This window comes from Sinohyriopsis cumingii, chromosome 19 (assembly GCF_028554795.1).
Source record: "Sinohyriopsis cumingii isolate HCF-2022 chromosome 19, ASM2855479v2, whole genome shotgun sequence".
Classification (NCBI taxonomy): Eukaryota; Metazoa; Mollusca; class Bivalvia; order Unionida; family Unionidae; genus Sinohyriopsis; species Sinohyriopsis cumingii.
Window position 1 is genome coordinate 38,604,956 of NC_142979.1, and position 144,179 is coordinate 38,749,134.

General features: G+C 36.4%; 2 protein-coding genes across 9 annotated transcripts; both read right to left on the reverse strand.

Moving 5' to 3' along the window:
• Positions 1–5,834: 5,834 nt before the first annotated feature.
• On the reverse strand, positions 5,835–55,958 carry LOC149775526 (beta-1,3-galactosyltransferase 1-like). 7 transcript variants are annotated; one of them, XM_089943861.1, is made up of 3 exons: positions 55,780–55,958; positions 16,271–16,357; positions 5,835–8,708 (listed from the first exon to the last, which is right to left on the reverse strand). In XM_089943861.1, exon 3 carries the CDS (start codon positions 8,246–8,248, stop codon positions 7,097–7,099), a length of 1,152 nt encoding a protein of 383 aa, XP_089799987.1. In that variant the 5' UTR covers positions 8,249–8,708; positions 16,271–16,357; positions 55,780–55,958; the 3' UTR covers positions 5,835–7,096. The 7 variants fall into 7 exon arrangements, with proteins under 7 accessions (XP_089799987.1, XP_089799988.1, XP_089799986.1 ...); XM_089943862.1 differs by lacking the exon at positions 55,780–55,958 and adding an exon at positions 26,119–26,862; XM_089943860.1 differs by lacking the exon at positions 55,780–55,958 and adding an exon at positions 17,112–17,748.
• Positions 55,959–94,096: 38,138 nt separating this feature from the next.
• On the reverse strand, positions 94,097–129,931 carry LOC149775527 (beta-1,3-galactosyltransferase 1-like). 2 transcript variants are annotated; one of them, XM_089943575.1, is made up of 2 exons: positions 129,550–129,931; positions 94,097–96,540 (listed from the first exon to the last, which is right to left on the reverse strand). In XM_089943575.1, the coding sequence occupies exon 2, from the start codon at positions 96,245–96,247 to the stop codon at positions 95,108–95,110; it is 1,140 nt and encodes a 379-aa protein (XP_089799701.1). In that variant the 5' UTR covers positions 96,248–96,540; positions 129,550–129,931; the 3' UTR covers positions 94,097–95,107. The 2 variants fall into 2 exon arrangements, with proteins under 2 accessions (XP_089799701.1, XP_089799700.1); XM_089943574.1 differs by lacking the exon at positions 129,550–129,931 and adding an exon at positions 122,606–122,756.
• Positions 129,932–144,179: the final 14,248 nt, after the last annotated feature.

Sequence of the window (144,179 nt, forward strand, 5' to 3'; positions counted from 1 at the left end):
TATATGCTCATTTTTTTCCCCGTTAACTTTACATTGTCAGAATCGTTCAATATTCCCCGATACTGAACGCTCGCGACAATACACATATAGCATTCACGTGAATGAAGGAACTACTTTCTATTGTAAACAAACAATGACGCAGACACCATCACTTTTGATCTGTAAACAAATTATATACACTCGCGTAAGAGGCTCTTTACGTTGTGGTTATTTAAATTTGTTTCTGAATGAACTAAAACATGTTTCGTGGACTGCAAAAAAACCCCAGCTGTTTTGGCACATTCCGCGTTGATACAATGTTACGGATTTAGGCTAGCTACATTATATAAAAGACGGACGATTATGTCCTTACAAATAACAAGGCATATACTGTCTTCTTTATCTGGTGATAAGAATGGCAAAATAAAATATACTTACAGTTTTACATCCTGAATTTCCTCAAAATGATTTTTCTTAATTCTGCAAATCCGAATTACATGAGCCATGTCATAGGTTATCAATCTGGATTACACATTTCGAAAGTGTGCTGGAATTTCGATGATAAGTGCAATTGCATCCTCCTTACTGCACTCAAAATGAAATACACATTAAATTCCAAACCGTCTTTTTGAAACTTGCAATTGAAAGACTTCATATTTTCCCCACATTATGATTTCAAACATTCAATGACAGAAACAGAAACACATTTGCAGACGTAAACACGCTTCTCCTGCGCCACTTCAATCCGATGTATTTCATGTATAATTGGCACAGATGAATCCAGTCCAAAATCACAAACTTTCGTCGAATCGAAACAAAATACCAAAATATATTCACTCCAGATCAAATGGAAAAGTCGTTGCAATGCGCATTCATTCACAATATGACTGCAAATTTCAATTTTAACTAGACACGCCATTTTCTTTCGAAAGTTATGTCGAACGCGCGACTAAGTTCAAATTTATCTGGGCGGAGCTATGTGCGCATTAATAATGATGTCATTTTGTAATGTCAAATCTGCGCTTGTGTATTTAGTTTGGAATACGGCATTAATTCATTTACGTTTTTTCTTGTAGTGTATTTTGTTTATATAATTAAACCTTAGGTAGAAGAAAAAAATGAACATAGAATAAAAAGTTTACTGCATTTGTATGGGAAAATATGAACTCGTTTTGTCGGAAGGATATACTGCACTCACAAGTTCGTACAGTATCCATCCGAAAACTCGTTCATATTTTCCCATACAAATGCAGTAACCTATAATTATTATATACTCATTTTTCCCCCCGTTAACTTTACATTGTCAGAATCGTTCAGTATTATCCGATACTGAACTCGCGCGACAATACACATATAGAATTCACGTGCATAAAGGAACTACTTTCTACTGTAAACAATCAATGGACGCAGACGCAAGCACATTTGATTTGTACACAAATCATGTACAGTCACGTAGAAAGCGTTTTACGTTTTGGTTGTTTAAATTTGTTTCTGAATGAACTAAAACAGATGTTTCGTAGACTGCCACATACCAGCTGCTTTGGCACATTCCGCGTTGATACAATGTTACGGATTTAGGCTAGCTACATTATATAACAGACGTCGTTGTTGTTGTTGTTGTAGGGTTTAACGCCACTTTTCAGCACACGATAGGCTATACATGGCGGCCAGTATTAATGGTGGAGGAAGAACACAGGAAAACCCCGGAAAGAACCACCGACCCACGAGAAGCTACTGGCAAGCTTTCTCACATACCCACATTGGCTGAATCCTAGACTCGAACCCACGCAGACAGAGGTGAGATGGCAGTGATCCGTAACGGACAGCGCTTTAGACCACTCGGACACCATATAATAGACGTAAGATAAAGTCCTTTGAGGAAATTCAGGATGTGAAACTGTAAGTATATTTCATTTTGCCATTCTTATCACCAGCTAAAGAAGAGAGTATATGACTTGTCACTTGTATGTTATTTTTCCATAATCACGAAATTTCCTAGAATCGAGAAAAAATACCAAAATCTATTCATTCCAGATCAAATGGAAAAGTTGTTGCAATTCACATTCATTCAGAATATGACTCCAAATTTCAATTGTAACTAGACATGCCATTTTCTTTCGAAAGTTATGTCGAGCGCGCGACTAAGTTCAAATTTATCTGGACGGAGTTATGTGCGCAGTAATAATGTTGATTTGTGTAATGATGAATATGCGCTTGTGCATTTAGTTTGGAATGCGGCATACATTCATTTACGTTGTTTCTTGTAGTGCATTGTGTTTATATAATTAAACCTTAGGTATAATAAAAAATGAGCATATAATAAAAAGGTTGCTGCATTTGTATGGAAAAATATGAACTCGTTTTGTAGGAGAGATGTACTTCACTCCCAAGGTCGTGCAGTATTCCATCCCAAAACTCGTTCATATTTTCCCATACAAATGCAGTAACCTATAATTATTATATGCTCATTTGTTTCTCCGTTAAATTTAGATTGTCAGAATCGTTCAGTATTGTACGATATTGCACACCTTCATATTCCATTCACGTGCATAAAGGAACTAATTTCTATTGTAAACAAACAATGGACGCAGACGCCAGCACTTTTGATTTGTAAACAAATCATGCACACTCGCGTAGTAAGCGTTTTACGTTGTGGTTGTTTAAATTTGTTTCTGAATGAAGTAAAGCAATTGTTTCGTTGACTGCCACAAACCAGTTGCTTTTGCACATTCCGCGTTAACTTTTTGATACAATATTTCGGATTTAGGCTAGCAATATGATAGACGCACGAAAGGGTCCTTACAAATAACATACAAGTGTCAAAACATAAAATGTCTTCTTTAGCTGAGGATAAGAATGGCAACAAATACACTCACAGTTTTAGATCCTGCATTTCCTCAAAATGTGCTTTCTTAGTTCTGCAAATCCGAATTACATTAACCATGTCATAGGTTCTCAATCTTGATTACACATTTCGAAATTGTACTGTAATTTTGAATATAAGTGCAATTACATCCTCCTTACTGCACTCAAAATGAAATAAGCATTAAATTCCATAGCGTCTTTTTGATAATTGCAATTGAAAGACTTCATATTTTCCCCCACATTATGATTTCAAACATTCAATGACACAAACAAAAACACTTCTGCAGATGTCAACACGCTTCTCCCTCGCTTTTTCAATCCGATGTATTTCATGTGGAATTGTGACATAAATCCTGTCCATAATCACGAAATTTCGCAGAATCGACAAAAATACCAAAATGTATTCATTCCAGATCAAATGAAAAATTTGTTGCAATGCGCATTCATTCACAATATGATCCAAATTTCAATTTTAACTAGACGCGCCATTTTCTTTCGAAAGTTATGTCGAGCACGCGACAAAGTTCAGATTTATATTTGTGTAGATATGTGCGCATTAATAAGGTTGTTATTGTGTAATAATGAATCTGCGCTTGTGTTTTTAGTTTGGAATACGACACATTCAGTTATTTTGTTTCTTGTTGTGTATTTTGTTAACATAATTAAGCATTAGATAGAATTTTTAAAAAATAGCATATAATGAAAAGGTTGCTGCATTTGTATGGGAAACTATGAACTCGTTTGTCAGATGAATATACAGCACTCCCAAGGTCATGCAGTATTTACATCCGAAAAAAAACTCGTTCATATTTTCCCATACAAATGCAGTAACCTATACATATTGAATTCAGTTTGAATTCAGTCTGATGAGGCAATAAAGCGAAACCGGTCACACATTTTACGTATTGGTATGATTCACAGTCAGTTCGAAACCTAGATGTTTCTCTAGATAGTACTCTCACATTGCACAAACATGTCATGAATATATGCAAGGCTGTATATCTTGAGCTTAGACACATCAGCTCCATTCGCAGATATCTTTCAGTTGATGCCACTAAAACACTTGTGTGTTCATTAGTACTTTCCAGACTGGACTATTGTAACTCAATTCTGTCTGGTTCATCTCAATAACTACTCCAGAAACTTCAAAAAGTTCAAAACACAGCTGCTCGGATCATCCTTAGAGTACCACGATCAGAGCACACTTCCCCGTTGCTCTGTACCCTACACTGCTATCCATTCGATCCAGAATCAAACACAGATTTTGTTCTTTGTACTACGTTTCACTGACGGGGCCCCAAGTGGCCGAGTGGTCTCCGTTACGGATCACTGTCATCTCACTGTCTGCGCCGGTTCGAGTCTCGAATTCAGCCAATGTGGGTATGTAAGAAAGCTTGCCAGTAGCTTCTCGTTGGTCGGTGGTGTTTTCTGGGGTTTTCCCGGGTTCTTCCTCCACCATTAATACTGGCCGCCATGTATAGCCTATCTTGTATTGAAAAATGGCGTTAAACCCAACAACAACAACGACGTTTCACTGACGGACTCCAGTCCAACATACCTATCCGACCTCACCCATGTGTATATGCTAGTAAGATACTTACGCTCCTCTTCTGACAATCGTGTACTCATTATTCCCACTATGAAAACGAAGTCAACCGCTCCGGTGACCTAGTGGTTGGAGCGTCCGCCTCGGATGCGGGAGGTCGAGGGTTCGATCCCCGGTCGACTCCTAGCAAAGACTTATAAAATGGCACTAACAGCTGCCTCGCTTGGCGCTCAGCATTAAGAGATTAGTGTTAGTGTCAGGATAATGTGACTGGGTGGGACATCATGATACATGTCTGCGGCATGATGTCCCAGTGCTAGACATCACTATAAACTGTCATATCGTAGCGATATGACTGAAAAATTGTTAAAGCTACGTTAAAATTCCAAATCACACACACACAAACACATGAAAACGAAGTCATATGGACAACATTCTTTTGCATACCAGAGCCCAGCAACGTGGAATGAATTGCCCACTGAACTTAGACACAAGGACAAAGTGAAACTCACCTATTTCTACTGCAAGAACAAACTTAAAGACCTAATAATGTTTCCTACCTTAAATATTTTCAGCATGTTTTTTATGTTTTCTAATTTCATGGTGTTTGTTTTTTGTAATCATATCATTATATATGTTTTTTTTATGTTATAAGGGTTGTCTAATGTTGTAAAACGCTTAGCTTCTAAAGATTAGGCGCTATAAAAAGTCCTCATTATATATATATATATATATATATATATATATATATATATATATATATATATATATATATATATATATATATATATATATATATATATATATATATATATTCAATAGAAATATGGAGACAAAAATCATAATCCCAAATTAATTAACTTATATGTTGTATAATCACTATTTAGAAACTTCCCTTGCCCTGCCTGTATATTAATTGTTAATCGAGTTGAAGGTAGCACGTGTCCATTACACTACTAGTGATTGTAAACATGTGTTGACACGTATGAATCTGATTACAGTCGCACTTCCCATCCTTATACCGTAAATATTATATCAGCGGTCAATATTTTCCAGCAACCTCATTTTACAAACGTCGTTGTCCTTGTAAGGCCACTGTGTTGTTTCAGCGTAAGACTGCTAACCAGAGTTAAATATCTTATCTTTTTTAATAAATTTATTATCAGCAGTAAATATTTGACGTCCACTTTCCATGACCCAAACTAGTACCTGTTAAAGTCTATAAGATTAAACACTTTTGTCTGTATCATTTTTTTCTTTTTTGTGACACTTAAGATGCCGATCATTCAACAGTCAGGATTGAATTGTTTTCGTTCAGATATAGTAGAACAAGTAATTTTCAATTTAATCTCAGTAAAAATGAACCTGTATGACCACGTTGACATACGCTTTAATTAACTCCAAGAGTAAACAGTTGAAAAAGAAAAAAAATCAAAACATGAGATATTTTTTACTTATTTATTTTAAATTAAATATCAATAAATTGTTTGCTATTTATTGTTCAATAACAAAAAGTATTACGAAGCCATACAAGATATAAAAAATGGGGCCGATTTTGTTATGGGACGACCCTGTATTGGGCCGAACATGTTACAGGGAGATTTCTTAATGAAATTTGTATGGGCCGAATCTGTAATGGCGGACTTTTTGTTATGAGCCACCTCCGTGAAGGTAAGAGTATATTACAGGTCCAGATCTCCAGCTAACCTAATCTTAAAATAAAACAAATGCAAAACAAATCATTTTAATCTGATATTAAGAGTGGAAAATGCTTAGACGTACATATGGTAAACTGCTGAGGTCATATCTCGAAGATAACAATGTAAATCAGATCACGGTGTCTTAAGCATACGTTCTTCTACAATATTCTCTTTGGACACCTATCGTATATATATATATATATATATATATATATATATATATATATATATATATATATATATATATATATATATATATATATATAAATCAGCCAGACTTAGATGAGATCAGTAGTTTTAATACTACGAATACTGTGATGATGTAATAAGCAAGTCAACACAGGGAAGTCAACGTTAGCAAGTAAACACTGGGAAGTCAACGTTAGCAAGTCAACATTGGAAAAATCCAACACATGTAGTATTTCAAATGTAGACCTTTTATCACCTCCTCACTTGATTATTCTCTTTGTAGCTCAGTGGTCAAGACGCTGGCCTCTTGACCAGAGGGGTGCAAGTTCGACAAACGATGCATCAGCCTATAACGACCTGGTATGGTGAGTATATGGGAAATACATTCAAGTATGCAGATATGCCACCTGATATAGCCTTCAAAGTGTCATGTTCTATTCAACACCAAACACATCTCTCTCTCTCTCTCTCTCTCTCTCTCTCTCTCTCTCTCTCTCTCTCTCTCTCTTTAAAGGCACTATACTCGTTACCAGAGGGATGCATCTTCGATATACATCGTCATATCAGCCCATACCGACCAGGATGGTGAGTACATGGGCAAGACACTTTATTCTAATTCCATCGCCTCGAAATATAACTTTCAAATCATGCTTTCCCGTGAAACATCAAACACCCTACCCACCCTACCACTCCATCTCTCTATCTCATATGAAATGTGCCACATTCTAGTTTTGCATATAATACTGTAACCAATTTATGTTGGCCCAAAATGTCATCCTTGTCCGCAATATCCCTGAAGTAAATATGGACCGCTCCCTTATTTCACTTTCTGTGGGATTTGCTGTTTCAAATGATATGACTGAATCATATTCCATACGGTCCTCATTTCATGCGTTTTAGTTTCTGCTACAGACAGAATATTGCAAGTTGATGAACTACTAAAGCACTTCATTGCATCTTGATAACTAAAGGTATAATTAGATGCTAAACTATAATAATCGATTCTGCCCGCTTTCATGGGAAGTAATCCATATATATAAACATCATCCACCCAGAAGAATTGTGTCACATGCGCTATTCCAAACATGGCTGGTATTAGATCTGTGGCTAGAATTACCGTGAACCCACTACAATACGGAGGATAAATATTTTTATCTAATAATCCAATGTTCTTCAATTCAGAATCCTTTACATACCACTTGTGTTTCACATCTCGCACTATTGGGGCTTTCCCATCCATGAATATGTTGCAGAGAATATATCGAATCTTATTTTCGTACTTTGGATATACTATTTGTAGCAGGTTATACGTATCTAGAATAATGTCATCATCCACCTCTATAACCATTTTTGCCTGCATGCAATTCTCTGTAATCCATCTCAATCCCATGACTCCTTTGTTTGTCAAATTTCTGTATGTATCTAGAAAATCTCCTTGCACAATATCTAAATTTTCGTCAAATTCCCTGGATAGGTTTTGTTGAATCTCATCTTTTTGAACTTTTCCCATTAAAAACAGGGCTCGTATAACTCCCAAATGTTGGAAATATGTATAATTACTCCAAGTATCTCTAATAATTTTTCTTCTTTCAAAATTTAGTGGATCGGTTTTCACTACAATAAGGACAGATATATTGGCAGCCAGATTGCACAAATCAGGGTTATTGAGGATGTATTTATTCCAAAGCATTACGGGATATATGGGTCCCGAGAAATTTGAATTGTCGTCTGTAATCTCTTTATTGGCTTTTCCTTTAGGAGATACTGTTTCCAAAGATGACGATTCCAGACCTTGATAAATGTTTGATGTGCTTTCGTTGCATGTAATTGGCAACTGAAACCTTGTTGTAACACGTACGAACTGTATGTATTGGATTGCCATGATAATGCAAACGAAACAAGCACATGTGAAAACAAAAAATCTCAGACTGTACATCCTTCTTCTCATAACAACACTACAAAGTGACATAGTTATTTGCTTCCGGTTTTACCAACAAGTTTTTTTGAACGTTTCCCTACTTCTCGTTTTCAGCTATGATATTGCCTTCAAAACCATATTTTCCAACCAGGAGCGTAATTCTTTTCTCTTAAATGTTATTTTCGTCAAGTCATAAACACTATAGTTTCTGTCAAAAGCCAGAGCATTCCACCTTTTTTTCGGGAAAGAATAAACTGTCCGCACCTGTTTCACAAATTTGTCCGCTGGGGCAGCATACACAATCGCAAATTATCACAATTTATCGATTCAGTGATATTTTTTATATAGATGTTATGAAACGTCTGCCATTTGCGTTTGCTTTATTACCTATTCACCTTTCTTTTCAACCAAATCTCAAATCCACTTCCAGATTAAAGATATTTTCTTCTTTCGGACTGCATCTTCTGTCAATATAATCGTTGCGCTGCATCAGTATAAATTTCACCAGCAACTGTAACAAGAGAAAAACATTGGAAATATAGCGGTATCTCAAAATTATAACTTAAATTAGTAAAATATTCCACTTAAAAAGTTTAAAGCCACAATTGTTTTGTTGTTGTTGTTGTTGTGGGGGTTTAACGCCATTTTTCAGCACACGATAGGCTATACATGGCGGCCAGTATTAATGGTGGAGGAAGAACCAGGCAAAACCCTGGAAAGAACCACCGACCCACGAGAAGCTACTGGCAAGCTTTCTCACATACCCACATTAGCCGAATCCGACAATTGTTTTGTAAAAAAGATGTAACTGTACCTTTCGTATTGATTTTGTGAAACACCAAAGCATTTATAGCATTGATGCGCATATTTTACAATCAGTTGATGAAAACGAGGTATTTTGTTCCATCTTAATGAAGTTGTGCCGGGAAGCTGGTTGGAGGCGAGTTTTGTTCAAACGGGCCATGTACGAACCAATGCCAGTTTTTTTAATGGAAATAAAACAGGAATTGTGATTTTTTTTATTCGTTAGTTTAGCGCCACGTTTCAGCACATGATATGCTTTACATAGCGACCAGTGTATCTGGAAGAGAAAGACCTTGAGAAGAACCACCGATTCACGGGAAGCCACTGACAAGCTGTCTCACATACAAAGTTGGACGAGTTAAGACTTGAACATACGGGGACAGAAGCGAGAGGTCTGTAATCCGCAAAAAAAAAAAAAAAACGAGAGACCTAAACATGTCGAGAACGAGGGGTCCCAAACAGTAATTGTTTTTTTTTTTCGGCTGATAACCAATACCCCCTTGAGTTCGGCTCAAAACAGGATTATATTAAGATTAAGTAGTGCCGTCATGATCTTCCTATTCATACAGATACTTGACAAACTTTTTATGTTCATTTAAGGCACATGTGAACTTTCTTCTTCTTGAAATGGTGCTGCTAATTAAGGAATCACAAGGCTCTGCACATGAAAGTCATCAAGTTTGACATTTTTAAAAGAAAGGTAGCGCTTGCATGTGCGTGTTGTCTATTTACAAGGTTAAACATAGGAACAAATTCAAATTAGTTTTAAAATATACGGCTATTTACGGAGGCTTTCGTAGCTTCGGACACGAAGAGTCTGCTGTTGACACGATCTTGTTAAATGCTCATGTCCAGGATGTTTGTCGTGCCAGTCGTGATAAACCTTTGGTCGTAGTGGCTGTTGACATATCTGTTTGCGGGGGTATTTCGTACCTTGATGCAATCAGTCACGTTACAAACAGAAGCACGGGCAATCTCAACAACTTGATTGTTACGAAAACAAAAATGTAAGTTTTTTTCCCCCGCCGAGTTGATAAGGTCAATTGCGTTTATTGTTGCAGCTTGAAACAGCAGAATTTCTGAACATGTCCATAGTTGGTATTTTTGTAGACGTGTTTTCACTATACCAGAAGAAGAGGGGTATACCTTCAAAGTTAGCCCACACATAACATCCTATCTAACAATGTGCCCGGCGTCGGATTGAACCCACGCGCCTTAAACGCGGCGATGAGCAAGTGGCCTAAACTTAATCTGTCTGTCTTTCTAAAACTGTAAGTGTGCAGCTGTTCGTCCGCAATGATTGGTGTCGCGTTCTCTCACTCAGTTAAAATAAAACATTAATTCAGGAGGCGGCGCAAGTCTGTCACGTTGTGTGAGAAAATTTGTTAACAGTTCCTGCTCATGTTTATAAACGTCTTCTGATAGAATTCGTAATTCAAAGTACTTTGGGTAATGTCAATACGTGTGTTATATAATATTACGACTTTAGACCGATTCTAAAACAAAGCAAATTCCTGTCCGTGAATTAGCCATTCCGTTAAATTCAAATTCACAGTAATTTCCTTTGAAGATCTTTCCGCGGGTCAAGAAACTCTGTTGTTTGCATTTAGCAGTGATGTCACCGGTCAGCTTAAGCTTGGAGGCCAGAAACCCGACATTGTAACTTATCAGTGATACCACTGCAGAATGTTTTCAGAGACCACCAATACCCAATCAGAACTAAGATAGAATTTTTGGTGTTCGTTTCTGACGCGGCCAGACATTATTCTCTTTAATTAATTGTGAAAGCATCAGTGCATGTCTGGACACTAAACGGACCAGGTCATAAGGAAATTGGAGACTAGACTGCGCTCCGAAGTTTTGCGGTCGTTAAAAAGGGTAGGAAGTTAGTTCTAGGAGCTTCAGACGAGATGGGAACACACGCTTCCGAGGTAAAATATCTTTGCCCGAATCTGTCTCACTTTCCTAATTAGGTATCGAAAGATTGATACCTTATGTGCATTTAATTTTAGACGATATGTAATCTTCCATGTATAGCTGAATTCTTATTATATCGTAAGGTAGTGTATAGCGAATTAGTAATATTCGAAATTAATGTATGTAGTTATTAGGATAAATCGAAGTGGATGGTGTAATCTACTATGATGTTGCTTCGTGGTGCAGGACTTAATTTAATGGCGAGTAGTTAGACCCTGTACTTGTTTGTATTTGAATATATATTTGTGGCTTATGGAGGGTTGGGCATTGTTGAACTTGTGCATGTATAATTAGACATTTATATTTGTATGTGTCTTTTTTAACTTGTAAGGCAGAAAATGCGTAAGAATATTGTTAATGTTGATAGTAACTAAGCAGAGAATTAGGCATTTGCCTGTATGTATCAGAAATAGTGATATTATTGTTGTTGTTTAGTATTTAGTATAGAGCAAGCATGTATGGAATATTTAGATGTGAGTGTATGAGTGAACCTAATGATTTAATTGCCATTATGATGATGAAAGGTACTTGAGAGAGTGTTAATTCTCCTGTGTTCGAACAAGGAGGCACCATTGTACGTCTCTTCTAATCCACAGGTATCTTTCCGGATGGGCACTGACGCCAACCGAATATCAGAAAGGAGCCAAGGTGGAGAAGAAGGAGGGCCGAAAGAACGGAAGCGATGTACCGGAAGTATCGACAAGGAGGCCGAGAGAACGGAAATGAAGGTACCAGAAGTACTGAGAAGGACAGCAAGGAAACGACTACAATGCGAAAGTTGCAGATGAGTAACACAGAAGCGACACGGGATGCAAACACTCTCGCCTTTAATTTCGCGGGATGAAATAATTGGCAATTCGGATAGATCGTGGATTGATTGCAAACAATTGCTCTGAAAATTGTCCTGTAATTGTGGAATACTGTGATATTGTTCATTAAACTGTTATACCTTTCACCTTATTAATTTTATATTTTAACACTTAGACCGTCAGCTTTGCTGACTGTGGGCTCGGAGCTATTTAGTCCTTAAAGTGTCTGTCCTTCTTCGGGGTTAGTAATAATTCCGTATGAGACATGTGACAAAGTAAAAGTGGAGGAGATGGGATAAAGTAGCCATGAACGCTACCCATTAAGTCCCGAGGTTCTGCGAAGAGTCGATGCCGACAATGCCAGCTTCACTCTCAATGCACTCTGTTAATTGTGTCAACTAGTCACCATGTATTACCCAAGGAAGTGCTTTACGGTTTGAGTCATACGTAGCAGTTCAAATGTGTAGATAACCTTTACCGCCGCCCTGCAAACTCATACCTAGCCAATTGATATTCATTTTAGTTAAATGCTGCGCTTAGTGGATGCTTCAAAGACGCCTTTCTTATAAGAAAGCATATTATCTGTGCCAACCCCACCGAACACTGCTGCCGTGCCGACCGGATATCAGAGTTGGAATAGCTAAGGCGAGGAGGCAGGATGGCCGTCATGTTTATCCTGTTTTTCAAGGTCGATTGCATGCTTTGTCTGAGAGGATGACGGCGATGTCTCTGTACATGTTATCCGCGTCCTTTGTAATAAGGTCCTTGTACATGTCCACAACAGTCTGGGTGACCAAATCGATGTGTTCCACGTTGAAGTGGTAGATTGGGTAAAAGGCGGCAATGCCTTCTATCTGAAGGCCTCGGTCCATAATCTGGTTACGTCCCATGTTCACATTATTTGGCGTGTATCGAGGACAATGTTTTTGCTGACGTTGTCAGAAAGGCTTGAAACGGTTGGCTCCTTTTGACGTTTGAATAGCGGGTTCATCTAAGTGACACTGAGCCTGTCTATCATCGGTGTGGCTTGCTCTTGGTCGCTTAGCCGTGTCATAAACTGAAACGCAATGAATTCGTGCAGAGGCATATGATGATACTATACTAAACAATAATTTCTCGGACAGCTGACCGTTAACTGCTAACATCTGAACGTTTGTAGTCATGGACTGGAAAGCCAGGCTGCAAATGCCATAAACCAAACCCCCGCCTTCCCGCCAAGAAGTTGAGCAGGTTGGCCGACGCCATTATCGAAAGCGTTGTAACCAACATCCACAGCGTGAGATTTGAGAGAGTGGATTTGCTCTCGGCGAAGCCATCGGTATGGAAGACAGCAACATGATGGTTTTGTTTGTTTTTGTTTTTTGAGGGTGGAGGTCCGGTTAACGCGATGATGTGCTTGGCTCTGAAGCCGACGATGGTAGTCAATGGTATAGCACAGTAACACTTCCCATGTGCTTGAGCCTAAGGCTAAAGTTGGGGTTGTTGCTGCCTACTACATTGACTCAGCCGACTCACGCGCTTTGGTGGCATTCGCCGTGGTGAACTCTGCAGTGTCAGCGTGGTCCTTTTTCTCTTACGTAGGTTACATTTGTAACTATACTGTGCAAAGTTTATACTGGTCGTGGCAACATCGTTATAAGGTATAAACGGACTATTCACAGCCTTTTTACTTATAAGCAACATATTGTATAGACAATTCTTGTCTATGTCATTAGATATATAGATAATTCTTGTCCATGACTTTAGATATATTGACAATTCTTGTCTATGACTTTAGATATATAGACAATTCTTGTCTATGACTTTAGATAATATATAGACCATTCTTGTCTATGACTTTAGAAATATAGACAATTCATGTTCATGATTTTAGATATATAGACAATTCTTGTCTATGACTTTAGATCTATAGATAATTATTGTATATGATTTTAGATATATAGACAATTCTTGTCAATGACTTTAGATATATAGATAATTCTTGTATATGATTTTAGATTATAGATTAAGATCAGCATTAATGTTTAAATATGTTGAGTTCAAGGTCTAGCTTTATTTAGAAATTTAAAATGTTCTAGAGGCAAATTGTTTAAAAGTGAAATCCTGGCTTTATCGTTGTTTCTTAGCTTTCTCTATTAATATCGTTTTCTTCAAAAATTACTAATTCAGATCTTAACAGCCAAAGTTGAATCAGTGCTATTGTTGTGTTCCATGTTATTTCAGATAATTTGTTTATTTAAAATTAACTGTATCTTCAAAGCTCTCACTATTTTGGACTAAACCACTATTCTGGAATATTGTGAATTCATTCAAGGACATTTTAGATTATATCATTGGGACTGTTGGCACATTAGTACATTCGATGCATATCCGCGCATAGAGAATTGGACTTTATTCGAAACAGCACTGGAATTCATTCAGAGTTCTGTACATTGTGACTTGTGAGAGAAGATTGTAAGGATATTTGTGATTTAATTCGCAAAACTGTTAAGTTCTTTTTAAATTTTCACTCTAAATTCTAGGGAAATAAATTATTTGTTGAATTTTACACAAATTATTGTATTTTGCTAAGTAATTGCTAAGGAGGTGGGAATTAACAACATGTTTGCACTTAAATAAATATGAAATAAGCATAGCCAAAGATGAACGCAGCTGACTGACTTCTCTTCACGACACTTATTGACGCTGAGAGTGACACAATGGAGTTGTGACGCTATGTGACACATAAGCGTTTTTAGCATAAGTAAAAGAACAGTTATTACCTTGCGAGTAGTCTGATAATTCAGTCACGAAACCTGTTTTCGACCTGAGTTGTTTGGATTTGATCTCACCTATTCACAAAACCCAAGTCTTTGCAGACCGAGTTGATGACCGCAACAAGTGAGTAGACATACTGTTTCTATACACAGACCGGTCTGACCGCAACACGTCAGTGGACATACTGTTTCTATACACAGACCGGTCTGACCGCAACACGTCAGTGGACATACTGACTGTATTTAAATACTTGCCGATATTTCTAGAGAATCTTGAATTGCGATCAGCTGAAGGCTGTTCGCGATCTGTAGAACCTATTTGGGATCCAATAAGATTTTTAATAACTTAATAAATCCAACCACCGACCCACGAGAAGCTACTGGCAAGCTTTCTCACATACCCACATTGGCTGAATCCGAGACTCGAACCCACGCAGACAGAGGTGAGATGGCAGTGATCCGTAACGGACAGCGCTTTAGACCACTCGGCCACTCGGGGCCACTAGTGATGTCTAGTACTGGGGCATCATGATGTCCCATCCAGTCACATTATCCTGACACCAGGCCGACCAGTTCTAACACTAACCTCTTAATGCTGAGCACCAAGCGAGGCAGCTGTTAGTACCATATCTTGTGCTGAAAAAATGGCGTTATATCCTACAAAAACAACTGTTCCAATGTTAAAATTAAACTACTGGGTGACGAACATTTTCTTAAAGCATACGCTATTAAGAATCTGTATGTTAACATACACTTTATTAAATGAGCCCGCTTTTCAAAGCTCAAGCTAAGATTGTTAACATGAAAAGTCGTTGTGGCTTGTTTGTTGTTTTTTTCTTTTTGTTTTTGTTGCTTTTTTTTATATTTGTTTTTACTGCAAACTATCTGATTCCTTGCAATTATATGATTTCAGAACAAACATCCGGCTGACAGAAATAATCTAGGCATCATGGAAAATATTTATCGTGATGTACGCGTTATCAAGTACTATTTGTTTAATAAAGATCTGAATTCACATATTTTGCAATATTTCTTTTGTGTTTAATGTGTTTTGCTTCTAATATCATGAAGTATTTCAAACAATCCAATTGAAAAATATGTCATACTATGTATACACAGAATGGATTCCTTGGATCTTTACTCTGAAAAATGTAATCAGATTGCAAAGTATATCTCCTAATATGGAGATACAAACGCCAAAGGTTCGGATTATTGTACGGTGAAAAGTATGAGCTGTATTTTCAGGGTAAGAATGGTCAGTATAAAACAAGATTATATCCAATAAGTCCATGAGAAAGAAAAATCGTCACGTGTTATCAGTTATTTTGGGAGATATAAAGTCTGAACACAATACGACTGCAGGTGCAAAATTCAATTCCCCTGCAGGTCAGCTGTTAAGTCGAATAGACAATGTATCACACAGGCAGAAATCCAAACATTCTATGAAGTACAGATTTTCATTCATTTCAAGTCTTTGTGTGGATACCGTACGCATTTTATCTAAATGTCAATATTAAAGCATGGAACACGCGTTCCTAGTTCGATAAGTAGTTAAACCAGCAAGTACTTCTCCTAGGTTTGTGTGTGTGTGTGTGTGTGTGTGTGTTTGACATTATTGGTCGCAAAGACCAACGCTGCTTGGTTTTATTTATGCTGGGGTTTTCAGCCTTTTGTTCTCGCAGACAATCGGATAGCTAGCAGTCATTAATAAATAAACTGCAACTGACCTTTGCATGCGGATGGCAAGTAAAATTCCTCTTCTTTTGATCCGTGACATTAATCCTTCGGAACACTCACAGTTTTAGTATTAATCCCTGTCAGAAAATAACACATGTGTCTTCATCGGTTATTGACCTGAGATTTAAACTGCTGACACATGCGTGGAAGGCAGCATCAACCCAATGAGCAACATCTAACTTCAGTTCTGTCCCAAGCATTAGTCTGTTTAAACTTATAGAATCCTCGTTGTCTCGACGGTTTCCACGCGTTACTCTTGCCTTGGGGTGATGAAAACGTCCAAGCATGTTTCAGCAATTTAGATTTCTGACGCTCCAGAATAAATTACGCTTCGCACAGTTCGTCTGTACCGCCAGTAATGTCAGAAAAGGAAAGGCAGAGAACTATTTGTTGATCTAGGTAAGAAGTTAGGCAATCAAATGTTTCCTGTTGGAAGTTATCAATCTGCCAATTCTACTATTTGTTTTTTTTTTTATAAAAAGAAACTAGAAATTACATGCATAGCTGACTAAATTTCTAAACATCACATTCATAGTGGGCAAATACATTCATTTAGTGTTTGAGGGCTGAATTGCGATTGCAAGAAATGTACCAAATAAAATAAGATTCTACAGTAAAAACAACGTAAATAGCCTATAACAGAGATAGTTTACCGTGTATATCATTCAGACCTTTTCACGACTGCAAACAAGACCTCCATTTACAACAATACGTTCTAATTCATGTCTTTATCTTCCGGAAACGGAAATCTCAATAGCATTATTTTCGGTAAATCGAAATTTCAAATTATACATCTGATATTTATGATAAATTATTGAAAAATATACACACCTAGCACATGAAGGATTCAATCTAAGTTCTACCTGTAAACCGCAAATAGTGAAACTACCAAGTCGATCACAGCAACACTATCTGGACACACGAATATACTCATCTGTACGCGTAGGTCACGTTTGACACGGTTTCACCGAAATACCGTATATAGCCCAATATTTACCCTCCCGAAGCTCAGTCTACGAGGAATGTACGTGCTCTACAATGTTGGATGAACCATGGTGGAGTTATTATCTAACCGTAACTATCAAGACCCGAACAATTCGAATGATGGCAGCAACCACCACCACCCCATACTTGATATTCGAATACCACTCATAGTTCCCCTAAAATCATTTAGTAAAACCATTAAAAACTGCCATCTTTCTACAGCGACCGACTCTGCTGCTTGTTCAGATCATGTACAAATAAATACACTTCTAGATTGTTTTTGTTAGCGGTTGTAATACTCTGCTTCCAATCTATTTGTATGAAATGTGTGCTGCCCCAGTGCGTTTTCTTTTGCCAAGAGTACTAGTTTTTTCACTCGCCAGAATGTTTTCCTTATTACGCTCTTTTCAAATGTGTATCATCTATTATTTCATAAAAACTAGTGCAAACAATCCATAAATAAGCCCCCAGCAACTACCTAATGACTGGTATGAACCGGTAGGTTACGCGCATGTATTTCAAGAGATTTTGTAAGAAGAGGGACAAACCGGACGTCCCATCTTGTCACAACAATTGATGGATTGCCGACTCGGCCCATATATCAATCAAGCATTAGGACGTGACACTAAAAATTGCCGGCTCACATTTCCTGGCACTTTAAATGGGAGTGTTCGCCAGAATACATAATCTACGGTTATACACACGTTGCTGTTTTAACGAGTAGGCGGGGCTATCTTCCCATCGGCGATTCAGTAACTGGCGATACTTTATACTATGGGGTGCACAGCCCACGACCCGCGCCGGCCCGCGAACGTGTTCTGTCCGGCCCTCAGGGCAAATTAAAACAACACAGAAATCTGGCCGGTGAACAGTAATTATATTAAAGAAACTAGTATTTGCGACCCTCGAGTGGTCTTAGAAAATGTAATCTGGCCCTTGGCCGAGAAAGGTTGTGCACCCCTGCTTTATACAGAGAATACTTCTAAAACGAGTCTTTCAACATCAGGAAAGATAAAACTTGCTCTTTGCATCCCTCACACCGAAACAATTTCTTCCGCGTGCCTTTGACAAAAATACACACACACACACACACACACACACACACACACACACACATATATATATATATATATATATATATATATATATATATATATATATATATATATATATATATATATCACACTATGAAGGGGATTTCTGAGTGGAAAATGGACTGATTTGTTTAAGACACGTGATTTATTGACCTATTTCAAAATATGTTGGTTGCTGGTGTATAGAGTACTTTACGTTTATTTTGCAAGCATGATACATATTGTAGCAAAACCTATAATCAAATAAACAAATCATTATTTAAAAATAAATATTAAAAACAGCAGAATACATGGTAAATTGTTATCAGTGACAGAAACTACGGACATATGGTACGTTTACATCAATCCCATATGTTACTAGAACATCGTACATTATTATCAGTGACAGATGCTTCTGGTCAATGGTGCATGCTAAATTTTTTATAAACGATAGATGCTATTAGTACATGGTGCATTTTTATCAATGACATACTACTAGTCGATGGCACATGGAAAATCGTTATAAAAAAGATACTACTAGCTGATGGCATTTGGTAAATTATTATCAATGACATACTACTAGTCGATGCACATGGTAAACCTTTATCAATGACAGATACAACTAGTCAATGGCACATGGTAAACCGTTATCAATGACAGATACTACAATTCCATGCATATGTTAAACCGTTAGAAATTGACAGACGCTGCTGGTCGTTGGCAGATGGTAAATTGATATGAAAGACAGATTCCACTAGTATATGGTACATGATAAATAAATAAATTTAAAGTTGACACAGAGTTTAAAAAATGAAGTGGATGATGTAAACTGTGATCTTTATGAACAATATCGTAGCGGTTTAGAGATAATTGTTACTCTGGAAGACATTTATAAACCTAACAAGTTAATGAAAGCCAGAATGGGAATACATGGCATTGCAACTGAGTCTTTCAAGTTTAGTTTTCATGCACTTACTCATGTAGTGTCATTACTCTCTAATACAATTCTTTAAAAAAGTTAATTATCCAGAGTGCATTTATTTCTGTATTACAGAAAGTATAGGGTAATGAGGATCTAATTAATTACATTTAATTTGGTTGGTTTAGTTTTGTGGTATTAACGTCATTTTTTGTAGCACACGAAGGGCCATATATAGTGGAGGTAAAAAAATCCCGGAAGAACCGGCGATCCACGTCATAAATATCCAAATTGGTTTAACTGAGATTCCAACGAATAGAAATGCCAGTGATCTGAAAAGGCAAATGCCTTAGATCACTCAGTAATTACCCTTACGCCTTAGATCACTCAGTAATTACCCTTACGCCTTAGATCACTTAGTAATTACCCTTACGCCTTAGATCACTAAGTAATTATCCTTTTTGATTGTTGTTGTTGTTGTAGGGTTTAACGCCATTTTTCGGCACACGATAGGCTATACATGGCGGCCAGTATTAATGGTGGAGGAAGAACCCGGGAAAAACCCCAGAAAGAACCACCGACCCTTTTTGATTAAGTTCGGAAAAATACAGATATGACTATACATGATAGAATAACAAATTTGAACATCATGAAGAATTTTTCTTTTAAAATACCAGCAAGATAGAGAAAGTTATACAGAATAATGCGTTTAGTCTATATTCTTGTATTCAGAAAAGAGAATCGCATACTTTTCAAAAGAATTCGATTGTGTACGACACCAATTCAAACAAATTTGAACAAATATGGACACCATGTTATTTCTATTCTTTTTGTGTGTGGGGGGGATTATTCTATATGTTGATATGAAGATAAAGTTATATTTGCAATCTGAGAAAGGTGTGACAGAATACGCCCAGCTTTCCCTTGATATTCGCCAGGATATAGTTTAATCCGACTGCTTTTGCTGTTTGTGAAGATTATTTTCCCTCCAGAATGTATTCCTGTGAAGGTAAGCATATGAGTCCAAGTTACTCGGCATAAGTGATATGACATATGCTTCTATTGGTGCTGTTGTTGACAAAACGACATCTTACATTGGAGCTACTGCTGACACAACCATATCTTATATTGGTGATGATGCTGACTTTGCCATATCTTATATTGGTGCTACAGCCAACACTACCATGTCTTGCACGGGTGCTATTGCTGACACAACCATATGTTATATTGGCGCGACTGCTGACACCCATATCTTTTATTGGTGCTATTGCTGACACAACCATGTATTAGAGTGGCGCTACTGCTGACACAACCATGTCTTATATTGATACTATTGCTGACAAAACCATATCTTATATTGGTGCTATTGCTGACACAACCATACATTATATTGGTGCTACTGCTGACTTACCCATATCTTTTATTGGTATTGCTGACAGAACCATATATTATATAGGTGCTATTGCTGACACAGACATATCTTACATTGGTGCTATTGCTGACACAACCATATATTATATTGGTGCTATTGCTGACACACCCATATCTTTTATTGGCGCTATTGCTGACACAACCATATATTATATTGGTGCTATTGCTGATACAGCCATATCTTACATTGGTGCTATTGCTGACACAACCATATATTATATTGGTGCTATTACTGACGCAACCATGTATTACAGTGGCGCTACTGCTGACACAACCATGTCGTATATTGATACTATTGCTGACAAAACCATATCTTATATTGGTGCTATTGCTGACACAACCATACATTATATTGGTGCTACTGCTGACATACCCATATCTTTTATTGGTATTGCTGACAGAACCATATATTATATAGGTGCTATTGCTGACACAGACATATCTTACATTGGTGCTATTGCTGACACAACCATATATTATATTGGTGCTATTGCTGACACACCCATATCTTTTATTGGCGCTATTGCTGACACAACCATATATTATATTGGTGCTATTGCTGATACAGCCATATCTTACATTGGTGCTATTGCTGACACAACCATATATTATATTGGTGCTATTACTGACACAGCCATATCTTACATAGGTGCTATTACTGACACAACCATATATTATATTGGTGCTATTGCTGACACAGCCATATCTTATACTGGTGCTATTGCTGACACAACCATATATTATACTGATGCTATTGCTTACACAACCATATATTATATTGGTGCTTTTGCTGACACAGCCATATCTTACAGTGGTGTTATTGCTGACACAATCATATATTATACTGGCGCTACTGCTGACACAGCCATATCTTATATTGATACTATTGCTGACACAACCATATATTATATTGGTGCTATTACTGACACAGCCATATCTTACATAGGTGCTATTGCTGACACAACCATATATTATATTGGTGTTATTGCTGACACAGCCATATCTTACATTGGTGCTATTACTGACACAACCATATATTATATTGGTGCTACTGCTGACACACCCATATCTTTTATTGGTGCTATTGCTGACACAACCATATATTATATTGGTGCTATTGCTGACACAGCCATATCTTACATTGGTGCTATTGCTGACACAACCATATATTATATTGGCGCTACTGCTGTCACAACCATATCTTACTTTGGTGCTATTTCTGACATAACCATATCTTACAGCGCCCGCCTTGAAGCGGGAAGTCGTGGGTTTAAACCCCGGCCGAGTCATACCAAAGACTTACAAAAATGGTACCAACAGCTAGCTCGCTTGGCACTCAGCATTAAGATGTTAGTGTGAGGACTTGTCGGCCTGGTGTCAAGATAATGTGACTGGGTGGAATATCATACTACATGTCTGCGGCATGATGCCCCAGTGCTAGACATCACTATAAACTGCCACACTGCAGACATCGTAGCGATATGACTGAAATATTGTTAAAGGTACGTTAAAAATCATAATCACACACACACACACACACACACACACACACATCATATCTTACATTGGTGCTATTGCTGACATTACCGTATCTTATATTGGTGCTATGTTTAATAAAAACATATCTTACATTGGTGCTATTGCTAACACAACCATCTTATATTAGTACTATTGATGACATAACCATATCTTAAATTTGTGTTACTGCAGACACAACCATATCTTACACTGTGTTATTGCTGACACAACGAGATATTATACTGGTGATGTAGCTGACATTACCATATCTTACATTGGTGATATTGATGAAAATACCATATCTTACATTGGTGCTATTGATGACAATACCATATCGTACATTGGTGATATTGCTGACATCACCATATCTTACAATGGTGCAATTACTGCCATTACCATATCTGGTGTTGTCGGTTTAAAGTATTTTATCAAAATTCTCCATACTGAGAAACTCAGGCCTCTGCTCGACGCTCGGATTCAATGATATTGTTTTCTCTTAGCGTGTGCGAATATGAGTCTTCGTCTCAAAGAGAGATATCCAAGATGTCTGCTCGGAAAGTCACGGGCAGCGGCGTTGTACTTATGTATTATAGCCCATACGATAGTGCCAGCATAGTGGATGAATTGGAAGAGCTCAATAACAGTCCGTTTATAATCCTTAATCCCAGACAGAAAGGTGCAGTCGTCGAATAAAAGAAATGTGTTGGTTTCCTCGAACGTTCCAGCAAGTTCATAACGCTTGTCGTCCAGATCTTATACATCAGGGTTGACCAGAGATACTAACTCGTACCATTTTATTGAATGCTTTGTATTTTCGTATAGCCCGGCAAATGATGAATATAAAATCAAAATGCTTATTCAAGCAGTTAGCAGACAAACTCTGTCATGGTCGTAATTCAAACTGTAACTTTAAGTTATCAAAGATCGCCTTGCACCCTCGTTCCGTGTCGTACTTGTGCTGGCTAGTAGATAAAATATACAAATTTGGCATTTCTTATGTTGAGCTTTGCGTCCAAGATGATGCCACAGTATATGGTAAACACACCAGCCTAATAGACCGTCTTTTCATTCATATGGTTACACTTTCGCTCTAGTTTTTATTGCTTCTTCGTGGACTATCGTGTGTGGTTTTCCGTTGACCTCATATCGATGACAGGGGTAATAAGAGTTTGGTAAAATGCACTAATATCAGTCGCCGGAAAATTCGTGTCCATGATCGACTCTTCCGCCATTATTTGTATGGCTGATTCACACTATGGGTATCTCACCTGCTCCTGGGAACAATTACCATTACCATGTTGAGTGGACTCTGACCCTAAACACCAACATCAATCTCCAGATGTCAGGCATGGGGTGGCAAGGATCAGAGGACATTCGGATTAAGCGGGATCATATTAGGTGGGTTAGTATGTGCTGTTGCTTCACTTGATGATCAGCACTCTAAGATCCACACCTGATCAATCAACAATACATAATCGATTTTAATTGACTATATAGCTATGTAGTGTGCTGGAGACGGGTGAGAGACTGCCGGAGGGGTGTGGTCGTGAGATGACCCAACAAGTTTTACATTTTTCACCCCTTGTTTTTTACGGGTATATAACAAGAGACACAACTGTTCAATCACTCACAGATCGCTTGTGATAGAGTGCACTGCGCCTTAACAATCCCACCAGATAGTGTCAGATTTTCTGAAACTTGAAACATTTACACGAAAGTAAATATGCAGTGCAATTTATGCATGTATACACGTGCTGAACATCATTTTATTTTGCATTTTAAAGTACGTTCTTATCGAACTCAGATGTGTGACCGGAGCGGTCATAAATGAAGTAAATGTATGTATGTATGTATGTATGTATGTATGTATGTATGTGTGTGTGTGTGTGTGTGTGTGGATGTGTGCGTGCGTGCTTGCATGTGTGTGTGCTTGCGCGCTCGCACAGATCTTACATGTACACCTTGAGTACAAATATTTATCGTTGCTATCTGTGAATTTCTAAGTTACGTATTCTTCACTTCGTTATAGAGTTGTCCCTATTCGGCACCTTACAAAATCCCTGTATTCAATCAGTACCTCTGTACATTATTGGCTTGTACTATTACTGGTTTGACTAGACCTACAGACTTGTGTTATTGTTGTTTTGGCACAAGATAGATCATACATGGCTACCAGTATAATTGATAGAGTAAGAACCCAGGAAAATCCCGAAAAGAACCACCGACCTAAGGGAAACTACTAGTAAGCTTTCTCACGCATTCACACTGGCCGAGCCCGATATTCGAACCCATTCAGATAGAGGTGAGGTGGCAGTGATCCTTGACGGAAAGCATTTTAGATCATTCGGGGTCCCCTACAGTAACTTAAGGGATGTGGTTAGCTGTTTCTACTGGCTAGATTATGCTGGTTTCCTTTAGATTCATTGTAATTTTGTTATACATATTATACTGGATGATGTCATTCTCAAAGTTGCAATAAACGACTTAAGGGAACTTGAACTGATGTTGATAAAAACTAAATTTGACAACTTAACCAATTTCAGGTGCGTCTATCAAGTTGTATATACTGCAACACAATATTTTGTGACCTAATACATTGTCTGATGTTGTACATTTCTTCATATCATGTTTACCTATTGGCGATGATAGCAATCCTTTTGTTTCGCATTTTAAAGAACGTTCTTACCGAACCCGGATGTGTGATCAGAGAATAAAGCATGTATCACACCTAGACAGGAAAACCCCGGAAAGAGCCCCCGACCCACGATAAGCCATTGTCAAGCTTTCTCACATACCCAGATCGGCCTAACCCGAGACTCTAACCCACGCAGATGAACTGATGTTATCCAATTTCAGGTGTGATACCTATCAAGTTGTCTATACTGCAACACAATCTTCTATGATCTAATACATTTTATGATGTTTTACAACTGCACTTTTGTTCATATCATGTTCGTCAAATGGCGATGATAGCCATCTGGGGAAATCATTTATACCAAATATATTGTATTTTTCTAGTCCATCAAATTTAGTTAAAATGTTAGCATGCTTATATTTTCTCCGCCACTCTAACTGTCATAATTTATTTATACGCAATTATTTCATAAACATTTATGGGAATGCCCTGTTAAAGTTTCTCTTATTATAACTGTAATGTTATAGGGCATATATCACACAAACATATAACCAAATCAAACTATGATGGTACAAGATCACGCCGTGTATTCATTTAAAATTCAGCCGCACAGTAAGAAGGCATCGGTCATCCGTACCATCTCTGCATTAATGCAAGCTTGTTTCCGACAAATCACTATAGGGACTTCCTTCTATCTGTCCAAGTTCAGTGTTCAGTATTCAATCCTGTCAAAAATCAACATCGTGCTTTCAGTTATTTCATGTATGAATCTGATGTATAAACTATCAGGCAAACTTGAAGTTACATCTTCCATTTAACATCTGCTAATTAAGGTTCACAGATCTTGTTCTATCTTACTTATTTTTATTTTTTATTTTTTTTTGTCTAACACTATCATAGCCCTGATAGTCTTCATAAACCTTCCCTAACACACCGTTATATACAAAAATAACACCAGCTACCAGCCTTATAAACCCTATAACCCAAGCAGTGAAGTGCAAGGAGAGGAAAATGGTAGAAATATATACACACGGTACACAGAAACGCACTTATATCCTATCATACATAGAGTGTACGGATAAAAAGGTAGGAATATAAATTCACCGTATAACAGAAACACAATTATACCCTATCATACATAGTGTTCGGATAAAAAGGGTAGGAATACACACACACACACACACACACACACACACACACATATATATACTTACATACTGTCACATATGGAATGAAAGGTGAGAGAGGGTAGGAGTTTTCACACGTATACAAACTTACCTCTCCAGCAGCATTAATCAAGTGAAGAAAGAAAAACGAGTATGATTGTTAAGACAGCACAACCTTATACAGCCAATAAACAGATTGCAGAGAAGAATAAACACAATCAAGGACAGGCATTGGCTAACGTTTACATACCAAAATGTTTGTTCAAGCATATCCGGTTTTAACTGATGTATATGCCGGGTTTAGAATTTGTCATGCTGCTTTTGTTTCTTGTTTTTGCCCTGGATATAATTCTCATACTAAACGGCCACACATTGTGTGCTTAATAAACGTTGGCCGCAAATGTGCTATAATGCCAGTGATTATTAGGCATGCTTCGTTCTTCACTTTGTTACATATTTGCGGCCGTTGTTTCTTCAACCCGTTACACTAACTGGCCTGTTTGTCCAATGTCAGTTCATTTCTTTACAATGTCTGTTGTTTTTCGTCATAGAGTGAGTGAAATGTTTCCAATGAATGGAGCCAAGAGTTTAAGTTTGACACGCTGAACTCGGCATTTGTCATGAATCTAAGCATTTTTGTAGTAATGGGTTGTAGTGTTTCCTGGTTCCGTATGAAGGCAAAAGAAAATGCCTTTAAGTACATCGAAGTTATGCCACTTACACAATATATTTCCTCCACACGAATGCGGAGTGATCCATCCCAATCACTTCCCTGTCACCATTTATTGATAAAACTAACGACCGCTGAAGCTCATGTGCAAGACCAAAGGTCAAGTGAATAGGGGGAAAATTAACTAGATAACAAATTAGAACCAACACATAATTATCATAATTCTAGCCCATCAAGCAGTCATTAAAAACCCGACATGGACACATCATCGGAAAAAAAACGATATTGATGAAAGAATAACGCAAACCCGAGGGAGAGAGGACTGGTAATGCTAGGCCTGTCACGGCGGGGAACTAGTTCTTAAACAGGATACCACCACCCCAACCCACCTAATATTTGCTTTGTCGAAGAGACAGACCGAAAGTCAAACGAGCAGGGGGAAGGGAAGAAATACAATTTAGAAAACAAAAACAGATTACACAATACAAATGTCAAGGTCAAATATAAGGACCACACAATAAAAATGTCAAGGTCAAACATAATGACCACACAATACAAATGTCACGGTCAAACATAATGACCACACATTTAAGTAACACATGGCTAACGAACAGGAAAAATATAATTAGGAAAGAAAAATAACAACTAAAGATAAATTAACCAAATTAACAATCAGGCATGGGAACACAGACGACAATATAGCAGGAAAAGGGGCAAACAAGGTGGAAAAAAGAACTGAAATTTCAAAGAAAAAAAGAAGAGGCAGAAGACTATATATCACCAGGGCAGTGTTTAACAAAGACACTGGAAAGGAAAAGGTAGAATACAGATAGCATGGAAGCAGATGAGAGAAGACGGCCGAAAGAACACCGGGAAAGGAAAAGAGCCAACAATCCTTGTCAAGACTAAACAGAAAAGAAATTGCCATCCCTCCAACCCAAATAAAATAAACCCAATGTTCAAATCCAAAAGCCAAGAAAAAGAACCCTCCCCATCTAGTACCCAACAAAAACACATTTATCTATATCTCACACACAGCATAGTACACATAACATGACACCCAGAAAAGAATATACACATATAAAGCTTACACACAGCATAGCACACACATGCAAAATATAGTATTACAGAGCAAGCAACCCGCACCCACCCAAAAACTTCTCACACTCAACTCAATCCAAAGAATCAAATAAGGGTTTCATTCTCTTCGGGCAAAAAATGTGGCCCTGAAAATATAAACCGGATTGTCATGCTGCTGGTGACATGAACGAACGGCGACGCGAAATCCAAATTAAGATAACAAAATTCATACGTTCACCACGAGCTTACCTCAGTTTTACTTTTCGAAAACAACAAGTACGCTCAATACACAAAAATAAACAAACTACATAATGGGAAAATTCAAAACTCAGGAATATTAGATCCAGAAAGGCAACTACTACAACTTTAAGCGTTAGAATAAGGCATTCCCACGCACGCCCACGCAGATACAGAACTGGTAACCGACTTGACGTAACACCAAGATCGGCCTTGGGCCGATTGATACCGCGTTCAAAGTTCCCCGCTCGCTAGTAATTGTTTAAAATATAGCTATAGGGAGAAAATAATCTTAAAGCGATGGAAGAATATTGTAAGTTAAATATTGTATAAAACTTGATGAAAAGTTTATTTCCAAATGCCGTGTTCACATGGGACCCCGCCAAATTGATCCAAATCGGGCCCCTCGTTTGCTAAGGCCGCTACTGCATAACACGACAGTATAGCAGCTTTAAGAGGGGTGTGTGATGTGATGTAATTTGGATTTTTAACGTAGCTTTAACAATTTTTCAGTCATATCGCCACGATGTCTGCAATATGGCAGTTTATAGTGATGCCTAGCACTCGGGTATCATGCCATGTCCCACCCAGTCACATTATCCATACAACAGGCCGACCAATAATAACACTAAACTCTTAAAGCTGAACGCCAAGCGAGGTAGCTGTTAGTTCCATTTTTATGTCTTCGGCATGACTCGGCCGGGGATCGAACCCACGACTTCCCGCATCCGAGGCGGACGCTCTAACCACTAGGCCACCGGAGCGGTCCTGTAAGGAGGAAGGAGGTGAATGGGTGGATGAATGGAGGAGGATAAGTCGCACCCTTATGCCCCCTATATCACTAGCAGTGAAATATAAGGAGAAAAAGCAGGGTAGGAATATACACACAGATACACAATGCATACATTAATAGTAATATACATGGAGTGCATGGGATACAGCTTTAGAAGGATGTCAAAACATTTCCATTGTCAAATTATTTATGGGGTCGTATGGGGCGTTGATTTTTTAATACTGTACTGTTGTCCGTCTTTCATTGCCCTAGGTTATTTACCTCACTAAATGGTAACCCACTGGCACTTGATACACAGTGAATGAATGTATATACCGTTAAAATTTGAATGCTTATCATACGTGTAGATGCTGTGTTTGGTAATAATTTAAGGTTTATAGTTTGCCCCCTTCTACGATTGAATACAGTGGTTGACCTGCTTATCCAACGTCAGTTTCTTAACAAATGTTTATTGTCCGCTGAGATTTAATACGCAGAGTGAAATATTATCCACGAAGAGAGGAAGATCACGCACTGTCAAACAGTTAGAATTTGCCGGGAAGCTCGGGGTTTTCTTTGTACTGTTAGGTTGTGACATTTTCTGTTTCAGTTTGAAAACGGCCAAATTAAGGTCCACATTGAGGCTGTATATCCAACAAGAAGTATGTTTACCTCTAAGAAAAGGGGTTTCCTGTGGCTTAAATCGTGGAGTTTCTCTAGTCTTGTGGAAATAAAATCTTTGTGACTTGATGCGCTACGAACGAGCAAACATGACCTGTATTGGATGACATGTATGGCAAATTCTCTGAAGCTTTTCGTCTAACAAACAGCATGTTAAAAGGATAGCTATATATGTTTCGAATACATACATACATACATACATACATACATATATATATATATATATATATATATATATATATATATATATATATATATATATATATATATATATATATATATATATATACAATAAGTATTACAATATTTTATTCACATTTAAAAAGACCATTAGGTGTTTTCTATTTCTTGGTGCAATAAAACCTACTTGCAACTGAAAAACTATTCAAGTTTTCTTTCTTTCATCGGTCATACACGTGATGCCATCGGCGTAATCGGCCAGCTCTTTTTTGCAACTGTCGAATCCAAGACGTGTACAGTCACCTGCATTTTTAAATCGTAAATTTGCTGGTATTTCCAACTGGCCACAAAACGTATTGGTCAGGATGCAGAATATATATAGTGCAAATAATATCGTCTGTATACAGGAGTATAAACGTTGTATTCATGACTAATCACAGCACGTGTAACACAATGAGCTTTTCGTCTAAAGATAAGTTTTGCTGATTATGAATTGGCATGTACTTGGCCGCCAAGACTCGGCTGGTAAACGAAATGCAAGAAATTCAGTAAATAACAAACACACACAAAAGAAAAGTCGCCCCAAAGAATCATATCCTCTTGTGAAATCGGTTATTTCAAAAGCACTTGGTAATTCAGTAACTTTGAAAGGTATTATTGACTTCTTTCCAATCAATTTGGTGCTATACCGATTATTGACGTCGTGGCTAGAATGCCACGTAAGAGCTGCCTTGTACAAGGGAAGCCTTCAAGATCAGATGTTACAAATTTTCCAGTGGTCGCCTGACAATTTTATAATCTGACAAAAGTATGGGTTTGTGAAGATCCACCGATTTGATCTGAAAGTCCAAGTCTTGACTGGACTTGTATGCCTTTTTTAAATACGTCAACGTTTAACATTTGGCTATAACGGTTGTTGGGAATGAGTCTTTCCAATTTAAATTTGAAAAGAAGTCGTCCCTTCTGTCTCGGTATTGGTAACCGTAATCGACGAACATTGTAACGACTCTATGGTCTTAAATTAAGTAAAAGAGAGGAGCGAAAACCAACAAGTTTTGTAAAAGTCAATAAGTAATTTATTTCCCTGAAATACAGATTGAAAAATGACCAATAACTATTACTATTGTGATTGAAAGGTAAAGTTCTATTAAAGGTACAAAAGTGTCGAGTATTCTAAATGAACGCCACATGCATTCTGAATGAAGTCCTATTGTGTTATTGTGTCAATAATCCGGTATAGTCCGATGTGTTAACAGTATAGCTGTATCAAAATGATATAATTCAACATGTCTTTAAATGAATTTATAGTAACTCTAAAAAAAACTATCTAGTTTTAAAGTAAAAGCACTCTATAAGTCCAATAAATAATTGAAATAAATAAATTAAATACTTTCAACTGAATTCAACTAAATGACTCGACTAAGACTGGTGTTTAACAAAATAACTAATTCTCAAGTAAACATCTCTTCTATATAAAAAAACAAAGAGGCACATGATACGGGTCGAATTTTCCTTTCCAGATCATTCTAACTTTGTCAACAAGGTGAGGGCCTTAATAGTTAGCCATTCCGAAATTAGGCCAATTGGTTTTCCTCGGGGAAAGTCCATGACCTGAACTCAAATCCCACCAAATTCTCAACAAGTTTTATTTTACACCTTCCAAGGTCGAAAGACCGCATCAATATGTTTGCTCCAATTAAAAGTACAACTCACTATCTTTATATATATATATATATATATATATATATATATATATATATATATATATATATATATATATATATATATATATATATATATATATATATATAATGTTTAAAAATGACGCGTACAATCTGATATCATAATAATTAGCACACATGGTATAGATATACATAACAACATTGGCCATGAATGTCAGAGTAAATGGAAAAGATGAAATGTAATACAATTTTCAACAGATAATACCAAACTCATCAGTGGGTGGTTCCTAATTTTGTCCACGTTTTCCTTTCACATAATGATGAAAAGTAAAGCCTACGGTTAACCGATGACATTATCTATAGCCGGTGTCACCATACCAGCGTTTTCCCTTGATCACTAAGCAATGAAAGGGTCAACCGAGAATGTATGCATTAGGAAGAAGAGATAGAAATGGAAAGGAAATATAGCCACCACCACCCCAATCAAAAAACGTAATGTGGGGTTCGAAAATTATAGATTAAATTAAAAATGAAAATCAACCATACCGAGTCATGCCTATTGAAGATGAGTGCTACAAAATTGACGTTGTTATTGTTACAGGATTTAACACCATTTTTCAGCACAGGAGAGGCTATACATGGCGGCCAGTATTAATGGTGGAGGAAGAACCCGGGAAAACCCCCTGAAAGAACCACCGACCCACGAGAAGCTACAGGCAAGCTTTCTCACATATCCACATTGGCCGAGCCCGAGACTCGAACCCACGCAGACAGAGGTGAGATGGCAGTGATCCGTGACGGAGAGCGCTTTGCTAATTATGACATGGAGATATCTATCTATCTGTGTTTCTGTCTGTGTGTCTGTTTTTCTTTCTGTTTGTCTGTCGGTCTGTTGGTCTGTCTGTCTTTATGACTGTCTGTCTGCCTGCCTGTCGGTCGGTCGGTCTGCCGGTTGGCCTATCTACCTACCTACCTACCTACCCACCCACCCACCCACCCACCTACCTACCTATTTATCCATCCATCCATCCATCCATCTACCCAACCATATGTCGATGGATCCTATAACTTTTACATGTCTGTAGATTGTAATGATCATTTGTAAATTATATGCTGCACGTGTTTGCCCATGATTGTAAAGTCTATTTTAAGACTAAATTTCATGCTCAAATACACATATTGTTTATTTGGATGTTGCTTCTAAATCCAGCATTGATAATGAACCTGTTTACAGTTTGAGTAATTTTCCATTGGTGTTATTAAGTATTGCTATATAAGTCAGGTGGGGTTGTATTTCGACATGAGTCAAATGGGGAGGTATTGCGACATAGGTCGAGTAGGAATATATTGCAAAACAGAGGACTGGTAGAGTCGTTCTGCTTTATATAAGGAGAATGAAGTAAGGAAGAATTAATTCCTATTCCCGTTTCTGTTCCTATCTTATTTTTAGTCTGTATAAGTATTAAATGATGTGTATGCATTTCAAAGACGTTCTGGTGCCATTGTTAAGTATCACGAATGTTATCACCTTAGGACCTTCGAGGCCATGGTTACATCAGCACATTCAAGAACTGGAATTTTATCAGAACACTATTCTTTTGTACACTGAAAGGACTATCTTAGATTTCTTTACAAAACTCCATGTTCCTCTTACATTTTCATTTGATAGCTTAGAAAAATAAATTCACTCGTACCTTTTACTACACTTGTTGGTTCTGCTTCTTTATGCTACTTAATTTATAACCACAGACTAGTAACAAGAAAATGGAGGCTGAATAGGGATAAGAATTAATTTCAAAATAGTTAAGACAAAAATTAAAACTGCTTTTGAAATTTAAATTCACTTTGTTTTTTCTAATTGTCTAAGCCAGGGTATGTTCATTTCACAATTTTGCGAAATCTGATGAGATAATAAACAATCTTTCACCATGTTATCCAAAACGGAGGACTTTGTTTCATATCCAGAAAGAATTATCGTCTTTCAAAAAGGGCGAGTTGCTTGAGCTTGACAGACATTTCCTATGTCAGAATATATATTGAAGGATTATGTAGTTGGTACCTAAGTACGTAAGGCATATCGACAGAGGCCTAGAAAATGTGGATTATAAACTGGACTAACTCGTCTTGAATTTGCAGGGGAAAAGGACAACTGTTCGATAGATTGTGTTGAAGAAAATTTGTCGGGACCACGATAAACCAAGACAACTCATATTAGTTAATGAGTTCAAGAATTGCATACATTGTTACTTCAAGACCAATCTTGATGAGGAACAACTTTGGAAATCTCTGCTCGTAAAGATGATGACTTCTCTTTGACTTACAAGTTTCATTTGTTAGTAGGTCTTCCTTTCAATAGTTCGTCTGACAAGATCGATCATAAATCCTTATCTCTTCCTATGCACACGTACTGTAAGACGAAAGCGCACGGTATTTCTGACTACTGCAGGTTGAAAAATAAACAACAGCATAAAGAAAGATCTATTACAAATGTTCTTCTTTCAAAGAGGTCCAGGTAATCTTGTATTGAAAGCAATCAAACAAAACCCAGTCTGAGTTTATTATGGAGAATTATGAACCATTCATGTTGAAAGGTTCTATATTTTATACTGGTGAGTCTGTCAAGCCTGTCCCTATACAATATTATGCGACACACGAGCTTTACAGAGTCTTTTATTATCAAAGTACGTTGCCTGTATCTGAGAAATCTCTTTATTGAAAGTGTTCTTATTTAGGGAGAAGAGCGCGGTTTTGTTAATGTTCCTCTCCATTGCATCAGTTTGGCATCATACATAGTCTCTGTCAGAGTGGTGCATTCTTTACCCAGTGAGGGTAGTCATTTATATCACGGCAATTAATTAGCATGAGAAACGGTTGTTCTTTATTCACTTGTAACTAACAAGACTTGTTTGGATGAAGCTGTTAAACCCAAGTTTGTTTAGTTACGGTCATATTGTTTTGATACAGGAAACAACAGGGACGAGGATGCTAATTAGTTGTTACTTGTTATTTGGGAACTAGTTAAAAAATCTTTAGGTTTTAGTTCTTTTGAAATAATTTTTGGATATACTGTCCGTTGATTATTGAAGATTATTAAAGAGAAACTTCTATCAACTGAAGATTCAGAGATTAGTTTCTTGTTTATGTCTCTGAATCAAAACAATTTTGAGTTGTCGAAGGTCAGTGAAGTAGCGAAAACTAAGCTCCACTCAACACAGTCATAATATTTCATCCTGTCTAACTTTAATTATATTAGTGGTTCATTTATATTTGACTAATATGTTGTGTTGTGTATATCTATATTGTCTGCTTAATTTGTATCCATGATTGTAGGTTATAGATTAAGCAAATGGTCATTTTAAAACATATATTTTTTGTTTGTTGTGGAATGTAATTTAAGATAATATTTGTAAACATTCTGAAATAGCCTTTTCACCCTAGAATGTTTTACAAGCTAACATATGACCCACGTCCTGGTCATCGTCCTGTGTCTTGATTCTGATATAAGATTTTGACAGCAGAATTATTCGTTCCTACCTTTTGTTCAGTCTCTAGCATCGTCGTCAGTTGCATTCATATACAATTTGAGAGGAATCATTTTTAAAAAATATTATTTATGGAGTTTACACATTGCAATATCTCGCCAGTTTCTCTTTGGTGTATGGAAAAAGACTTGTAAGGGAAACATAAGGTAACCAGACTAATCATAATGGTTACCATTTATTGTAGTGAAATATTCGTAAGTTTTATTCTAATATGCTGTCACCAGTCCTCTATCCCAAATGAAAGGGTCTAGCTAATTGCTTCATTTTAAGTAATATATTTGTTCTGTGTAAGTTCTAACTATCCATTATAGTCCTTAGACGTAATTTTCAGATTGTTCAAGAAAGAGTTTTGCTGTTCTTTTTAGAATATTAAAAAACGTCATATGAACCGTTTGAGATTTACTCCAGGTCCAAGGATCCACACTGGCAAGTGTATCTTCGCAAGATACTGCATTCACTATAAATTATTTACCTTCCAAATGAATTTAACGGAAAGAAGCCGGTTCTTTGCTTTTTATTTCATTTTATCCTACTACAGTTACCATTTGCCATGTAATACCCACTACTAGAACAACAAATTTGGCTAGTATATACCCATATTAACCCTTGAATCATCACGTGTTTCCTCAATTTTCGAAGGAACAAAATATCACAATCATTCTGTCGCAATAGACCTGGATTATCGGAAAATCAAACAATTAATGAATGTCAAAGCTTCCCCCTGTAAAATATTAGGCCTATGCAGGTATATCGATCGAGTTTCGAAAAAAGATTAGTTATTGGAATAATTTGATATGCATGTGTCTACTCTACGATCACGTTAATGGTGTTTCCTTACGCGTGATTGTGTGCATATTTTGTTCCTGAGCTGACAGCTAACTATTGAGGATTAATAAGTTATATTTGCATGTATGGTATTGCCTCTGTATTCTCATGCACAAAAGCCTCCTTATTGTACAGTTTGTTCTGCCTCAGATTTGTAAATATGATGCCTCAATTTCAGTTGGTAGAGTGGAACCCTCTAGACTACTAAGGTAGTTGTGACTTAAACCTCATATATACAAAATGCGATACCGTGAACGTAGCCTGTGGGACTAAAGAGTATATACCTTACATATATGTTTTATTTAGAAACGATATTTTGAAACCGTTTGGGCTAGAAATGGGATATATATGTTTTAGGAGCACTATTGTCATTTGACGCACTATCGCCTTGGAAAAAGTAAATTAAAGATTTCATTCGTATTTCTTTGCTTTGCTTTTATTGTTTGTTTGTTTATTTTAAATCAAAAGTTATGTTTCCCTTAGCAAATTTGTTGTTTCTTAGCAGAGGGAAAGCAAGCATAAAGTGTAAAAATTGCTTTCTTATTTTCCTTTTATACCAATTGTACTTCAGACCAAGGCACGAAATGTATCTGAACGCATGTATTGTGTGATGCGTACCAAGAAATAACGAAACAGCTAGTGTGTCATGTATGCTCCGTGGAAGACTTCCTCCATATTAACCAAAACTTACGAAACTTAATACAGAATATTTGTAACATTTTACAAAAATCATGTCGATATTCTTGCTCATTGTCTTTCTTCTAGCGTAATGTTGGAAAAGATAACATAGCATCCATAAAATGTCTTATTATTAAATAAATTTGTTCATAAGGTTTTGAAATTGTAATTTAATTTAAAATATATCATTTACTCAGCTTTTACCTCATTGTCATTATTACCAGCGCGTTTACAACTTGGTATATTCTGCACCCTAATTCCAAACAGCGATGTGGAAGATAACTGGTCTATTTTATTGAGCAGTCATTGTTATTTTCATTGTAGACTATTCTGTGTCCAATAATTTGAATTTATTTTGTAATTTAGAAAATAATTCTTAATACTACAATCATGAAAAAATCATAAAATGTCATTTTAATAAAAATAATAAATAGGACTCTGTTTCTGATATTAAACAACTGCTGTACAAGTTAAACAATAATATAAAACTTTCATAAATAAAGAAACCCACAAAATGCATAACACATTAGCGCAATTGAACACTGTTTATTTTGACTCAAATTACATGTCTTAATTTTTTTCTAGATTTCCATTCAATGTATGTAGCTTGGCCCATTTTTCCATTTCATAAAGTAATGTACATATAAAACCTGACTTTATTGATAACCTAGCTATATTGGTGTCACCTGCCAAGATTTTTCTTCATCATTGTGCAGTGGAAAATAATACACTAATGTAGGCAAAATGAGAAAGGGAAACAATGGGAAGGAAAGCTATGAGCCTCACATGGTTAGGGGTTAAATATCAATATTTCTATGATTTATTAATGGAAAAATGACACTTAATCATACTGAATCAGGTCTTTAAAATAAATAAATTTTACAATTTTGAATCCTAAAGAACAGTTTCCGGTAGGAATCCAAAGGATTCTGCTGGATTTAAACACTCATTGCCTGGACGGCACAAACTGCCATAACAAGCTGACCCCAACTGGATGTTTTCCAATAAAGTCCTGCTAGTTGTTAAATTGTGGGAAGGTTACGTAATGCAGGAGATGATATAATTGTTCAAGAGCTTGTGGTTTTAATGGTTCGATATACATGTGGAATTTGATTCTCCTAATCAACCTTTTGTGAGCGAAAAAGATACTTTTATCTGGCCCGTGCTGAGGGTTCCGCCATAGCTCAAGAATCACTCGATATCCTTGACTTTTCTAACTCTAGCGTCGTTGGTAAGTTCTGTCGCATAACTCTTCCCTGGTCGTCTCTGTCAAAGGACTTTCAGTATTTGTTGATGAACGTAGCTTGGGCATTCATGAAATAAACATTACAGAAATTTGTGCATGATCTGTGGATTTTGTCATCCCAGCCATAAACAGGAGAAGAACCATATTTCTTTTGTACACGGTTTCTAGCATGCTATTTCCACTTGTATTGAGATTTGCACAAATAATGTAATCAACGCAAGACTCCGGCTTAATGTCTACGGCAGACATTCTGACAGGATTAAAGCGGTATGATGGCTTGTTTGTTGTCCGCCATGAACATCTTTTGGTATTATAATCCATATCCATTGGCAAGGGTACAAGCTTCCTTCAAGGGATTCATCCTTCCATGACCTATACATATTTGTGACAATTTTTCCTGAACAGTATTGCAAAATGTTCAGATCGGATCGACACTATTTCAACATTTCTTCTTAAAAATCAAATGGGTCTGAAGTGTAAGTTTGACAACACGGAGAGAAAACTGTTTAAGCTTCTTTTTAACATTCGCGTACCAGTGGAGGCTTAATCATGAACTTGCAGGAAATGACGAAACGGGAGCTGTTGATTTGCTTCGGCTTTGATGAAGGGCAGAAAATAGTGTTTATCCATTTCTGTCATTCGAAACGTTTAAGGCATTCGTTTCAATGGCTTAGCCAAATAATTCCTGGAATATTTATATTGTACTTTTCCCCACTTAAAATGTAAAAGATTTCACTTCGTCCATGGTGACTTGTAGAAATTATATTCTTTGTTCTGAATAACATTTCGAAAGACCATGCCCATTAAATGCCGAAATATTTTGAACAATGACTGTAGCATATTGATAACAATGGCCATAACGTTACACATCCTTCTCGCTCAAGTGTTGCCGTTGGGGTCTAAAAGCCACTCTGAGAAGTCAGAAAGAGAATAAGAGCCGCGAAACACCTTTTCACGTCCATCCTGAAGCTCTCCTACACTTAAAGTCTCTTGATAATTCAGAGACATGAAAGATAAAATCCATAGGATGCTAACGTTTTGTGTTTTGGGTGTCATTCAATAATTCCTTGTTGGTTGTCATATCTTTGAATATAATATTGTTGATCCACTTTGACGACTTGACCACATAAATGATATCGCTTTTTTTCCTGGAGAAACGTGTGACATTTTGTTATTAGTGCAAACATGTTACACACAAGTAGGATAGGCTGTGAATACTTCGCAAGGACTTTGACGTGGTTGGAATGTTCCAGGCGATGTCGTTTGTGACACGCTGGACTGAGTAATTTGCGCTTGTTACGTCACCAGCAAAATAATACTGTACATAATAATATACATATCCGTGTAAGCATTGTTTTTTCAGACAACTGAGGAAAATTGTTTCTTAGACGGATATATATATATATATATATATATATATATATATATATATATATATATATATATATATATCCATGAAATAACATCTAATATGTGACAAATAACCTTGTATTTTATGGTATGAAATGTTATTGACAAGTAAACTAACCAATTTATTACTACGACTATATTCATCTTATTTCACAATAGACATTGTTTCAGTTGCCTTTTTGAAACTATTTCACTACTTATATCCACTAGGGTTTCTTTGCAGGCAAGAGAAATACACGATAATCAGACTACTCAAAAGTATCACAATTTATTGTAGTGAAATATCATTAATTTTTTATTCTAATGTGTTGTCAGCAATCCCGTATCCAAAGTACATAGTCGGGGTAAATACTTCACTTTAAATATGTTTTGGCCTACATGACATCTTCTTTTAACTAATTCTTTTAATTGCTTATTCTCTTTATTGTAGTGACATAAATATAACTTTGAGCAAAACGAGTCTGTAACCCTGTTAAGGTTGAAAAACTATTACTTGAGGGATCTTCCAATCATTTTCCCGCGTTCGATCTTAGTCGGATATGTCGGCTGCCATGTTTAGCCTATGATGTGACGAGAAAATCACTTTAAAATATACTGTGCGTATTCACAAGAGAAAGCACAATGTCCTCCGAATCACCTGATTTCGATATCATTTTTTTTTAAGGAACGCTGTTCTTTCGGAATCAATAAGATTTATATATAACAGATTTACCGGTGACAAATTGTACATCGACTGCGTTCTTTGTATTTTCTAACAATATACTATTTGAGAAAATCCACATGGGCTACCCACCATTACTCATTATTAAGGTATAATCCATTGTATTCGATAAACGTAATTTTGCAGCTTGCTCATTAGAGTTTTCTTATTTGATATTTAAGAATTTTAACGAAAGTCGTATGAACTGGAGTTAATATTTAGTTTCATAAATGTTATGTCATGATATGTATGTATGTGTGTATGTATGTTGGCAGGTATGTAGGGATGTATTTGTATTGTATATTTAACTTTTGTTCATGATTGTAGATTGTAAGGGTCATTTGTAAGTAGAATATTACATAACAAACTGGTCCATAAGACTAATACTTTACGATGATATTTCTAAGCATGTTCAATTGGATTTGAGTTCATATCATTCGTTTCTCTTTGGAAAAACCGTAGTAGTAATATCGAGCACAACAGCCTCAAAAGTCACTGATAGCTTCAAGAGGAATTTTACGTGAGAGAGGCCGATAACCTCAAAAGGGTTGATAGCCTCAAAAGGGTTGATGGAGTCAAAAGGGCTTGATGAGTGAAAGAGGATGGGTAAGGATTTTAAGGTTGAGGTTTTAAAAAAATAGAAACAAAGAAACACACACGCATACACAAAGAAACAAAACAAAGACAAAATTAATTTTGGCAATGGTGAAAGAGTATCTTTCCCATATAAATGAGTGGACCTGAAAAGGGCCGTTGGTGTTTGTTAATTCAAAGGAGTTAACATAAACAGGATCTCATTTGACTTCTCTTCCTTAAACCTCTTTTGACAGCAGGCTTATACATCAAGGCCGTCTTAAGACAGGATCATCCCTCCACATATATTCTTTTCTTCTATAGGGCTCTATCGATGATTCCGTTAATCGCCCAAGAATTCCTCACATACATGAGGTAGTCCGGTTTGAACAATATCCCAGAAACAATCGTGGAGGATTCAAGGATTGTCTACATCTTCTCGCATAAACAGGTGAAGCCATCAGACAAAGCACTTGTAATTATAGTCTAAGGTCGGATCGAAACGTATTGACTTGTTTCAGCAATCCAAAGTGGCGTTACAAAGTTCAGGCACTTCGAGAAGTCTCTCTTCCAATCAGAAGTGAGCGCCGTATGACGTCAAATGCTGTAAACAGGTGCACTAGTGTTCGTGCGCAGTGAATCGATGCGACATAAACTAAATATGGCTGAAACTAGGAAGATGATTATTGGGGTGCACCTGATGTGGAGACGGGGAGTGATGGCATCACGGCATCGAAAGCCACGGTCATACTTCCAGAACAGAATGATTTTAATTTCGTGGATTTTCTTTCGTCATCGCAAGAATTGGTGCCGGCACCAATGCCTTCACCACCTTCTTCCCCGTTACCTTGGTTAGAAGATTTTAGGCATACGAAGAATGCAGAACTGGAGAAATTTTACAACACCAGAAGGAAGCAGAACAAGCCTTGGTGATTCAACAGCAGCAAGAAGAGGGGAAAAGAAACGAGAAGAGACGAGACAGTGCGAAGATGTCAGAATAATGACGGTGAAAACAAAAAATTGTGCAACGAGACATTTTGATGGGGTTAATGAATCCGAAACAAATGTATTATACATCATTAACTTTGCCCAAGAGAAAGAGACCTACCACGAGTCAACTCAGCTAACACTACCTCAACGCTGACTACCCTTTAGAAACCATCAGCCATAATGACCACTACCAAAACCTCCGCTGGAGCAGGAGTATACGTATGCCTTGGTCGTGGGAAGGGCGTGAGACAGTTGAAGCTTATCATGTCCAGTTTACTAGTTTATAAAAATAACAAACACCCAACTGTTCTTTTCAGAGCCACCCACCTCTCTACTCTCTAGAAAGATATACAACTCAAGGATTGCAAATCAAGCAAAACTTAAATCCGTTTACCATTATGAAATTGTGTACATGTGTGAGTGTATGTGTGTCTTTATCCATAGTCTATAAAAGAAATCAAAGACAAAAATACAGGTTTTCTTTTCGTATTGCTCTTTTAGAAGTCACAATGATATTTCACATCATAAATCATCATTTTCTTCTTCTTTAAAAGATTATGTCTGTTTTTTTTAATTTCTTCACTGGCACGGGTTATTCCTCGTCTTTACTCTCTTCTCGTCTTCTTTTCTTGCTTTTCTGGACTGGCATGAATTCTTCATTTTTGGTGGACCTCTCCTTCTCTTCTTTCTCTCGTTTCTTTTTTGTATTTGTTGGTTCTCTTATTTTATGGCACTCTGCTAACTCGTTTCTTTCCTACTGACAATGATAACATATATATTGGCCACTTTCTCTATTTTCTCCCGTCTTTCCTTTACGACTATTTGGGCATTCTGGAGCCCAATATCCTTTCTCCAGGCAGACATAACAAGTATTGTGACTTTTATCGAGAGAGAAGTAGTCCGTCCCTTCCTCAAAAGTAAACTTTCGAATGATTGTCTTTACAATTTATGAAAGTATCAGCGGTCTGTTGTACTAAAACCCAGGTCCAGAAGGGTAAGCTGTAGTGACTCTTCCATCATGACTGTTTGAGAATCGAATGAAATGTCTTACTTTATGACATTATCCCTATATACAGGGAACCCTCTGCATGTGAAATCTGATCAAATGAAATTTTGCTGTCAAGATGAATCGATCACACGATTTCAATGACATAGGAGACAAAAGTAAAAGTCACGACATGACATATCGCTTCACACACCGCCTACAAGAACGACACCGCAGAATGAAAAAAGCCTGGAGAAAAAAAATTGCCAATCTTACCGAACCAATCAAGGACAAGAAGCAGAACTCCTGTGAAAGCAGGCAAGCATATCCAAAGAGACTGCGCGTGGAATTCCTGAAATGCTCCAGCATCAAGACCTCTTTGCTCCACGCTTCCTGCTCAAAGCATAGGTGGCGCTCACCAGATAATATGTACTTTTGAGAGAGTGACGTATGTAAGGTGAAGTAGTTTGCATTTAAAACATGCACAGTGGAGAGAATGTTTGCATACCTCTATGCTACATTAATGTAATGTGGATGATATTTCTTTTGGATATTGTACTTTTGGAAATTTTACATGATTTAAGCACACTGCTAACTAAAATGACTGCTCCCTTGTGTTAAAAAATCAGTCTGAATTAGTCTAAAGTACACTATACATAGCAGCTATTAAAATAGGGAAAATGAATTTTGCCAGACTAGACAATACCAGCTTCTGAAAGTGCAATGAATGAATTACCAAATATATAAAATGTAAAAAAAGTTATCGGCTCTTTTTTATACAATTGACCTCTGAAGTTCAGGAAGTGAAAATGACCAAGTAGAGCTAGCACTTTTTTGAAAGGTGCACATTTGAAGTAAGGCCAAGCTGTATACTCTATAACCCATAGTACACCCATCAATCATACACCAAAATAAAGGGAATTAAAGGTTCTTTGCATTATACCTAAGATATACAAGGTCTTTTTTAAATAGCCAGTATAACCAGTGAGGAAAGCCGGGGACATTCTTTTTCTTTAAATTCCTAACCCTATGCAAAATGCGAAACTGTATAGCGCCACCATACCTCTTCAAGTGGTTCGCGGACCTCTGATGTCTCCAGAAACCTATTTCCATGACGGATGTCATTATCAGCATCACCGGATTTCTAGATACCATTATTACTGGGAGAAATGCGACCTCGGATTTAACAGTCATGAGCAACTAACTCATTGTGGAGAGAGAGGTCCGTGTTCTTTAGTCTCTAAACCCATTCCCAAATGAAAATCACAATTTCAATGCTCTTCTTGCCAGCGAACCTTTGTCAGTCCTACTTGCTACAACAGAAAAGTGCTTGCCAATTATTGCGACTGTACCCTTTCTGTGGACAACTCGTGCGCACCAACGACCTCAGAGTTCACGTCTGTCAAGAGAAGAAACGATGTCGTTTTTGGCGCGAAAATGGTCGACTTTAACATGAATGCTACATCCAAAAATACAAACCTGAACAGGGGAATGAAAAGAAGAAAGAGAAGCGAGTGGATTTCATCTTTATTTCGAATATGTGCAAAAGACTGGCGTTCACATCCCTAATTTCTACGTCGCTCATCGGTATTGCGAGAAATACATCCATGAACCCATCATTTTAATTGTCCCCACTATAGCAAGATCCTAAAAGGCTGTGAATTATTTTTTCCGAGGACCAAAACCCCTTACCGAGTTTGCCAAATGGATCTTAGACCCTAACAACGACATTTGGAGTAAAGCGGATATTAAACAATACATAGAGTGCCATCGCTATGCCTCGGTGATGGCGCACGATTTCTCTGGATAGGATGGACAATTTCTGCTGACATACTATTCAGAACAAAACACCGAATAATCTCAAATCACCACGAACGGAGCTAAAGCCATCCAAATGTAAGCAGGACAACTACAGTTTTAAATTCCCATGAGTTATTTGGAAATGTCTTTAAGTCGAATGCCTAAAACGTTTGGAATGACAGAAATGGCCCAAGGGTATTTCCGCACTTTTTCAATACCGAAGTCAATCGACGCGCGGTTCTACCTCATTTGCGTGACGCTGAGTGTTACGACCTTGACAATATACGCACCGAAGAACGATAAATTTTATACACTTGGTACTACTCTCACGCTTCTAATCCCTTCGACTTTCAGGAAGAAATGTTTAAGTATTGTTGATCCGTTGTGGACGATTTAAACTGTTGCTGTGGAAACGTTCAACAATTGTTTATGGAGCACGCAGGAATCGTTTTCTTAAAGGAAGCCTCTACAATCGCCAAAACGTGCTCCATAGTGTACCGAAATCGATTCACGTCTGAGAACACATTGACCATTACACTCTGTCAAATTCCCACTCCTTCAAACGTTGATACACGGCCAAAGTTCTGCATTGGCTACAATACTTGGCCGTAAGAAAGAAAAATGGCTGCAATATATCTGAAACAGAGGAGGTGAAAAGACAAATGGAAATATTTCGGTGAACGGCCGTGATTTAGAAAATTTTACGAATTTCATTGACACTTATTTCACGGATGACCTACTTGTTACCGTCAACGAAACGCAATAAACTAATTCTCAGACGACAACTACGAACACCAACTGTACGACAAAACCTACGGCGGCGCCTGAGGTTAGATCAACAAGCATAACGAGTGACAGAAATGTGATAGAAGTAATACAAATGTGGGAGCACGACTGCGATCAACGTTTCAAACCCGATCTCGAGTTTAGGCACATATAATCCATGGAATCTCTGAAACTCTAAACCGCCGCGATAGTTTAAATTGGAGGAAGAACGAATACCACATACTTGCTGTACGACGAGGACGAATTCCAGGGAGAAGAACTCAGATACCTCGACGTCTGTTCGCTGAATCACTGGATGTGCAAATATTGTCTCCTTCCAACAGGACACCCTCAAATGTTGACGGATCATATCGACGTGAAACACATTCGTCAGTACGGAGTCTTGATCAGATCCAAAGTCTTATCTCCCAACAACTTGTTTTGTCCCGTTTTACCCCACCATTGCCAAGGAAAACTTATGTTTCGTTTGTGCAGTGCCTGTGCTGAAATCTATAATCAGGACAATTCATGTCACTACACCGAGGACGAACGCGCTTTCACACGAACGTGAGTCAGCGAGGAATTATTTTATGCTCTGGATCTGGATACCACCTGTAAAAAGTCTACGAAATTTATCACTTTGCCCAACACATAAATTTACCAAAAGGAAGACGATTCCTTGAAAGGCATTTTTACTGCTTACATCAACATTCTTTCGAAACTGAAACAAGAAGCCATCGGCTATTTCTCCGGGTGTCAGACTCCCGAAGACCAAGAAAAATTCAAAGAAGAGTACCGTTCCATCGAAGTCATCACTCTAGACCACAGGGTAAAGAGTGAAGGAAGACGCGCGTTTGACAACGACATGCTGAATTGCTTGTTGGAAGAAATTACAACGAGCGTGTTTAACCAAAACAAAGCACTTTCAAGAGCCCTACCGCTTCAAATCACTGGTGGACTACAACAGAAAACGAATGAAAGACGTGGATGTTGTACGGAAAGATTTGATCTTTGTCAATTATGCAGTCAAACCAGAGTTTGTAATCCCGACGAATATGAAAATTTCATCATCGCTGCCTACGCGATCGCCAATGCTCGCCTAAAATTGTACTAAGTCTTAGACCTTTTAGGAGATCATAGCCTGTACTTTGACACTGAGAGTTTCATCTATATTCATCACCGTGATAAACCTTACCTCGAAATTGATGGAAATCGTTTAGGGGCATGGACGGACAAGCATCCCAAAGACAAAATTTCGAGTTTTGTTAGCTGCGGTACCAAAAGTACAGTTACCAATAACCGGAACCACAAGATTGATGCTGAACTATTGATTGAGTGAATTGATGAACTTTCACCAACATGAAGACGCAAAAAATAACCAAATCGTCAGTCGCCCTTTAGAAAAAATGTATCAAATCATGTACCTGAAATTACAACACTTACGGTCACGCCGATATCGCTCGGTATAAAAAGGGGGAGACCGATGTATCAGTAAGACTACAAACGTCAAGCTAGAAAGATGAATTCGTTCACAAGGGGTTAAACTTCCTTGATAAACTCGAGGGCGATGCTATACCTGGCAGTCGCATGAATGCATTACCCTGCGACGTCATCGATTCATGGCATGGCTACATCTCTACCACTACTACTACTACTACTACTACCACCATAAAAGGTGAATACATCTTTAGACAGTTTACATTAAAAGATTTCATTGACATTCCTGAAACAATACCCTCATCGATACTGGTCAGAAACTAGTCTGCATCTCGGTGTCTTCAACTTTGCCACGAGAGTATGCGTAACTAAGGACATCGTTCATCTGCCTGACGTAGGTATGAACGCTTACCACTCTGCCACAACCTTTATCAGCAGTGTTGCAACAGATTCCATGGAAGGAAGTGAACGAATGGAAGTGTTTCCACTGAATTTTGGAAGACATGTAGTGTTATTGCTGTGACAACCTTTCTGAGACTTCTTTTACGGGCAGGTTCTCTTTGGACTATTTAAGAATAGTTCCTGTAAAAACATCATGACTACTTCATCTTTAAATGTGCACGAGAGATTCATTCTATTAAAAGTGTTCCACTTTCACATCGATATTTCTCTACCTCTGTGTCAAGAAAAAATTTGCAAATCGACATTGGATGCTTACGAAGATGTACATGTAGCGTGTTGGTTACACGAACATTAGAAAAATGTACGCGACTGGAAAGTGTTGGATTGGGCGCAATAAGTGGCTAAGTATGCTAAAGATGTGTGCAACTGACTTGTGTGGTCAAAGTGATTTGCAGAGTTCTAAACACCTTCTCTATGGCTGTATCTTCCTCACCCTTCTCTTCCTCTACTCTCGAAGTCATTGATGAAAAGGAAGATCGTCCAAGTTAGGGCACACTATATTCTACCCATCCCTTTAACATGTTAACTGTTGGACCGAGTGGTTCGTTCAAAACCGAAGTTGTCAAACGTACCATCGAACACAAAACCCATTTGATCGATCGTCCGCCCTAGTGTAGCGTGTGGCGTTACAACTAGTGGCAGTACAATCAACGTTACACCCTCCTTTAAGAATGTCAGTGATAATCCATCGTCTTTGTGGAAGGTTTTCCTCGTGAAGACGATGGGACTGTGTCTGACACATATAACACATATGCTCATCTTCGAAGACATGTTAGGAGAAGATAAATAAAGATTTTAACTTTGGTTCACATGCAAAAGGCATCACTATAATGCCAATATCATTTGCATGACCCAACGTTTGTTTCAACAATATAAAGCCCATCATACCATTGATCTCAATGTCCTTTACGTAGTCTTGTTTAAATGTCCCAGAGATAAATTTCAAGTGTAAGTGTTAGCCAAACAAATAGGAACAACGTGACTGACTTATGTGTATGACGATACCACTCAAACACCTCATGCGCATTAAATCGTCGATTTCAAACCCAAAACACCCGATTATTTGCGATTTCGTACGATTTGTTTGGTGACTGGTGCCACGAAGGAGAGCCGGTGATTTGTAAGTCCCCATCATCACGAAAAAAGTATAAGAGCCTCATACATTTCTTTTCGGTCTCACAATCCTTAACATGACCTTCTTTTAGTCTCATCTTCCAGCAAAGTTGATCGCGCGCTGCACAACATGTGTTAGAAGTTAGTATCAAAGAAGTATTATGATGTTTGATGCTGACAGCACGTCAGTTACTTCAAAGCATCATTCACATTCCACATCAAACTAATCGCTTTTTGACAAACTTAAACTAGCCTTGTCACAACTGGCAGATCGGAATAATCGAGACTCAAACCAAAAACCAAATCATTACGAAACCTGGAGGCACTGGCTCTGTTGGATGTGTGATCATTCGTTCTCTCTTAAAATGGAATCCTAATGCCCAAGCAGTCCCAAGAAAAAACACCATCTCCCAAAAGACGTCCAAAGAAGAAGAGTGGCACGACCAAGTCATGTTCCCGGAAAGAGAAGACCCCACGAAAAAGAAACATCACAACAAGCAGAAGAAAACCACTTATACCAGAAAGAGAAACACTGTTGCTCGGAGCTACTCGCCAAACCACGTCAATCAGTGACTGTGTCTACCACTTTTTCGACCTCACAAGTTGCTCATGATGCCGGATAAACACTTTTGAACACATGTCGTTCCCAATTTTGATGAAAAAAATGGAAACCCGTCTCCAAAGGAGTTTCTCCAGTGGCGACGCTTTCTTTGTCTTCTTTGCGACAACGCAGAGGACACAAAAACATACTCTCTCCAAAACATAAAGTGAAAGAAATGTCCGAGATATTACAAAAGTGTAATGGATTAATCCATACAAGAACTGAAACAATTTAACAAACACCTCAACGCTGACTAAAGCCTATCGTGAAGATGATACAAAGCGGCGACTATTCGCAATGACGAATTTCCGTACACAAACGACTTGTTCAGGCGATTCATTTAAGTGGGGGATTTTTGCACCTAAATGAAGATTATATTAACCTTACCGCATAATTGCACATCGCTCTTCTCTCAGAAAAGGGAACAGAATATGACTGCCGTCCCGTTTACCGTACAATTTCATGGAAGGACGAAGGCTGCCATTAGTACCCTACAAAAGATGGATGGAATCTCATCGTTGGCAAGAACGCCGGACCCCTCAAATACCTCCCAATCCTAATCTCACCGAGTTTTCAAAGTTTGAACGAGAATTACAATCGTTGATAGATAGCACCGATTTGTCAGAAACGGAAAAATGACAAAGTCTTCTAACGTCTTGAACTCTATCACCAGAATGCTTTAAAAGAAACAGCTAAACATACTCTGAAAGATCTCAAGGCCAAGTTGAAATTCCAATCACTTTCCCACGTGACCACGACATATGTGGCCAAGAGGATGCCAAAGGAAGGAGAGGACACACGAGAAGTCTTTCAAACAACGGCGACTTTCATCCCTAGCAAGATTGCAGAGACCTTGTTGACCTTGTTGACCCCTTTATCCACTGTCCAACGAGAACTCAAACCTCCTGTCAAAAGATGGTGTCGATCCCTTCTTCGGCAGAGTCAAGAAGAAAGAAAGAAACCCAGAATCGAAGATACAAAGAAAGAAAAAGTGACCTTTTTGCCACCACTATCACCACCTTCAGGTTCTACGCCTCTTGCTCATCGGACGCGACAAATAGTTTTCTAACCCCACGAATTCAAGAGTGATATCGCTGAACAGTAGATGCCTTATTGAAAAGAACTCTGATGGAGAACCTTTTAGCCAGCATTTACTACAATCCTGCCCATCGTGCGAGTTACGGAGGAGTTCAAAACTTATATCGTGCTTCCAAAACCCAATAGAAAATTTACGCTTACCTCAGTTGCGACAATTGTTGCTAGAACAAGCGATATACGCGTTAAATAAATCCATTCGACGAAACTTTTCCGGACCTCAAACCAAAGCGGAGGGCATCGATTATCAATGGCAAGCCGATTTAGTCGATGTTTCACATCTGGCCACGTACAATCGCGGTTACAAATATTTGCTTTGCGTCATCGACGTCTTTTCTAAAATGTGCCCGGGGCGTGCATTTTACTTTTGAAACGAGTTCGAAATTGGTGTAAGTGTTAATACTGGTGTTGAAGCAAAGTGATTGTCACATTCAGACAAAGTCACCAAATTTCTGAACCACACTTTCCAAAAATAATTGAAGAAGAAAGACATTCATTTTTCGCCATCAAGAATCCCGAAACCAAGATGTACAAAAGCACCCCATGTGGGTGTGGTACGGCGAACGTGTAACTAAAATGCAAATCGTCTTTTTCAGACAGATATTTGTGGTGTATTGTTTCATAGGTGCCACCATTGCCATTATAACAAGGAGAAAAACAACTGTGGACGATTTTACTCAGAAGTTTCATCGGTTACCTTCAACCAAAGCTATCTCTGAAATATTCTAGTACCAACTTTAGCTTTTTGGCCAACGATAATTACCATCCATCCCCTAGACCAACATCATCAGCAACAACCCTCTTTTCGGACCTGTCCAAATTTATTTGACCTCGAATGACTTATCTGAAAGCAGAACCCTGGAATTACGAACAACCAATTTATTTAACTTTACCCAGTGAATATTCCGTAAATGTGTTTCCCAACAACACTTTATTTTGTTTCACGGCCAAATTACCATAGGACATCCATCTGGATCAAGAAGCGCATGGGGAATTCGCCTTGATAAAAGTCATTCATCACACGCAAATCTTAAATATCACCGAAAATAAAAAAACTTTCGTGGTGGAAATCCTGAACGATGAGGAAGCATTGTTTGACGAATGTGATCTGCTGTTGTGCTAATTCGACAAGTCATCAGCAACCAATCCTCAGTGGGCTCACTATACCATTAGAATTCCTGTGAGTAATATTTAAATATTTTACATCTGGCGGAAATGATTGCCTCTATGTTCGACGAACAGTTTGACAAAGCCCTGGAGAAAACGAACAAAATTTTAAAGAACGAGTACCATACAATTTCTCATCGTCAAGACATGTATTTTAAGGATGACAAATCCCTGGCCATTACCCTTTGTCCTGATTTGGATTCTCTTTTGAGTGGGATCTCTACTAAGGGTCCAAAGGGAGACATCACCTACAACGAACGATTCTTCGGGTATTTTAAATATCCCGTGCTATTGAATGAATGAATGAATTTGATGTTTGTTTTTCTCCAATGTAGTGAAATAAAACGTGGTGAGAAACACAGCCGCACCATTAACGACAATCATCCCTTTCAAAGTAAATTCTTCCATCGCTGCTTGTGATGACTGTCGAAACACCTATCACGTTCAACGTAAATTTCGTACATCCTCAGTAGGTCGTATTTTGATAGTGTCAACATTTTTATAAAAAGATATCTGGGACCAAAAAAAAAATCCATCCTCGAAATGAAAAGTCACAGTGAAATTACATTTTTGAAAATGATTCTCTAGCGCATAGTAAGTCAAGTATTTTGTACACCGAGGAGTCCCTCGACAACAATGACATGGCTTAGGAGATATGCTAAAATCCTCTTTTCGTACGGTGGCTCCTATCTTAAAACCGATGGTGACTCAAGGAGTGCCGCTTGAACAAAAGGAAAAGAATTTTTCAAAATGTCATAATGGACAAACAAAACCCCAAAAAGCTATCGCCAGAGCAGGCAAAGATGTGTTGCTTCAGACTGAAAAATAACGTTTTGGCTCATCAAGAGACCCCTATAAATTTGTTCCTCTTTCATGATGTAACAACTTAGAAAGAAACGTTTTCTCCACTTACGCCCCTTCAGAACTCATAAATACATTGCAAGAAATACTAAGCAAAGATGCCCAGCCAGAAAATTATACGTCTTTGATTACTAAGAAAAATGATGCACCGAGAGATTCTTGCGCGAATATTCCAAGTCAGATCTGGATATGTTTGTCAAGTCACATACCATGATGACGATGCAAGATAGGTAGAATTTCATCCCGTTTTATCTTTGACTGCCTCAAACCCACTTCGCGTTTGAAATCACAGGACAGACCGAAGATTACATCGATTTGAATGGCAGTTACTTGTACTTGAAAGCAAAAGTTCTCGAAACGGGCAACAATCCTGTAGACGATGACAAAGTAACTCTCGTCAACACTTTAATATTTTCCTTGGTCAGTGAAGTGGATTTGTACTTGAATAACAGACAGGTCATTAGCAGCATGGTTACTTACTCTTACCAAGCGTACATAGAAAATCTCTTGACGTATGGAAAAGAAGCCAAGAACAAGTATCTGAATGCGTTCGTAGAATGGAAACCTGACATGTCGGGCGCGGACGAGTTCACCAATACAGCCATAACTGAAGATGACAATTCTCACAATGAGAGATTTAATGACCGACGAAACAAAATCAAACAAAGGCTTCGTAGAAGTTATGTATCATCTGCATTTAAAAACGTGGTTGCAAGACAAGTATTTGCTCAACGGAGTGTTTTTCCTTTTGAGACAGAATCGAATCAGTACCGTTTTCCATTTGATGGATTATGCTAACGAGTACAAAACTATCATCGAAGACACCCGACCCTATCTGCGCCTTGTGACAGTGTTACTCAAAGTGGGAAACGATATTAATCACAATTTGAGCAGAACGACCGTCAAGTATCGGATTCGACGAATGAAAGTGAAAACCTTTACCATTGACACTGGACTCAGATCCATGATCGAAGATCATGTTTGCCAAGAACAGTTACCCAAACGTTTAATCATGGGCATCGTCAGCAATTCAGACCTCAACGCAGCCATCGATCACAATCCTTTTGAGTTTAATCACTACAAAGTGTCAAAGACAGAAGTAAGCTGAGATAACCAGACCTTGTCTACCAGACCCTTGGGACCAAACTTTGAGCAGAAAAATTACGTGTAATCATTCATGTCCCTGTATGTAGTCACTGGGCAGTTAGGTACCAACACCAGTTACGGCATTTCGTACGACGATTATAAGGTTTGTGAGCTTTTTTATTTCACTCCAGACAAACGGACATTTCCACCGTACAAAATCTGGCAAACTTCGTACGAACTTCTGTTTTGAGAAGCTCTATCCAAAACGATGAATGTCCTCTTAAATGCATAATTTGATAATGCTCTGAAAATCAGTTAAACACTTGTTTTAAAGGTCCAGCATATGGAATGCATATCCATTCCTCTGTCACTAATTGATATAAAACTAAATTGTGATTTAAATTTGCTGCAAACATCGATTTGAAATCTAGCTATCAACTAGATCATTATAATCTAGTGTTTGTAGTTGACTGATTCATTACGCCATTCTTTTTCTCGTATTGACTTTTTTCAAGTCATTTTCATTAGGTTGAAAGAGCATGGTTCCGTTATATTAGTTGTACTTTCAGCTACTTATTCTTTCTCCGTCTCCTTCAAAAAACTAATCACATCTTTGCAGACGTTGTTTCTCAAAAACACATTTCCTCTTCCAGGATGTGGATATTCGTCACGCTGATGTTGAAATAAAATCATTAGTTTATATGGTAACAGCCGATGTTGTTCTAATATGTATACCTTATTCCTCTGCGCTGTTTATAAACTCAAAAACGGCACTCGATGCTTTTCAAAATCTGAACAGTATGACTTTTTATGTATACCTGAATATCCACAGTACTTTATGAGTCAGAAAAATATAGCAGAAAATTATGTTTTTACTAGGATTGCAATTCCCTAATAGTTTCCTGAATTTTTTGTTTTTCATATTATGCAGTAGTGTTCTTGTAGTGCTAGAGACTTCTGCTGCTGCTGCTGCTGCTGCTGCTAGCGATGAGAGAGGCCTTACAGTTTTGAAAATTCGTCCAAAGTTTATAAAATGAAAGAGGAATATTATGGAAATAATGTAGGCATCGATAGAAGTTGATAAAACGGACGAAGGAATAAAAATATCTTCAAAACGCTTGTCATAGAAAATATATGTTTTAATATTTTCAGTTTAAGTATTGTAACCGTTAAAAAGGTATATTGCTATACAAAATCCAACGGGACATTTCATTTGTTTTCATATAACTAGAGTCTGTCCACAGTTTAACGGAAAAACGCCTCTTTTCTTAACAAGTACAAACACACTATGCAGAACTTAAATGTATTTTGGGTTTGCCGTTTTGACTCTCTAACATAAAATGTAAAACATTAGTTAATTTTAGTTGAACGCCGAATTCTGACCTAGTTAAAAATGTGGCACATGAACTCTAGTCTCAACAGCTAATTGACAAAGGCAACATTAGCCTCTGAGCATTACACCTGGGACGACCAAATGGAATTTGTAACGAAGTGGACTGACATTGGATAAACAAATCAGTCAGTAAGGTCTAGTTTGGCGTAAACAAACCCTTAGGTTGGTAGCAAACTGAACAGCCAAATCTGCCTCGTTTGTCATTGAATATTTTTGCAACAAAACTTTTTGCCAGTGTTTATCAAACGACAGAGGTAGACCTTTTGTGAGGAAATTAAATCTACGAGGACATTAGCGAAAACTGTATTACATATTCTAAACCCCGCAAGGCTCCATACACTATTTGACGACGGATATGCTTAAACTTATTTTTGTTGGATTGTTAAAAATAATCCAATGTGCGTATAGTGTTGTATATTAATATTCTTTTTTTCTCCGCCTGTGTAGTTCACTGCGAAGTTTATAGGTAATAAAAAGGTGTTAAGGGGTGTTAGTTTTGTACATAAATTGGATGACAAAACGTTATTGCAGAATAAGGAAGTAGGGTATCACTCCGCATTTTTATAGACAAAAATAAAATCATTTCATAATGCACAGTCACTCTATATAAGATGCATAACGTTGATGCACGATGTACGATATTTTGCCGTTTTGGAACTGAAACAGGTAATGGTAAAACCTTCAGTACTATAAATTGTAGCTTCACACAAAAATTCTGACTTAGTATGAGATTGTGGCACTTAACTTTCGTATCTCTTCTTATGTTACATTTCATTAAACGTATTAAATATTGGACGACAAAATCATCTGAATGTAATGACACTGGACAGACAGACCAGACCAATCGTGTATCAAAATAGAGGGTGACAACAACGAAAACCGTGAAATTGTAAGAAGGAGAAGAACCCAACTTGCATCACAAAGTAATGGAAATGCGGCAAAACAGCGTGCTAGATAGTAATACCCTGGGTGCTGGTCACTCCAGGAGATGTGTTGGGTTGAAAGTATTGGACCCTGGTTAGCAGCTCATTAGGCATTGGTCGTACCAAAATGAAACTTGGTCAGGACTTGCTATTTTATAGCATTATTGTTGTACCCATATAATCCCATCATGAAAAACCTATGGATTTTATTTTTACATTACCGTTGAACTAATGTTCACTTCCCATTTGTACCTCAAGCTCTATCATGCCTTGTTAAATAGTTACAATTATTATTACTATAATTTATCCTTAATCAGGCAATCTGACGAAAGGTAATTATACATCGATATCCCATAGAGTCAAACTACAACACTGTTTGACATATTTTTGCTCATATTTTCAACACTGTTTATGTTAAGATATCCTATTTTAAATGGTTAATTTCTAAACTTCATTGTCACACATTTGTCGTGTAGACTTGCGACAGTTCAATACTTTTAGGGGCCCCGAGTGGCTTACTCATCTAAGGCGCTCACCTTTGCAAATCACTGACATCTCACATGTGTTGGTTCCTGTCTCGGCTCGGTCAAAGTGGGTATGTGAGAAAAACTTGCCAGTAGCTTACTGTGAGCTGGTGGTTCTTCCTGGTATTTTCGCGGATACTTCCTCCACCAAATATACCGACCGCCATGTTTAACATATCATAAACTGAAAAATGGCGTTAAGCTCACAAAATCGATAAATACGTTTTAACTTGTATTCTTGACTATCTAGTGTGCAGTAAACAGTGATGGGGATAGCATGCTACAATTCTCTTACCTGACGACAAATTTCGTTAGCCATGTTAACTCCGCTGTTGCATTGTTGTTTATGTGTACATTTTGAAGAAGAAATTCCAATTAGTCATCAGCACGCGCATCTGGCACTGAGTAATTCCCATTTAGTGGAGTTCATCTACTAACTCTTTCTATGCGTAAGTGTTAGCTTCCTAAATATCACCTTTCATTCGCTGTTGTTGTTACGTCACCAGCAAAATATGCCTGTACCGTACGCATCCATGTAAATGTTAATGTTTTCGACAACTGAGCAAACTGTTTCTTTGACGGGGTTTTCCAGACATAAAAATAGAACCTTACAAGCGAAATACTTATTTTCCTCAAAATAATGTATTGACGAGTAAACGAACCAAGTGATTACTAGAGCTATTTTCAGCTCCCTTCTCATCATAGACATCGTTGGAGGTCCCTTTTCACGAAAACTATTTCATAAATCACATCTCACCAGTTTCTCTGTGCAAGTGTGTGTGTGTGATTTGGATTTTTAACGTAGCTTTGAAAATTTTTCAGTCAGATCGCTACGATGTCTGCAGTGACAGTTTATAGTGATATCTAGCACTGGGGCATCATGCCGCAGACATGAAGCATGATGTCCCACCAAGTCACATTATCCTGACATCAGGCCGACCAGTCCTAATACTAACCTCTTAATGCTGAGCGCCAAGCGAGGCAGAGGTTAGTACCATTTTTGTAACTCTTTGGTATGACTCGGCCGGGGATCGAACCCACGACCTGCCGCATCCGAAGCGGACGCTCTAACCACTAGGCCACAGAGCGGTCTGATTATTAACTGAAACTAGCGAGTCCATCATTGGAAGGTTTTTATTATCGATATATGTCTTCGATACAGCGTCATTGTCTAATTCTGGTTTTCCAAGATCAGTAATTTTATTATTAGACATATTGAGAGAACTAGCCATTGTGTCATCGGATTTTTGTACTCGACCACGAATATTATCTGATATCGTTGTCATCATAACACCGGGCTTAATTTTTCCATTACTATAAAACACAGCTATGCTATTTTCAATTACTCCATTACTTTGAATAATAATATCTTGCAATGAAAAGATTACTTGTTTTTTTTATTTTCCTTGCTTATCTTGAAATACAACCACTTTGTTTGGCTCTACATTTGCAAGATTTAATAAATTCAGATATTTCAGCACTAATCTGTTTGCTTATATTTTCATGAGTTGTTCCGTCTGTTGTTTTTTTTTTTTTTAGAGGAAGCTTTTCCGTAAATATGAACCATTATACTTTAAGATCTGTTTATAACGACGCGTCTACTTGTATAATCGTGCACGACTTTGTGAGATGGTTATTGTTTATGTTGGTAATGTTGAATACCAGACTGAAGTTTTTATTGTGTTTACGTAATTTAAAAAAATCTTTTGGTGGAGCCAGTCCATACGAATCAAAATAAATAATTCCACGTGGATCAATCGCGTATGCCACCCAATGAGTACCAGGACCGGAACTTTTATCGAGATTAATGATACCAGTTTCAATATTGTTAGATTGTTTTGGTAATTGATCAAGCATAAAAACACCTCTAAAAAAATTATATTTAATTTTTTATCAGCATCAAATAAATCAAACTTTGACATAGGAAGGAATCGGCGAAGTCTTCCTGGAAGTCTCAGACCTTTTCCGTATCGATACGGAGTTCCTGGTAATCTTAGCCCTCTCCCCATATTTTTCATTCCTTTTCCTGTTATTAATTTTTGTTGCTGCTAATCCACCAGCAGCTCCAACAGCACAGAGTGCGGCTGCTTTTGCAACAGCTGGGGATGCAGCAGATTGTAACGCTGGTATAGCTGCAACAAGTGGAAATATACCACCGGTTTTAATCGAATCTTTAATGGCGCTCGCAGAAAGATTGCGTTTAACACCTTGTTTTTATTGTTTAACATCACTGAAATGCCTGACTTGACGTTCTGACCATGATAGTTTATTTTGACCACCTGTGATCTGATCTTTTTCTTTAGTGATATTTTTGTTCCACAGTTCTTTGCTGAATTTGATTGAAGCTTTTTAGTCTGACCAGGTGTCAAATCAACACTTGCATGATAATAGGACATTTTTTATAAGTAATAGGTTATTTTCAACTGAAAATGTTACATGTTTTCCATCGGTGCGTTAATAACTCGCATTCGTCCGGCAGTGCCTTCAAGTAACGTTGCTTTATCGATGAGTATAACTGTAATTGCTCTATAATTAGGAATAACTCCATCATTTACACTAGCTCAAAAGTGAATATTAACAACAGATTATTTGAATAAATCTATATGCTCCTATGAAAAATAATAGTTCGGATACAGTGTTGTAAAATCCCGCTGTGATATTTGTAAACCAGTATCTATATTTTGATCACGCCCCATAAATATCATTAAACGATGATATACCCGTGCTACATGATTATTTTCAAAATTTAACAATATATCTTCAGTTGGTTCTTGGTGTCCCTTTATCCGTAAAGAAACTTCACTACTCCAAGTTTGTCAAATGTCATATGACTATGTATTTGTGAATTTACTCGTCCAGTACTTTGTAATGCATTAAAGATATACCTAGCTGCAGAAACTCATTGATGTGATGCAATATGCCATGTAAATAATCACGTCAGCATTACTTTGAGTGTTATTGTGGTCATTGTCAACCATGATAACAATGATATTCCGCCTGAATTCATAAAATTAACTTTTCTTCTTCGGTAATTGTTGGAGTCATTACTCGCGTTCACAACGAAAGTCTTGTTAATATTACTTTTCAATGGAGTGCTGCAGTTGCACCATCATCAGCTCCTATTTGATTCCAAAGTTCATCATCATCAGTAGCTTTTCTAACAAATACAACTGTATGTTTAGCTCCAAAGATAACTTTTCTGATATTTCTGCAAAATCCAAAGATATGAGATAATGGAATTACGCTTGACATTTTTTTTACGATTACCTTCCAACATTGATCTACGTACGGCAAATCCTAAGTTGTAATTTGCGTTGATTGATACAATTGTTAGTACATAATCTGCTGGACATACATGTGTCTTACATTACCCTCAACTTCCCTGACGTGTTCAGGACTGTCACTGTTATCTTTAGCAAACATCATTGACGAACCAACTGATCTTGTATAATCATGTGAACATCTTGCTAAATTTATTATCGTTGTAGCAAAATCAACGTATCTTTGAATTGTTTTAATATTTCTTCTATCAATCATGTACGTCGCGCTGTCAAATAACACTATAATGCCAATAATAACAAAACCAACTTTAACATCATCTCCATATGGTATATCATATCTTTTTATAATTTCTCCTTCTACTTCGATAAATGCTTCATTAGGCAAGAAAATATCTGCTTGTCTATTGAACTTGTAGTTTTATTCAACCACGCTGATCGGCTATACGTTCATAATGATAATAATAATATTGATAATCGCGAACAGTCATCTTTAAGAACAGGTGCATCAATATAAAACGCTGGATCGGATATACGCTTAAACATTTTTATTATAATTAATACCGTCTATCACGAAGACCACTTACTGAAATGCAACTTTTATTTGCTGGCATAATTTCATTAGTCAATTTTACAGCAACGACTTTATTAGTCAACTTTGCTAATTTTCCATTAGACAACTTTGCTAATTTTTCATTTACAACTTCATTAAGAGCCAATTCTTCTAGTTTTTCACTCGCAGCTTGATTTATTGTTTTACTAACATTTGCAGGCACAATTTCAGTACTGGGTAATTTTACTGGTTGTGGTTTTCTTTGTACTAATCGAGCTAGCCTTTCTTTGACTGATGTAAACGCTTTACCAGCAAGATCACCAGCAGAACGTAATGTTTTATTTCCAACGAACTCAATAGCTTTCATTCCTAATTGTTTTGCAATTGGTACTGCTTTTGGAGCTATCCTCTTGAATATACCTTGAACAGCATCACAAAGTCCATTTCCATAAATCGCTTGGCGCGTTGGTAATCGTGAATTTATTACTCTGACCATTTCAGCCGAGCTTTGAGCATGTTGTATAATCCTTTTGTAAATTACATGTTGATTAATTAATTGTTTTCAGTCGATGTAATAATCATAAACAATTTCATTAATGAGAGAATGATAAACATTACGATCCATAACACCGCCTGCAAACAATCTTCGGCGATTTCAGATATTTCATGAAAAATTTCTGGAGAATTATTTGCTGCGCGTTTTCCTTCAACCAGAATTTCTTAGCGATTAGCATCGGCAAGAACACTGTCAGGACAAGTTCCTAATGCACTTCCGGTTTTCGGTTCACAGCTTTGTGTCTCTTTAAGCAATTCAGCAAATATATCTTCTTTACGTTGTAATTCTTGTTTTCTTTTATCTAAATATCTTTGAGTAAATGTTTCATTATTTGCAAAAGGAAAAATCCAAATTTCCGACAAATACATCTCTAATTCAGCTCATTTTCTGACAAAGACGTAACATATTCAGGTTTTAAATATGTATTTCTTTCATCATATTTTGCAGCCATATCTACTAATTTAGGATATTGGAAAGTTAATGAAGCTGAAGGCGTAAAATTACTTTTTATTTCATCTGTAATTTTGTGTGTGATTCGTTGTGGTTGAGTTTGCTGAGGTTCAGGTATAGGAGGTTGTGGAGGAGGAAGAGTAAATTGTGGTTGAGGTTCAGCTTCAGTTACAATTTGTGGCTGAGGAGGTTAAAGTTGTCGTGATCGAGGAGATTGTGGTTTAGGAAGAGTAGATTGTATTTTAGGATTTTTTGAAGGAGATCGTGGTTGGGAAGGCTGAGGTTGTTCTCTTTTTCTTACTTCATCTTGAAAGTTTTGAAAATCAGGATCATCAGCTTTGAGAGCATTTCGCTTAGTAGAAATGAGATATACATCTCTGACGCAATCACCTTTTGTCCAAGATCCAACATATTTGGTTCTTACATATTTACTATATTTCCATATTTTGCAGCAATATCATAAGCTCGTTTTGCTTTTACATTCTCGATAGTATTAAAACCTTGAATCGTCAATTTATCTTAAGAGAAACTTAAGGTTTAGGTTTAGGTTGTCTTTCAAATTGTTGCGCTATCGATAAATATCTATTTATTTAACTTTTATATGCAATATAAAAATGGAACTTCCAGCAAGTTGTCTGTTCGCCCTCTCTGCTTCTCAAGATCATTATTTGCCATATCGCTAGTAACTGCACAATCTGGGTATAAATCAGGGATTATTTTTCAATTGGATCGATTTTCTGATCCAAACATGGCTTGTAAGTTAAAAATGGATTAAGAACAACCTTATATTCAGCTAGAATACTGCCTAGTAATAAATAAACGCCCTCAGTTGGTAAATATTGTTCCGACTGTCACGGGTCCTGAGCTGATGACAAACGTACACACTTGAGAAGAACATCAACCAAGCCGCACTTTACTCCCTGAATAAGAACACTCGTGTAATGTCACAAGCTTTGACAAAAAGTGCACTTGTGTGAGAGTCCAGTGCTCTCTTGATCGTTATAAATTTTCAGTATTTTTTATGAGAAAAGTAGTTATCTACTTCTTTTTCTTCAAAAGGAGTACTAACCTAATAATTTAGTAACATCGAAACTTGAATGTATGTGTAAATTGTGGACACGCATTCCACTTGCCAGCTCTTATTCCTTTAATCTAAATTGAAATTCTCTTTCTTTCTTTTCTCTTTCTCTCTGCATCTGTATTTCTCTCATCTCTTGTTCTTTTTGCATTTGCATTTGCATTAGTGCATCTTCTCTTTCTCTCTCTCCCTCTCTTTCCTCTTTCTGCAACTGCATTTGCGTCTCTTTCCTCTTTATCTAACTGGATTTGACTTTCTTCTTTCTATAACTGCTGTGTTGTCAGTTCCTCTGAAGTTTAAGCTTTCTTCGCTCTATTTCACTCTTGTATTTTGATTTTAATTCCATAACGTTAAAATCTGAGTCAGGTGGAAATTCACCAATCAAGTCCAAGTACCTTTAACCAAGACATTATATTCCGCAAAATATTGTGACAAAATATTTTTTTATTTCCTGCTTCGTTATAGAAGCCTTCACCTCAGAAAGATGACATTATCTGGCAAGCTGAAAAAATTCATCCATTTTCAAGCTGTCTAACCGTTCATGGGTAGGATCTGAAATAAAATTCTCAAATTTACCTAACATTGCGAAGCTTGTTGGTTTCACAATAGATTTATAAAATTTGAAAATTATGTCTGAGACAAATTCCAGAACATAGCGAATTTAAATTTTAAAATTAAATTTTCTGAAGTATTTCAGAGCTATTCGTATCCCAAAGACGAGTATTCGATTTTCTATTACGGCAGTATGGTCTTGAACAAGGTAATATATAAAAGCGAACCTAACAGCTTTTGCAAAATTCAACAAATAATTTATTTTCCTAGAATAACAAGTGACAAATGTAAAATGAACTTGCGATATTGTGAATTAAATCCCAAATAATTATAAATTTTCTAACTCAAGTCCTAATATTTAAAGTTCTAAATAAACTTTAATGGCATTCTACAATAAATACAAAGCAGATAGTGTTGATGTGCCTGTGTTGGCCCGATATACAGACACACTAATAATATAAAAAAATACATCCTTATTGAAATTTCACCTCAAATCCAAGTCTACATTTCCAAGAATGTTATTTTTTATAGTATTTTTGTATTTCCATAGAAGAATTACTTGAATTAAATAAATTAAATAAATAAATTCCAGCCCAAATTTTAAAAAAATTGGACACAACAATAATACAACTGACTATACTCGAATCTTAGAGCACAAACGAATAACCTTTAGAAAAACAAGATTATATAGTCCTTTACTTTACCTCGGGTGACTATTTTCTAAACAAAAACTGTTACCAAATGGAAACTTTCATTCTCGAGGGTTCCAAATGTTTGCAGGAAAAATTCTTAATTACAATTAGAACGTATGTTTATAAAATTATGATATGATATAACATGTGGTAAGCAACAGGTAGTCCTGGCATTTCATGGTGAATTTCCAACAGTGTGGACTCTGATTGAGGTAAATATGTGTACAGACCAAAATCAATGATTCAGGTCTGATAGAAAATGAACTTGATTTCGGACAAGGTTAAGTCTAGAAAACAATGATCCATTGCATATAATGAATTGTATAAACAAAAATAACAGAGAATGCATTATAAACATTCATAACACTATATATAATAATATACTTTTCGTGCGGTTGTTTAAAGAATAAATAATTTGTACATATTAGCTGAACGAGATTTAATGATTAGCTTTTATATTGGGTTTAATTTCGAGAGTGGATTTAGAGCTATGTTATTTGGTTTCTTCAAATATCCCCTTACGTTCATTTCGCAAAATTTTTTGCATGATATAAATATGATATTCATATATCTTCTTATTTAGCTCAAATACAGCATACATGCATGAATATATTCATAATTACACGCAGGTAAGAAGATATTGACATGGACAGATAGGTAAACATACATACGGACGTCTGTACATACATGCATACATACATACACACACACACACACACACATACATATATACATACATATGCACGCACGCACGCATGCACACACACACACACACACACACACATACATACATACATACATACATACATACATACAGGCATATAGAGACTGAAACTCAGAGTAACAAGACAGACAGACGGACGAAAGAAAGACAATAGAAAGTAGGTTCGCTCTATTTATATCTGCATTGTGCTTTGTAAATGTTAGCAGTATATGCGTTACCTTTTCAGAATTAGTTTTCTTGCAATTTTTATTTGAGATCTTTAAACCGGCCGTTCATATTGCGATGATTCTCTGCAAGCGGATTAGATTCAATATCATAGTTAAAAGTTATGTGTGCAGCTTGTTTTAAGAGCATACTTATGATATGTTTGTTATTTTGTACCTTACACAGCAGCTCTAATACAAAATAATCATGTCGATGACCGATGATGTATTTGACCAAAACAAAAATGTTGGCATGTCCTCCTGGCCACAGTCATACACGCAAATCTAAACAACTTTGCTTCAAAGATGTGAAAGAGAGCTGATAGACAATCTGTCTGGCCTTAGGTGCGTGTTTGGTTGAAATAGTATTTATTTACAGACGTCATTGTGGAAATTACATAAATCAAACAAAGGTAGAGAGGATTGAACAGCAAGCATAAACATGTTACCATCTCCCGCCTCAATAAGAATACTATTTGCTTTTATAACGTGGCTGATGTCAGGGGTGGTCTATGGTAGAGGTGGGGTGGACAAAAGCCCTCCCCCACACACTTTACATTTCTTGAAATAAATAACTGCATTATGGTTTTCATTGATTTAATTATTTTCTATCTAATATAATTGTTAACATAGAAGCTTTTATTACATGATATTTATAATTACATGTCTACACTAAGGCATGTTTAAACAGTTACTTGTTTACATTCGGAGTTATCCAACCTAAAATAGGTAATTGTCTTTGAGAAAAGGGTGTAATGTACCAAAATGACCTTCAATTTAATGTTTCAGTCACACCTGTCACCTGCATGTGTGGAAATAAGCTCTTTTTAATTCAATGAATGCAACTATGACAGCAATGAAAAGTTATTTTCTTATCAAAATGATCCAGGAATCTACTCACAAACCATATGGGTCCTTTTTATTAATGGCATGCACTTCAGAAATGTGTTTTTATATCCAATCATGCAAATATCACAACAATGAGAACTTATTTCGATAAAAAAAATACATGAAATCTGCGTAGTAATGATTTGTATCTGAGTCTGAGATACACATATGTGTTTAATAAATCTGATTATTCTGTTTGACATTTATGAAAATATGCCTGCATTATATGGTAAAAATATATAAAATACTTTTATTAAATTGTTTATAGTCAGTACACAAGATACACATTTCATTACCCACTAGAAAAATTTACTAAATGGCTCAAGGGAGACTATTGTATAACATGTTAATATAGTTACAATAAATAAATAAAATCAGAATCAAGTTTTCAAAAAAGTCAAAAGCGCATGGTAAAAGGTAAACAAGTTGTACAAATTCATTTGGACTGCATTGTCTGCTTCTGATTAAGATTAAGATGTATGCTGATTTCGACGATGATGTTTGTCTTAATATAACTACGATGTCTGCAGTTAATAGTGATGTCTAGCTTTAGGGCATCATGCCTCAGACATGTAGCATCATGTCCCACCCAGTCACGTTGTCCTGTCACCAGTCAGACCAGTCCTACCACTAACCACTTAATGTTGAGCTCCAAGCGAGGCAACTGCTAGTAACATTTTTTAAAAGTTTTTGTTATGACTCGGCCGGGGTTCGAATCTGCATGCTCACGCGTCTAAGGCGAGCTCTCTAAACACATAGACCACCAGAGAGGTCAATATACACATTGTAAATGGAAGATTTGGTGACGATACAGATCAAGACATATACACATGGTTCACAATATATGGACAGAGTAATTGACTGCTGAGAATAACTTCTACTTGATTAAAGTCAGTACAAATGTCTACTGAGAATAACTTCCCCTTGATTAAAGTCAGTACAATTGACGGCTGAGAATAGCTTCCCCTTGATTAAAGTCCATACAATTGACTACTGAGAATAACTTCTTGATTAAAATCAGTAAAATTGACTACTGGAAATAACTTCTCTTTGATTAAAATCAGTACAATTGACTACTGAGAATACCTTCTCCTTGATTAAAGACAGTACAATTGACTACTGACTAACCTCTCCTTGATTAAAGTCGGTACAATTTACTGAGAATTACTTCCCCTTGATTAAAGTCAGTACAATTGACTACTGAGAATAACTTCTCATTGATTAAACTCAGCACAATTGAATACTGAGAATAACTTCCCCTTGATTAAAGTCAGTACGTCGTCTGACAAAATCCTAATTGATTGCCCTTCTCAGTAAAACGTGGCCTCGGGTGGACGATAAAACGTGACCCCGGATGGCCGATAAAACTTGGCCCCGGTTGAACGAGTGGTCATAAGGCGCTCTACTTTACAGATCAGTGCCATCTCACCTACGTCCGTGTGGGTTCAATTCTTGGACTAGACTAATCCTGTTATGTGAGAAATCTGCCAGTAGATTCGCTTGGGGCAGTTTTGTTTCCCCGATTATTCCTCCACCACTTATAATGAATGTTATGTATAGCATATCCTGCGTTCAGAGATGGCATTAAAAAAAAAAAAAAAACCCACAACAAACAAGGTTCTTGCAATAATGGTCAGAATTATATGAAATTTACAACATAAATTAAATCCAGATTTTAATACCGCAGTCTTTACTGATATCCGACAAGACATTAAGGAAGAACACTTTAATTGCTGTACGATTCTGTATCCAGACGTGATTAATGAAATGGCTAATGCATTGACGCTGTTTGTTATTATAGATAAAAAACTATGTTTTGAAGAAAAAAGGTGGGCATTTTCAGAATGGGAAATTTAATGTTTGCATTAAAGATTTTGATCCTTGATTTAATGGTCGATGCAGACATGAAAGTGCTTTGGTTAATTACAATTCCTTCAGACCCAAAGTCAACAGAAGGAATTACATTGTGAAGTAAAAAGAATAAAAATGTTTTCCGAACGCATAAATTGCATTTGCGTGATTTAAGAAAAGGGAATATGTATGCATTTTGCAATCTTTTTTAAAGTCCGAAACGTTTTAATAATCATTCCAATGATTGCTGTTATTCATTTTCATGACCATTTTAAGAAATTAGCAACATTTTTATTAGAAAATAACGCTGGTCAGTTAGAGCAGAGTATACACAAACAAGTCGAATGTAAATATGAGAATTTAATAGAACCGATGTTTGCTGAGTTGGATGTTCGAATTACAAGTCGAATGTAAATATGAGAATTTAATAGAACCGATGTTTGCTGAGTTGGATGTTCGAATTACAAGTCGAATGTAAATATGAGAATTTAATAGAACCGATGTTTGCTGAGTTGGATGTTCGAATTACAATTGAAGAATTTAGCTGAGCAGTAACACAAATTACAAAAACTAGCAGAGGGTCTTGACACAGATTTCATTGAATACTTTACTGAATCATTTCCACTTTCATCAAATTGACCGCTGAAATGTTTTAATATGTTATTTAATAACGGTATTTTTTCCTACAGTTTGGAACATGTGTATTATTATACCAATTTTTAAAACAGAAGATGCATTACATGCAAATAAATACTGATGGATAACATTGCTTTACTGCACAGGACAAGATTGTCAAAGACTTACCTCTTGGGAAATTAAATATGATATAATCAATGATGCCCATCTTGGTTTTAAAAAAACTTTATTAGCAGGGTAGAGGTCATTTGTATATTTTAATTGTTTAATTCAAAAGTTACTGGATGAAAAGAGACCGCTTTTCTGTGCCTCTTTATTATTTTTTCAAAAGCATTTGTTGACAAGGAAAGGATACGTATCCGATAACAAGCAGTAAAACGCGCAGTGACTAGGAAAATGTTAACGATAATAAATCTATTTATAGTTCAGTATAGTCATGTGTACAGCACTTAGACTCGCACTCGGGCTATTTCGATTGTTCACCTTAGCTTCTTCCAGGTGAAAATCTTTCTAAATTTCTGTTTTCATTTTATATAATTGATTTGGAAATTGCATTACAATCAAATGTAAAAGCGGGGTTTTTGGTAGCAATATATGTATATCTTGTATAGTTTGCTGATGATACTGTGATATTTTCAGAGACAACCAGACGCCTAAAATCATCTTTTAATAAGTGCATGCATGCGTACGGTATAAGATGGAATATATTTTTAAATATTAATAAAACGAATAATATGATTTTTAATAAAAGCTTTGTAAGAACAAGCAGTTAATTTAAATACGGAGATGTATTTCTAGAAACTGTAGATAAATTTAATTATTTATGACATGTTTTTACCAACATAGGCTCATTTATATGTGCTACAAAGACTATTGTTGTAAAAGGTGTTAAAGGGATAATGTATTTATGAATAACACTAATGATCTACAAAGTCCAATGAGCATAATTAATCATTTATTGTATTCTTTTGTATCGTCCGTTGTGTGTTATTGCTATTAAATTTGGGTAGTTTTCAAAGCAGACAATATATAAAGAGTACATAGAAAATATTGCAAGTGGATGCTAGGAGTTAAACTTTCTACCAACAATATGTTTGTATATTGAGAGTTGGGCCGGTATCCACTTTATCTGACTAGATATGTGCGCATCATTACGTACTGGTTCAAAGTACTAAACCCAGATAAGTATGTTCCTTAAAAATATACCAATTTAATACTTACCAATTGCGATAAAGAGAATAATAAAAACTGGGTTTCTAGTGCCAGAACTACACTATTCACATCAGAATTTGGGGAACCTAATTCTGTGCAGATATTTCGAAAAGTCTGGTATTACCCTAATTCAGTCCATATATGTTCATTTCGAGAAGTCTGGTATTACCCTAATTCAGTCCATATATGTTCATTTCGAGAAGTCTGGTATTATCCTAGTTCAGTCCATATATGTTCATTTCGAGAAGTCTGGTATTACCCTAATTCAGTCCATATATGTTCATTTCGAGAATTCTGGTATTACCTTAATTCAGTCCAGATATGTTCATTTCGAGAAGTCTGGTATTACCCTAATTCAGTCCAGATATCCTCCTTTCGAGAAGTCTGGTATTACCCTAATTCAGTCCAGATATCCTCCTTTCGAGATGTCTGGTATTACCCTAATTCAGTCCATATATGTTCATTTCAAGAAGTCTGATATTACCCTAATTCAGTCCATATATGTTCCATTTAATCGCTTTTTAACCAAAGACTAAATACATATTTCATTCTGACTGGAGTTCAGCAGTTGCTTCGAAACTCCAAACAAGTATAAAGATATAAAAAATAGTTTTGATATCTCGCACTTAGAAAGTCATATATTGATTCTTATTATTGGCAAATCCAAGCATGTACACTCAAGAACAATGAATATGTAACAATTGAAAATTACCATGGTACATAAGTGTATAATGCATTCCAACTTATTATCCTCTCTCTCTCTCTTTCCATCTCTCTCTCCATCTCTCTCTCTCTCTCTCCATCTCTCTCTCCATCTCTCTCTCTCTCTCTCAGAGGAATAATGTGCACACGGCTGTTTATCGCCATAATTGATTCATTTCTGCAACAGTGTATTCTATATGAACTATGTCTTATATTGAAATTTTTTTTTTTTGCGTCAAATCAATACAATTGTATTCTGTTATGTTCTGGTTTTAGGTAGGTTTTCATTCAAAGCACAAACAATCAGGGTTGTTTCCTCAACAATAATTGACAGTGATCATATTACACTGGACTGAACACCAGTCACAGTGGCATTCATGTGAACTAAAAATAACAGTGATCCAAGTATAGATATTTGGGGCACACAAGCACTGAAAGTTTGTTTGTCTGAATTGCAACCCTCTACTTCAACAGTATTTGTCCAGTTTGAAAGATAATTTTCAAAACATTCCATAAATCCCTCGCCAACTGCAATATTTCTTAGCTTAAGAATTAAACCTTTATGCCACATGTGCTTATGTCCTTGAGCATGATTGCGTCTGCTTGGAGGTCGATAGCTATTATCTCCAAACGGTAGCCCAGATTATGTATGGGTATTAGATGTTAAGCAGACTCTTGGCCAAATAAATCACTGCATCCTATTCAGAAGCATATTCGATATAAACTTTCCATGGCAGGTTGCTTGCTTTTCAATTGGAACGAGAAACACCAATTGTGTGTTTAGTGGGGTCAGATAACATCCACGTCCTTCCGTTTGTGTAATGGTCTGCGACAAGGTGGTGATTAATGTATATATTGATGTCCTGTATAGTAATTTGAAAAGATTTTATATTCGCTGCACCATCGGCGATTCTATTATGAATAATTTCAGTGCTGGGTGATCTTTCTGTACTTAACCCACATATGGACAAATTATGAAAATTATTACGAATATGTGAGCGTTTCGCATTAGCAAACGTATTGAGTACAACACATAAAAGATATGCTGAAAAAAGTTGCAATACCTGAGGTTTTGATGAGAAAGCTGTTTTTCAATAAACATATGTACCTAGGGCGTATCATTCGTTCTGATTCGCTAGATGATAATGATATACATAACGTTTTCAGTGTCTACAAGTATGTGTAAGGTCACTTAGAACATATTTTACACATAATGATGTACAAGTACTGTTTCCGACTCCTGTTGTATGCATTTGTATTGTTCTCGTCTGCATACACGTTTGACGTTCTGCAATGACGCGGTCACCTGTCCGTTACATCCACCGAGTTTGATTTTTTAGTGACATATTGTATGCGCCATAGTACGTTGGGATTACGTGTGAGAAAAAATGTTTACAGCTTTTACTTTTTCCTTAGCAAGAGACTATATTCACTTAGAAATACAAATGGCTATTTGTTACAATAGAACTTAACAGTAGTGGCTGTTCCAGTAATAATAATAATAATAATGAGGACTTTGTATAGCGCCTAATCTTTAGAAGCTCTAAGCGCTTTACAACATTAGACAATACCTATAAGATAAGAAACATAATAATATTATAACAAAAACAAACAACATGAGATTAGAAAACATTAAAAATAAAAAAACATGCTGAGATTAGTTCAGGTAGGAAACATTATTAGGTCTTTAAGTTTGTTCTTACAGTTGAAATAAGTGAGTATTGAGAGCCCTCTTGAATGTGATCACTGTGTCTTTGTGTCTAAGTTCAGTGGGCAATTCATTCCACGTTGCTGGGCCTTGGTATGCAAAAGAACGTTGTCCATATGACTTTGTTTTCATAGTGGGAATAATGAGTATACGATTGTCAGAAGAGGAGAGTAAGTATCTTGCTGGTGTGTACACATGGGTGAGGTCAGATAGGTATGTTGGACTGAAGTCCGACAGTGAAATGTAGCACACAGAACAAATTTTGTGTTTGATTCTGGATCGAATGGATAGCTAGTATAGGGTACAGAGCAGCGGGGAGGTGTGCTCTGATCGTGGTACTCTAAGTATGATCCGAGCAGCTGTGTTTTGAACTTTTTGAAGTTTCTGGAGTAGATATTGAGATGAACCAGACAAAATTGAGTTACAATAGTCCAGTCTTGAAAGTACTAATGTACACACAAGTGTTTTAGTGGCATCAACTGAAAGATATTTGCGAATTGAGCTGATGCATCTCAGCTCAAGATATGCAGCCTTGCATATGTTCATGACATGTTGGTGCAATGTGAGAGTACTGTCCAGAGTAACACCTAGGTTTCGTATTGATTGTGTGAATTTAATGTTGGCGTTGCTGATATTTATTGTTTGAGGTAAAGGATGTGAATGAGAAAGTCTTTGTGTTGTGATCAGAATGGCCTCAGTTTTATCATCATTTATCTGCTGCTTGTTACAAGTCATCCATGATTTCACATCAGAAATGCACCTCTCTACACCTTGGATGGTAGCATCAACTTCAGTTGGGTGGCTAGATTTGTATATTTGGGTGTCATCAGCATACAATTGGTGAGACACTGGATGATGATCTATGACACTTGAGAGCGACTGAGTGTACAGAATGAGAAGAACAGGTCCAAGAACAGACCCCTGTGGAACACCACAACATAGATCAACTGGGCTGGAGTGTATTCCATTTGCAGATACAATTTGTGTCCTGTTGACCAAGTAGGACTTGAACCACAGTAAGGCTGTATCATGAATACTAAATACATGCTGGAGACGGTGAAGTAATATATCATGGTCTATTGTGTCAAATGCTGCAGACAGATCAAGGAGGGTGAGGACTGTAATCTTTCCACTATCCAACGCAGAGAGAATGTCATTAACAACTTTTAGAAGAGTAGTTTCAGTACTGTGGCAAGGGCGATATGCAGATTGACATTGCTAAAAAGACTATTTGAATTTAGATGAGATACAAGCTGGGATAGAACAACCTTTTCTAAGATTTTTGAAATGAATGGGAGATTAGAAACTGGGCGGTAGTTCTTTAAATCGTTATGGTCTAGTGTTGGTTTCTTCAGCAGAGGCTTTACAATGGCAGTTTTAAAAAATGTTGGGAATTCCCCAGATGAGAGAGAGGTATTAATAACATCAGTTAGTAAAGGCAATACTGGATCTAAGCACTCAAGCAGCAGTGATGTTGGAACTGGATCAAGTTCACATGACTTTGGTGCACTCTTCTTCACGATTGTACGTACGAAATCCATAGAGACAGGTTCAAATGCTGTTAATGGTTGCCGCTCAAATTCTGTATTCCAACTGCATGGTGACTACGAGTCAATTGAAATTGTGGTATCAAGCTTATCTCTAATGGTTTGTACTTTGTCACGGAAGACATATGCAAACATGCCCGGAAGGTCGACTGGAGAGAAGGTAGTTGGAAGTGGTGTTGATTTGTTCCTTGACATTAGCTTGTTAGTAATCTCGAAGAGCTCTTTGCAACTGGAACTTTCCATGATCTTAGTAGTGTAGTGGGCTGATTTCGCTGCATGGACTATATCTGTGACATTCTTCTTAGCGACTTCATAGATTTGCTTATGAATAGTGAGTCTGGTGGAAGCCAGAGCCTCTCAGCTTTACGGCGGTCTCTTTTAGCAGTGCGAAGCTGGTCCCTAACACTGCAATACCATGGAGAACACTTTTAAATTGATACTCTGCACTTGGTAGCTGGGGCATGTTTGTCAAGTAATGAACGCAGACAGTTATCGATTTGTTCTGCGGTAGGAGGTAAGCAAGTTGTTAGGTTAGCTTGGATGTCGTGCATTAGTTTGGTTCTATTTATCATACGGAGGTTTCTCTTAGTAGCAGATAAAGGTGGAGGGTTAGGGACTGATACGTCAAGATGGCATGTAATGCAGAGGTGATCTGATACAAGCATAATTGATGATTCGAGCAAAATGTTCTATTAATATTTGTGTGTCTCGTTTAGTGTGAAATTGCTGATTTTTACCACAGTCTGAAATAAAAAGTTGTTTTTATTATTATTGTTGTTGTTATTATCATCATCGTCGTCGTCATCGTCATCATCATCATCGTTGCCAAAAGCATTTATTTATTTCATCTGCCCCGTGAATCGCCATTCTAAGCTTATATGTACGAGATGATATGGACTGCTTAATTGAGTACTGTTGACATTTAATGTTGTTTCACTACATATAAATCTTTGCGAGCTTAACCTATTGTGATATTTCTAAAGACGAGATATATGCACTATTCGTACCATGTAATGTATGATATCTCCATTGTTTGGTGTTTCGTTCATTGCTATTGTTTCTTTGCGTTTGATTTTTTACTTTTAGTCTATCAGACGTAAGTCAGTCATAACACACACACACACACACACACACACACACACACACACACACACACACACACACACATACATACATACATACATACTTACTTAAACCTAAGGAATTAAAAGTTTTAGAGGTTAAAGGGCTGTTATAGCTTATATTAGTAACCTCATGGCAGGTTGGTGTCACTTAGATAATTCCCCACCGTATTTTGCAGCTACTGCGCCAATCAAATAACTGGGAAAAATGTACGTGTTAGAGGTCGGCTATTGATATGAGTGTTTTTCAAATATTCTAATCCCGGTAAAATGCATCTATGTATGCTCTTTTTTTTTTTTTTTTTGTTCTTTGGCAACCAGTTGTTCTTAATTAGTTATACAGCGTTGAATCGGAAAGACTATTGACTGAATAATAGCTTGATTGGTTGATCGATTGATTTGTTGGCCAGTGTAAGACCATTTATATATCAACAAGCAAAACTAAGAAACTTGCAAACAAAGTATGCCAGCCAATACTGTTCAATAAAAAACGATTTGACTGAAGCAAATGATGTCATACCTATCGAAATGAACACTTTTATAAATTATTTAAGGAACATACACTCGTCCCATAAGAAACATTACGAGTCAGATGAAAATGGGGAACCATTAAATATAGAACATTACACAGTAATAAACGAAACAATTTCCTTTGAGAAAGTTCTCAAAGTACTGAGAACTTTGAAATCTAACAAGCCGCCTGAATAACATTCCATCTTGAATGACTATTTGAAATGTACATTAGAAGTCGTACTGTGTTGTTTGTTTTTTTAAGCTTTCTAACCTGACTATAATTACACGCGCTGTTCCAGAAACCAGAATTGATTAAGCCGATATATAAAGAGGAGATAAATCAGATCATACCAATTATAACTCAATTACTCTACATAGTTATCTTTCTTATTAAGGGATTTACTGCTCTTCTTATCACGAGAATTTCGCTTTTCCAACGGAAAACAATTTATTATGTGAGCCACAGGCAGGTTTTCGTAACGGGTACTGCACAACTGAGCATATATTTTGTCATTTATTTCTTAATAGAATGAATTTAAATTACATCGAAAATCACTTTTTATGCTCGAATTGTAATGGCATTACAGCTGATTTACTGGGTGGAAATATAGTAAGAGATTTTGAACTATCTGTTTTGCTCTACGCAGTCGATACCGCTGTATTTTCAGATAATCCAAGAGATATACAAAACATTCTCGATGTATTAATTTATTCCTGCAAAAGTATAAACTTATCATAAACAGAAACAAAAGGAAAACTGTTAGTTTTGGAAAATGCAGAAATAGACACAATGTATGCTCAAGTTAGAGTTTGAAACTTGAAATTGTCAGAAATTATAAATAACGAAGAAAGGATGATACTGTTATGTATATTTAATTTCCATTGTTTGTTAGTCTTTTTAATTTAATTATATGTTATGCATAATTGTATTTTGGTCTTGACCTTGTCTGAAATCAAGTTCATTTTCTACCTGACCTAAATCATTGATTTTTGTTTTGTAAACAACACGTTTATCTCAGCTGAGTCGAGAACAATTGTTGTTCCCCATGAAATGGCGGGTCTACCTGTTTGCTTACACAATTTTATTGTAGAATTTACTAACAGACCTTTCTATTATAACTAAGATTATTTCTTGTATACATTTGGAAAATTCCAGAATGAAATTTTCCTTTATGTAATAGTTTGTTTTGTTTTGTTTTGTTTTGTTTTTTACAAAATGTTTATGGTGACCTGAGGTCAAGTAGTGGACTATTCAAATCTTGTGGGTTTTTTCCCTAGAAATTATTCATCCATGCTGTTAGACCTTAGCAAAATCAGTTGTGTTATTGTTATGACTAATATTTCAATTGAGCTGGAATTTATTTGTTAAAATTATTTAATTTAAATATTTCTTCTCTGGAAATACAAAGTGCTCAAAAATAACATTCTTAGAAATAGAGACATGGATTTATTTGTGTTACTCATAAAAGGATATATTCTTGGATTGTATTATTGTGATTCAACAAAAGACTGTTGACACATCAATACGACACTGGCCATCACAGGCACATCAATACTTCCAGCGTTAGATTATTTATTTTGAAATAGCACTAATGTTTATTCAGAATTTTAATCATTAAGACTCGTGTTAGAAAGTTTAGGATTTTGAGGGATTTATTTCGCAATACCGTAAGCTACATTTATATTTTCACTTTATGCGCTAGGGAAATACTTTATTTGTTGAAATTTACGAAGCTTGTTACTTCTCCCTCTTTTTTATTACTTATTTTCAAACATTAGAGTCGTAATGATACTAAAAATATAATTAGTGAAGCATAGAAAGCTATGTACCCTATTAAGTAAAAAATATTAATTTTAGTTTGTCTTCTAGCTGTCAGCTTAAACTTCATGATAGGACAGTAGTTCCGATTCTTAAATAGGAGAGTTAGATCTGGGGCATTGAAAAAATTAGATATGGTGGTGCGGGTTCATTTAGACTTCTGAAATATGTGACAAAAGTTTTCAAAATCCACCAGCATGTATATGCTTTATCGTGAGCTTTGTAAACTTTACATTCGCAAACAAAAAGGAGAATGGATGGCTATTGGGTGACGTCATTAATCATAAACAAAAGAAACTGTCTTGTATCGTGTATCTAAGGCTATTGCAAGATTAAAATAATGGTCTAGGCATAAGTAAATGAATAGAGAATATTCTTAGTATCTTATCAGGAACTGGGGTTCGATTTATTAGGGTTAATCAAAATGTTAACAATAAATCCTGATTAGATACAAGATTACTATATCGACAAAAGTTGAATAAATGTATGATTTTTAAAACGGAATAAAATTATAACATTACTAGTTAAAATGCTTATAAAAATATATGGCAAATATAATAAAATTGTAATCACGTAATCATTGTTTACTAAAGAGAAGGGGTGTTAGGAAAATTTGCCAAGACATGAAAGATTTTGCAAACTTTTAATGCAAAACTGCGTGGATGATGAATTTCATTATATCCTTGAAAGTAATTATGTCAGGAACAAAAAAGCAACTACTAATCAAGTACTTCTATTTCAGGCCATACACATCAATGTCTAAAGAAGTATTGATTTCTCAGAAAGTTTTCATTTTAAGAAAACTTTCTAAAAAGCTTGATATAATTTCATCAAAATTGCGTTGATTTCTAGTCAGCTAAACTCGATATGTTTGTTGTTCTTTCCATTGTTGTAGGAAGAGAAAAGGTACTATACGTTTATTATTGTAATGTAATGAGTTTACTACAGACTAATTTCGGGCCCCGAGTGGTCGTGTGGTCTAACGCGCTCTCCGTTACGGATCACTGCCATCTCACCTCTGTCTGCGTAGGTTCGAGTCTCGGATTCGGCCAATGTGGGTGTGTGAGAAAGCATGCCAGTAGCTTCTCGAGGGTCGGTGGTTCTTTCCGGGGATTTCCCGGGTTCTTCCTCCACCATTAATACTGGCCGCCATATATAGCCTATCGTGTGCTGAAAAATGGCGTTAAACACTACAACAACAACAACAGACTAATTTCTTTTCCATTTATCGTAATTTGTATCCTGTCTTTACAATTATGTCTACATCCATGTATTTAGGTTCAAACTTGCTTATATTCCATTGGAATGTTGACCGTGATATTGCTGTCAATCTGAGTTAGATTGCAACTGGAAAACATTATATCGTCCATGACTGATGTAAACGCATGAAGTTGAGATATTAGTTTTGTACCTCAGCTAATTGCTTGTAGCTACCAGAGTGTAATAAAGAAGTTTTCATTGTCATTATCAATATTGGTACGCCCTTTCCATTTAAATTTAGTAGGTTAGCAGATAAAGCTGATGTGGCACGAATTACGTTTATCACTTCCAAAAATGGGAAATGGTGCCTGTATTTGTTCATCAAATCTCCGCTGTGACAGCGATCTCGAAGTGTTGCGTGTCCAAGGGAAGGAAGTGAACTGGTCACACTGGGTTACCGGACTTGATTGTTATCACACAAACACGTGTACGCTCAAGGGTATCCTAAAACCATTTCCTCTTTCCAAAGTGATGCTTGACATTATAACAGGTCATGGATAGGACAATGGTCACGTATTTCTAGACTGTAGAATACACGTATTCAACAACCGGAAGCACGTTTATCGCCTTAACATGAAGCCCGTAAAGCTGTTGTAATGGATTTTGCAAAATTATGTCTCAATCTTTCCAAACATTCCAGACACATCCACTGACAGATTTGAAAATTTTGATTGATGGAGGTTAAAAAATTGATTGGTGCTTTATGATCTCTGACGTATCTTTTCATAAACTGTGCTCGTCCTATTTTGCTTAATTGCTGATGATAAGCATTTTACCAGATCACCATAGTAACAAGAGAAAGAAAGGAAGTGAGTGTGGAAGGAAAAGGGAAAAAAAGAAGAAGCGTATCAAAAGAACAACTTATTTGTACAAAATAAGTATTTTTATTGTCATGCAAACCTAATTGAACGATCGTAACATATATAAAGCCATTTTAACAAGAGATTCGTTTCAGACGTTGAATCTAATGACTTGTTTGTACTAGACAATAATGATTGATAATTTGGTAATTTAAACAGAAATTTGACTATGTTCATTGACCGAGTCTCGGGCTTGGCCAATGTGGAAATGTGAGAAAGCTTACTGGTAGCTTCTCGTGGGTCGGTGGTTCTTTCCGGGGTTTTCCCGGGTTCTTCCTCCACCATTAATACTGGCCGCCATGTATAGCCTATCTTGTGCTGAAAATGGCTAAAAATCCTATAACAACAACAACAACAATGTTCAATGGCGTTCATTCTACCCACCCACCTCTATTTTTTTTGGTAAGATCTCGGCCTTTGTAGTAAGATTCTAAATCAATGCCAGACTGGTTGAGATTAGAACCTGGCTGTAGTAGATTCCAATCTACATAATGATATTGTTTCTTCCCTTAATATTTCATTGACACATCGGGTAATGAGAACCACAAGAAGATGAAAAGAAGCACATCTGTTTCTCACTGACACCTACGTCTGTATGTACATATAGCTGCTACATATTTTAACGTTGATTTGTTCTGAAAATGTTCAGCGTCATTTGGACTTCGTTTAATATCGAGAATATAAACTTCAAATAAAATAATATTCAGTGTTTTCACACAAAATGCCTCAAAAGAATTGTGAAGAAATCGGGATTGAGTGTACGTCGACCATAAATCCAAACAGTAATATGCTCGTTAACAAACGGAGAAATTTATGAGAGAAATGTAAAATTTCTTATGCAAATAGAAGTTGACAGTCTGTAGCATTGTAGAGTTTTTTTAAAAATGTGTTTATTATATTTAGAATATAACTTATGGAGAGGCCCCGAGTGGCCGAGTGGTCTAAAGCGCTCACCGTTACGGATCACTGCCATCTCACCTCTGTCTGCGTCGGTTCGAGTCTCGGATTCGGCTAATGTGGTTATGTGAGAAAGTTTGCCAGTAGCTTCTCGTGGGTCGGTGGTTCTTTCCGGGTTTTTTCCGGGTTCTTCCTCCACCATTAATACTGGCCGCCATGTATAGCCTATCTTGTGCTGAAAAATGGCGTTAAACCCTACAACAACAACAACAACTTATGGAAATATGCATTATAACATCGTAAACAGAACAAAAAGGCGGCTTAGATGAGGGAGGAGGGGTTGGGTCTTTTTTCCAACTAATTTTCAGCCAAAATTCAATTAGCATAAATAGTTGGTGCATAATATCATGGGATCTTTAAGCTGCCTTCTATGAACACTGACTGCTGTCACTAAGATCATCTTCCAAATGTATAATGTTTGTAACAAGATAACCGGGTTGGTTTTCGGATTTATAACAGAACACTTTTGATGGTGATACAAACGCAATGTTTAATGATGAATAACTAAAATAAAAATAAGAATTATGATTAATACATGCATGTATAAGATCCAAATATTGGACAAATTAACATAATCCGCACGATTCTAATAATGCAACAAATGAAAATGTAAATAAATGACGTTACACGGTTCACTAATTTCACACGACGAAAAAATGATGAGTTTTACTTAAATAGTAAAAATGAATTCACTCAAATAGTGAAAAATGAGGTATTTTACTCAAATAGTAAAATGATGAAAACAAAGGGTCAGATAAACAAAATATCTTCACAATCCCAAAGCACTGGGTAGCAGCAGGGAAGTTGAACAGACCAGTGCGTCCAGCCAAAATAAAGCTTCCTACGCGAACTTTCTTCGTAGAAGCCTCAGAATTCAAAAATAAAGCCTTCTACGGAAGCTAATTTTCATGCATTTCAGACCAGGTGCATCGGGTGGTCGCGCCGTGTGTGTTAGTAAATATAGCGTTCGAGACAGGAAAAATAAATGTCGGGAATATTTTTTTGTTTTTTGTTGCATGGTTGGGCTGCTTTGGCCAATTTTACGTCGCATTAAAATAATATACTTGAAAATAATATGAGTTCGAAAACTAACACAGTTGGAGAGCCTCATTCTGCCAGATTAGCGCGAGAACAATTAGCGGCAGTAAGGAAACTTATTCCAGCAAAAAAATTATATAAGAAAAACGTTCGCGATTACGAAGACGCGAAATATGAATTTACTGATTTATCGTTGAAATGGCAAAAGCCAGTCATCGAAACAGCCGAGCAAATCGCATATGGTGACAAAAAAGATGATCAGGAACTCAGGAAACGCGGAATTGTTCCCATGGCGAGAGATATTGAGGAACATACTCGATTAGTGCCAGGTCAGCTTGAACAAATTCGCCAGAGACAAATACAAGCACAAGCGCCACAAGAACAATTGCAGCAAGCACAAGCACAAGCACAAGCGCCACAAGAACAACCGCAGCAAGAAGAAGAAGAGGAGGATAGTCAGGGAAGAGAGCCTCGAGATGTAATAAAAGAAAAATTTACTGATGATGGTTGGACTACGATGGACAAACAATTCAAATTGCTTGGTGATAATATTGATGCACTTGGTGCGTTTGCGGAAGATTCTTTTAACAGTAGGATGAGTTTTTTAACAGGAGACGGATTGAAAAAAATTAAATCGCGAGAAATTTGGTATAATAATGTGTACCGAGCTAGAGTTAATTTACCCCGGGCGATGAAATCGGATCCTGTTTATTCTCGTTTTTTAGAAGCCGCAAATGCGAGGCATTTATTCAACATAGGAAAATCGATAGGACCACAACCGCAAGAATTGGGGGCAAGACTAAAACAAATAAAATCCACTGATACATCTTCGGTACTTTCCCCAACAGAGAGGAGACCCGAAATTAAAAAATTTACGACGTCTTATATACATTTTACCAATGATGCTATTGAACATCTCAGGGAGAGTGAGGATAATTTAATTAACGTTGCCAAATTTGGTTTCGGCGAAAGAGGAAAATATTTGTTTCCCAGACATTTTGACAGATATACCGAAGATGATTGGATTCCCGCGGCATATTTTGCTTCAAGGAAAAAACCCATCAATCTTGATGATCCGGGTTACCAAAATTTTCTAGAAAAAATAAAAGAAACAGAAAAAATAAAAGAAACAGAAAAACCGCAGCAAGAAGAAGAAGAGGAAGATGAAGACATATTAACATCATGGCACAGAGAATTACCTCCAGAACAAAAAACAGGAAGCGGATATACCATTTGCCCTGACAGCGTTGTCAACGACGTATCTCGCCTCGAAATATTAATCGGAGGAAAACGAGCCGGAAATAATTCTCGTGAAATAATCAACGAGGCCTCAGATATTTGTCGGCGATTATTTCGCGGTGGCGTCATTGATTCTCACATTTACAAAGAGCTCGTTGACGAACTCATCGATTAAAACAACACAATTGAAATAACATGATTGTTCACAAACATCAACGCAGACCTAGACAGGTCCGTGTAGTTAACTCTCGATTGCCCGTGTACAAATATATTCACGGCAATGGATTAGGCGATATCGTTAAAAGTTTTGTTACAAGGATAGTCCCTAAAATCGGACCTGTAGCTAAGCAAATCGCATCAAAAGCAATAGGAAAGATCGGCGAGACTGTTATTTCTGGCGTTGGTAATTTAGCCAGTAAAGGCTTCAATTTTGTCAAAAGCAAAATATCAAATTTGGTGCGCAAAAAAAAGCAGCCCGTCAAACTACCTAGCACCAGTGAAATGCCCCCCGAGGTCAGTAAAGCCATAAACGACGCAGCAAATAAAAGAATAAATGAGCTAGCACAGGAAGTTGCTAACACAAATCTAGTAAATGAAGTTGCAAACACAAGTTTTGTTTCGGGTAGCGGTCTTCGTTTTAGATGATATTCTTAATAATAAATGTTCGCACAAGTGTCAAACGAAGTGTTCGACATGGACGAGCCTGTAGGTAGAGACACATCCGTGCGTGATTTTCAGTATTTCTCGTACGTTGCAGTTGAACCAAACACACCCAATCGCTTGGAAATTCAAGTTCACGATACAACAAGATATTTTCTCCCATCTGAGGCATATATCGAAGTTGTCGGGGAAGTTGTTAAAACGGATGGTACCGCTTATGCAGCAGATTTTAGGGTCGGATTTGTTAACAACGGTATTATGGCATTATTCAAGAGCGCCACTTACATGATTGACGGAAGAGAAATTGAGTCAATCACCAATGATACTGACTTAGCAACGATGATTATAGGTCTAGCTAGATACTCGGATGATTTTACTAGATCAGCTGGCCCTAGTATGATGTTTGCCAAGGATAATTCTGATCGTCCCGAAAGTAGGCCGTTTCTTATCAGACAACCCAACGATCGCGCCGCTCCTGCTGCTCCCGCTGCTATCGAAGATATGATCATTAAATCTTATCCTGATTATAATCTCGGATTTTTCTCGCGAAAGTCTATGCTAGCACCAGGTAACAGAAGATTCTCTTGTGCTATCCCGTTATCCCATATATTCGGATTTTGCAGACATTTCAGGAAAATTATCTACGGAGCAAAACACACGGTTACGTTTGTCAGAAAGGAAAATAGCAACGATGCTATCTGGCGAGAAGGTGCTGTCGATTACGCTACTGGCGTGATAGGTCCCAATGATGCCGCGCAAAATAACGGCATAGTAAGATTACTTAAATTTACTTTGTGGATGCCAGCGATAACTCCATCAATAATCGAGGAAGAAAAATTATTATCATTCATGAACCAAGGCGGTAAATCTGTTATGTCTTGGCTGACAACAACAACAGATTCCACAACTATCAATATTAATGGTGATTTTACCTGGCGTATTGCATCGCAGCAGGGTACCTCTGCACCTAGGCATATCTTTATCGCTTTTTTGCGTACCAATAGATATCATCAATTATACAGTCACATGATATTTGATCACATTGGAGCAACAAATGTGTCGTTGAGAGTAAATGGCCAACAAGAACCATCCGAGGAAATATCAGTTGATTTTGAAAATCATTCGACGGTTCGTGCGTATCATCGCTTGTTAAGTTTCATGGGTCGTGATCAAAATATCGATACCGGATTGCAAATATCACAGCTAGATTTTAATAAACTTTATCCTATCTATTACTTTTCCCTGGAGCATCTTGATCTGGTAAAGCAATCTGTTGTTGATATCCATTTCAAAGCCAGAATTAACACAGGTGGACTTAATCACAAAGCAATCGCGGTTATTCTCAGCGATAGAACAATGATCCTAGAAGGAATTAGTGGCAGAATGAGAATTATCGACGCACCTGTTGAGAAAATGTAACTTTGAAGATTTTCTAAATTTAGATTAAACGATTATTAATATGCCATACGAACACGTCAGCGTAACTCTGACCCCGGGTCAGATGAAAAAACTCCAAACAGCAACAGCAAAGCGATGCGGTGTGAAATTAACCCTGAAAAATGATCAAATTCAGGGCGGTCCTAACAAACTGTCGCTAACTAGGGGTCAACGTGAACGTTTCACCAAAGCCAAATCAGCGAATTCCGGCGTTCATGTGAATCTTAGTATAGGTGCCATCAGAGACATGGTCAAAACGGGCGGAATTTTCCCTTTCCTAGCTGCTATTCCTGGATTATTATCCGGGGCTCTTCCGGCAATTGCAAAAGCGATAGGATTAGGTGCGGCCGGAGCTGTAGGCGACAAACTAGTACACAAAGTAATGGGAGGGCGATATGGTAAAAAAAAGGGAAGCGGCCTTTATCTAAGACGCCCCCCGTACGGATCCGGCCTAAGATTAGCGCGCCCTATTCAAATTTAGATTTATTCAGCGAAGCAAAAAATAAAAAAATAAAATTTTTCAGAGGCGTATTTATGCGGGATCAACTACCAGAAAAACCAAACCCCACCGAGACAGGAATAATAAATCTCGATTCAAATACCGGTCCTGGCACACATTGGGTCGCCTACGCGATTAATCCTCGCGAAGTTGTTTACTTTGACTCGTACGGACTAGCTCCACCAAAAGAATTTATCGATTACGTGTCAAAGTTAAATATTCCAATTTGGTATTCGACACTTCCGACGCAGACGTTAATGGATCCACCGATATGCGGTCCTGAATCAATTAATGTCCTTGATGCAATTTCAAAATCATCCGACCCGTATCATAGGATCGTATTTAAATACGCCGTAGATAAATATCATGGTTGATATTTACGGAAGATTCCTCTACAGGAAGAAGGAGGTAGACGACGTTGATACATCAAAATTCGCCACCAGGGATGATATTAATAATCTTCTATCACTGTCAGAGGTAGATCCTGGCGAAGTTGCTGTTTTTCAGAGCCGCGAAGGAAGATTACAAACCAGCAACGTGAAAATAACAGATATAATCAAGCGAGACGAATATAACGATCGCATTAATCAATTTACTCACCTATCAGATTCGGTATCAAAATCCATCGCTGATATCGCCGATATTATAGCGAAGTTACCCCTGAAGGCTAATATCGCGGATGTGGAAAAAAAGGACAACGAGTTATCAGCAACGTTGCTTCTGAAGGCCGATAAAACATTATACGACGATCTTCAGGATAGAGTGACAAAAAGACTTAACAGGCTAAATAACGATCTTAAAAAACTCGACGATACCTTAACTAAATTTAGTAAAAAAATCGAGGAAGATATAAAAACATCCAGCGATACTTCCTCCGCCGCAAACGAACTAGCAAAGAAAAAAGCCGATCAAGCATCGCATGACGATCTTAGCGATAAAGTAAGAAAATTCAACGAGGATATTACTAATATTCTCGCCGATATTACCGAAATAAATATCGTAATGAGTCAGAAAAGCGATAAAACATCGCACGATGATATCAGCGAGAAAACGAAAAAAATCAACGAGGATATTACTAAAATCAACGAGGAAATTAACGTGGTACGTGAATTGGCGCGTCAAAAGATCGATGTATCGTTGTACGACGGAGAAATTGGAGATTTTAACACGAAACTTCTTGACGCAACTACAAAAATTAGCGATATTAACACAAAAATATCGTCAATGAATCTTGGAATATTAGCGCGTATTTCGATACCAGCGGTGGTAGAAACAGAAAATATTCCTTGTCATGTACCATTTGTGTTAAAATTACACAGAGGTACATGGACACCCGAGAATAACACATTTAGCTTTAGACTGCCGATTAGTGGTGTATATCGAATATATTTTATCTCCGGGATAAGATTCAAAGTAAAACCCAGATTTCGTGACTCTTATGAGTATCATCCCGGATTTTTAATTCTTCCGATATACGAAGAATACACGGAAAAATTCACGCTAGAACCGCCAGATAGATCCACTACAGAACCAATCGAATTTTTTGTGATGTTCGAATATTTAACCAGTATACTCGCAATTGGTTAAATAAATAATCAATAAATGACCGCATCGGATTACCGATACAATCAGGCGCGTTTATGGCAGGATTCGCTAAAAAAGCTCCTCGACGAGTATCAGGTAAAAATAAAAAAATATCAACGCAGATTAATTGCCATCGATGTTGCTGTGTACGCGGTAAGTGCAATAATCGCCGGCGCGGGAATAATCTTATCCGCGGTGACAACAATCGCGCCAATCGTAGCAACGATAATAATATCATCAACAACAACAATCGCTGGTGTTCTCAATATTATCGCAAAAAAAATATCCTCATGTACAAATGAAAAATTGGCCCTGTACACGAGTAAACTATCCCAGGTCAACGAGGCGTATTCGAAATTATCATCGCTGCTTTCTGAGAGTCTCAACGACGGCGTTATATCCGATTTCGAATTTTCCGTGATGGTAAATATCTATTCTGAGATTGAACAAATGAATATCAATAATGTCGGAACTAACTCAAATCGTGACAAACACGACACCACTGATAACAACACTGATATCGGCAAGCTCAACCAGGCCAGAATTTAGTATCGATTTTCCAATACCAATTAGCGTCAAGGAAATTGCGCTGTCACAGTTACGCGTCTATAATAGCTGGCCCAATGTTAGATCAAAACCATTCGGTAGATTATCGCCGAATAATTCACTTGTTTTTGCCAATAAAAACAAACCTGATGGAACTCCCGATTGGATCGTCGTTGGCATACCAACAGGCAGTTACGAAATTGAGCAAATCGACAAGGAACTTACCAGTAGGATATCGAATATAACCGGCGACGCTAAACCAGGAATAAAAATATTAGCACACGAACCAACGTTGTCATCGATAATCGAAGTAAAATCGCCATATGTCGTTGATATTTACCAATCATCGATTAGGACAGTGCTAGGTTGGCCTGAAATCCCACCTCTGGAAAAACCAGAAAAACCAGATGTTTTTATTCCAGGTTGGCACGAGGAAGCTCCTCCAGAGCAACCGGAACCCAAAAAATCTGATTTTATCACCGACGAAGGATGGTACGGAAATATCAAACACAAGCCTCTGATCCACAATGCCATCAATCTCATGAATAGCCACAAATTTAACCTGGTAACGTTCGCTTTTACTTTTAGGGACGAAAGAATTCTCTCGTGGTTGCCTCTTCCCAAAATTCCTCCAAATGTCGAAGTCTTCGACGCTACCAACATTAGCGGGATAATATTTCCCATAGATGGTATCTTGGTAAGAAAAACCATCGACGAATTTAATCAAGAACATAAATTACAATTAAATTTACTACGAGAATCCTTTCATGAATGTATCTTAAATAAATCAGGCTCATGCAGCGAAATTATCGGACGCGTGAAGATTTTAAATCAACTCGCGAATGATGTTGAATATTATCACGACATGTTCATTCGGGCGATAATCGACGATATATCAATTGCCGATTATGTTCTTCCTATTAGCAGCTTCACGTTGATCAGAAATTCAGGAGAAAAACAAAAATTCATGAGAGTATTTGGATTAACCGAGGAAACGCTACCAAATTTCAAATTTCCCGATTATGACGTTGATAAAATGAGAAAATCCGTCACTGATACCATCGATGAGTTATTTCCGAAATTACATACCGCGTGGACTAAAAAAATACAATCAGAATCAATTCTCAAACACAATAATGATCAAACGGAAGGGGGACGGCATATCTCGCCGGGTATCGTCAATATAACGGAAGTTATCGCGATTTATCTTCACGCGGATGTCGTCGAAGGTAGCTATAACGTGGATTCGTCTGTGTCAGAGCAGGCACAGCAGGGATTTATCTTATATTCGTTTTCACCTAGCGCCTCTCCGGGTTTTTTGATAATAAAAGAGCCAGTAAATCCGTTTTACCTGCGATGCCACAATCGATTATTATCGAAGATAAATTTCAAACTGACGGACCAGAATGGAAATTTGCTTGATATACGCGAGGAAACATTAAGTATCAACTTGCTGGTGAGATCGTAGAATCGAAGATTCTTAAATCTGCCCGCCAGAGAAAAATAACCAAAAAAATAAATAAAAACCATGAAATTTTTCAAAATTAGTAAATTTCTTAATTTTGATGGGGTAAATACCCGTCAAATTGTGTAATTTATATAATTTCGTAAATCTGTTGGGGTAAATACCCGTCAAATTGAGTAATTTATATAATTTTATGTTTTTGATGGGGTAAATACCCGTCAAAATTAAGAAAATTGTACAATTTCAGTAAATAAATTAATTTAGTAAATAATAAAAAAAAATAATAAAAATCAGGGAAATTAAGAAATTTGTGTAATTTTATGTTTTTGATGGGGGTAAATACCCAACAAATTGTGTAATTTATATAATTTCGTGAATCTGCTGGGGTAAATACCCGTCAAATTGAGTAATTTATATAATTTCGTAAATTTGATGGGGTAAATGGTAGTCAGAAATAAGAAAATTGTACAATTTCAGTAAAATGAATAAAAAAAATAATAAAAATTAGAATCGGAGATTCTTGAAATTTTGTTTTTTTTTTGTTGATAGAAATTTTTAAGAATCTTCGATTCTAATTTTACTCTCATCGACCAGCTTTTTTAGCTGCCTGACGCGCGAACTTGTAATTTTTCTTGACTCGTACACGTCTGATAAACTCGACCTTACTTTTTCTACCAGCGTCGATAATTTAACGAAATCCTCGATTTGATCATCGCTGACAGTCGCAAGCGATTGGTACATGGCAATCTGGATTTTCTTTATAAACTTATATTCGGATGGTAGCGTGTACCTATATTCGAGTTTCCCCTGGACAATCGTCTCAAATTCGGACCGGATTTTACCTGTGTCCAAATCTGAAGATAAATTTCTGTTTTTATTTTTCAGATCCTCGATGGCTTTAATGATATTATTTACGTTTTCCTCGTTCATTTTATATTATATTTTGTAATATTTAATTAATTTTCAAAAATCTTCGATTTCACTTTCTGAGTCTGAAATTATCGGAATATAGTAAAACTCGATCCACTCGCCAAATTTGTAAGAAAATGTTCCGCTGATTATTTTTTCTGCTACTCGCATTACTGAGGCTTTATTAATACTAAAATATCTTGCAGCGGTACTCATTGATGTAAATATGATTTCCTCATTTGTTTCTCGATTTATCGATTTGACTGCCTTTGGTATTCTGTATCCGCCGGTATTACCAAATTTAGAGTTTTCACTTGGAGTTACCGCCCGGAGATTGGATAATTTATTGTTGAGTTTATTTCCGTCAATGTGGTCAATAACAAGATCACCCTTGATAGGTCCGTGAAAACATTCGAATACGAACCTGTGGTTTAGATAATTTACTCCACTAAAATTATGTGCTATGTAACCAGATTTATTAACCTTACCAACACGATTCTTTGTTCTAATATGTCTAACGATGCCATCCGATGATGCCTCGTATCCGTCGATCGTAGGATGAGATTTGAACTCGGAAATCATTGTTGATTCAGGAATCGCTGATTTTGGATTCATATATGATAATCTATATGTTTAAATCGTTATTTGCCTTGAATCGATTAATATAATCTTCTTCGCATGTTATAACTGACGAGGATCTTTCTTCATAATATCGCCGCAATTCTCGATAATTCTCTCCTCCACAAGCCAGACACAATCGAGTTTTTCCTCGCGTGCCAACTTGACAAACTAAACATCGCTGTGGTCCTTTGCTACCACGCCGAATCGCATGTATGTGAGCGCCGCAATAATCGCCTCTGCAGGATTTGTCACAAAATTTTGTTGAGCCGATTAATATCCACTTGCATTGATTCATTATAATTTAAACATATGTCTAAAATATAATCATGGATATATTTGATCTTGATGAGGCAGAATATATTATACCTGAAGTTGATCGGGCCAAGAAAGAGTTCTTCGATGATGGAGCGATTCACACTTGGTCGACGTGGAAAACAAACTCTGTTGATGCTACGATGAATCTGGAACGAGCTAAGAAAATAATCGAGCACATAAAAACCGAACACAAAGAGCGATTTATCTTTGGAATAAAATTTATCGCACAAATGCCTGACGATACTTGGATTATTCGCGATAAACGAGATCCTGTGTGTGGTGGTAAGAAAAACGTTGTTTTTGATAAAAATTCTAAACCAGGATTGTTACTGGGAATCGATGGCCCTTATTATGCTAGATCCTATCCAGCCAGCGCTGTTGTTTATGGAATTTATCGGCTAAATAATAATCCGGATGTGAACAATCTACCTGCGATGAAAGAATCACCGATGATAAATTGCGTGGCTGAGCGTGTTATCGAGCACATGAAAAACGCTCGACGTGGATCTGGTTTGACACAATTAAGGTTGGATAAAATTAACGCGTGGGCGAAGACTGTCGCTGATGGTGCATCGGTGGATGATGTAGCTGCGTTGAGCAAGAAACTTAAATTTCCAATTACCGTGAAAACGTTATCGGAAGAAATATTATACTCGTCGCCGTATAGATCACGAGGAGCACCAATCGAGATTGTCGATCACAATTCACATGCGTGGTCGCAGTCGGTAATGATATTTCCGCGGGATCGTGTGGTCAAATTTTATCCTGTAGATACCGCGAATTTCGCGGCGGAGAATAATAATTCCGATGACATGTTCAGATTTATCAAAAAATTAAGCGCATCTGATCCAATATCGATATGGTTATTCTCGAGTGAAGAAAGATACGATCAGTTTATTTTGCCATGCGATGATATTTACAGGGATGAAATATTACACGAGTCGATGAAAAATCTCGCGGTGAAATATTCGTCGAATCCCGATCAGTTACTGACAAATTGCTTTACAGTTCCGTCTGTGGCCGCTCATGCCGCTAGAGAGAAAAACTCGTGGAAACCTACAAGGAACGAATATCTCGCTGATATTCAACTTAGTTGTATCGAATACGGCCATGGCGGATTATGGAATACCAGGTACGATTTCGAAGATATGATTTCCGTTGACATGAGCGCGTGTTATCCTGGAAGTTTCCTTGGATATGGCGATTGTGCAGGTTATTTTGCTAAATTTGGTCATCCTACCAGCGAGATGACAAGAGTAGCAATTAACGGACCGTTGCCTGATTTTGTCATGACCGGATTCGCTTGCGTCACGTCGTTTGAATTTACTGAAAATTTACATAAAATTTGTTATATTTGGTTCGGAAGACATTTATCTCAGCGTCGCTGGGTTCCTACGGTGTTGTTGAGATATATGCTAGATTCATCGATGTTAGTATCGTTGACAGTGAGCGAGGCGATTATATCCTACAGAAAACAGACCGATGTGTGGCTACCGACGGACTGTGACAACGCGAAAGATATAGGAAGAAAAATAATCGGTAAATTTACTCAAGGTGGATCTGTTGATCACAAGCATCGACACGCTAGATTGTTTATCAACGATGCGGAGATGGATTTTATAATCGCCGATACGGTATCACGAGGAATATTTTGTAACAGAGAAAATATTATCATTGATGGAGCAAAGTTAGGTACCGTAATTAGCTACCTTGACGGAGAATCAGCGCAATATACACATTTACGATCGTCGATGCTCGCCTATGTAAGTATAAATTTGCTGTCGATGATAAACAAATTTTCTGATATCGCGGTAAGAGTCGCGACGGATTCATTTTATATCGATAAAAAATATCAATACAGGCTAGAAAATTTAATCACCGATGGTAGCTCCTGGGGAACTTGGAGGATAAAAAACGAGGATATCCTAGATTATTGTGAAGACGCCGATGTTGAAGATCGCGATGAATTTCATCAAGGTAAATTTGGAGAAATATCGGCAGCCGCATCTGCGTTTGACCCAATTTCACGCAGTAAATTCGTTTACCTAAATGGACCTGGCGGTAGCGGTAAAACAACGCGAGCGATAAATTTATTTGCAAATTCTGACATGATTGTATTAACTCCGACACACAGATTAGCGCGAGAAATAAAGCAGCGTGGCGTTAATTCTTGCACGTATCACAGTTATTTCAAGTACAGCGGTGGATCATGGGATTCGGTGCGTATGGGCGATAAATATGTCAAAAAGATCATAATATTTGATGAGATTTGCACGGTGAATTTAGATATTTTAAAATCGATATTAGCTTGGCTGGAAGGGAAAAATACCGCTGTGATAATGTGCGGAGATCATGGCCAACCTAATCCTATTGATGGCGAATCACCTCACGAGTGGCTCAGAAACTTCGTTGATTATTACGAGGAAATTGACGCTGATTATAGATCGACGGATACTTTACTGACAGAATTCAAAAAATTGATTCGATTACAGCCGAATAAGATTCAATGTGACGTCATGAGAAAAATAATCGACGAGACTCCGATGAGCAATTTTCTAAATTTGTGGCGTCCAGATCATCTGATCGTTGCTAGTAGGAAAATTGTTCGTGATATTATTCAGGAAATGTTATTCAAGCTGCATTGTGAGAAATTTCCAACGCTGCAGGTACCGTTATGCTATAGGCCCGCTAATACTCGACGATAAAATATTAATATTACTTTGCCATGTGGAAAGGAAAAGATTTTGGTCCTGAATGATATTATCTTTGTTGATATTAGTCTTGTTAATGACGCGATAAATGCAGAAAATCACCGTGGAAATTAGGCTACGCAACAACGATACACTCGTCACAGGGATTGACCGTAGATGGCCAAGTTTGGATCGTCGATGACAGAATTTCTTGGTCAAATCTAGTGTATTTGGCCGTATCGAGAGTAAGAAAATTATCCCAACTAGGACGAATTCGAGCAAATTACATTAATGACGCTGGTGGTAATTGAGTATCTTCTGGTACTATTTATAATTCTTCTTTGGTAAATCCGCGTTGTGGCGCTAACGAATCTAGGATATAAATAGCTGGTCTTCCTGACGATCTTGTCATGGCGGATATTTTGTGTGTTGTAACGCTCCAGGTTGGGTCGGTTGCTCTTTTTCTTCCTCCTTCGGCCTCACCTTCTTTATATAAATACCTGACTGTGACACTACCTAGTACAGGCTGAATTGTGGAATCTCGCTTTAGGGGTATATTCGATTTTGTGATTGCAATTGCAGGTTTCATTGCTATTGTTCGAGTTGTCTCGTTATTTAACGCGTTAATCACATGAGGCAATCTTGATACCCAATCGTGAGACCGATTATCCTGAATAAATTCACGCGCGTATTGGTATCCGAATAATCGTTCTGCGAGCGTTTTATTGAATCTTTCGACGATAGCTTGATTGTGATGAACACCTACAATACCGCGACGGATTTTGACATTATTCTTTTTCATCAATGAAGTAACCGCACCAAGAAATTCTCGACCTGGATCAACCTGGAGAAGATTCGGCCATGTTAACGGGGATCGGGAATAAATTTCGCTAAACGCCTTAGCGATCTCCGTTGCTGTTTTATTCGATAATGGCTCGGCTTCTTTATACCTGCTAGCGATATCGACGATGGCCAGAACATATTTATATGTGACTCCGTCGACGGTATCGTGAGGAAGAAACATAAGATCCGCTTGATGGACCTCATTAGGGACACTGACGGTGAAACTCGCGTATGGTATTTTTTTAGGTGGAGGGAGATATATTTGCCAAATTGCCTGTTTTGATAACCACGATTCAGCGACGGATTGTTTTACTTTAGCGGCCTTGGCGAGTTTGACAATTGCTGATTTTCCTCGCCAAAATCCTCGCGGAGAATAATATATTTGTTCCATATTATTTACCAGCACCGAATACTAATTTACCTTTCATCGCGCCTTTTATCAGCCAGGTTGCTAATTTCTCTTTGAAACTTTTATCGGGAATCGCGTCTAGTGCGTGAATTAGCTTGATATCAGCGAGATGCCTTTGTTGTAAATCTCCGCTGCGATATGCGAGGTCGTGGTAGTAACAAGCTTTATCGATTGCATTTACCGGATCTTCACCCTGAAATGGTTGGTTATTATCGTCGAGTCTGATATCGAGCCTTGTTCCGGGTCCACAATAATTGTACCCTGGTAGATGCTTCTCTCCAGGATATTTCGCCCAGGGCAGCCCAGGTAGATTTTTCATGGAGGCTGCGATATCTCCTCCTGTTCTAGTTTTTTTTTTTTACAAATCTGAACTTGCGTGTCTTACAAACTTCGCATTCTCCTGCAATTGCGTTCCTGTTATTTCGTGTAACGATTTCAGTTGGATTTATCGTAGCCGTGTGCTTGCGACCCTTAACACAATATAGATCCATGTATTTTAGTAACATGAATGTAATTGATTTTTCAGCCACGAAACGACGCGAACAAGTGAAACATCATGCGGTATTACCGAATTCGATTAGAATGATAATCATTGGTCCATCTGGATCTGGTAAGACGCAATTGTTGTTGAATTTGATCATGCGATGGCTGAAATGGGACAAATTGTATTTGGTTGCACCATCCGTGGACGATCAGCGTTGTTATCAAGTATTAAAAGAATTTAGCGACAATACCGACGAAGGCACAATCGAATTCATCAGAGACATCAATGAAGCTCCATCCGTGGAAAATTTGGACGGTGATATTAATAATCTCGTTGTTTTCGATGACGTTATGCTAGACAAGCAAACTAATCCGGCTAGGATATTCTCGCGTGGCAGACACAAGAACACGGATGTTATTTACGTAACACAGAGATATACGCAGATTCCAAAGGTGATTAGAGATAATTGTAATATTTTATCGGTGTTCAATGGCGTAGACACGCACACGTTGAGAAATATCCCTCAGACCTGGTGCAACGGCGACATGGATATAAATAAGTTTAAAAATTTGTTCAGCCGCGCTCAGGCAACGCCGCACGGTTTTATTACGATCAATCTTCATGATCCACGAAGTCGGTATCGAATTGGTCTTGATCAAATTTATTCATGAAAAAGCAGCCCCACCATGCAACAAAAAAATTAACACAAAAAATTATTCCCTGACATTTATTTTTCCTGTCTCGAACGCTATATTTACTAACACACACGGCGCGACCACCCGATGCACCTGGTCTGAAATGCATGAAAATTAGCTTCCGTAGAAGGCTTTATTTTTGAATTCTGAGGCTTCTACGAAGAAAGTTCGCGTAGGAAGCTTTATTTTGGCTGGACGCACTGGTCTGTTCAACTTCCCTGCTGCTACTGGGTACTACAAACCCCAAAATTAGCCCACGGCTAAAAGATTACATGTATGGAGTTACACACTCCGTCAACGACCACCATCCAATTCCTTGGTCAATCAAGCAATCAGCGCCCACCAATCGGTCAACAACGCTCAATCACCTGCTATATTACAATCCACCATGTTTAGAATGTAAAATACCTATATAAGATACATAATTATAATGAAAATATTGAAATTTACATTTATACATATAGCAATCTGATATTAAAGCAACTCCTTTTGAACTTTTTCTCCAGGATGCCCCTCACACCATCTATTTATCTATCTACTTATCTACAAATTAAGATGAAACAGCCACCCTGATGTTCCTGACCGCTAAGAAAAGTACAAAGGAGTCAAATATTAATATTTTGATTATTATTTTACCAATACGATAGTACAAACATTAAACCCGTTGTTTTATTAATAGATCGATCCATTTCTCATATTATCTACATAGTGTACCAAGAGGGGACTTTGCAACAAATCTGAGGCAATGACCTCAAGGACAATTAAGTCTTTAACTGACAATGTCTAAATGGTGCCAGCAATGATCACGGCGTTCAAATTGTCGAAGTGCATGAATGGAATCGAGATCCATCCAACTTGTCTTCAAAAGTAGTAGTTCACATTTGGTATCAACCGAACGCTGTGCTAACATTTGGTGGCTATGTACCTTGCGTTTAATTTTGTACACATAAAATATCTCCTTCGTTTGTGTGTAAGCAACATTGTATACCATTTCTTGATGATGTCTCATTAATATAATTTACTGCACAATCATGTTTTTTTTGTGTGTCTGCTGTGATAAGATTGAATCATATTCCACATTGGTCTCATTTCGTGCAGTTTTGTTTCTCCTACAGACAGAACATCGCAAGCTAATTTACGACCAAAGCATTTCGTGGCTTGCTTGTAACTAAAGGTATAATTGCGTGATAGACTGACGTAGTCTATCCTTCTGGCCTTCAAGGGAAGTAATCCATGTATATAAACATCATCCACCCAGAAGAATGGAGTCACGTGTGCTATTCCGAACATTGCTGGAATCAGATCTGCGGCTAGAATCACCGTGAACCCACTACAATACGGCGGATAAATATTTTTATCTAACAATCCAATGTTCTTCAATTCAGAATCCTTTACATACCACTTGTGTTTGACATCTCGCACTATTGGGGCTTTCCCATTCATAAATATGTTGCAGAGAATATATCGAGTCTTATTTTCAAACATTGGATAAACTATTTCCAGCAGTCTATATGTATCTAGCACAACGTCATCATCCACTTTTACAATCATTTTTGCTTGCATGCAGTTCTCCGTAATCCATCGTAATCCCATGACTCCTTTGTTCGTCAGATTTCTGTACGTGTCCAGAAAATCTCCTTGTAAAATGTCCGAATGTTCATCGAATTCCCTGGAGATATTTTCTTGAATCGTTTCGTTTTGAGGGTCGCCCATCAAAAATAAGACCCTTATAACTCCAAAATGTTGAAAATACGCTTTATTAGTCCATGTATCTCGAATAACGCTTCTTCTCTCAAAATTCACTGGATTTGTTTTCACCATAATAAGGATTGATATATTGTCAGCCGTTTTACACAGATCCGGGTTATTGATGAGGTAATTATTCCAAAGCATTATCGGATAACCAGGTTCGGAGACATATGAAAGGTGGCGTGGAATCTCTTTAATAATCTGTGTAGATACAACTGGTGGCAGGATTGATGGTTCCGGATGGTGATGAGTATTTGATGTACTCTCATTGCAAGTGAAAACCACCAAATATTTTGGTACAACATTTGCGATTTCTAGCGTCTTGGATACCGTTGTAAAATATAAAAATGTTGTCAATGTAATGATCAGCAGTCCAAGAGTATAGCCCTTTCTCCTAAAAATAATTCTTTGAAGCGACATTGCAGATTTTTTCTAGTCTCACGAGCGAATGTTTCAACGCGGATCTTTCTCCTTTACTATCACTTCATTGCCTTTACAAATTGAATCTAGACTTGAATTACTGCTAATAATACCTTGTTGAGACTATTTCTTGTTTTCACTACATACTCACTGTACTGTGAAAAATCCGATTATTGCACTCTGTATGGTTATCAGACACTGTATGGCTGTTTCCTTTCTTATAGATTTATACTCCCAAGCTGTCACAACGTTTTGGTGTAGTGTTAAATTATATCTTGATCAAGCTTGGTCTCCTAAAATAAAGAGAAAATAATCAACATCCTAATTCAAAATGATACATTCAATCTCAATGAAACTGATATACTATTCAATCAAGGTTATGTAATATTCAATCAAAATGATATACTATTCAATCAAGGTTATGTAATATTCAGTCAAAATGATATGCTATTCAATCAAGGTTATGTAATATTCAGTCAAAATGATATGCTATTCAATCAAGGTTATGTAATATTCAATCAAAATGATATACTATTCAATCAAGGTTATGTAATATTCAGTCAAAATGATATGCTATTCAATCAAGGTTATGTAATATTCAGTCAAAATGATATGCTATTCAATCAAGGTTATGTAATATTCAGTCAAAATGATATACTATTCAATCAAGGTTATGTAATATTCAGTCAAAATGATATACTATTCAATCAAGGTTATGTAATATTCAGTCAAAATGATATACTATTCAATCAAGGTTATGTAATATTCAGTCAAAATGATATGCTATTCAATCAAGGTTATGTAATATTCAGTCAAAATGATATGCTATTCAATCAAGGTTATGTAATATTCAATCAAAATGATATACTTTTCAATCAAGGTTATGTAATATTCAGTCAAAATTATATGCTATTCAATCAAGGTTATGTAATATTCAATCAAAATGATATACTATTCAATCAAGGTTATGTAATATTCAGTCAAAATGATATACTATTAAATCAAGGTTATGTAATATTCAATCAAAATAATATACTATTCAATCAAAATAATATACTATTCAATCAAAATGATATACTATTCAATCAAGGTTATGTAATATTCAATCAAAATGATATACTATTCAATCAAGGTTATGTAATATTCAGTCAAAATGATATACTATTCAATCAAGGTTATGTAATATTCAGTCAAAATGATATACTATTCAATCAAGGTTATGTAATATTCAGTCAAAATGATATACTATTCAATCAAGGTTATGTAATATTCAGTCAAAATGATATGCTATTCAATCAAGGTTATGTAATATTCAGTCAAAATGATATGCTATTCAATCAAGGTTATGTAATATTCAATCAAAATGATATACTATTCAATCAAGGTTATGTAATATTCAGTCAAAATTATATGCTATTCAATCAAGGTTATGTAATATTCAATCAAAATGATATACTATTCAATCAAGGTTATGTAATATTCAGTCAAAATGATATACTATTCAATCAAGGTTATGTAATATTCAATCAAAATAATATACTATTCAATCAAAATAATATACTATTCAATCAAAATGATATACTATTCAATCAAGGTTATGTAATATTCAATCAAAATGATATACTATTCAATCAAGGTTATGTAATATTCAGTCAAAATGATATACTATTCAATCAAGGTTATGTAATATTCAGTCAAAATGATATACTATTCAATCAAGGTTATGTAATATTCAATCAAAATGATATACTATTCAATCAAGGTTATGTAATATTCAATCAAAATGATATACTATTCAATCAAGGTTATGTAATATTCAGTCAAAATGATATACTATTCAATCAAGGTTATGTAATATTCAATCAAAATGATATGCTATTCAATCAAGGTTATGTAATATTCAGTCAAAATGATATACTATTCAATCAAGGTTATGTAATATTCAATCAAAATGATATACTATTCAATCAAGGTTATGTAATATTCAATCAAAATGATATGCTATTCAATCAAGGTTATGTAATATTCAGTCAAAATGATATGCTATTCAATCAAGGTTATGTAATATTCAATCAAAATGATATGCTATTCAATCAAGGTTATGTAATATTCAGTCAAAATGATATGCTATTCAATCAAGGTTATGTAATATTCAATCAAAATGATATACTATTCAATCAAGGTTATGTAATATTCAGTCAACATGATATACTATTCAATCAAGGTTATGTAATATTCAATCAAAATGATATACTATTCAATCAAGGTTATGTAATATTCAGTCAAAATGATATGCTATTCAATCAAGGTTATGTAATATTCAATCAAAATGATATACTATTCAATCAAGGTTATGTAATATTCAATCAAAATGATATACTATTCAATCAGAATTATATACTATTCAATCAACGTGATATACTATTTAATCAAAATCATATAATATTCAATTAAACTGATATAATATTCAATCAACACGATATACTATATAATCAAAATGATATAATATTCAATCGAAATTATATATTATTCAATCAAAATGATAACTTATTCAATCAACGTGATATACTATTCAATCAAAATGATATAATATTCAATCCATGTGCTATACTATTCAATCAAAATGATATAATATTCAATCAAAAGGTTATAATATTATATCAAAATATATTTTTCCAGACACAATAACATACATGTGTGATCTGCTTATACACACCGCAATCTTCAAATCTTACTTAGATATACAATATGCATGAAAACGGGCATTTTCCTATTCGATTTGCTCAACAAGAGGCGTAAGTGGAGCCGATATATAGCCGATGTGTACAACAAAGAATATTCCTACAACTTTTACCACAGCTATTTATAGCATCCTATGTAATACTTGTACCGATGAATACAAATGGATGCAGGTGTTTGGGTGTCAAGTAAGTGGATATGTAGGTACATGATGTTTGCTGAAACCTGCGGTCGGTCTCTCCGTTTTTCTTTCTATAAGACTTTTCATATATTTGGAATGACTCATATGTTGTTGATGCGAAGAATTTTCATTTAATATTTAAGCAAAGAGTTTTAAATGCATTCATTAAAAATGGACGAATGATATTCAGAATAGTCGCACTTTACCTTCGAACGAAAATTTTAAGCAATTATTTGAATTTGAAGATTATGTGAACATTTTGAATTCTTAAAATTAAAGTTTGTTTTGCTCAGATGAAATTATCATCAGAGCAATTAGGAAATGAAACTGCCCCGTTATTCGCAAAAAAGAAAAAAGAAAAAAGAATCGAAATAGAATTAATGTTGTACTATTGTAATGTAACACTAATGATACAGAAGATAAGTAACTCATTGTATTAGTATGTCATGAGTACCTATATCTTCATCGGAAATGTATAAATTCCTATTATTATGCAAGACTTGGTGTTTTCAGATTTATAGAACTCGTGCATGTTAATGAAATATTATGTTCAAACCAGAAAAAATACATCCATGGAGCTTCCACGTACAATAATCTTTATCAGAGTGTATACATTTTAAAATATGTTATATCGCAAAATTCAATCGATGTGTCCAATCCCACTTCGAATTCATCGCAAGTGTCTATTCCGAATTTTTCTCGAGTTCAGTCTCACATTTTATACTGCACTGAACACTGTGTTATGAGTATAATTGGGTTGCAATGTATTTATATGTATCACTCGATACGTGTTATGTATTTGTACTTCGATGTATATTACTCGTCGCGTGTTATATGCTTGTATTTAGAATTAGATGTATCACTCGTCACGTGTTATATATTTTATTTAGATGTACATCACGCTTTATATATTTATATTTATCATTCATCACACGTTACGTATTTATTTATATTAAGATGTATATCTGATTCTAGTTTTATGTTTGTACTTAGAAATATCACTCGTCGCGTGTTATATATTTTGTATATAGATACATCGATCATAATGTGTTATGTATTTGTATTTAGTTTTATCACTCATTGCGTGTAATATATTTTATACTTACATGGATCACTCATCACATGTTACGCATTTTGTATTTTAATATATCGAGCATCGCGTGTTTTATATTTGTATTTGATATATCCATCATCACGTTTTATATTTGTATTTTGATATATCAATCATCACGTGTTTTATATTTGTATTTAGACGTACCACTCAAAGCATGTCATACATTTGTACTTTTCTTATACATGCTTGTATTGTATTTCATATTCTACTTCATACTAATAGATGTGACACTATAGTTTAAGAAAGATTAAGTTTTGGTGCTGTTCTGTTCTATATGTATGTGAGCGTGCATAGGGTTCGACGCAACATCAGCATAATCTAGCCTATATTTTGCCAAGCACAATGTATGTAGGGAAGACAAAATCCTTGTCAAAAGCCTCGGGAAAACGTGTTCCTCCAGTCAAAAGTAAACATGCAACCTGAGACAAAAGATTAAAGAAAAAATTGCAAACACTCATGAAAAAGCATACAAATAAAGATAAAGGAAATAAAAGAATAAACATTCATAAATTAACGTATCATGTTATCGCTCCGGTGGCCTAGTGGTTAAAGCGTCCGCCTCTAATGCGGGAGGTCGCGGGTTTGAACCCCGGCCTAGCCATACCAAAGACTTTAAAAAATGGTGCTAACAGGTGATTCGCTTGGCGCACATCATTAAGAGGTTAGTGTTAGGACTGATCAGCCTGGTGTCAGGATAATGTGACTTGGTGGGACATTATGCTACATATCTGCGGCATGATGCCCCAGTGCTAGACTTGACTATAAACTGCCACACTGCTGACAGGGTAGCGATATGACTGAATTTTTTTTAAAGCTACGTTAAAAATCTAAATCACACACACACACACACACACACACAAACATTATCATGTTTTTGTTGGGTTTTTGGGGTGGGTGTTTGTTCTTTTTTCTTGTTGTTAATTTTTTACATAATCCTGTACACTTTTAAACAGTCCAAGACCTTAAGTAAAAAAAGATCTAAGAGGAACGTCTCATAACTGTACATAATGCTGTAATCTCACACCCTTAATAAACCAAAAAACACACTGATAAATCGCTTAGAAGGCCGACGTACACGTGACAGGCGTGTACATGATAAAATACAATCATATTATAAACTGCCACACGACAAGTATCGTAGCATATGACTCAACTTGTTAAAGTTACGTTAAAAAATCCAGTCCACATCTCACTCATGTGATACATATTCAGGATAGGTTAATCAGTTATGAAGGAGAACCTTTTTAATTTATTAAGGAGATGGTATGCCTTCGTTTTCGCTGTGTCTTTGTTATTGTTTTCTGGGTGTGTTTTTATACAGTAATTGCATCTGTTTCTCATGACAGTGATCCTGGTCCTCCATTTCTAATTTGCATTTTCAAGCTCATAGTTGTTTTAACCTAATAAAAACCCGTCTCAAGCCGACAGTCCCAAATGGCGAGAAATAATTATTTGCAATATACACCCTTGCTATCTTTCAATATAAACGTAATAAGAAAGTCCTGGATACGAGATGTTGCGAATTCTTTCTCTCTCTCTCTCTCTCTCTCTCTCTCTCTCTCAGGTGTCCTTGATATATTCGATAACCGTTCCGTTTGCGTCATAATCATCTAATAAAAGCAATGCATGCAATCCTACTAGATGTACCAGGTGTATATAATGAAAGACAAAAGGCCAAATCGAATTTGAAGACCAATACAAACTTTACTTGTACCATTTATCAATACCACATTTAGATGGTTCCCTCCCTGTTTGCTACCCACGGTTTACTACGCATTAAAATAATGCAATATCGCGGCTATATCATGTTTGTTATGCTTTAACATAATGCAGTCTCGCGGCTATATCATGTTTGCTATGCTTTAACATAATGCAATCTCGCGGCTATATCATGTTTGCTAATCTCGCGGCTATATCATGTTTGCTATGCTTTAGCATAATGCTACATCTCGGCTATATCATGTTTGCCTTGCTTTAACATAATACAATCTTGCGGCTATATCATGTTTGCTATGCTTTAACATAATGCAATCTCGCGGCTATATCACGTTTGCTTTGCTTTAACATAATGCAGTCTCGCGGCTATATTATGTTTGCCATGCTTTAGCATAATGCTACATCGCGGCTATATCATGTTTGCCTTGCTTTAACATAATACAATTTTGCGGCTATATCATGTTTGCTATGCTTTAACATAATGCAATCTCGCAGCTATATCATGTTTGCTCTGGGGGCCCCGAGTGGCCGAGTGGTCTAAAGCCTCTCCGTCACGGATCACTGCAATCTCACCTCTGTCTGCGTAGGTTCGAGTCTCGGGCTCGGCCAATGTTGATATGTTAGAAAGCTTGCCGGTAACTTCTCGTGGGTCGGTGATTCTTTCCGGGGTTTTCCCGGGTTCTTCCTCCACCATTAATACTGGCCGCCATGTATAGCCTATCTTGTGCTGACAAAATGGCGTTAAACTCTATGACAACAAGTAGAACAACATGTTTGCTATGATATCTCACGGCTATATCATTATATCAGTTATTTTGCTCATGTCCATGACCTATGTGCGTCTCCATTTATCACCTGGTCGTCATTGATGACAGCACAGAACATTTACAATGTTTAAATGTTATTTTATCCTGTTTACTAGTCAGAAGAAAAACTTAATTTCTTTGCTCTTGTTGATTGTCATGTACTGGTCTCTCGTGAATACACAATTCAGTGAGACGGGACATTAAAGGGGCAAACCAACACTGTAAATAAGGATTTCCTAACTTCACGCAACAATTAATACGACGATGTTATATATATATATATATATATATATATATATATATATATATATATATATATATATATATATATGTCGTTTCTGCATGAAGAAAGAAACAGATCAGGGAAGGCTCGACATGTTTTATAATTGTGTCATCTTGCTAGATTGTCGTTTAATACGGAGGGGGATTACCGCCAAACATGTATGCTTGTATTTTCTAATCTTCCTTGATGCATTATTGTAAATGGCTGCTTGTAAGTGCTACTTTCACAATTCTAGTCATGCATTTTCTATTCTTCATTGATGCAAGCTGTCAATGGCTGCTTGCAAGTGTTTAGATCTACTTTCCCTCTGCGTCACTGTATCTTGCAATTTGCCAACTGCTGAACTGATTCTGTAGTTTGTCGTAAGGCAAACGCTATGTCAGGTTTTGCATACTCTGTTTATAAGCTTGCCATATTATAATTACATCATTCCAACTAATGTTTCCATACAGATTCGGCATTGAAACAATATAAATGCTACGCTTTTTATCAGTATCGTCTTTGTTGTCCAACTCGTGTCGCCATCTGTTGTCATAATATCATAGTACAGATTAGCATGGAATTATGACAACAGATGGCGCTCTAAATTTCTAAAGTTTATCCTTCACCAGAAATAATTAATGCTTCCCACGGAACTTTTGGGTATTCATTTTGTGTTAATAAACATTGTACTTCTTTCAGTACCCTTTTTAAGGTGTACGTTAGCAACGAAGTTTCAATCGTTCTCTAAAACCATGTGTTTTCTCGAAGATCTAAGCACCTTACGAAAACAAAAACACACAATATTACAGCAGTGTGGTCCATCTTCTTCAACTCCAGTTTTGACGCACTTCAGTATTTACTTTCACCGTTTACCAAATCTACTTCTTAGTGATGTATCTCATTACTTCGGAAACATCAGTTATTTTAGCAAAGTAGGGATCAGAAACGACAATGATATATTTCCTTGTAACTCTTCTTAACGAGCTTTTTATCAGACGACCCCAAGTTGTACGGATCGTTTTGTATGTCACCCATTTTGACGCACATCACAGACGTCCATCTTTTCCTGTGATACTACTGTACATAATCTCCCGAGAAAATAAAATATTTCAGAGCAACATCAATAGCACATTAAAAAGTTCATAGGTAAAATGACATTAAAAAGAAATTAAGATTTCCTAAAGGTTTTCTGTTTCAATTTTGAAAGATATTTTGTCGCAAAAGCCGAAATAATCAAATTGTAGAAAATCATGTTCTTATCGTAATGACACTGTTTACTTGCTATTAGATGTATTATATTTAGTCTACGATTATTTTTCAATACTTAATTTGCAATGTTAAGGATCAGAACCTCAACCGTTAAACTCTGAATGTATTTATATAAAAAACAGCCTTAAAACCAGTTTGCATTCTTTAAAACTTGTGTCTCTAAAAATGAAAATAATTAGGGACAAAAAAGTATGTTATAGAAGATTTTACTTTTATTTAAAGTCATTTTTACCATTATCAAACCAATTAAAAATAATAAATTGGTTCAAGAATTTAAAAATATAAATATAGCACCCTAAGGTTCTAATTATTCAGCTACTCTTTGTCACGTTAAAGTTGTTTTTTTAAACTAAAAGAATTGTTGAAATGTGAATGTAGTGGCGCATGATTCCGACTTATTAAGAGTGGTGCTCTTTGCAATTTTTTTTACAGATCACTGTCTTTTTATTTGGTTTGATTGTATTTAATTGCCTACATATATCCTGGATAGTTGAGGGTGTTTTGGGACAGTTTTTTGCTGTTTTGGGGTAATCGTGGGGTCTTTCATTTGGTGATAATTACCAACATGCGGAAATAACTCTCCTGATCTTACTCGATAATTATACAACACAGGAGTTTACTGATCACTGTCTGTGTTTGATTCTATATAATTGTATACGCTATCGTGGGTAGGTAAGAGTGTTTTCAGACAGTCTTTTGCTAGTCCCATGACTTTCAGGGTGATATTGGCAGAAAAATTAAACTGTTAGATGTCTAATTCATGCATAAGTTGTTGGAAATAATCAAAAATAAAATTGCTGGACAGATTTGGGGTGGCAAACAACTGTTAAAAACATTGCCTAAACTTTTATAACAGTCCTTGTTGTAGTATTCATCAAAGGAATAGCCTATATAAATCTTGAAGACGCACACATTATAGTCAACAAGTAATGGTTGCTTGACTTGGTATTAGGTAAGGAGCGACAGTTTACCATTTTTTCTGATAAATGGCTTGCCAAATAGTTGCAAATATGCCTTATATATGCCTTATTTGAATCCAAATAATTTGAAATAACTCCAAACTACACAGCAGACACTTTCCAGTGTAATGAAAAAGCCCAACTGAGAATATCTCTCTAAAACAAAGATTATGTCGTATTCTAAAACGCAGTTTCGAAAATTCCCAAGTTGCGAAATCGAAAGTGGGGAGGGGGTCACGTGATCATGTTTTCATCACGTACGCCGAACATGACCTTGACAAAAACCAATCATTTTACTCTAAGAAATAAAATTTTAAGAAATGTATATTCTCAAATCACGTAGTCCCATCGTGACCTCAACAACAAACAATCATTTTAAAATTAAAATAAAACTTATTTACGTGGCTGCTGCTAATATTGATTAAGGTCAGAAACCAAGTCAGCTTATGTGTTTACTAAAAAGAACAGTCAAGGTCAAACTATTTTCTGGAATAAGTACGAGTTCCTAGCAAACATTATTTTGACATATAATGACATTTTAAAAAAAGATTTTAAAGCTTAAAACAATTAAATCAGATAAAATTAAATCAAATATATATATATATATATATATATATATATATATATATATATATATATATATATATATATATATATATATACATGCATATATAATGAAACTGCCACTGTAAACTACTGATTAACAGTGAAAATTAATTTCATAGGAATGAGAGAATAAACAGAAACTTCAACTCTTTCTCTCTCTCTCTCGTGAGTAAACAAGAAAGAGAAAGTTTAGTCTTGCGGTGCAGTTATCTGCTATTTGCTCAAACCTTATGAGGTCTTTACTGATATAAAAAGCAGAGATTGCACTGCACTCTAAAAAAATAAATGTGCTCGAAATTGATAACAGTGTAATGAGAATATATAAACGAATTAGGACCATAAACTTTGTTTGTAAGTGGCTACCCTATTCTGCCACCGTGCGGTAGCGGTAAATTACACCCACAAAATGTCCAAATAAAAATGGGGTGGGAAGGGTAAGCAGTAATATAACATTGTGTAAATATATCTAATTGTATACAATTTTATACATTCTATTTTTTTTTCTTTTTTTTTTCCTTTTGTTCTTGCAAGCCACATCTCTTCTGAATGTTAATACTCTAAGAAATCAGCTGACTATGACGATATTTTAAATAAGACGCCCGAACATGCCGTAAAGCGGTATAACCTCCTGCTGCTAGGGTCAGGGGAGTAGTCGTATTGTAAGAAACTGACGTGTCACAGCGCTATCTGTTGTCATAATGAGGCATTATGTTAATCTAACTTCCGCGTTGCTAACTTGCAACGTGCTTGATGCTACATTATAATCATGATTTTAGAAGGTGCAATCTGTAACTTGAGATATATCAAGTTTGTAAATAGAATATTAAAACTTGTAATATCTGACATAGCATTTGCTATAAGACAAAACTACGGAATGAATTCAGCGTTTGGCAAACTGCAAGATACAATGACGCAGAAGGAAAGTAGATCTAATAACTTGCAAGCAGCCGTTAACACATTAACCCCTGGAGCGTTTTGCCATTTTTGCCTGAAAATCGAATAGGAAACACATTTTGAAAGCTATTTCTGAATAGACTCGAAAACACCAAATCGCCGGTCATCTTTCAATAACATACTGCCTAGTTGTGTTAGAAACATCGTTTATCGTTGGCTATTTGACTCGCGCATGAGCAGAAGGGTAAAAGTTGTACGTCTTTTTTTTTTGTTTTTTTTTTTTGCTAAACGGAGCCATTATTTTTGTATGGAGACCACTCTTTATTCCAAATGCCCATCTTATTCTACTTTTTGCAAAGGCTCATCTGTCTGTTTGCAGTTCATACAAGTTTGCCTTAGATCTGAGACCAAAAAGTCTAAAATCCGGACACAAAATGGGATTCCGACCACGTGCGAATTTTGCGTTAAAAAAAAGTCGGGTCCAAAAACTGAGGTTTTTCTATCTGTATTTTGTAGTGCAACTAGATATTCCAGATTATTTGGTATCATTGTAGAGCTACATCTGTCTACCTTTCTATAATACCACCCAAGTTAGTGTATCGTGCATGACCATGACGCTACAGAGCTCGACAGTAGGCTACTACCTCCTGCCCCGTAAAGTCGTCGCTAGGGGTTAATGTGTTAACAGCCTGCATCAGCGAAACATAGAAAATTCATGACGAATTATGAATGTAGCACTTGCAAGCAGCCATTGACAATAATGCAGAAGGAAAGTAAAACTTGCAAACTGCCAAGTACACTTTGCATCAATGAAGAATATAATATACATGGATAGAATTATTGAAGTAGCACTTGCGAGCAGCCATTTACAATAATGCATCAATGAAAATCAGAAAATACATGCATGTAATTATGGCGGTAAGCCCCCTCCATAGCCAAAGGGCTAACTCATGTGAATGATGTTAATTTCAAATAATGGATGTCCGGAAGGTAAAGAATTTACTATTATTGTAACAATCAATGCCGATCTTATTTATGGAACAATTTACACCAGTACGTCATACGGTGAGACGGCAGACAACGCCCATTCACAATAACGATCCAAAAAGAAGGAATGACGACGCTAGTTGACGATCTTCATTTCCATTATTTCTAAATCCCCTTTACGAAGGTAAAGAATTACTATTATTGTGACAATCTATACTGATTTTATTTATGGAACAGTTTACACCAGTAAACGAATGGGTCTTACGTCATACGGTGAGACGGCAAACAACGCCCATTCACAATAACGATCCAAAAAGAAGGAATGACGACGCTAGTTGACGATCTTCATTTCCATTATTTCTAAATCCCCTTTAAGTTAAGACCTTGTATTATCAACCTCACTTATTTGAATGAAAAGTTTGTTCGTCATTTATTGGTTTCTTCGTCCAGCCAACGAACAACAAGCGAAACGAATAGCCAGTGGGTGTATTGGTCACCTAACAACAAGCGAAAATAATAGCCCATTATATATCTGTCACCGAGCAAAAAGGGAAAAGAATAGCACATGGATTATTTGACAGCAATCTGCCGTCACTTTGGTACTAATGTTAGTACTCCATCTCTCCTCGTCGAAAGGGTACTAATTTGACCCTATATCTATAAATGGTGCAGCTGGCGTGACTCACGTCTGTTTTTTTTTTCCAAGACTTTCTTTAATGATCGCTACAAAGCATACACACAGTTACATACCTATGTCTCCTTCGCTTAGTTCAGCTAAATACTAATGTAATATCTTACCATAATGGACACTAAGTGTCCTCTAAAGTTAAATAGTCGAAGCGTAATAGGGTATGATTTTGAATACGGCAATGGTCTACACTTGATGAGAGAATGGCCGATATAACGTGAAGTTGTCTCTGCTGTCAACATGCACAGCATAGAGTTGTGGCATACCTCTGTGTTACTTTCATGTACTATGACTGAACTTTTTTACATTAGGAGGTTATGGAAGCTATGCACAAAGTAGGCAGTATCAGCTTCCGAAAATGCAATAAATGATTCATAAATTATATCAAAGTTTTTAAAAGTTTTCAGATAGGGGTATTTTTCTTCCATGTTTTTTAAGTCCAGGAAGTAAAAACCACCAAACTAACAGTCTTTTGAAAGGTGCACATAGAAAGAAGGCAATGACGCATACTCTAAAAGCTCAAATTACAACCATCAACCATGCACGAAAATAAACGGAATTAAAAATTATTTGACCAATACCTAAGATTTACAATTTCTTGTCGTAATTTAAATGGATACCCTGTAAGGAAACCTGGCAAATCCCTTTTCCTTAAAAGAGAATCAAATCCTGTGCAAAGTAAAAAAACGGCAAAGAGAAACTTAAAGTCATATATGAAAATCAAACACTATGCAATGTGCCAAACTAGGTGCCGGTGAATATAACGTTTCACTAGATGAGTCCAGATCACAATTATTACTTCCGGTTCAGTACCCACGAATGTAGTCCCAGTATATTTTAGAACATCTTTTTATATCTCGTTTTGGTGGTAATACAAGACTTAGAATCAGGAATTTTCGCAATGGTTTAAAGGTAATTGTTTATTCGTCGCAATCTCATCGCAATCCTGTCTTTTTCCATTCCCCTCTACCATATCATGCGTAATATGCAACATACGCAGAAATATGGAGTGAGAGAGAACAACAATTTTGGTTGGACGAAAATCTTAAAAGTAAGCTTGTACCAAGTAACCTACAAGAATATAGTTCGTCGTAACGTATGTTTACACTTTCCTTGGGACCCATCTACTGTATTCATAATAGCAATGATACATAGCTTTTGCAATAGTCTGTCGACACTGCAAGTTAAATTTGTCGGTTACGAATCACTCATACATTATTGTTGGTGTTGTTCCTTAAACCTTATATAATGTTCTAATCTTCGATTTTTATTAATTAAATATGAAAATGTCCTAACGGCATTCCTCTCGTTCTCTCTCTCTCTCTCTCTCTGGACCATCGTAGCAATAAAAAAAGGGCGAAATCCATAAAAATACGAGCGTTGGGGATTTTCTCTTATGTTATACAACGACATATCTGGACCAATGAGAGATGGTAAAGTCGAGTCAAACTGTCCAAAGAAAAAGGAGAGAGAGAGAGAGAGAGAGAGAGAGAGAGAGAGAAAGAGAATTGCCTGAACGTTCAGTGTTTACGAGAGGCTAGTGTATTTGTAGTGCTCTACTTTTTTCATCAAAACAATCCCTCATGTTTAATCACAAAGGTAACTTATATTTACGTAATCAATGTGAATAAATATAGAAACTTGAACAGAAAACAACCAACTTATCAATTTGCAAATATGATTATGAACAACAAGAAAAGGTACAGAACTACATTTAGTTGCGGACCCACTCTCAGGGATGTGAGGAGTTTATTCACTTGGTCAATACACAGTTGCCCGGTGCATATTTTAACTCCGTTCAAAGGACAAATGTGTGTATTTGCATATTATATAAATAGAATATATGTATAGTATCTACGCTGTATCAATGATACACCACTCGTTGTATCAGTATTTTTTTCATCAAAAGGAAACTCAACAAGTCTGGTTTCCTTTTAATGAAAAATGTATACATCTCGTGGTATATCATTGATACAGCGTACATACCACACACACAAATACACACACACACACATTTTGTACTAGATTTGTCGCCTATAGCGATCACCCAATATATATTAGATTTAGCACACCATTCCGATTACCCGTTATGTATTAGATTGGTTCGTCATAACGTATGTTTACACTTTCCTTGGGATCTATCTGCTGCGTTCATAATATCAATGATACATAGTTTTAGCAATAGCCTGTCGACCCAACAAGTTAAATTTGTCGGTTACGAAGCTCACATACTTTATTGTTGGTGTTGTTTCTTAAACCTTATATAATGTTCTAATCTTCGATTTTTATTAATTAAATATGAAAATGTCCTTACGGCGGATCTCTCCTTCCCACTCTCTCTCTCTCTCTCTCTGGACCATCGTAGCAATTAAAAAAGGGCGAAATCCATAAAAATACGAGCGTTGGGGATTTTCTCTTGTGTTATACGACGATATATCTGGACCAATGAAAGATGGTAAAGTCAAGTCAAACCGTCCAAAGGAAAATGAGAGAGAGAGAGAACTGCCTGAACGTTCAGTTGTACGAGAGGCTAATGTGTTTGTAGTGCTCTACTCTCTTCATCAAAACAATCTCTCGTGTTTAAATAATAAGTGTGTCTTATATTTATGTAATCAATGTGAATAAATATAGAAACTTGAAAAGAAAACAATCAACTTATCAACTTGCAAATGTGATTATGAACAACAAGAAAAGGCACAGAACTACATTTTGTCGCGGACCCACTCTCAAGGATGTGAGGACTTATTCACTTTGACATTACACAGTTGCCCTGTGCATATCTTAACTCCGTTCAAAGGGAATATATGTGTATTTGCATTTGATATAAATAAAAATTATGTATAGTATGTACGCTGTATCAATGATATACCACTCGTTGTATAAATTTTTCATTAAAAGGAAACTCGGCAAGCCTGGTTTCCATTTAATGAAAACCTTATACATCTCGTGGTATATCATTGATACAGCGTACACACACACGCATATATATATATATATATATATATATATATATATATATATATATATATATATATATATATATATATATATATATATAACATGGCATTTAAAAAGTGTTGGTTTAAAGCAATTTAATATACCAATACTACTGAAATTTCCACTCATTAATCATTAGTGACTTATGAAAATAACGATAGAAAATATTAATATCCCCGGTGTTATAAATGAATTTAATATGATACACAATTTAATCGTAATCCTTTCTGCTTTCCGTTCACCCTCCCCTCTCTTGAACAAGGGACAAAATGCGCAGAAATCTTGACTGAGAGAGAAAAAGAATTTGAGCTTTTGGTGATTGAGTCCTTTTGGCCGAGTCATACCAAAGACTTATAAAAAATGGTACTAACAGCTGCCTCGCCTGGCGCTCAGCATTAAGAGGTTAGTGTTAGGACTGTTCGGCCTGGAGTCAGGATAATGTGACTGGGTGGGACATCGTGCTACATGTATGCGGTTCTTGTGAGACAATCTGAGGTAACTGCTGGTGATGAGCGGTCGGTGAAATATCAAATTGTAGTTCCAAAATCATACAGACAGGAAATTCGTAGTTTGGTCTATGAATCACCTTTGGCTGGTCATTTAGGGATCAATAAAACGTATCACAATATCTTGAATCACGTTTATTGGCCAAAAATTAAAAGGGATGTTTGTAAATACTGTAGATCTTGTCATATTACTAAATGGTAGGTAAACCCAATCAGAAGATACATAAGGCTCATCCGCAACCTATTCCTGCATTTAGGAAAATGATGGTAGATTGTGTTGGTCCTTTAACTAAGAACAAGTATGGAAACTAATAACTGTTTACCAAAATGTGTGCGTCTACAAGATTCCCAGAGGAAATTCCTTGAAGAATATTAAATCTAAAAGAATAGTAAAAGCTTTGAAAAAGTTATTGACTCAATTTGGCCTTCCCAATTATGACCAATCTGATCAAGGGTCAAATGTAATGTCTGTACTTTCCTAGCAAGTTATGCATGAAGTAGGCATCCAGCAATTCAAGTCTTCTGTCTATCACCCTGAAAGCTAAGCGGTTTAGAAATATTTTATCAAACTTTGATAAATATGATTCGGTCGTATTGTTTTATATCAGGAAAATATTGGGATGAATGTATTCATTTACTGCTGTTTACTGTTAGGGAATCAGTTCAAAAAATCTTTATGATTTAGTTCTTTTGAACTAGTTTTTGGACAAAGTGTACGTGGACCATTCAAGTTGTTAAAAGAAAAACATCTTTCAAATGAAGATACAAAAATTAATCTTCTCGCTTATGTTTTCAATTCTGAATACAAATTTTCAAAGGCTTGTGAGGTTGCAAGAACTAATATTCACACTACTCAGTCAAAATTGAAATTAAGGTATGACAAAAATAGAAATAAAAGAAGTCTTCAGACAAGTGATAGAGTTCTGATTCTGTTACCCATATCACAAAACACTCATCATGCTAAAAATTATGGCCTTACACAATTGAAAAGAAAGTTTGTGGTTTCAATTATATCAACAATATTCCTAAGAGGCGAAAAAAAAATTGTCATACAAATATGTTGAACGAGTATATTTATGGAGATAGTCAGGTTAATTATGCAGTCAATTTAGTTGTGCCTGTCCCACGGTTAGGGGTTAAGCGAATGAATGCATCGGACAATAGTGACTTTGGGGTGCCCAATCTTCTGAATTCAGAAATTATGAACAATCTGGACCAGAAACTTTCACATCTGTAGCGACATCAAAATAATCAACTAAACAGCTAATACCTGAATATGAGCACTTGTTTCCAAATGTTCCAATACGAACAAATAAAATCTACCGTGATGTTGAAATTTTAGATTCCACGCCCGTGAAATAGCAATCCTTACAAAATGAATCCTGTCAAACAGGAATGTTTGAAAGAAGAAATTCACTATTTGCTGCAGAATTATTTCATACAACCAAGTAAAAGTGATTTGAGTTCCCTATGAATATTTGTTCCAGAAACTGGAAAATACTTTTCCCCATGTGCAATGACTATGGAAAGGTGAACAGTGTGACTAAAACAGACTCATTTCCATTGCCAAGAATCGATGACAGCGTTGATTACATTGAAAATCCAAAATATATCACCAAAGTTGACCTTCTGAAAGGATTCTGGCAAATTCCAATGACAAGAAACGGAGGATACTTCTTCCTTTCTCGCACGATCACGATGCGATGTTGAGAAGAATGACAGCATCCGTATGGATGCTGAAATCTCTCTATCTCTATGACGAAATGCTATGTAGAAATGGAGGACCAGGTTGCGATACATAATATGAAGGAGCAGCATATTAAACATCGTAAAAAAAATCCCATATCACACGTAGAAAAGGTCAGGGTTATCATTGTCTATGGATTCATATCGGAGACTGAATTCTACATCTTTTTAAACAAGTCTACGTTAAACACTGTGTCAATCCTACATAATGTGTATAGAAGAGTTATATTAAAGCGAAGTGGACGAGTTTCTCCGTCTTCTGAGAGGTTGTCCCAATAGCCTGTGGCGTTTAATTGTAGTTTTCATGCAAGATTAAAATCGAAACACTTGGACTAAGACACTTTCGGGACTGTACATTGTCATTTCCACTGCGACTATATTAAAAGTCCGGGTGGTCGAGTGGTCTCAGACGCTCGCCTAGACAGATCTTCACATCTCACTTCCGTCCGCCTGGGTTCAAGTCTCGGCTTGGCAAAGTTGGGTAAATGCGAAAGCTTTCCAATAGCTTCACTTGAGTTGTTTGTTCTTCTCGGGATTTTCCCGGGCACTTCCTCCACCAAATACACTGACCGCCAAATAACCTATCATGTACTGAAAAACCGCGTTAAGCATACTCAAGCGATTTACACTAACAACAGTAATATGCTGTCTGTGTAACAATGCCCACATTGAACATGCCCAACAAAACAACTCGGCTCACGTGTCACGTGAAAATCTAGTACCTAAATCGGGTCAAGTGATTTTTAAATATAGTGTTGGTTTTTTGTGCAAAAAGAGGGAACATAAGCTGAAAATAGAAAATATTTCCTTATTCCTGCTTGTTGTAACATACATAAGAACTTAATCCTTATATTACTGACACAGACTGCACTTTAGTAAGTTGTTCTATATGATGATCTTAATTCTTGTTTAGTCTATGTTGGCACTTGAAACGATGGCTACGCCTCACGTCTGATTGAAAAACAATCAATTTTAATTGCCTGTTGAGTTGTGGAGAGGTGCGGGATGCGGAAGAACTAGATTTCTATTCAGTGCACCATGGCGATCACCCAGTGTGTATTAGATTTGTCATCCCGTGGATGATCACCCAAAATGTGTTAGATTTGTTACATGTTGTTGTAGGGTTTAACGCCATTTTTCAGCACACGATAGGCTATACATGGCGGCCAGTATTAATGGTGGAGGAAGAACCCGAGAAAACACCGAAAAGAACCACTGACCCACGAGAAGCTACTGGTAAGCTTTCTCACATACCCACATTGGCCGAATCTGAGACTCGAACCCACGCAGACAGAGGTGAGATGGCAGTGAACCGTAACGGAGAGCGCTTTAGACCACTCGGTCACTCGCCACCCCCACCCCCACCCCCATAGCGATCATAAATTTTGTGTTAGATTCGTCACCCCAATGCGATCACCCAATAGATATTAGATTTAGCACACCACTCCGATTACCCAGTATGTATTAGATTTGTCACCCAATGGCGATTACCCAAGATGTATTGGATGTGTCACCCAGTGGCGATCACCCAAGATATATTAGATTTGTCACACCATGGCTATCACCAAGATTGTATTAGATTTGTCACCTCATGGTGATCATCAAGTGTGTTTGTGTGTGTGTGTGTGATTTCTATTTTTAACGTAGCTTTAACAATGTTTCAGTCATATCGCTACGATGCCTGTAGTGTGGCGGTTTATAGTGATGTCTAGCACTGGGGCATCATGTCGAGGACATGTAACATGATGTCCCCACTCAGTCTCATTATTCTGACACCAAGTCGACCAGTCCTAACACTAATTTCTTAATGTTGAGAACCAAGCGAGGCAGCTGTTAGTACCATTTGTATAAGACTTTGGCATGACTCGGATGGGGATCGAACCCACGACCTCCCGCATCTGAGGCGGACGCTCTAACCACTAGGCTACCTGAGCGGTACTCACCAAGTTTGTGCTAAATGTGTCACACTATGGCGTGTAAAACACGGCACTGAGTTTTTCTAACTGTAGGGCTAAGAAATTTCGGTTGATGGGTAAAACACGGAAATAATAGCGTGTCTGAATATACAACATTTCGTGACGCTTTCTGGAGCATACGTGTATAGGCAGGACATAATTTACATTTTGTTTTACCTTTAGATGAGCAAACCACCCTTTCTTCGGATTATTAAATGATAGATTTTACGTTACTAATGTTCTCGTTGAACCCAAACGGGGAATCTGATTTGTATGCATCTATAATGCAAGTTGGGACTGGCCTAAATACATCAGTATGAAATATTTTAACTGAAGACGTGTATTTAAAAGAATTAAATGCTACATTCTTGAACTTTTAAAGGCATTTGGAGGAGGCCATGCAATAGTATATCGTTTTGGCCAAGAATAAATGTTCACATTTTTGCAAGATCGTAATTTGTAGCACATGTTCTAAATTTAACCCTCTAATTTAGACCCCTCGGCTCTATTTGTGATCACACATCACATATCAAACATGTGTTCTTGGATTCGGAATGTTATCCATGTATTTTTGGATAAAGCACACATCACTTGTCAATCACGTGTCATTGAATGTTACACATATTAAATATTAAGTACCTGTCTTTGAATGTTGCATAACAAACATGTGACACTGGATGAGAAAAATACTTTTACATTTTATACTCGTTTCAAATTGCAGCCAATAAAACATTCTTTGTTAATGTAACCTTATATTTAAATATGGCATACATGGGCCCTTATGTGTACGACTGTTGACGATTTTCAGATTACTTTTTACAGATTCAATTAGTACGTTACAACGGATTCTTTTTTGTTTTTGATTTTTTTTTTTAAAAGCGAAAGCGTGTCCCGCCAACATAGCACGACAATTAATATAATTTTGTGACGCTTGTACAAAGCAGAACGACAGTAAAAATATAGAAAACATTAATAAAATAAAATTTTCTATGGAGTGTGATTTAGAAAGTCGTTGAGTTTCAATGTCGTGGCTTAGGTCCACTTGTCATGACAGTTAGGCTTGTGCAAATAACATGCTGAAAATTTATGCTTTGCAAAACTTGATATAATTCTATATAAAAAAAATTAATGTGAGGCTAGGAAGCTAAAATCTTAGACGACAAAAAACGAAACAAATTAGCATATGTGTTTTTTTCAACAACACTGTACATCAATCAAGTCTAAATACCCGAAAACACTGTACATCAACCAAATCACCCAAGTCTAAATACCCGGAAACACTGTACATCAACCAAGTCTAAATACCCCCATACACTGTACATCAACTATGTCCAAATACCCCCAAACACTGTACATCAACTATGTCTAAATACCCCCAAAATACTGTACATTAACCAAGTCTAAATACCAACAAAAAAAAAACCACTCTACATCAACCGAGTCTAAATACCAAAAACATAATTTAGAAAGATTACCTTGATTGCAACAAAATATCACCAAGTCATCTGCATCTATCTGGAAACAATCATGATGACAAGTATTGTTTTGTTTCGTTTTTTTTTTTTTTTCATTTTAGGGCGTGCTAAATTGTTCTAGCAATGATTCTCGTTAAAGGAAGGTACATGTCCAAAAAGTTGCAAAAATATGTTGAAGCTGGAATTATTCCTGTAATGGCATGAAAGTCTAAGCAAACTTTATTCATATGAAAATAAATAGGTTTACCAAACTTCTTTTGCCTAGCTCAGCCGGTTTCTATTTTATCTTGCTAGCAAGATTTTATTCGTAAAAGTCAAAAACTTTAAAGAACTACTTGAAGTAAAAAAAAGTTGGACTCGCAATAATCAACATGCCTATATCATAATACAAATATGGCTACTGTCATGCATATCTTTATCTTAACTTTTGGTCCATGACTGTAAGGCATTATAAATATGTTGTTTATTTGAGTTTTTGTTTACTATAATAAGCTTGTTTGGGTTAATTTCCCACTGGACGATTACGTCAACTAGATTGTGTTGCGACACAAGTCAGTTAGGAGGCATTGTGATATAGAGTCTGAAAAGAGTCGTACTGCTGTATATACAGAGAGAATTGATCAATTCCAAACTCTTATTTCCTGATTTTGATTTTGTTTTAGTATCATTAAGCGGATATATTTCATGTTTTGTTTAGATGTAATTTGAAGGAATCCATTGTGTGCTCATTGACCTTTGTCTAAAATATTATTTTGGGATTATTGCGAATTCATTCAAAGGAACTTTGGAAAATGCCAGTGTGATACATCAAGACTGTCGTCACTTCAGTTTGTTCATAGTTATTGGTACATCAGCACATTCATGACCTGGAATTAATTTAAAACACTCATTTATTTTGACTTGTGATATAAACTATCAGAATTATTTTGGATTTAATTGACAATACTATAAGTTTCTTATATTTTTTATATAATTTTGGAGAATTCAATTATTGATTTTTACAAAACTTGTTCGCTTTCCTTCTTTCTGTCACTTACTTTATAACCATCATAGAGTCTTAACACTGCCACATTCTGCCTCAAGTGAATTGTACCTAAATAACAAAGCTTTTTGTCCAAAACAATTTAAAATCTTTAAAACGAAACTCAGAGAAATATCTAAAATGGCCTGACAATCTAACAAGTTCATCTATACATGAATATAAATACTAGTGCTAAATTTTATTCACCTAACTCTAGTGATTTTTATTATAGAGTTTACAATGTTTTGTTTAGAATTTTTAAGTCCAAAAGGTCGAATAATCTGTAAGTTAAAAAAATTATGTCCTGGCCTAATATCTAATCAGGTCAGGTAATTACAAATACACATGCAAGAAATGATTCTCTACAAGTAATTTTGGCTTCAGAATGCTCTACTAGTTGAGGATGTTCAGAAACGTGTGAAACGTTTCATTAGAAGGTCACAGTCACCAAAACTAAACAGTCATGAAAAACAAGCAGGGTATCTTGACTGTATAATAGACAATTTAGTCTTGCTTGGTTTCATTGTTGTTTTTACCCATCTTGCTTGAAAACATAGTAGGACTGATGGCCAATATTTCCTTCATTGAGGAGACATACGTAATGGGCAATAGTAGAATGTTTAGAATACTAATTGTTTGATGTGTTCGTTAAAATCTCACTGTGAGAGTTTCGAATTTTTAAATTATCCAACAAATTATTCTTTAAAAAAAATAAAATGAAAGGAGGAACATAAAAGGAGGACGGAAACGAAACAGGAAGCAGGTAGAAAAAAACAAACATAAATTGTACTGAATGTGTAATTCTTAAAACTATAAAAAGCGTTTGAAAGACTCTAGCACAAAAAAAACAACAAAAAAACAAACAGTATACATGCATGTCCAATGACATCGAAGATACTCGCCTACATTTCCTTTTGGATGAAAGATTAGAGATTTAAAAACTGTATTGGGTTTGGTGAATGGAAAACGTCACGAATAAGCATCGTTCAACCCTAAACCTTGTTTACCGGAGACATAGTTTGTGTTCTGTTAATTTTACAAATGTAATCAAAAGAGTGTGTTTAATGTCTTATTTCGTTATCTCTCTCTCTCTCTCTCTCTCTCTCTCTCTCTCTCTCTCTCTGGATCGATCGATCGATCGATCAATTGATCGATTGATCGATCTGAGAATTGTCTCACCAATATAGTGAGGCATGATGAAAAGAACGTCCCTTACGTTATCATTAAGTGATAAAATGTGGACAGTGGGACAAACAGTTTCACGTAATAATTGTCTTCCAAGAGACAAATACAATGTACGGAGGGGCCCCGAGTGGCCGAGTGGTCTATCGCGCTCTCCGTTACGGATCACTGCCATCTCACCTCTGTCTGCGTGGGTTCGAGTCTCGGATTCAGCCAATGTGGATATATGAGAAAGCTTGCCAGTAGCTTCTCGTGGGTCGGTGGTTCTTTCCGGGGTTTTCCCGGGTTCATCCTCCACCATTAATACCGGCCGCCATGTATAGCCTATCGTGTGCTGAAAAAATGGCGTTAAACCCTACAACAACAACAATAACAATGTACGGAGCTGTTGATGGAATTTCTCTACAAATGTTTTATTCCTTCATGCCCAAATCTCAGATGAACATAGTAGAATGGGTTTAATACGAACGTAAAATACCTTAAACACAATGTTCGATGATGGATATCGGAGTTTTCTTATTAATTTCTTATTTTAGCTTGTATTACAAGTTTTTCGATTGCTTTTGACCAGTTAAATCTGATAGAAAACAGTACTCCCAGTAAGTTACATTTTTTATATTCTCATCACAATATGTCCACTTTTCAAACTTCTTACGTCTAAAAACAACGGTATTTGTTTCATCCAGGATTAGTATTACAGTAGGTAGATTTATTTTGCAACATGGATTACAAAATATACAGAAAACATTAGTAAATCTCCAGTATGGATTTTATTTTTCCAAAGATGTCTGTATATTTTGGAATATTTTTGGAATCCATACCGGTTAGCTACTAAAGTTATGTATTTATTTTGGAATTTTGGAATCCATAGAGCAAAAACTACAAAACGCTACAATAAAAAGATCCCGATTTTACGCAAAAGAGTTCCAGTGCGTCTATCTTTTTTTGTAATTCTAAACAGTGTCAGAAAAAATATACAAATAATTGGCATTAAATGACTGGATCATATTTTGCAATTCATTGACAACAAAGATTCCAGTACCACAATTTTCATTAATTACTGGCAAAAAATCCTTTTCAAAACAAGTATGTATGTATGTATGTATGTATGTATGTATGTAGGTAGGTAGGTAGGTAGGTAGGGAGGTAGGTAGGTAGCTAGCTAGCTAGGTAAGTAGATAGGTAGTTTCAACGTATTCATCGTTATTATCGACTGAGAACATAACTGATGGAAATTGCATGCTTCAGTTTTCTTTACATATACTCGACGACAGTTAGCCGTGGGCGAATTCCACACTTTCTTTATCTGTTGTACAATTCGAGGATGAAATTCGTATTTAACTATATGACATATCGATTAGCCGACCGCCAAAATAACGAAATGTGCTATTTTACATCAGTCATGTTCTGACTAAAGCTGTATATACAATTTACTCTATGTAGTACTAACTACAAAACCAGTTGGAACCGCCAGATTATACTAATATGATGTATTTTAACACAAAGTTGGAACCGCCAGATTATACTAATATGACATATTTTAACATAAATTTGGAACCGCCAGATTATACTAATATGACATATTTTAACATAAATTTGGAACCGCCAGATTATACTAATATAGTGTATTATAACACAAAGTTGGAACCCCAGATTATACTAATATGATATATTCTATTAAAAATAAATAGCTGATCTCTCATACTTTGAACACATTTGTGTCTGTATGACAGCATGTTTCTTTGATAAACGATCGATTTTGAACATTTCCACAAGTAAATGACACAGTACGAAAATGAAGCTGAGTTGAAATCGCAGTGCCTGGAGCATTGAAAATATATTAATTTGCACTGATTGATTAAACTGCGCTGATTGTTACCACTGCAGGTGCATCCATTTATTTATTTCAATCAGGTGATACTTGTATTTGAATCCGCGTTCGGTCAACATATGGGTCTCAGTGATTGTTTTTTTTAAATTTTATTCCTCCTGCTCTTTTTCTTCTTCTCATTCTGTGCCATCTACTTCACCTTCATCTTCTTTGAACTGTTTTTCCCCCAAGTTTACTAGTTGGTGAAAAATGCAAAGTCAACCTAAAGATTCCATCTCATAACATCATATTTTATAACTGACCCCTTTATACTACTGATTACACGTACGCTCACATTTCACACGTCAGACTTTGTTTCTGTGAACATGTCCTTTTACGTGTTTCACAGAGTGTACATATTTTACACTTGGTTCACATATCAAACTGTACACATTTCATACTTGGTCCTCATTACAATCTGTACCCATTTTATGATTGGTTCACGTCACAGACTGTAAACATTTAACACTTGGTTCACGACCGCCTCGGTGGCCTAAGTGGTTACAGCTTTCGCCTCGGATGCGGGAAGTCGCAGATTCGAAACCGAGTTATGCCAAAAACTTTCAAAAATGGCACAAGCAGCCACATTAAAAGGCTAGTATTAGGACTGGTAGGCCTGACATCAGGATAATGCGACTGGGTGGGACATGTTGCTATATATCTGCGATATGATGCCCCAGTGCTAGATATCACTATAACCTGTCACACTACAGACATCGTAGCAATATGACTAAAATTGTTAAAGTTACGTTAAAATCTAAACTACACACACACGCACGCACGCACGCACGCACACACAAACACACACGTACACGCTTGGTTCACATCACAGACATCATACATTTTGGTTCACATTACAGACTATAGGAAAAACGTTATCATTAAATAATGTGTACTATCCCATTTTATATGTATGTATGTCCGTATGTGTGTATGTATGTATGTATGTATGTATGTATGTATGCTACTTTAGTTCCTTTTAGAGGCCGAGTGGTCTAAAGCGCTCCCCGTTACGGATCACTGCCATCTCACCTTTTCTGCGTGGGTTCGAGTCTCGGATTCGGCCAATGTGGGTATGTGAGAAAGCTTGCTCGTAGCATCTCGTGGGTAGGTGGTTATTTTCCGGGGTTCCCCGGGTTCTTCCTCCACCAATAATACTGGCTGCCATGTATAGCCTATCACGTGCTGAAAAATTGCTTTAAACCCCACAACAACAGCAAGTTTTAAATTTGCACCTCCACTTTTTTCGATTGTATTTTTCCTGTATTAATTACTTGTACATTTGTTGTATTCATTACAATAATATGCCTGCCATAATTAGAATCTAGTATTATTGGGTATAATCATTGATGAAGGAAAATGTATGTTTCAGTTTTCTTTACCTGGAATCAGTGAGGGTTAGCCATATGCAAATTCCACTTTCTCGTTGTCTGTCTATGTACAAATCTCGGATCACATTCATAGTTCGCTATCCATCATCCGCATATAAATATATATATATCTGTCACTGAGGACAACTAAGACACTATGGTAATCTTCTAAGCTCTACGTGAATGTAACTAGTCTATATTTAAATTCCCCTTTCCGACCACGCATTATTGTTATTCATAGTTCGCCTACCGTATGCAACTACCACACCGACCAATGTAAATATTTGTGTACGTCTATAAGCTTGCAAACAAGTTTCTCGAACATTTATTTCCAACAATGATCGTAAAAATTTACAGAGCAATATATTATCTAAACCCATCTATTTGTATATTTTCATTTGTTGCCATTTAAATAATCCAAGTAAGAAAAATTACAATACCTGTTAAAACATGTTAGATATTTTTTTTTTAAAAAGATACTAATAATGTGAGGATGTTTTTTCTTCTTTTCTTTTTTTTTATATTTATATACTGGTTCTTTAATCTTTACTCGCCAGCTTCTCGTTACAGTGAAGAAATGGCTAGAAAGGGACGCTAAGACAATCCAATTACCTGTATCCACTTTCCCATACAACGGAAAAACTGACTGACAACGTTTCAATGCCATGTTCAATTGACCTTTCGATTCAGCCGTTCAATTATTGCATTCACATTTCTAAAATAAATATTTCTAACAAGTAATGCAACATGTTATCTGATAGATTAATAAAAAGTAAGTGAACTAGCAAAACATGACGAGCTCTTCACCACGTCCATTTAATACATGGGCATAATATGGGCAAAGCCCGGTTATACCCAGGCATATTTTGAGATTGGCCAAATTTGCACACACAGGATTCCATATAGGCCTGTGTATTATATATCAACCACCATCCTCACCCCACCCCCACTCCAGCCCCGTGAATGCCATGTTACAATGGCAATGCTCCAGTGAACTCTCCTCCTATGGAGATGGTCACCAGAAGTATTTCTCTTGTGTTCTCTACTCCTTTGGAAATGGTCACCAGAAGTATTTCTCGCTTTGTTTTCTCCCCAAGTGAAATGGAGACCAGAAGTATGTCTCTTTTGTTTCCGCACCCATCCACACCACACCACACCCCCACACCCCCCGTGGAAATGGTGACCAAAAGTATTGATTTTCTAGTATTCGATAGCTATATTTAGCTTCTTCTAAAGCAGCCCCACAAGCTTTTCGATTGGCTTTCCCGTACATTCACCCTTCAAATTTGCCAAACAGTAATTGATCTTTTGGACAATCAATTGTATCAGTCAGCCATACCCGGTCAGTAACATCACGTTGGACGTGACTAACAGCGGTGGTTGTTAAATTATTTTGTATCCTACAGTGGCAGTCTCCTGTTGAATAGCGTGAGTAGGTTTTAACCCAGTCATGCATGTGATTACATATTTAGCCATGTATGACTAAGTTTGTGATGTGAGATTTGGATTTTTAACGTAGCTTTAACAATTTTTCAGTACGATGTCTGCAGTGCAACAGTTTATAGTGATGTCTAGCACTGGGGCATCATGCCACATACATGTGGCATGATGACCCACCCAGTCACATTATCCTGACACCAGGCCGACCAGTCCTAACACTAACCTCTTAATGCTGAGCGCCAAGCGAGGCAGCTGTTAGTACCATTTTTGCAAGTCTTTGGTATGACTCTGCCGGGGATCGAACCCACGACCTCCCGCATCCGAGGCGGACGCTCTAACCACTAGGCCACGGGAGCGGTATGACTAAGGGAAATCGTGTTCCCAACTCGCGAGATCGCTATAGAGTCCTAGCACTTCGAATTTGAGATAAAAAAAATCTTCGTCTTTAAGGACATATGTATGTGTGTGTGATTGGGACTTTTAACGTAGCTTTAACAATTTTTCAGTCATATCGCTACGATGTCTGCAGTGTGTCAGTTTATAGTGATGTCTAGCACTAGAGCTCATTACCAGCAGGTACCTCAGATTGTCTCACAAGGACCGCAGACATGTAGCATGATGTCCCACCCAATCACAGTATCCTGACACCAGGCCGACCAGTCCTAACACTAACCTCTTAATGCTGAGCGCCAAGCGAGGCAGCTGTTAGTACCATTTGTATAAGTCTTTGGTATGACTTGGCCGAGGATCGAACCCACGACCTCTCGCATCCGAGGCGGTCGCTCTATTCACTAGACCACCGGAGCAATTAGGACCTATGTAAATAATACATATCGTTTTTCGTTCAACCTTACAATTGCGTCTTTAAGGACCTATGTAAATAACGCTCACTCAACCTTACAACTACGTCTTTTAGGACGAATAATAATTATTAAGAGAGCTGGACTTCCACATAACAAATCAACAATCTCCTATGAAACACTGACCACCATATCAAGATCCTAAAAAAGAAGATGTCATTGTAAACGTCATGGAGAGGATGATCAGTTGTTGTTTTTGTTGCTGTAGGGTTTAACGCCATTTGTCAGCACACGATAGGCTATACATGGTGGCCAGTATTAATGGTGGAGGAAGAACCCAGGAAAACCCCGGAAAGAACCACCGACCCACGAGAAGCTACTGGCATGCTTTCTCACATACCCACATTGGCCGAATCCGAGACTCGAACCCACAGAGACAGAGGTGAGATGGCAGTGATCCGTAACGGAGAGCGCTTTAGACCACTCGGCCACGCGGGGCCTCGAGGATGATCAGAAAACTGTTTGTAAACATCGAAAACAAATAAAATGTTCCTCATGTGCCCAACATGGGAAGAAGCGTTTCTTCAGATCTTTTTTATAATTAAAAAAAAATTGACAGTGCGGCAAAGAGGACAATGTCATTAAGAAAATCTAAAGCTCGAGAAAAGTACGTTTGAATTATGTGTTCTACTTATAAAAATCGGGCTGTATTTATTTATGATTATATTGATCAACTGGAATTACCGAAAAACTGCATGTAACAAGGACTGATTGGGTTAGGTATTTATTACAAAAGATTTTAATTCTACAACTGGAAATGTTAATGAAAGTGCTTGAATATTGATGTTTTGTACTGTTTTTGCTTGTTCCTAACAAAGTAAATAAATAGCACGTTCTATATTAATCAAATGAAAGGTCACTCAGTCTATCTCAAGGCTCCACTGCTTGAATAGGTAAATATAACCCTTGCTCTACCAACAGGCAGACAGTAATAGTGTAGTGAATCTATTCCTTTCTTCGTCTCAAGAGTTTCATGTACACAGGAGAGATTTGTCTACTGCCCTCGGGTGAATTTTTAGATCAATCACCACTGCGTTTAAATATAAAAAGAATTCATTTGTACCACATTTGTCTGATGTAAAGGACTCATTGATGCCATGTTTGTCTGATGTAAAGGACTCATTGATGCCATGTTTGTCTGATGTAAAGGACTCACTGATGCCATGTTTGTCTGATTGGAAAACTCACCAGTACCGTGTTTGTCTGATATAAAGGACTCATTTGGACCATGTTTGTCTGATTGAAAAACTTACTGTACCATGTTTGTCTGATAGAAAGGACCAATTTGTACCTTGTTTGTCTGATTGGAAAACTCACCTGTATTATGTTTGTCTGATAGAAAATACTCTTTTTTACCATGTTTATCTGATTGAAAAACTTACCTGTACCATGTTTGTCTGATAGAAAGGACCAATTTGTACCATGTTTGTCTGATTGGAAAACTCACCTGTACCGTATTTGTCTGATAGAAAGGACTCATTTGTACCATGTTTGTCTGATGGAAAAACTTACCTGTACCATGTTTGTCTGATAGAAAGGACCCATTTGTACCTTGTTTGTCTGATTGGAAAACTCACCTGTACCATGTTTGTCTGATAGAAAGGACTCATTTGTACCATGTTTATCTGATTGATGACTCACTTGAACCATGTTTGTCAGATACATTTGAAGTAGTACGTCGCCTAACTTCGCGTAGTGGTCATGCTGAACATCATGACAAATGACATGATATTGTGGATTAAATATCTAATATTAAATATACACAGAAATGAAGATCTTTCAAATTAAACTTGAGACAATTTTAATAAATATTTTAAAGCTAGTTTAACCTATTCGAAATCTAAGAAGAGTGCGAAGAAGATTCATAAGGTATGAACTTAATCAATATGGCTAACTTTAGCCCTAGAGGCTCTTGAAGAGAGATTAATGAATACAAAATGAAGGAGCTGCGTTGGCTCAGTGGTTCGCGTGCCGGACTCACGACCGAAAGGGTGCGAGTTCGAATCAGACCAGCTTGGGTCAGGTACCTTCGTCTGTCCTTGTGCAAGGCCCTTAACTTCAACTGCCTCGGCACTAAGTAACCTACTTGTGTTGCTGTGCCATAAAGAAACAAGCAAAACCCAAACCAAAATAGGAAGAAACGTAAGGCATCGAGTGAATTATGCGCAAATGACTCGTTTTAATAGCATGCATGGTTCCAGTAAATTAATAATTGACAGTTCATACGATGCTGATCCAGTCCTGACAGACAGTGGAATGATCAATGAAAACCTTGATATTGAATTTTCCCCTGATACGATTAACATCCTTTAACGATTGTGAGTACTCTCCAGTAGCCAGTGTGTATTGTGAGTACTCTCCAGTAGCCAGTGTGTATTGTGAGTACTCTCCAGTAGCCAGTGTGTATTGTGAGTACTCTTCAGTAGCCAGTGTAAATTACAAGCATTCTCCAGTAGCCAGTGTGTATTATATTATAAGCAGTCTCCAGTAGCCAGTGTGTATTATATTTTAGCAGTCTACAGCAGCCAGTGTGTATTGTGAGTACTCTCCAGTAGCCAGTGTGTATTGTGAGTACTCTCTAGTAGCCAGTGTGTATTATATCATAAGCAGTCTCCAGCAGCCAAATGTCAGGACCGTATAGAGCGATTACGAGCCATGAGGTAATAAAAACTCGGGCCTCTCCTAGTTTTTGTTAAAATAAAATTTGCCTTTTATAAAATTAAAAAGTGTTGTTCGGCCCGGGCCCCGGTAGCCCTCCCCTCCCCCCGTGTCGTCCCTGGCCAATGTGTATTACATTATTAATAGTCCCCAGTAGCCAGTGTCGATTATATTACAGTCCTCAGTAGCCAGCGTGTATCATATGTATCAGTGGGAGAAAATTCATAATGTTACAATGGCGATTACACTTTTAGCGATGTGAGAAAGCTTGCCAGTAGCTTCTCGTGGGTCGGTGGTTCTTTCCGGGGTTTTTCCCGGGTTCTTCCTCAACCATTAATACTGGTCGCCATGTATAAGCCTATCGTGTGCTGAAAAATGGCATTAAACCCTACAACAACAACAACAACAACACTTTTAGCGCCACAGTGGCCATATAGCTTTTTGAATTACATTTTTTTTTCCATTATGAAATAATTTCGTCCTTATATATTTATACAAACTTGTATTTCCGTTTCTCTCGATCGATCAATCGATCGATCGGTCGATGAGCAGATGCTAACAGATATCAAGACTGAAATGTACATACATGTAATAAATTCGGATATGCCATTCAAAAATGATCCATGGATCGAACACCACACAAACGTAGACTTCAAATATAAATATTTAAAACAAACAGGTTTCCACAGGAATCATGCAAATTGCCAGTGACTGAACTCCATGGCCCATTTCTATTCAGGCCCGGCCCTAGGATGTGCGGGGCCCAAGGCAGCATACGGAGCCCAAAGCAGCATGTGGGGCCCAAGGCAACATGTGGGGCCCAAGGCAGCATGCTGGGCCAAAGGTAGCAAAAGCGATGAGCGGAGCCCCAAGCAAAACATTGTATTGCCTGAAAGCGCGGGGCCCAAGGCGGTTACCTCGTTCGCCTTGCCTTTGGGCTGGGCCTGTTTCTATTAGATACTCGGTGTCACCACTACCATAACTGTTATACTCTACAACAAACGGTACAAGGTTTGAGGGGGGGGGGGATCTGCTGATTAAACAAAGTAATAATTTTGTTGAAGTGGCAACTTTAACTCTTAATTAATAGCATGTCTGAAAACGATGGAGAAATCGTTGATAGGTGAGCGTTAATAGCAAACCGTAATAAACCGACATTCCAAATTTGGGTGTAAACCTTGTTACAAAACTATCTGCAAGAAAGACAAAGCCAAAATTTCATATCGGAATGCATTAATAAACAAAATAAAGAACCAAATTAATTAATCAGGACTTAAAACCATTAAAATCTTTTGTTTAAAGATTGTACGTTCTGAAGTGGGTCCCCGAGTGGCCGAGTGGTCTAGAGCGCACACCGTTCCGGATCATTGCCATCTCACCTCTGTCTGCGTGGATACGTGGGAAAGCCTGCCAGTAGCTTCTCGTGGGTCGGTGGTTCTTCCCTGGGGTTTCCAGGGTTCTTCCTCCACCAGTTATACTGGCCGCCATGTATAGCCTATCTTGTGCTGAAAAATCTTGTGCGTTAAACCCAAGAACAACAACAACGTTCTGAAGTCTGTCGAATACGCCCACTTTTATGTTGTACACCACACCCAAAAATGTTTACTGTATCAATCCGCGCAAGCTGTATCTTTACCGAAATAAAAAATATCTTCATATTGGAAGGAAACAGTGTTAAGTTGACAAAAGTGTACTATGTAAGACAATAATTTGGAATATATCGTCGTGCTCAAATTGATCGTAACTTTTAATTCTTTAATCACATTGACACAAAACAAAAAAGACAAAACTCATGTCTAAAAATAAATAAGAAACAAATCTACGTTTCCTTTATGTGATGAAATATTTCACTCGTAAAGTGCAAACATTTTGTATTTTCACATGTGGACGAATTGAAGGACCTTGCCTCCAACCCCTTTTCCTTATCAAATTGTGGTAATCGAATGCTCAAGGATGCACGCAAACTGATGGAGAAAGCATAATATTGTTACTGCTTACCTGTATTCGGAGAAAGGAAACACCGGGCTGATCACACTGTTTAGTTGTTGATCTATTCTAAAATTTGAGGCAGAAATTCCAATTTAAAGCACTTCTTTCATGAAAATACTCTCTCCGTTGTTAGTCTTCTTATTTAAGTTGGTAGACAGTTCATTATTTATACTTAACTTATCCGACTTACCATCGTTAGTAATAGGTGCGGATCAAAGCAAATAAATACCATACATATCTCGATAAATGTTCTTCGATTGAAATAAGTAAGTTAACTGTTTGATTGGATAGCATTTCTTGATCTTGGCGACTCAGTCAATCGAGTTTGAATTAATTCTTGCTCAGGAAACGAACTAAGTAGTTCCAACTATACACGGTTATACATTTTCTGTTCGTAATAGCTGCAACGTATGTACTAGGGCAGTGAACAAAATTCCTCAGGGTTCACACACCACACCTATTTCAATTTTTATTATGATAATGAGATTACAAACTGTTCGTTTAAGCCAGATATTCACCGACTCGCTATGGTGATCACGCTCTGGGGTTATAGGTCCCAGTACTTAACTATGTGAAAGGTTCTATTGGGCTTGAAATCGTTCTAATGAAACAAACTTGCATATTTCTACACAGATCATCCGCAGAACTGAAAGCTTACATAATAATTAAAGCTAACCTAAAAAAAATAAACAAAACAAACAATTTATCTCTCTAAAGTCAGAGTATCAATCAAATGTAACTATTTAATATTTAAAAACTTAAACTTGTATGTATCTTTTTCAAAATATGTTTGTCAAAATATTCAAATAGGTTACGCGATCGTATTCTTGATTCTTTTACGAATTATGCTTTTATCTTCTATGTCAATTTTGAGTTAATGAAGAGAGGCGATTAATATAATATGCATGATCCTTAATAAGGCTGTCCTGACGGTACTGAAATCTCTTAGATTCCTTTCCTCTCAAATGATTGGTGCATTCATTTGTAAATAATAAAAAAAAAAAACAAGGAGATGATATTTGGCGGGGTAGATTTAAGTTTCTTATCTCTGTGTATCTTGTTTCCAGATGAAGCTGTCAATTAATGACCCTGCTTACTAAATCAAATATATTTTTAGTTCCATTTTGGCCACTGGCCTTTACTGGTCATTCGCATCTCACCTCTATTTCATTGGGTTCCAGACTTGGCTTGACCTATGTGGGTAATGAGAAAGCTTCCCAGTCGCTTCCCATGGGTCGGTGGTTTTTCCCTTTACTAAATATGCTGGCCGCCTATCATGTGCAACAAAATGTCGTTAAACCCCAAAATCACCAAATATGAAAAAGTGACCAACAACAAAAGAAAGGTCAGGCAAGCTGGTGGTTCAAAATAATTTATCGGAATGGAGATCAACTGTAAATAGTTAACACATATATGCAATCAACGTTTATTTCTTCACAATAACCGCCATTTTAGTTTCCCCCGTATGAATATAATAGATGTCACATCATTAGTGTGAATATAATAGGTGTTACATCGTTAGTATGAATAAAATAGATGTTACATCATTAGTATGAATATGATTGATGTTACATCACTAGTATAAATATAATAGATGTTACATCGGTAGTATGAATTGATGGTACATCATTAGTATCAATATAGTAGATGTTACATCTTTAGTACCAATATAATACATATTACATCATCAGTGTGAATCTAATAGATGTTACATTATTCGTGTGAATATAATAGATGTAACATCATTAGTGTGAATATAATAGACGGTACATCATTCTTATAAATAAAATAGATGTTACATCATTAGTATTATTAGGACAGAATTTTTTAGTACAAATAATATGATTGAAATTTTCTCTAAATTGTATTAAAAGTAAGTTTTTATTAAATTATATTGAAAGTAATTTTCTATTAAAATATATTGAGATTAAATCTATTTATTTCTGTATTACAATTATATACTATTTAATACAGATTGCGCCCGTATGAGCAGAAAGGCTAAACCCTTTTGTACATACATTTCACTTGTATCATACAGTCAGAAAAGAACTGTACTCAGTAAGTTCTGTAGATAGTGATCTAGACGAATTCCAAAGATTTTTCTAGAGGGGCAAATGAGCTGATCTTCAGAATTACCTACGTAGTGACGTACATAGACCCAGACGATAGTCTGTAAAAAAAACTATGAAACCTCACTTTGATATTCTGGTGAACACAAGAACCGGGCATATATCCATATTTGGCTTTGTCCTAAGAAACTGATATAAAAACCCCAGTCCACGAATATGCAGTTTGTTCGCCAGAAACTCAAACAGTCCTCTGTCTTTACAGGTAAGAGTATCGTCTATGTACAATTTTTCATATAGTATAAGGATTTTAGTGTTATAAGAATTTTTAGTGTTAAGATGTTAATCTAACATCAGTACGTTTAAACATTAGATTATTTTAATATTTCCTTACTATTCTTTAATATGATGTATAGGAAAGTTTAATTGTTTGAAGAACTTATATTTACTTGTAATTATATTATTGATTATAGTAAAAAGCAACGTTCGCTACCAACTTCATACTCAGTAATAGTTAAGTTAGAAATAAAATGCTCTTTAAATAATAGAGTTTAATATGTTGACATTTTAGAATAAATTCAGTTATATTTCAATTGCGGTATTAGTCTGAAATATTGAATTTTAGATTCTTTAGCTATCGTGAATCTAGTCGATATCTAATTATCTGTATTACATTCTAAACGGCAGAACTTATACAATGTATGATGTTGGTAAGTGAAAGAATATCGTAGTTTTATATGTATCTCTTATATCTGCAATTTAAGCTTATGTAGATTGATATTGGAATGTAATTTTATATGTTGAGTATTTCAACAAAAGTTTGATCGCCAGAAACTCAAACAGGCTTCTGTCTTTACAGCTCGGTCCCCTCGCAAGCCAAATTCCCCAGATGTAGCCACATCTTTATGGTCAAGTGACACCTGTTTCAAGAGGATTGAACTTCGTCTTTCCTTCTCTCTCTCTCTCTCTCTCTCTCTCTCTCTCTCTCTCTCTCTCTCTCTATTGGGTCATGAAAACAGCTTGACAAAGAGTTTACGAGAAAATCCGTCTCATAAAAGCTAATGGACAATCCTTTCTCGTAAAGGCCTATGGATAAATAGTTTCTGACGGATAAATCCTTTTATCATAATAGCTGCTAGATAAAAACTATTTTTCGTAAAAGTATGAATATGATAGATGTTACATCGGTAGTATGAATTGATGGTACATCATTAGTATCAATATAGTAGATATTACATCATCAGTGTGAATCTAATAGATGTTACATTATTAGTGTGAATATAATAGATGTTACATCATTAGTGTGAATATGATAGATGTTACATCGGTAGTATGAATTGATGGTACATCATTAGTATCAATATAGTGGATGTTACATTATTAGTACCAATATAATAGATATTACATCATCAGTGTGAATTTAATAGATGTTACATTATTAGTGTGAATCTAATAGATGGTACATCATTAGTGTAAATGTAATAGATGTTACATCATTAGTGTGAATATAACAGATGTTACATCATTATTATGAATATAAAGATGTTACATCATTAGTGTGAAAATAATAGATGTTACATCATTAGAATGTGATTAAATATTTCATTCGTAAGGTGCAATCATTTTTTATTTTCAGATGTGGACGAATTGAAGGACCTCCAAAACCCTTTTCCTTTTCAAATTGTGTTATCAAACGTTCAAGGATTCACGCAGACTGATGGAGAAAGCATAATATTGTTACTGCTTACCTGTATTCGGAGAAAGGAAACACCGGGCCGATCGCACTGTTTAGTTGTTGATCTATTCTAAAATTTGAGGCAGAAATTCCAATTAAAAGCACTTCTTTCATGAGAATAGCTCTCTCCGTTGTTAGTCGTCTTATTTAAGTTGGTAGACAGTTCATTATTTATACTTAACTTATCCGACTTGCCATCGTTAGTAATAGGTGCGGATCAAAGCAAATAAATACCAAACATATCTCGATAAATGTTCTTCGATTGAAATAAGTAAGTTAACTGTTTGATTGGATAGCATTTCTTGATCTTGGCGACTCAGTCAATCGAGTTTGAATTAATTCTTGCTCAGGAAACGAACTAAGTAGTTCCAGCTATACACGGTTATACCTATACACGGTTATACATTTTCTGTTCGTAATAGCTGCAACGTATGTACTAGGGCAGTGAATAAAATTCCTCAGGATTCACACACCACACCCATTTCACTCTTGATTATGATAATGAGATTGCAAACTGTTGGTTTGAGCCAGATATTCACCGACTCGCTACGGTCATCGCGCTCATTTTTTTTTTTTTATAGTCCCAGTACTTAACTATGTGAAAAATTCTACTGGGCTTGACATCGTTCTAATGAAACAAACTTGCATCTTTTTACACAGCTCACACGAAGAACTGAAAGCTTACATAATATTTAAAGCTAGCCTAAAAAATAAACAAAACAAACAAAACAAACAATTTATCTCGCGAATTCTGAAATATTTTAATTAATTTTGTTACGTATATCTGATTTCATATATATATATATATATATATATATATATATATATATATATATATATATATATATATATATATATATATATATATATTAATTTAATGTTTGTTTGTCAGTTTAAAAAAAATTAAATTATTTTTCTTACATGCTATGGTAGTGCAAATTTATTCACTGGAGATGATATTTTTTCAACAAAAAATTCAGTCTTTTCATAAACACCATGTGTTGGCATAGAAGCTGACCTTGATTCAAATTTAGTAAACAAAGTTCTATTTTATTTTAAAATGATTGGTTGTTGTCAAGGTCATGATGGAGCTATGGGTTTAAGAAGTAAACAACTTTTTTAATTTTTTATTTCTTAGAGAAAATTATTGGTCTAATCACGGCCATATTCTGTGTAAGTGATATCACGTGACACTCCCCACCCACCCCTTCTGATTTCGCACATTGGGGGAATTTCGAGACTGCGTCTTAATATACAATACTATAACCTTTGTTTTGAGAGAGATTTCTCAGTTTTCGGGCTTTTACACTTGGTATCAAGTTGTTTTCTTTGTTGTTGCTAGATGTTGAGATAATTATCTTCAGATAATTTGGATTTCAAAAGGATTAATTCTTTCTTCTCTGGAAATATTTGAAGAGTGCTCACACAGATTTTGGAAAGATATTGCTTACAAATTTAATTTGGATTTCCAACACCGGAGTACGTTTGTTTGTATTTCTACAAGGAATTGTAGATAGGCACAGGAATAATAATAATAATGAGGACTTTGTATAGCGCCTAATCTTTAGAAGCTCTAAGCGCTATACAACTTTATACAACACCTATAAGATAAAAAAAAACATATATAATGATATGATTACAAAAACAAACACCATGAAAGTAGTAAACATAAAAAACATGCTGATAATATTTAAGGTAGGAAACATTAGGTCTTTAAATTTGTTCTTGCAGTCGAAATAAGTGAGTTTTGAGAGCACTCTTGAATGGGATCACTGTCTTTGTATCTAAGTTCAGTGGGCAATTCATTCCGCGTTGCTGGGCCCTGGTATGCAAAAAAAACGCTGTCCATATGACTTTGTTTTCATTATGGGAATAATGAGTATAAGATTGTCAGAAGAGGAGCGTAAGTATCTTGCTGGCGTGTACACATGGGTGAGGTTCGATAGGTATGTTGGACTATAGTCCGTCAGTGAAAAGTAGCACACAGAACAAATTTTGGGTTTGATTTTGGATCGAATGGATAGCCAGTGTAGGGTACAGAGTAGCGGGGAGAGGTGATCTGATCAGGGTACTCTAAGTATGATCCGAGCAGCTGTGTTTTGAACTTTTTGAAGTTTCTGGAGCAGATATTGAGATGAAAGAGACAGAATTGAGTTACAATAGTCCAGTCTTGAAAGTACTAATGAACACACAAGTGTTTTAGTGGCATCAACTGAAATATATTTGCGAAAGGAGCTGATGTGTCTCAGCTCAAAATACGCAGCCTTACATATGTTCATGACATACTGGTGCAATGTGAGAGTACTGTCCAGAGTAACACCTAGGTTTCGTACTGATTGTGTGAATTTAATGTTGGTGTTGCTGATATTTATTGTTTGAGGTAAAGGATGTGAATGAGAAAGTCTTTGTGTTGTGATCAGAATGGCCTCAGTTTTATCATCATTCATCTGCAGCTTGTTACATGTCATCCATGTTTTCACATCAGAAATACACCTCTCTACACCTTGGATGGCAGCATCAACTTCAGTTGGGTGGCTAGATTTGTATATTTGGGTGTCATCAGCGTACTAATGGTGAGACACTGGATGATGATCTATGACACTTGAGAGCGGCTGAATGTATATAATGAAGAGAACAGGTCCAAGAACAGATACAATTTGTGTCCTGTTGACCAAATAGGACTTGAACCACAGTAAGGCTGTATCATGAATGGCAAATACATGCTGGAAACGGTGAAGTAATATATCATGGCCTATTATGTCAAATGCTGCAGACAAATCAAGGAAGGTGAGGACTGTAATCTTTCCTCTATCCAACGCAGAGAGAATGTCATTGACTACTTTTAGAAGAGTAGTTTCAGTACTGTGGCAAGGGCGATATGCAGATTGTACATTGCTAAAAAGACTGTTTGAATTTAGATGAGATACAAGCTGGGATGGAACAACCTTTTGAAATGAATGGGAGATTAGAAACTGGGCGGTAGTTCTTTAAATCGTTATGGTCTAGTGTTGGTTTCTTCAGCAGAGGCTTTACAATGGCAGTTTTGAAAAATGATGGGAATTTCCCAGATGAGAGAGAGGTATTAATAGCATCAGTTAGTGAAGGCAATACTGGATCTAAGCAGTCAAGAGCAGTGATGTTGGAATTTCATCAAGTTCACGTGACTTTGGTGCATTCTTCATTGGGATTGTACGTACGAAATCCATAAAGACGGTTCAAATGCTGCTGGTGGTTGCATTTCAAATTCTGTACGCCAACTGAATCAGTAGACTACAGCATACGTCATCGTCATCCATCTTGGATTTTACATCAGGATTCGAATTTGAAATTATTAGAACATTTATTACTAGGAAGTTTGCAATTTAATTCGTGGATTATTTTTAGAATATTTTTGGATTTGATTCTTGAAACCGAAAGTTCTTCTCTTTTCTCATCTTCACCGAATTTATAAGGAAATTAAATTGTTTGTTAAATTTTAAAAAGCTTGTTGTTTTAACTCTTTTTGTGTTACTGTTCTTTCGAGCCTAAATACGTAACATAGAAATTGGGCAGCTCGTCCGAAATATTTGTATTTTAACTAAAATATTTCAGAAAACTTTGTGTTGTTTGAAATTTGAATTCCCCTAGTTTTTGAAATCTTTAGTGAGATTGACAAGCTTTTACTAAAATGGCATCAAAAGTGGAAATATTTCTTTCAAATCCTTTTCAGGAACAATTAGAGCTTTTCAGAAAAGATGATTTGATTCAACTTGCCAGAAAATACGATATTTCTGAAGTTTACTTAATGAAACAGGAAATAAGAAATATTTTGGTTCAGAATTTGTTGGAAAAGAATGTTTTGGATAAAAGTGCTTTGTTTCCGGTCAGTAAGTTTGTATCAGACTCTGACGCAAAAATAAAGCAAATGGAATTAAAGTACAAGATGGAATTGGAGTTGAGTAAGCTGGAACTTCAGAAAGAAGAACGAGAAAAACAACTGCAAATGTAGTTGCAATTCGACAAAGAAAAAGAACAAATTAAATAGGAGAAAGAGAAAGAACAAATGAAATTAGAGAAAGAAAAAGAACAAATGAAATAACAAGCAAAAGAAAACGAAAACAGAAAGACAAATGCAAGAAAAACAATTGCAGTTACAATATGAAAAAAGAGCAGAGAGAAAGAGACAGGAAAGAGCGAAAGAAAAGCAAATGCATTTGCAAGCAGAAGAAAAAGAGAAAGAAAGACAAATGCAGTTACAAAAAAGCAAATGCAATTAGATGAGGAAGAAAGAGAGAAAGAGAGGGAATATCAATGTAAAATGAAAGAATTGGAACTGGCAAGTGAAAATCACTTTCATGCTTCCAATTTAAATTTAAATTTTGATCTTGCAAACAACATTAGGTTAGTGCCCCCTTTCACAGAAAGAGAAGTAAACAAATATTTTATTGGTTTTGAAAAAGTTGCAGAAAATTTGAAATAGCCAAGGGAGCATTGGACTCAGTTATTACAATGTGTACTCACTGGTAAGGCTAGTGATATTTATAATTTACTGTCAGTTCACCTAAGTGATGAATATGATATGGTTAAAGAATGCATCCTAAGGGGTTATGAGTTAGTCCCTGAAGCTTATCGGGAAATATTCAGAAACTATAGAAAAGAAGCTGAACATGCTAGAGAAAAAGAGCAGTTATTTGATAGATGGTGCTTAGCCAAAAAATTGAGCGAGATTATGAAAGTCAAAAACAACTTGTATTACTTGAAGAGTTAAAAAAAAACTATATATATAATTTGTTTGTGAGTTTTAAAAAAATATATTTTTTTATTTTTCTTACATGCTATGGTAATGTAAAATTATTCACTGGAGATGATATTTCTTTTCATAAACACCAGATGTTGGCCTAGAAGCTGACCTTAATTCAAAATTAGTAAGCAAAGTTCTATTTTATTCTAAAATGATTGGTTGTTGTCAAGGTCATGATGGGGCTTTGGGTTTAAGATGTTAACAACTTTTTTAATTTCTTAGAGAAAATTATTGGTCTAAACAAGGCCATATTATGTGTACGTGATATAAACATGATCACGTGACCCCCTTCTGAATTCGCAACTTGGGGGAATTTCGAAACTGCGTCTTATGATACAATATAACCTTTGTTTTGAGACAGAGATCTCAGTTTTAGGGCTTTTACACTTGCCATCAAGTTGTTTTCTTTTTTGTTGCCAGATTTTGAGTTAATTATCTTCAGATCATTTGGATTTTAAAAGGATTAATTCTTTATTCCCTGTTACACCATTAGTATGAATATAATATATGTTACATCATTAGTATGAATATAATAGATGTTACATCATTAGTATGAATATAATAGATGTTACATCATTAGTATGAATATAATAGATGTTACATCATTAGTATGAATATAATAGATGTTACATCATTAGTGTGAATATAATAGATGCTACATCATTAGTATGAATATAATAGATGTTACATCATTAGTGTGAATATAATAGATGTTGCATCACTAGTATGAATATAATAGATGTTACATCATTAGTATGAATATAATATATGTTACATCATTAGCATGAATGTAATAGATGTTGCATCATTAGTGTGAATATAATAGATGTTACATCATTAGTATACTAGACCTTACCTCATCAGATTAAGCATAACAGATCTTACCTCGCCAGCACGACTGGTCATGACTTTATTGTCTTACAATAAGTTACAGAAAAGAGCGAGCGAAAATCAACAAATCTTTGTAAAATTCAACAAAATAATTTATTTCCCAAAATACAAGTTGCAAATTTTAAAAACTTATTCCATTATGAACTAAATCTCAATTAGTCGTAAAAGTTCTATCACAAGTCCAAATGTATGATGTTCCATTTGGAATCAAGTGGTATTCCACATAAATTCCGAGATTGAATGTGTTGATGTGTCTTTAGTCTCGAAAGTGCTAATGTGCCCATGGGCTGGAACGTGGCGATGATTAAGAGTCTTTTAATATATCACAATAATATAATCCTAAATGTTCTTGTCTTCATTTCACTATATTTTCAATTTAATTGTTTTGTACAAGAATATTATTGAGCTCTTGGTAATAACAGCGAATAATAATTTGAATAAATAAATCCACCCAAATCAAAAACTGAACACTTCCGTAAGACTGAATCTGCTTCAGAGCTTAAGGCAAGAATGAGTAAAGTTTCAAGTGAACAACATTGATATAGAAAGATAAGACACAATGATAGAGCCAGGACGTAGATCGGCATCCTCTTTAAAACAATCGTAGTTGTCAAACAATTTAGGAATTTCCAAGTGAAAACATGTGTCCCAGATTCAGACAGACGGTGTTGGCCCCTTTTAATAATGATCTGTTTGTTCTATGATCATCGAGAAATAATATATATGTATTATGTTGTTTACAAACTAAATGTCACTTGTCATATATGCCATTAACTTGATTAAATGCCATAAAATGTAGTCGCTCTGTATCAGTCTGCAACATTGTTGGGTTTATTTATTTTGGGGTGGGGTGGGGTGGGGTGGGGTGGGTCTCATTTTCTGTTTATATTATTTTTCCCTATGTTTATCCATATATGCACAGAAAAAAATTCGTGTTTTCAGGCCTGGTAATGAACATGCGAACCAACTGTTACACTTCATTGATTTTTCATTTTACTAATGGGTAAGTAGGTATTACTGAATTTATTCAACAAAATTAATATTTACCACATGTTGCGTGCCTTGGCGAGCAAAGGCTGGATATTATTCAACGAGTTTCTTAAATTTAATATTAAATCATTGTCTATTGGAGAAACTTTTAATCACAGTTATCATTTAAATTAGAAAGAGAAAGAAGAACCCGTCTTTTTGTATCTTTTTCTGGCGCATACAGTGCCAATTTTAATTCTTGCGCACAAAAAGTAGTCACAGACTAAAGATGAAGTAATATTGAACAGTTTCATAAAAAATAACTTTTATAGGTGCTGTGTATATTTAATTTGTATTGTTTGTTGGCTTTTCACTTTGATTACATGTTATTTTGTGATTGACTTCGGTCAATAAAATAATGCGGGGTTTACCTAACTAGTGACATTTATTTTGTAAACAACATAATACATAGCTAAGATTAATTATTTAGATCGTTATTAATGGAGGTAAACATGTTCACTTGTATCTGTATTTTTTTACCATTAGTTTTTCACTTGGAAGTTCCCGATTTTGTTGATAACTTAGCATGTTTTAGAAAGGAAGATGACACCCATCCTGGAACAGATATAGTGTCATAGCTTTATATATTAACGTTGTTTAGTTCAAAATTGACAATTCCTACCTTCCGAATGGCCGAGTGGTCTAAAGCGTTCTTTGTTACGGATCACTGCCATCTCACCTCTGTCTGCGTGGGTTCGAGTCTCGGATTCAGCCAATGTGGGTATGTGAGAAAGCTTGCCAGTAGCTTCTCGTGGGTCGGTGGTTCTTTCCGGGGTTTTACCGGACTCTTCCTCTACCATTAATACTGGCCGCCTATCGTGTGCTGAAAAATGGCGTTAAACCCGACAACAACAACAATTCCTACATCAGCATCTGATGTGGCATCAGTCTTATTGTTGTGTTCAGTTTTAATTTGAGACGATTTATTTGTTTATTTAAATTATTCTCTAGAATTACAAAGTGTTCCTTAATACTGTTTGGACAAATTCATTATTTCGGAATTAGTATGAATTCATTCAAGGATATTTGTGATGATATATGCATGATATATCATGTCTATTAAATCATATACACATTCGAGGCTATTGGTATATCAGCACATTCAAAATTGAAATTTATAATCACTACTGGAATTATTTTGGAACTCTGTACATTTAGACTTGTCAATGAACGGTCAGGACTTTTAGAGAACTAATTCACAATATTGTACGTTCTCTTTACATTTTCAGATTGCATTCTACGGAATGAAACTATTTGTTGAATTTTATCAAACTTTTATGATTTCGTAGTTTCGTGTCACTAAGTTTATATAAAAAATCCCTCACAAAACGAGCAAATATCCCTCTAATTAATAAAATATTTGTTAGGAGTCGGATAATGTTCCAAACGTGGAAATAGCGCTGTAAATTCCTGTGTGTAACTACATAGTTCACTTGGTTAGGTCAGGTCTAATGAGTGACTGAACCGTCATATCCATGTATACGCACGTGACTGTTTAGAACGTTTCCACCGAAAAGTTTCCATCATGAACATTCATCATAGACGCAGTACTGGATTTGGCAGAGTAAAAAACATTCGAGTCGTTGGATATTTCTCTGAAGAGAGTATTACTAGATGCAGAAATTTTCGTAGATTTAGAAATGTTTTTGAGAATTGAAGAGATTTGCCGTTCCTGATTTGTATTCACTTAGCTATTGTTATTAAGTGAGTGGGTGTTTTGAGAGACCAGGAGTTGTCGATATTCTTTTTAAAATATAGACGAGTTTATTTACTTCTATAAGCTGCCATTTCAACCATGCTTTTTGTTGAGGTGGAGTGCTAGTAACAGGGTTGGACCCCAAGCACCCTCTCCTTTGACGGATACTCTTAATTTCTTAATTTAATTTCTAACAAGCCTCTGTGGGGTAATTTAGCTATATTCCGACAAGCTTTGCCTTTTGTTCCCAAAGCCCCTTGGACAATCGAATATAAAGATGTACGTCAAGTTGTTTAATAGTAACACTAAAATAATAGGTTCCAGAAGGTTGGGCTAGCCAAATTTCTACGGTCGCAGCCAGTGGTTATTGAGAATACTGCGCAAGAATTTCATTGGGCTTATTTGCTCCAATCAGATTCACATAACGTAAGAAGTTAACATGTTGACATATCAAAAATATTAAAATGCACATACACAAAGTTAGGAATGAAACTAAAATGATACATAGAGCAATATGATTAGATCAAAAAACCGTGGTTAAAGACATCTATTGGATTAAATACAAGAGTTAGACAACTGCAAAATATAAATTTTGAAATGAGTTTCTTAAAATTGAAAATCGTTGAATAGATATAATGTAAGAATATGTACAGAGAAATAAAAAAATTCAAATACGAAAATTATAGTTTCAGAGAAGAGCTATAAAAGGATAAAATCTTTAAGACCTAATTTATGGTGGCTTTGCTCTATCGGCAGTGAGTAAATGGCTGATGCACGGCTTCCACTACAAAATGCTAAAATATTCATCCTGACAAATTGAAACTTTCAATGACTGACACTGATACCATAAGTATTCATAGAAAGACATATAACTTTTATATAACAAAGACGCCAAAATATTCAGATTTGTTGATACAAGAAACTAAAAATATGATAGTTTCGTTATAGCACAGGTAGATGAAGCATACCAGGAATTCTGAGGCTGACCTATGTGATATTGTTAAAGGAAGTTTGTAGATTAAAAATTAAGAAATGTTCATTCAAAACTGATGAAAATGAAAAGAAAGTAAAACTAATTTAATATTTGAAGTGTTTAGAGTATGTGCTTTAAACGAAAATAAAAATAGACAAGAAATAACTTTGATAAAATCTCAGAATCATTAGCTGTATGGTATTGAAGCCAAATTGATTACCAGGTCAAATTATTTATTTAGTAAATGCATGCACCTAACATTATACATTTAGATAATTCTATTCACAGGCATAATCTATTTTTACTTTTGCATTCCTTCATGTTAGAATGTTTGTAATTATGTTCCAAAGGTAAGGAATATAAAGTATTATTAACAGCTTTTGTAAGAATAATATTCTAGCTAAGAAATGCAAATTTTACATCGGAACGTCGTATATGAATGATTTGTTAAAATAGTCATCTTCCGGGAAAATACATTTATGCCCAGTTTTTATATGATAGTATTATAACTGTCTTACTATCGTATTCATTTCTCTCTGGGTTAGACCTGACATCATGAAAGGCGTCTTCTTTCCATGGTCGTAGTGCACTCCATTCAAAAATCTGTATTTAAGTTCACATTATAAAGTTTTCTACTCAGTCACATTCACTGTTTAGAAATCACAAATCTGCATCTATTTCTGTGACATTTATGTATTGAAATAATCTTCATGACACATCGATACACTTTGTCGTCACGAACTCACGCGACACACTTCTGGCGTTTTGGTTCCAGTCGGTGCCCTTACTATATTTATGATTTTAATCTCGTACACAAACTCAGGTGCAGTTAAGAACCTTGCTTTGACCTATAACATTCGGTACCCTTCAGGCACCTCACATAAACTAGATCATTTTTATGTTCAGTATTGGTTTTGAAATCACGATTGTTTGAACTTGTGATTATGTAAATCATGATTAATTGAGATTTAGACTTATTTTCACCCGCTATTTACACCCCGAGTGGCCGAGTGGTCTAAAGCGCTCACCGTTCCGGATCACTGCCATCTCACCTCTGTCCGCTATTTACACCACTTCTCATTTTAACATTATTTGATTATGACACCTCTGTCATATTCGTTATCATTTACATTTGCCAATTTCATATTTGTACATTTTAATAATTTGGATGCCATATTTATACTATTACACTGTATTTCCTTTTCTGCTATTATAATTTAAACAAGGAGTTGTGTGATGAAAGTATCGTTTTTTGGCACTACAATTCACTGGATGGAGGATTCTCAATAACCGTGTACCCTCGGATTTCGACGCTTGGAATTTAAATTTGAATTATTTCTGGTGGATGGAGATTCCAACCTGTGCGTTTTTATGATGAATGTTGATTTGGGCCAAACCATCAGTCTTAATTACCCTTGATTCGTCTCTGGCATAATTTCCTGCTGAGAGCGCTATCCATAACAAACTGA

Excerpts from the sequence above, each read along its gene's own strand:
- LOC149775526 (XM_089943858.1), bottom strand. The coding sequence starts at position 8,248 with ATGTCACTTTGTAGTGTTGTTATGAGAAGAAGGATGTACAGTCTGAGA.
- LOC149775527 (XM_089943575.1), bottom strand. The coding sequence starts at position 96,247 with ATGTCGCTTCAAAGAATTATTTTTAGGAGAAAGGGCTATACTCTTGGA.